The sequence below is a fragment of the Xyrauchen texanus genome, chromosome 37 (assembly GCF_025860055.1).
Source record: "Xyrauchen texanus isolate HMW12.3.18 chromosome 37, RBS_HiC_50CHRs, whole genome shotgun sequence".
Taxonomy (NCBI): domain Eukaryota; kingdom Metazoa; phylum Chordata; class Actinopteri; order Cypriniformes; family Catostomidae; genus Xyrauchen; species Xyrauchen texanus.
Window position 1 is genome coordinate 35455599 of NC_068312.1, and position 144179 is coordinate 35599777.

At 38.5% G+C, this 144179-nt stretch overlaps 3 protein-coding genes across 3 annotated transcripts; 1 reads left to right on the forward strand and 2 right to left on the reverse strand.

Annotated features, from left to right (window-relative positions):
- The first annotated feature begins 3817 nt into the window (after positions 1–3817).
- dock5 (dedicator of cytokinesis 5) lies at positions 3818–91689 on the forward strand. Its single transcript, XM_052108653.1, has 51 exons — positions 3818–3953; positions 16050–16133; positions 17848–17888; positions 18003–18058; positions 19540–19636; positions 19805–19953; positions 20605–20740; positions 21412–21569; positions 22494–22575; positions 22735–22864; positions 25066–25138; positions 25316–25458; positions 30059–30184; positions 30367–30491; positions 33305–33403; positions 33707–33779; positions 34647–34750; positions 40389–40569; positions 40841–40938; positions 41019–41108; positions 41491–41591; positions 41829–41963; positions 42302–42413; positions 49457–49527; positions 49755–49861; positions 49999–50135; positions 52514–52609; positions 53214–53312; positions 54081–54251; positions 55470–55570; positions 55658–55716; positions 55973–56127; positions 56690–56775; positions 57815–57971; positions 62304–62344; positions 62436–62526; positions 64787–64906; positions 65580–65669; positions 67300–67404; positions 69405–69546; positions 70053–70134; positions 70605–70689; positions 80049–80135; positions 80442–80618; positions 80845–80928; positions 81253–81390; positions 83073–83239; positions 87659–87803; positions 88055–88205; positions 89960–90081; positions 90258–91689. The coding sequence occupies exons 1-51, from the start codon at positions 3911–3913 to the stop codon at positions 90357–90359; spliced, it is 5604 nt and encodes a 1867-aa protein (XP_051964613.1). The 5' UTR covers positions 3818–3910; the 3' UTR covers positions 90360–91689.
- Positions 91690–100168: 8479 nt separating this feature from the next.
- On the reverse strand, positions 100169–101149 carry LOC127630475 (taste receptor type 2 member 136-like). The gene has a single exon (XM_052108022.1). It carries the CDS (start codon positions 101141–101143, stop codon positions 100169–100171), a length of 975 nt encoding a protein of 324 aa, XP_051963982.1. The 5' UTR covers positions 101144–101149.
- A 7050-nt stretch (positions 101150–108199) lies between these two features.
- On the reverse strand, positions 108200–121386 carry LOC127630449 (coxsackievirus and adenovirus receptor homolog). Its single transcript, XM_052107974.1, has 8 exons — positions 121292–121386; positions 119205–119308; positions 117045–117214; positions 115076–115277; positions 112627–112776; positions 112271–112393; positions 110829–110967; positions 108200–108777 (listed from the first exon to the last, which is right to left on the reverse strand). The coding sequence occupies exons 2-8, from the start codon at positions 119278–119280 to the stop codon at positions 108531–108533; spliced, it is 1107 nt and encodes a 368-aa protein (XP_051963934.1). The 5' UTR covers positions 119281–119308; positions 121292–121386; the 3' UTR covers positions 108200–108530.
- Positions 121387–144179: the final 22793 nt, after the last annotated feature.

Genomic DNA, 144179 nt, shown 5'->3' on the forward strand with positions numbered 1-144179 from the left:
AAATGTGCAATCAAAGCACATAGCAGAAATCTAATAATGAACTTCAAAAAGTTAACACTGTGTAACACATAATTAAGTATCTTACACAAACATAGCTGTTTAAGTGCATATTTGTATATTTGTTCATAGAATATATGCTCATTACATATTTAGATCTTATATATTTTATAAAAGGCCTATTTTAAGACATAATATACTCTCAACACACTCTCACAGCGAAATCATATGACTTCATATGTTTCATAACAATTCAAACGTTGACTTAAAGCTTTGTGAATCCGTATTACCAACGTTTTTTCAAAACTTTAGCCACTCATTTGATTAAAAGCTCATAATTTCTAATATAATTGGACATACTGCAGGCCATCATCTCCTGCAGTTTGATTTTGATACTAGTCAACATGAAATGGAACACTGTCTCCATCTACTGGACAATAAATAGCACTGCTCTGAATCACAAGTGCCACATCACCAATACAACAACAACAACAACAACAAATTGTAAACACATTCTTCCCTCCTCAATGCTATGGCACAGTGTGGTACTGTGTTTTTTGTAACAGGACCAGCAAGGATGCTTATATAGAAATTAATTTTGTGGGCCACTTTGTGGTTGCCACTTAATTTTGCTTTAGTATGATGGATAGAGTGATGTTACAGGACAATTTCCACATGTACCACAACTTCCACATTACTATAGGTAAAAAAAGAAATGATCAGAAAATGTTATATTTATATACATTATAAAAATCATCGGCATATATAGAACTAGTATTAATTAGCCTTCCAAATATTCATAAAATGATATCTCCCATTGCTAAATGTTATATTGCACAGTTCAATATTGACTAAATATTAAATATGTGTCATGTTAAATCCTCTCATGGTGGATATTTTGGCTCTGAGTAGATTATAGTTACACAATGAAGATGAGGAAGTGATAAAAGACAAAATGTAATTTAATTAAATAATAAAATAAAATGTTTACTCTTCTTCTTATTAAAATAAAGAATGGAAGAACACCTAATTTTGATAAAACCCTGAGAAGAAAGTACAGACTCAGACTGAACACTTGATGGTGCTCTATCTCTGCTCAAAACAAGAATTATTAAGCCTCAGGTGCTTTGGAAGGTCCCATGAGAGATCATTCTGAATTGGAAATTCTGTCTTTGGTCTAATTCAGTCTCCTTTTAAATGATCTTGTTTACATTTTCTCTGCTGTGGGAACATTATATTTTCAGGAATCTGTAGTAAGTGGACTTATTTCTGGCACTGGGGCCTTGGAGTCAAAAAGACAAAAGATTCAGAGCATTTTATCTGGTTGAATACTCCAAGAACATTGTGTCAGTTTTTGAAATAAATCAGCAAATACAGATCATGCATCTCTGATTAACACAATTTTATTGACTCTGTCTAGTAAGTGCCATTATAAGGGTGGTGAAGTTCCTTAGATTCCACTAAAGAAGGAAGAGCCAAATGTCAGCTATACAATAAACACTGATAACAACATTTAAATGAATACACTGACTTAAATGCTTCACTGGCAGCCAGATTGTCTATTCATTCAGACCCTGCTTTGGCACAAGACTGAATTCTCAGAAGATAAAAGATATAATAATCAGCCAGATGAACAGAATGGCATTTACAGAAAACATTTAGTTGATAACAGAAGGCCTGTGATTGGAGAGGCATCATGGTTTTGCCTGAATTTACAGGAGACACAAAAAAGCAGCAAACGGTGGAGACAGAAGCTGCACTCGGGAGGGGCTTGCATGTGCTTCAGCCTCCACAAGAAAGTCCATAGCACCCCCCGTAGCACCCCCGGCAAATGATCTAAACAGCCAGCAGATTGTCCTCTGTATGAAGATTGTATGAAGAACATTTTCCCTGGCAGTATTTTAGCAATCATGTCATGTGTACCATATTTCTGTCACCTGTTTAGAATCAGAGCTAGTGACCCCCCAAATAATAAAAACAAGCAAGACCCCCCCCCAATATTTATATCATGATCAATGGAAACATGTAAATTCTTCACACTGTACTTTTTGAAAGGTAGTTGATTTTGGAAAACTTTAACTAGTTCGGGATGTGCTGTGTGAATACGTCTTTAATCAATGCTTTGTAGCCCGTTACATTAATTGCTACAAAAGATACATACTTGTGAAAAGGTACAAATGCTGCTCCTGAAGTCACCAGAATTAAATGCTTTAGTGCCATTTTTGCAAAATATGTTTTCCCAGGGGAGCATGTCCCCAGACCCCCAGTAAGTGTACACTGTTTTTCTGGACCTGTGCTTCAGAAAGTACTGTAAAAAGTTGAAAAAATCCCTGAAATTGAGTTGTCTGTTTTAATGAGGCTGCAGCGTAGAGATTTCACTTCTGTTGTCACCACGTGCAAACTGATATTAATAAAATTGTTTGGCCATGCCGGGGTTAGCGCATATTTAGAGACAAAAGCTCAGCTACCCCTGTCAATGATTTAGCACCTCTTCAACACAAGCAATCAAAATTAGCTGTTGCCGCCCCTGGGTGGAGAGGGCTAGTTCGATAAATCCACATTTAAACAGCTGGGGTCTTGCAGAAATCAGAGGAGGTGGGAAAGATATATCACTCCACCCCACCATGCATGCAGTTACTGTAAATGTTTACTGTAAAAAAAAACATGTATTTTTTGTTTTCTTACAAAAAATCTGGCAGCTTTGGTTGCCAGAATAATTACAGTATAAATGTAAATAACGTTACAGATCAACCTGTAGATTTTACAGTCTAAATCTGTTGTAACTTAATAACATGCACACAATGGTAATAACAGTCTACTTTGTTTTTATATATATTGACTTTAACCATCTTCGCTGCTTTTGCTTTAAAGGAATATCCCGGGTCCAGTAGCCTACAAGTTAAGTTCAATTGACATCATTTGTAGCATAATGTTGATTAAAATTAATTTTGGCTCATTCCTCCTTTTCTTTAAATAAGCAAAAATCGATGTTACAGTGAGACACTTAATATGGGGTTTTGGGAGAGTTTAAACAAAGAAATGAAGCTTATAATTTCATAAAAGCACTTGCCTTAATTCTTCTGTTAAAACTCATGTATAATTTGAGTTGTAAAGTTGTTTAAGTCATACTTTTTACAGTCATTTTAGGATTTGTTCACATTACATCAGCATGGTAATGAAGTTGAAAAATTGGCCATAACTTTACACAGAAAAGGTTTGTAAGTGATTTTATCAAACTTAAATTATGTTTACATGAATATGTCTCATTCTTTTGAAACAGTGAGTATTTTAACGTTCAAACATTTTCCCCATTGACTTCCATAGTAGGTCCTAACTGTAACCCTGTAAAAAGTTTTGCTATTTTTTTAAAGACATTTTTGTGGTAATCAACATTTTGCCACAAATGCCATAGACTGAGCTTAACTTTTATTGAACCCAGAACATTTAAGGAAATAATAACAGCCTTAAAATGAAAACCTTTTCATTCATTAATGTCTCAGAATAGATACACAACCCTGACATTTTTTAACAATTTTAAAAAAAATTACTTTTACTTTTAAAATACACATGAAAACAACTAAACATAGATAATTAATTTAATATTATTATAACCGCCAAATATTAAATATTAGATTGACCAATTTGTACATAACAAATGCAATAAACACTTATGAATTAAGAATAATATAAATAAACAAAGAAATATCATTAGAATTAGAAACATCCCAAAAAATAAATTAATCACAAGTTTTGCACTCACTTTGTATGTGTGTGTGTGCGCGCGCGCGAGCCACACGCACAGCGCGCGAACACACCGGAACTGTTATGTGCAGCCAGGAGACCTCTCACTCCACACAACACTTTTTCATATGATTTACTTTATTTCACACATTTACATTTATTTTTTCCTGTCATGACGCGCTGGATTCCCACTAAGAGAGAGAAATATGGAGTGGGTGAGTGACTTTAAATGTGCTTTTAGGTCTTTGTCTACTTAGTGTTTCTCTGAGTGGAAACTTGCGTTGAGAGACTCAGCGGAGTTTAGCCGCACCTTTACCTGAACACACACACACACACACACACACACACACACACACACACACACACACACACACACACACACACACACACACACACAGTGGAGCGAAATGTATCTTCAGGCATGACATTACAAATAAATAAGTAAACAAATAAACAGTAATAATAATAAAAAAAAATATTTGTAAACAATACACATAATAGTAAATTTATGTAGCAGTCTTACAGAGCTGCAAAATTTGCATTTAAAGTGATCACTGCCATAAAAACCATTTGCCTTGTAGTGACATATATCTGTGCACGTGGAAGCAAACACCCATAAAGTAAAATGGAATGAACCCCTTTTTTTTATCTCTGTTGGTGTTGATTGTCGCATAGTGTTTTTGAATTGTTTTGCAAATGCCCTTATCAACTCCCACACAACAGTAAAACACCTTTACATACTGTACATTTGTGTTGTTTGATATGGTGCTTCCCTGTCACTCTTAGTAGGTTTAAGACTTCCCAATGCAAATTGTGATTTGTTTGTGAAATTATATTGTGAAGGTAGTTGTATTTAAGGACAGCATGTATGCTTAATATTCACACATATTTTGAAAGTGCATATATTGTGACGCTTTCAAATTGTGAACTATTTGTTCTAGGGTCTCTGTGCAATACTGTACTTAGTGCTAAAGTACCTGGAGCGGTCAGATGTTTAGTTTACACACAGAACCGAACATTCTTAAAGTCCCCATGAATTCAAAATTGACCATACTTACTTTGTTTGCCTAAATTGATCGTTTTGTGGTGAACAATTCATCCATGCAAGTCAATCCACACAAAAAAATTTTTTGGCTTCGTAATCTTTAATCAAAATCTGAAAATTCCCCGCCCCTCTGCATTGGAGGACCTTGCCTGATGACGTAGGTTTGACGGTTTAGGTGTCTCCTTAACATCCGTAACACCGCCCCTCCAACTGTCAGTAGACAGGCTGCCTGTGTATTTGCGAGCATTGACAGCGTGTGAAAGGAGCGATGGCGAGGAGGTGCATTTTTGGTTGTGACACTCACGGAACACTTTTTACCATTCGAACCCTCCGCATGTAACGGCTCAAACATGTAAGGTCTGATTCCCCCCGTGACGAAATGATCCTCCGTGTGTTCCTGTTCTTCTTCATCTTCCTCCTCCTCCTGCTGCAGGAAGGGGACTGCTGGCGGTGTTTCAGGTGGCGAGTAATCCTCAACAACCGATTGTAAACTTGCATTAAGATCTGCCTCCATTTCTGAATGAAACACCTACTTTTTTAGATCCAATCAGGTGCTAGTTGGAAAAAAAGCCACGCCAACTATTTTGCCTCATTTAGTATTCCGTTTCTCTCGGAAATACGTCACAACACTGGAGAAAAGTCGTTTGCAACTTCCGGTTCACGGGGACTTTAAGGATATGTAATTTGTTGGTCAGACATCAAACAGTCTGGCTCAAACTTTTTCTGCTTTTCCTGGGGACCTGAGGACCTAACATACATTTGAGGAATTTGCTTTGTATAGTGATTCTCACAAAACTTGTCAAGAAAATGTCTTATTTTACACCAAATCAGTGAATCTAGAAAAAGTATAGGCAAATATAATGAAATTATATTTTGCATAAAGGCTATGAAGCCTACATTAAGGGCCATTAAATGAATAGTTAATCCAAAAATAAAAATGCCCTCATCATTTACTTGCCCTCATGGAATGTGTTTAACTTTCTTCTGCTGAACACAAGCGAAGATTTTCTTTAAGAATATCACAGCTCTGTAGGTCCACACAATGCAAGTAGATGGTGATTAGCACTTTAAAGCTTCAAAAAGCACAGAAAATTATAGTTAATGTAATCCATTTGTCTCCTGTGGTTACATTAATGTCTACTTAAGTGATATGATAGGGAGAGAAACAGATCAATATTTAAGTAGTTTTTCCTATAATTGTTTACTTCTAGTCGCTGTCAGTGCACGTCCATGAGAGGCCCCATTCATGTAGTCCACTTGCATTGAATGGACCTACAGTACAGAGCTGAGGTATTCTTGTAAAACTTTTTGGTTATTGTTCTGTAGAAGAAAATCATACATGTGTTGGATGTCATGAGGGTGAGTAAATTATGAGAGAATTTTCATATTTGCGTGAACCATCCCTTTAATGGCCCAAAAATGCCAAATAGAATCACTCAGTGTCATGTTTCCTTCTTGTAAGGGATTGTTAAAGATTGTCTCCATTTTAGCCTTCTCCAAATTTATGAATTAATAGGTGGGTAGCTGACAGATAACGTGTCCATGGACCTAAGATTTAAGGATAAAACTTATACTAATGTATAATGTTGTGACTGTACCATTTCAGCAGTCGGTATGGATACCAGTAAAATTTCATGGTTCTCGATACCAATTTCTGTACCACAGTATATGCTAATATGAAAATGCACTACTCAACACACCCATTTAGCCCATTTAAAAAGTTAAATTTCAATGTAAATAATAAATTAAAAGAATTGCATGTTTCCTTCAAGTATTTCTCAATCAAGGATGCATTGCTTAGATTTGGGGTGTCACGTGACACCATACGAGAATCCGATTTGTGAACGGCGAGCTCTACGTACTTTGCTAGTTTTAATACTTTTTATGACATAAACCAGTGAGATTCGATACACTCCGTTTCATAACTGTTCTAGGATTCTTTTGAAATATATCTGCCTTAAATTCTTCACTTTCGCACATTATTTTAAGGCTCTCTGAGTAACTCACAAGCCCTTATTTCTCATGAGGGAAGACTTTGAGATACTGTTTCTTGCATTTGATCATCTCAACAGAAATAGAGTAGGGCATCTCCTCTCTCTCACTGCCTATTATTAAACTGCGTGAATAAACCCACAATGACCACGGATATTTGACATTTCATGGCCGTAAATTGAAACTGGATCACTTTGCGTTCACAAAACGAATCCGTTTATTCCATGTTTATGTTTTCGCAGGAGTTTTGAGCACGCCTCTGTAGACGGCGTGCACATCAGGGCGCTTGACAAGTGGTTCATCTTTACATGCTCTCAAGAGAGCTGCTGTTGTGACGTCCACGGTGCGGTTCCCTGAGATACTCAACTGAATGAGACACAAGCTTTTTCCTCTGCGCTCATGAGTCATCATGCAGGGAAAGACTAGGCTGAATCAGCTTCTTAACCAACTGTTTTTTATTCAGTAAAGGGACACTTCATTACTCTTTCACTGGCGAGTGAAATGTTAAAATGTACTTGCCAGTGGCTAATAACAGCCGTTTTTGGTCGCATAGTGCGAAATTTACTCGTGGTGCAGAAATTACTTTTAACATGGGGGCGATGAGGAAACATTTAGAAAATATATTTTAAGTGACTTACTAACAGGAAAACGTGTTGTAATATTATATCATGTTTGTGTGGGTGGGGACAAAAAGTAAATGGGACTTAAGGTGCTGGCGTCTTGACAAGTGATCCGGGATGCTTTCGCTTCAAGTGTTCGTTCATGGCGGTTGTATGGCTGCGATAAGCCATTTCCAATTTGCATATCTTAGACAGCACCACATCGTTGGGTCTCTGGCTAATATACACCCATGCTTAAGATCACTATGGACAAGTTTTTTTTAGCTTCAGTTTGTTCTTCGGGGAATCCATGCTTAAACCGGGTGATGCCATTTTAATTATTCCATTGCGACGCACCAACGCATGTTATGCAAATCGATGTATTTTTGTAATCAATGACATAGATTACTTAGATGAATCGTCCCAGCCCTACCGGCAACCATTCACATGCCCACAGCAAGCGATGTCCTTCATAAAGTCACTGGAATGAGTAATCTTGTTGTACTCCCGTTGTGAAGGAAAAGTCTGCAAGCCCCCTAGAGCAGCATTGATGCTTCACAGGATGTGTAAATATAGAACTTTTCAACATGTCATTGCATTTTTTCCCCCAAAGTTTTATTCAACAGAAGTCTTGCTTGTGATATATTGATTAATTATTATTATTATTATTAATTTCATAATTACAGTGAATATAAAATTGTACTAAACAGTTGTAATATGTTTCTGTCACAATTTCTTCAATTTCAGGACTCTAGCTTATATTTTGAAATGTGCTTTTATTGTGATGTGCTAGCTAGGACGCATCCTTTGAACGCTGCAGTATACTGAGTGTCCTCCTTTAAACAAATCTTGTTTAAATGAGACAACCTTTGTATGACAAACAGAAAGTAACATGGTTGCTATGACAGCATGCCACTCTTTAACAAGTGTGACTGCTTTGTGTGAGAAGCGAACAAATTCCCATTGGAAGGGAATGTATGAGGTACATTTTAGGAGTTATTATGATGCAGAGTGAAAATTCATTTTTAGTTAATAATACTTTAGTTATATATTACTATAATTTTATAGATTATATACTCTGCACCTGTCTACTGAGGTACTTCAACTTGGGAATTAACATTACTTGCATTTGAACATCATATTTTTGGGGAAATTTGTGTAATTTTTTTCAAAATGAATTGTGGGTTGTGAGTGCCCACGAAGGATTCACCTCATGCATCCTCCGAATTCGAGTGAAAGAAGGTCAAATTCGAAGGCTGCATTAGGAGTGTCCTACTTGCTTTTAAATGTGACCTCCGGAGGACGCAGCCTTTGAAACGAGACTCAGCTGGAGACTTTTAAGTCACGTCTGAAATAAGGTTGAAATGATTAGTCGATGTTATCAACAATGTCGACAATAAAAAATTGCAGAATTGTCGTTTGAGCTTATTTAACGTAACATGAGATTATATGAAACTCTAATGATGACGTGTGAGAGCAGCACTGTCCTGACTGAGGAGAGGAAAAATTACACATCTCGCCATCCAGATTCACTCCAAACTTTCCAAACAGCTTTAGGTGATGTAGATTGCAAAGTATGAGGGAATTATAATGCAAAAATACAAAATAAATGGAATAAGCGGAGCTAGAGCTGCCGCTCCGCTGAAGCAAAACTTGCCTGTCGAGCATCTTTAAAGGAAACACCTCACCATTGTGCAGTTATATTTAATGCAGTTATATTTAATGCGTAATAGCTTTGTTAAAGTTCAAATAATATGGAAGCAGATCATGTAAATAACTACAAACTCTGAATCTGGCATTTGTCTGTGTGGTCAGCGCCTGAGAGAAATTGAAACTGCACCCGGCTGATACACACTCTGGTGTGGGGACGCTCATCCCTCGAGTGCACACTCTTAATGCAGCTAGATTATAACGTGATGGCTCATGACTTATTGATCCATAATATGTCACTCTGCATTCCTTATCGTGAAGAAAATTGACAATACGCAGCTTTATTAATTTAAATATGAAGTTAACAGAAAGGTGAGAGAGGGTAGTCTTCACCCCATTATACACTGCAACAAAATATATCTGTGATTTGTTTTTGTTTTGGCTTGTTTTTAATATAAATATCTAAAACTCTTTTAAAACAACATACATTTTCTTTAGCTGCTTTATGGCAGAAAAAAATTGTTATCTGAGAATGTTGAATATAATATAAAAAAATACATGTATTTTAAAATATCTAAAAATTATTTTAAAACAAGATGTATTTACCTGAAAAGCAGCATATAAGATATTTAGACTTGGTTTTAGAGAATAAATATTTAGAGAATATTTCAGCGTAAGGAGTAACAGAGCACGTGCTCAAAATTAGCATTTTAAAGCTTGTGTGCCAGTCATACTGCGCATTGGTACCAGAGAGAGTCTGTACTACCGGTACTGTAGAAACACCGGTATCATTACATCTTTTTTATTTTACTATCGACTTGGTACTGAAGTACCACTACTTTAAGATAACACTACTAATGTACTATGGGGAAAGTGTATTTGGTCTTGTAACTTTAAACGTTTTTCAAACATTTTTACACCTTTTTGCCTGCATTTGTTTGTTTTAAACAGTCCAATGAATTAAATTTGTTTTAAGTTACAAAAGTTCCAAGCAGTCATGAATATAAAGTTATAAAAGCTTTATTCATAATAATTGCATGAATTTTTTTTTTTTAAATAGTTGTAGATGGAGTATTTTCTGTTACACCACAGAAAAGTCAACCACATGCCTGTTACTGATGGAAGAAAATATGTTGAGTGAACCCTAATCATATAAATGGGTGTTATTTTTTTCCCACCATGACATCAGGACACATTCTGCCTGTCACCATAACAGCAAGGCCTTAGTAACACTTTAGCCTACCTTAGGGCAAAGTGTAACTAAATTGTGATCACACAACTGCTCTCTGAAATGGCCTGGTAGCTAGCTAGTCAACTGGTCAGGGATGCCATTGGGTGACTCAGTCAGGTGCAGTTTCAGTCTCTTCCCCCTTCATGGGAATCATAGACGTGGCGCTGACCGCACAGAGAAGTGCCATTTTTGTAGTTTGTTTATGATGCACTTTCTTATTATTTGAACTTTAATAAAAGCCAGGTTGTTTGCTTTTTAGATGCTCTGACATGCAGGTTTTGCTTAAGTGGAATGCCAGATCTGGCTCTGCTTTATTTCACGATGACAGTTCTTCTGTGTTTCCTTATTTTGCATTTTTGCATTATAATTCTGTTATATTTTGTGATCTACATCACCTGAAGCTGTTTGGAAAGTTTAGAGTGCATCTGGACATGTGTTTTCTTCCTCTCCTCAGTTAGGCGCAAGCTGCAGTGCTCCTCTCTCGCGTCATCATTAGAGTTTCATATGATCTCGTTTTATGTAAAATGAGATCAAAAGACTATTAAACAACGGACATTTTTGTAGACAATTTTTTATAGTTGACATTGTTGATAATGTCAACTAATCATTTCAGCCCTTAAACAGAAAGACAGCCTCAGTCATCATTCACTTTTGTTGTATGAAAAAAAGATGCATTGATGCTAAGTGGTGACTGTGGCTAACATTCTGCCTAACATCTTATTTGTGTTCCATGGGAGAAAGATAGTCAGGGTTTGGAACAACATGATGGTGAGTAAATGATGACAGAAATGTCATTTTTGGATGACCTACCCCTTTCAATTTTATGTTGGACAAAATTGGAGTGTCTGAGCAAAGAGTGTGAAAAAGCTCATGGCAAAATGTCATGTACCAGTCTGCTAGTGTATGCTCTGTCTGTCAGTGATGTCATAGAACACAAAGGCCAGTTAGAGTGGAGCTGGTTGGCACAGCTCACAACCCAGCATGCACTGGCGCCCATCACTGTGACACCTCTATGGCCCATTTGGCCCAGACAACAAATCACACGCTCAAATGGTGCCTAGTGTGTGAAGTGGAGCATTGTGTGTGAAGCCTGGACTCCGCTTTGACTGGCCAGACAGTTTTTGTAAAGCTCAAGTGTGTAATTTCTGCACCACTAACGTCACCAAACAAGATTGCAAAAATAGTAATTGTTTTCAAATAGGCTTCCCGAAACCCCGCCACCCCATCTGCCATTGGACAAACAAATAGATAGTCCCGCTCCAAACTCAAACCAATGTTGTTATGTCAAGCTGGATGGGATGCTCAAACAAACTGTGTTTACACTTCAGGAAAAAAGCCTGCAAACCTCTACATATTGAGCTAGGTTTGGAGAAACTATGTGTAGTTATTCCATGTAAAATTAACCAAACCTTGATGACAAATAGTTTCCAACTGAACGTGATAAATGTAGCCAGGGGTGGTGGAATTCTTCTCTACCTTTGACACTCCTTTGCGAAGCCTAGATTTGTTTGGGCGTAGGCAGGAAATGTCATACACCTGTATTATAAATGATTAATCTGACCACCAAACGAAACCTATGTTTATGATATGAGCATGTGACTCTTGAGCTGATTTTGCAGGTTGCTGAAGTTGTGTAATGGTGGTGTGTCTCTTCTTCATGCCTTGTAATGAGCTAATACTGCACTAACGCATTTGTAGATAACAGAAAGGGGTTACCTCATACTATGGCACGAAAAAGAAGTGGACAGACTTATCAGTTGTGTGCACACGAGATCTGCAGTGCACCAGTGAAAGCATGTCATGAAATGTAGCCTCAAGCGTTTCAGGTTATCTGTGAGTCTTTATTTGAACTGAACAATGTGCATGCCTGAACAAGGCCTGAGCCTTTTTTTCTCTCCTTGGGCTGAGAGTCCGTGCAGTGCAGATATTGTGGCTTTGTGCTCTTACACAACGCAGGATATTACAATGCTTGATGCGAACGAACAATATTTTTGTTTAGTTCAATGTATCAGTTAGGGGTAGAAGATATTCATTTATATAAAAATGTTCTCACCTTTTTGGTCTATAATTATATACATCACAACATACACATTTTTATGGAAAAATGGTTCAAAGGCTAGTGAAACAATTATGAATGGCCATTTCGACTTAAATCAATTTCCAGAGTAAAGGAATGGTTAATCATACTTTATTTAAACAGTCATGTACATTCCAATGAAAATAGTTTTATCAAAATAAATAAATAAATATAAGGCTTGTTTCTTCAACTTTTAGCACTGTGGACTTTTAGACAGTAAAGTCTCATTAAAACACTTTTCACACTCACTGGTTTATTTAATTTGTCTGCTAACAATGTCCAACAATGTTTGTCCATGCTCCACAGGAGATTTATGTCATCTATGTAATTTTTTCCCAGCACAATGTCATTTCCAGCAGATCTAAAATTTTGTATCGTGTTTAAAAAGGAATGTTCTGGGTTGAATAAAAGTTAAGCTCAATCAACAGCATTTGTGGCAAAATGTTGATGCCCAAAAGAATAATTTCGGCTCGTCCCACATTTTCTTTAAAAAAAGAAAAAAATCAAGGTTACAATGAGGCACTTACAATGGAAGTGAATGGGGACAATTTTTGGAGGGTTTAAAGGCAGAAATGTGAAGCTTATAATTTTATAAAAGCATTTATATTAAATCTATTAAAACTCATGTATTACTTGAGCTGTAAAGTTGTTTCAATTGTCATTTTTACAGTCATTTAGGGTTTATTGCCATTACATCATCATAGCAACAAAGTTGGAAAATTGTCTATAACTATATATTGTCTATAAAATGTATATAACATTACACAGAAAAGGTTTGCAAGTGATTGTATCACTCTAAAATCATGTTTACATGCATTTTGTTTATATCTTGTGGCAAAAGTTTTGAAACAGTGAGTATTTAAACACTCAAAAATTGTTCCCTTTCACTTCCATTGTAACCCAGATATTTGCTTTTTTTAAAGAAAAGGAGAGGCAAGTGATAAACAATATTATAAAACAAATGCTGTTGATTGTCCTTAATTTGTATTAAACCCGGAATATTGCTTAAATAGAATTCTGTGGTGGAAATTACACTGATGGAAAATATATTATAACGTGTTTTAAATGTAATTAAATATTAAAACTACAAATGATTAAAACATCCTTTCACACTTTATGCAACATTTGCCAAAATTACATCTTGAATGGAAATTGAGTAGAACAATATTTACCTTGATTTGACTTTAAACATCACTTCTCAAGCATGCTCTTCAGTGACACTTTTGTTGACTTGGTAAACAAGTACACTAACCTTTGAAAAAAAACTTTTGGTGGTGGAAATGAGGCCACAACTGTGAGATATAGTCATTATTTAAAAAATGAAATAATATAGAAATCATTTTACACAATGAATATTTAAAGGATTTGTGTATTTCATTGTTTGTTTAGATTATCATGGTTTTAAACATAATAATTTATAATGGATTATCATAGTTTATTATTGAAATGATGGGTCTGTGATAAGGCTGAAACAGTTAAATATGTACATATTAGGTATTTTAGCAAGGTACCAAAATAAATGATGAAAGCCTGATAAAAGGTTTCCAATTCAGTTTTAATGAGACCATCTAACAAAAAGAAAAAAGTTATAATCTGCAAAATGTAATAAAAATACACACTTGTGTCATGTAAGTGAAGTAACACCCATAAGTGATTGGTTAATGGCATTTAATAAGTCCTGTGTTAATGCAATACATTTGATTTGTTCTCTCTCCATGTTTGACAGTGGCAGAATAAATGCTAGTAGGAAACCTTGAAAGTTAAAAACAGGAACTAAGGAGCAATGGCTTAGTGATGTGTCAGTTCCACATCTTGTAGGCTTTTTTCTAGCCTCCTCTTTGTTTTCCCCTTTTTTTGCTTCAATTGGTATTTTGCTACCCCTTTTCAGCCAGTCATGTTTCAGAGAGTGCACATTGTCATTATTTTGTATCTTTAATAAAATAATATGTGTAAAAGGTATGAGGATTAGTGAGACTAAAGCCTTCTGTCTTGTAGTGTAGACAAGCACTCTTTTAGGTTCAGCTGCAGTTCAACAGACCAAAAATGTTTCACCAAGTATAAGGCATGCACTCCGTACCTGTCAGAATGTTCACATTCCAGGAAATAGCTATATCTCTCTTGCTTTTTGTGCCAGATGATATTGTGTCCAAGTATATTTCAAACTCAACTATTATCTAACAGCATGGTGTGGAAATACGTTATTATTGGTGTTTGCTCAGGCAAGTATCACTATTATTTTTGCTCATACTTTAAGTTTGTAATTTGAACAATCTATGGTGTCCATTTTTATGCCAAATGTATTGATTGGCTTGTTGAATAGAGGTGCAATAGTACTTTTCTAAGCAATCAGACTTACCATTTCAGAGAAATCCCCAACCAGGTGTCATAGTGAAAACATGACTCGATATCCATGACTCGATATCCAAAACTTGTTATTCGTGTCTCCAGGTACAATTCCTTGCAGTTTCCAGGTGAAATTAACACTAGAGGTGCTAAAACAACAGTGCTTTATTCACCTTTACTCAAATCATGAATTTAATGGCTGATTATGATTTTATAGATACTTATATTCTCTCCGTTACTCAGACCCTGCTATTTTACGATATCGACATACTTTACTCAAACGCATCTTTTTAAAAACAGTACATTTTTATGCTTGTATTACAGACCAACCTATTTATTCCAGCATGTATAGCATGTGCAATAGCTCACCTGATAGGGCGTTGGACTTCGAATTGGATGACCTCGATTCAAGTCCATCCATGAACTCAAGATGACATGTGACATTAGAGTCAAAGAAGTGGTACGAAATGATGTGGTTGGTTCAGAAAATGTGATTTTTCAATTTGCTTCTGCATTTTAAAACGAATGTTTAGATTTAGGCATTTGAGTGTAAGGATGTATTTTTTAACATCTCATTTATATTTTAAACCACTAATGCGTAGGTTCAGGCAAACATTTTACATTAGGGGTGTATTTTTTAAAAACTTTAATCTAAAATTCCCCTTAAAACCTTGTCTGAATACAGCACCATTTTACTCACTTTTGGCGCCCCCAGCTGGACATTTCCCTGGAAACCTGCGGCTAAATGTCTTTTACAGCACATACATTTTGAATTGCAAAAATATTGTCATGTTCACATAAATTGCATGAGATCAGGCTGGAAATCCCTTAGACTTACATTGAAGGAGGGGAGTCATGTCTAGAGACCATCAAATCATAGAGACTTGGGAGTGGGCACTTTTGACTTGGTCCAGTAAGTAACTTTCCAGCCCGGTACACCTTATAAACCCTTGCAACCACCCAGAACATAATAGCTACTCCTTTTCAGGTCAAGTCAAGCACTCACAACACCCTAACATTGTGTCGTCAAGCTTTGCATTGTCAAGCACCACTCATTTTCTTCAGAAAATGTAAAAACTCAGTTTTACTGTTATGGCCTCATTGTGAATTTGGGTTTCTGGGATATTTGGCTGTTAGTTTGCAGATCTGAGTCATACTGTTAGACGTCAGACAAGACAAGTGGCTGTTTTCCTGCAGAACTCAAGAACTCTCCACTTAAGAACTTGTGCAACAGTTGGTATGCTGTTTTGTGCTGTCATATTATTTCTCTCTTTCACAAGACAGAGAGCAGCGTTGTTACTTTTATTCTTTTGGTAAATGTTTTGCTTCCTGTGGTCTATGACCCTCTTTTTTTTTTTTTTTTTTACATTTCAGCCATCTGTAACTATAAATCCAAAGGAGAGCTGGAGTTGAGTCTTCAGGTGGGGGACACAGTACACATACTAGAAACATTTGAAGGTGAGTGTGCTACAGCATGGAGTGATTAGTCTACCTGCACTTGTTCACACTTGTGCTGAATGCATGATCTGGGATATCCCACAGTTCTTACGAATTCTTGAGAGATGTTGGAATGCAAACACTTCACATATGACCTGCATAATACAAGTGAAGAACCATATTTGATTAGATGATTTAAAGATGCCATATTCTTTATTTTTCATGACCATTCACCTATCTGCTTACACTTTAAATGAACACCCATTTTGGCGATCACAAGCATATGGTGCTACATGCAGGTTTAAATCTGGTCCAAAACATTTTCATACAAAATCTGGAAATATCAGGGAATTGTAAAGCATTTCCAGGCCTGAGGAAATTAATTAAATATTAAAAGTCATGGAAAAGTCTTTGAAAGTCCAGTATTTACGGAGTAATCCAATATTTTGTTAATGAACCACTTCATTAAAACAAGTCACTGGATTGGCATCTTGTGATTGATTTACCCCAGTTATTTACCCCGTGTTAATACCAGGTGAAAAGGTGCAATTAAACAGGCAATTTTTTGGGGGGGTGTAACAATTCAATCATTTCACGATTAGGCACGGTTCACAATACATTTTCGCTCTAATTTTGTTGCTGCTGAGCAAATCCTATTTCTACTGGGCAGAAACTTCGGCCACCTGAACAGAAAATTTTACACACACACACACACACACACACACACACACACACACACACACACACACACACACACACACACACACACATGTTGTGTTTCCATGTTTTATGGGGACTTTCCATAGACATAATGGTTTTTATACTGTAAAAACTTTATATTCTATCCCCTAAACCTAACCCTACCCCTAAACCTAACCCTCACAGAAAACTTTCTGCATTTTTACATTTTCAAAAAACACAATTTAGTATGATTTATAAGCTGTTTTCCTCATGGGGACCGACAAAATGTCCCCACAAGGTCAAAAATTTCGGGTTTTACTATCCTTATGGGGACATTTGGTCCCCACAAAGTGATAAATACACGCTCACACACACACACACACACACACACACACACACACACACACACACACACACACACACACACACACACACACACACACACACACACACTTTGCTGAAAATACAGAATTATTTTATTACTGTATGCTGTTTAGCCTTTGCAGTTTCAGCCAAACTCATCGTACAACACCTGTGGCTGCTATTGTGCAATCCTATTTTAGAGCTCCTAGGGTGCAGTGAAGCGATTTCCATTTGTATCCCCACGTTACGCAGGTGTAGGAATCTCCACAATGTGCCTCATCACATTTTTGAACCAGGATGTATCATGCCATGATAAACCGTTACCCCCTACTATTTTTGCTACTATACCTTTTAAGACTTCTATATGTAAATGACCTCTATTGTGGTTGACTAACAATTTAGTTTCATCAAATGCAGTTTAGTTTTATTAAATGGTCTGTGTGGATTTTGCATTGTGAATTTCAGAGTATGTTTATGTTCAAAAGATCAAGAAAACCTGGTTGTGTTATTTACATAAGTTTACATAACCCTAGTTTTATGTACATCCATCATGGCATTGATCAGTGATATACGCTATATTACAGCTGTGTTAGTCTTTATCAAAAATAATGTAAAAAAACAAAACACATAATGTTATTATGTGCTTTCATCTATCTCAGGTGATCTGTCTTTCTGTTTTTCCTTCTCCCAGGGTGGTTCCGAGGATACACACTACGTCAGAAATCACAAAAGGTGTTGGGATAATTATTATCCTACTGATAAACTGACAATCTAATCATTACCTGACATTCTGCATGAATTGTGTTGGTTCTTACAAGTGCTGCTTGTTGTTGTCTTATTTCAAAGGGCATTTTCCCTGCCAACTATATTCATCTCAAAGAAGCTAAAGTTGAGGGAATTGGGTAAGAGGCAGATCATATGTTGATTTTGCATTGAAATTCATTTGGGGCAAATTGTCCATCACTTAGCAGTTAATTTACCATGTAGCCGACTGTCAAAAGAATATAAAGGGCCAGTCATTTGCCACTGGTGTTTCAGTATTTCCCCTAGGATTTTTTTCAGCAGCGGTGCTGTTGTGCGCACGTCCACAAGCCTGCAACACCGGACCCCTTATTAACTTGCATTGGACAAAGATTACATTAAAACAGGTGTCAAACTACATTTTTCTGAGTTTATTTGTGCCCTCAAAGGGCCCGTTGAAAATGTGGCACCAGCACCTGCTTTTTTAGCACTCATGGAAATAATGTTACATGTTATGTACATTGAAATGCACATTTGACAGTACAGCATTGATTTTGAGGTTGGGATGCAGATGAAAATTATGATATTAACATCAGAAACATCTGTGGAAAATATAAACATTTTTTTTTGTGGCTAAATTGAAATATTTTGACAGTGAATAAGTTGGGTCTTCTTTACAGATTCCTTTCATCAGGCTCCTACTGATAAAACTACAGTCATGTCTTGGAATTTCTGAAGGCAAACAAAACAAATGACATTTTCCTACAATCAGAAAAGAGTACAGTTTTACATAGATAGAAAACTGATAGCTTGGTCCATAATTATGAAAATGCACCAGTTCTTCCATTGTATTCATCATTTTAACAATGATATTTGTTATAGTTCATGGTAACCATAGATAAAACCATGCAACCAAAATCACTACCATGGTTAGTAACTATGGTTTCTATATAAAGATCTATGGCATTTTTGTAATGAAATAACTGCAGTCTAAATACATTTTAGAAAGTTTTTCTGCCACAACTATAGTTTTTGTTACTGCAGTAAATCCGTGGTAACATTTTGTAAGCATTGTGATCTGCGAATTGCAAAGTCTTCTAATTTATGTTTTCACCTGTTTTATTTGTCAGTGCCGTTTAGAAGTGTTGTTATGCCGTGACGTATGTGTGTGTGTGGTTGGGCCCCTTTTGCAGTGTATAAAGTGCACAGCTGACTAGGGATAGCAAGCGTTATGTTGCATCAAGAATATTAAATTAACCATGTGAAATCCCAACAGTGGCGCACATAATTCAGCAGTGGCGCAGCACCGCTTCGAAATGCATATAGGGGAAACACTGCGTTTGCAGTTTAGTGGTGAAAGTCCCCATGAAATCCATATTTTTTGTGGCTTTTAGTCCATGTCTGTGACGCAAATAGCTATTCCCTATTTAAATAAAGGGATGGACCATTTGAGATGTCCTGCCCCAACTTTGTTTTAATAGGAAAAACATTAACACAGGAACAAAAACTGTGCTTGTCAAGTAATTTCATAGGGTCTTTCTTTAACCTTTGAAGAACTGAGTAAAACAATTTTTATCTGAAACTGAAATCCTGACAACATGACTAAAACATGTTTTTCTAATTATCTTCTTTTGATGTATAGCAAACAAGAGACTGTAGTATCTACAGATTTGCCCTTGGTACAAGAGCTTGGCACCACACTGCGAGAATGGACACAAATATGGCACAAGCTTTATGTGGTACGTAAACCCAACCGTGCCCTCTTTGCATTTAGTTTGCGTTCATCTTACTGGCCATTTCAGCTCAACACACAGCTTCCCACATTTGTTCAAACAAAGGCAAATCTACCACAACTGTTTTTTTTTAGCTATGGTATCATTTTAATCACCTATTCGTCTGCATAACAGAGCAACAAGACCACACTGTTTCGGAACGTTCAGCAGATGGCCTACAGTCTGATCGAGTACCGCTTGCAGATCGTGTCTGGCACACTTCCAAACGATGACCTTGTGGAGCTCAAGAAGAAAGTCACAGCCAAAATCGATTATGGGAACAGGTGCGAGATGGCTTTACATAATCTTATCTGGAGTTTTTCACCAAGCAGACTTGATTTCAGATATATATGATTTACTGACATCCACAGTCATAAATATTGAATTTAACCAAATTTATAGTATTCACCCAAAAATGAAAATTCTTCCACATTTACGCACTCCCATGTTATTCTAAACTTGTATTAGCCTTCTAGGGCAGTGGTTCCCAACCCTGGTCCCGGAGTACCCCCAACACTGCCCATTTTGGATGTCTCCCTTATTTGACACACCCAGTTCTGCTCATGGAGCCTCTACTAATGAGCTGATGATTTGAATCAGGTGTGTTGGATAAGGGAGACATCCAAAACATGCAGTGTTGGGGACCACAGTTCTAGGGTATGTTTTTGGAGCTGCAGTTTTTTTTCCCGCCATTTTCGAACTTGACAGCCCGAATTACCCTTCACTTTAATAACAAGGAAAATAGCCGGGATATTTAAAAAACATTCTCCTATTGTGTTCCATGGCAGAATGTCATACAGGCTTAACTACATTTCAATAAAACTGTACGTAATGATGTTAACATAACGTATACAATATAACTGTGTATGTTGATGATGATAACACACAAGGTATTGTCAGTGTGGTGGTGAGATCTGACTACGGCTGTTTCACAGGATACTGGGTCTTGATTTGGTGGTTCGTGATGAAGCAGGAAACACATTAGACCCGGAGCACACCAGCACGGTCAGCCTGTTCAGAGCACATGAGTCAGCTTCCCGCAGTGTTGACGAGAGGATACAGGAGGAGAAGGTATAACACTTTGTAGTTGCCTGAAGTCCACTTCTCATGTTCATTAAGGTTTAGGGTTAGCTTGCACCCAAACCAGTCATAATTTAGTTTTACTTAACTGTTTTCCACTCTCTCGCTGACCCTTAAAATAATCAGGTTGATGTTTCTATTCTATTTTTAAGACTTCTGTATATAATTGATCTCTGTTTTGATTTGCTAACTTTCATGTACTGGAGATGTCGTTTATCTGGGCAGACCAGGCTGCTGAATACTGATTAGGTGTTGATATGAATGGGTGGTCATATGTTAATGTGCTCCGAGTTTGTGACATCACAAACACGATGATTTCTGGATAACCCATTTTTGCAGCTTAGTTTCAGTAAATGGTGTGCGAGAACATTAAGGGTTTTAACTACTTCATTGCTTTTGTTGCCCCAGCCACCATCATGTTGATAGAATGTACAAATCAGTCCAAAGATTTCTGCAAACATATTTTGACAACAAATACTGAATACTGAAATCACAGACCCATAAATACTTCTATAGACATAGTAATAATTTTTGGAATGATCTTGATTTTGAGTTACACTCATTGACTTTCCTCTCTAGTTTCTCATAGGTGTTCCAGAACTTCAGTCTGCGCTTTGTATCTTTGATCCTGAATGCTGTCTCTGTGTTCTCTGTTTTGCTAGATGCGTCTTCAAAACCTGGAGAAACGGCATCAGACCCTCTTCAGCGGTGTGCACACATACAGCCTTCTAATGAATCTGAAAAACTTTGTATGCAACATAGGGGAGGATGCAGAGCTCTTCATGTCATTATACGATCCTGACAAATCTGAATTTATTAGGTCAGTCTCTTTGTGTTTTTACTCAAAAAGCAGAAAGGGAAAAAATTTGATATTTTCCAGATGAAAAATTAGAGTTCTTTTTCTTTGGGAAAAAGTTTTTTTTTTTCCCCTAGTATTCTTGTTTTGGTTTCAATGGTGATTAATATTTTTTTATACAAATATGGCCTTCTAAACAAACCTAATGCTTTTTTTTCTGGCTGTGTGTAGCTGATCTTTTCAGTCTGAGTTTAACAGTTTAAGCTGCACATTACAGTGCAGATTTGTATGTGCTCCTAGCACAGTGTAATGTAGACATAACAAAGAGACTGTTATTGAAAGTTGGGCAATGTAATCTATATTTGACCCGATTACAAATGTGCAGTTTGTGAATAATTGCTGCCAAGCACTGTTACTTATTTTACATGTTAGGTGGGCGTTTACATAGAAAAACTATTGAAAAACAGCACAAACTGATACAAAAACAGAGTGACCAACCTCCAAGACTTCTATGTAAACATGCACTATACAGACATTTTTGCCTGCTGTACTGCGTCTCACTGTTTTTGTTCAGCATTTTATGCAGGTGGACCAAATTTGTTTTTCGCTGTGCTAAGTTAAAAATAAATTTTACTTAAACATCTTGACACACATGCTTTCTGAGCAAAATAGCAAAAGCAAAATACAAAAAAAATTGGACTGTTTAATCGTAAGAGTCAGAGAAAGGATGGAAATGGTCATGAAAAAAACCTTGGGTAACATAAGAGGACCTCAGGAAAATAAGAAAATACATAATATTTGTAAAATTACATGTATTTGATTTGTCTTGATTCATTTTATATTGTTCCTTTCATATACTGTACATTAATTCTGTTGTAACACCCTTTTATCAATTACTAAAAGTTGTGGAAACTATGTGGAAAGTAGTTTTTGTCACTTTGTTCTCAGCGAAAACTTCCTGGTGCGGTGGGACAGCACAGGAATGCCGAAAGAGATTGAAAAACTCAACAACTTACCTGCACTTTTCACGGTAACCGAGATAAGAATGGATTTCATCATAATGTATTTTTCTCTTAGATTTTGTTTTTCATAGTCTCATACATATAAACCGAAAAAATAAAACAAATAAAATCTTATTCGATGATCTGCCCGTGAAACATTTTTAGTGCTGTTCTCTCACTGTGTCCAGGACCTGAGTAGCATTGACCTCATCAGACAACGGCTGTTCCTGGTATGTCAGATTATCCGTGTGGGTTGCATGGAGCTGAAGGAGGGGAAGAAACACACCGGAGGACTAAGGAGGCCATTTGGTGTAGCAGGTTCTGAACCCATAGCATGGGCACTAGATTCTTTATCATAAGTTGATATGCTGTAGTCTGGAAAGGTTCCCTTTTTCTTTTTTGCATTACACATTTCACAGGTCTGCCATATGTGGATGGCTGTCCAGAGTTTCTATAATATATTAAGTCTAGAAATTTTAAAGAGTGGAATTTCATACACAAGTCCACACACTTCATTAAAGGTGAAGTGTGTACAGTAATTTCTACACCGTTAGCATCACCAAACAAAATTGCAAAAATAATGACAGGCTTTTCTGAACACACTCCTCCATCTGCCATTTGTTAGAAAATGACAGTAGATGACAGTCCTGCCCCAACCTCATGCAGTTTGTTTTTTGTCTTTATTGCTAATGTATAAAGGGCTGGTTGGGGTGCTCAAATAAAAAGAGCAATGTTTTGATAGCCCCTCAGAGCTACAGTATTTTCACTTTTCAGTAGAATCAACCCATGAATGGCTTACTATATCATTGTCTCTGAATTTTAACATGAGATTACAAATGACATACATCAGCTTTAAAACAATAATCTGTGTCGTTAGTGTTGCTTGCGATGGCAAGTATCAACATTATTATTATTAGGATTTGAACAAACCCCTAACTTTAAAGTTTAAGCTTAGAAGTTAACTAGAGGAATCTACCTGGAAAATAGTCCCACTTCAGATTGATGATTTAGACTGCATTACAGCTCAATAATACATTTTGTACACATGAATGCTTGTAAGTGCTTTCACAACAAAGCAAGTTTCACATTTCTGCTTTTCAGCTCTCGTTGGCTAGCTTGCCTGCTAGGCTTTCATTATGAGTGCATTATTGTTAATGAGTGTTTTGTTCATTTTTACAAACTGAGGGATGAGTCAACATTATTTTATTCAGCTTTAACCCTGCAGATGGCTACAATATGTACACGAACAAGAGTTGATAATTATCAAGAAAATCACTAACAAACTGCCAGCATTTTCCATAGTATTTTGAGTAAACAGCACTTTTGCTAATTTGTTTATCACTTTTAGTTCTGCATCACATTGTTGTGACCCAGAACTAAGAAAATTAAGTATTTTCAGGCATTGCCGTGTTGCTTTTGAAGAGCATTACTTTCCCCTGTCGAGAGCACTGAACATTTAATATCTTGCAGATTGTATTCGAACAACAATTAATTTTCATTCACATTTTTTATTGAAATTACTTTGTATTTCAGTTTTTTTATTTTTTGTATTCAAGTAGCTGAATGGCACAGTTTACTGTTATCTTTCTAAGAAAACAGCATTCGTCTGAACGCTACCGTGTCTTTTGTCAAATTCTTTTTGCTCTCCTCTGTTCAGATGAAATGAAAAGAGGTTTGTATTAAACTTTTATAATCTATTCAAGGTGACCAAAGGGGTTCATAAAGCTAGGCGTAGATGGCACACTAAATGGTACCTTGTCGCAAACATGTTCAGCCAGTGCACAGTTTTGTCCTGCTTCGTTCTGTAAGAGCAGAACAAGACATGAGGCTTATTTTCAAACATGTAAAAGCAAAAAAAGAAAAAATCAGGAACTCTCAAGTGTGATAACTGACAACAGGAAATCCAACAGTTCATGACAAGAAAATCTAAGATGTAGAACTGTTTCGTACGGTCTTAAAAGTTCTACTTAATAATCTGGAACCAAACCATGTAATGCTTTAAATATAATTAATAAAATCTTAAAATCAACCCTAAAATGAATTGGTAACCAATGCAAAACCACGAGATGATGAAAGAGAACTCAAGCTATACGATTAAAAGACCTAGTTCGTGTAAAGTCTAGCTGCATAAATTTGCATTGATTATATTCGTGTTAAAGTATGTTGATTTAAAGTTGAAAACAGGGCATTACAATAATCTATGCGAGACAAAGAAAAGCATGAATAAGCTTCTCTGTATCCCTAACCCTCAAAACCTGTCTTACCTTTTTTTCATGAAAATAAAAAATCATCAGGGGATCAAAATGTTAATAAAATCTCTGATTAACATGAAACATTTTCACAATTAAGGCCAAATGAACATTTATGCAACATATTTGATCTCTGAATACTTCTGAATATCAAATACTTTGCTACTTATTTGCTCTAAGAGCACGACAGTGGTACATAATAAAATAACTATACTGAATGAATCTATAGTTCAAATCAGTGCTAACGTCCTGTTTCTTTTTTTTCCACAGTCATGGATATCTCCGATATTGCCCACGGGAAAATTGATGATGACGATAAACAGTATTTCATCCCTTTTCAACAGTGAGTGTGTTATGAGATTAAAAGATGCTTTATTTGCATTATTATAGTATTTCTTTTCATGTTAATTTCCATACAGTTGCGAGAGTCCATCATGCACTGTAATAGTTTTGTCTCCTCTAGGCTGTTATTTTTTATTTTTCAATTTTGTCTTGCTCTCTTTTCTCTCTCTTTTCTTAGGATTGCCATGGAAACGTACATCCGTCAGAGGCAGCTAATCATGTCTCCTCTAATCCCATCTCGTGTCATTGGCGAGAATGAGCCACTCTTTGCTGTCTTCAACAAGGTCATTGCCACACGAGAGGTCAACCACAAAGGACAGGGTAAATCAAAGCGCATCGGCCCAAAAATGTATCTTTGTCTTGTGTTTATATATCACTGGGGAGTAATGTGACCTTGCTGAAGGTGATTTAGAAAGTCTGATATAGTCAAACTATTTCTCATAGCATGTCTCAGGATGTTTCAGTTGTGAATTCATAAAACATAAAAGGTCTGTCACTTTTCAAAGCACGTTTCACACATGATTAAAATGACTGAGGTTGGTAGTAACTTACTGAAAGTTACTAACTTTCTGGTATTTGAGGCGCATTTAAATGTGTCTGTACTTAATTCATTTATTTATAATCATTTTATTTTTTATCAAATCTAAGAAAAACCCATTGCTAGTTCAGCCACCATAATGCATGAATGTCTGTGCAGATTTTACACTGAATATTACACTTTATGATATGCATATCCTGAAGGAAATACCAGTACTCGCAAGGGAGCAAAAGAAGAGTGTTTAAGTTTTAAGTAAGTGTTGGGGTAAAGTTTTGGTTCTGTGTAAATGCAATGCAGCATGATGCCTTGTTTTCTTTCAGCTGTGTTTGGCAATCAGTGCATAATATGACTACTCCTTTGCAGTGTAAATGCGACTATAGAACGCAAAAGTCTGGATCTGAAAGTACAAATCCCATAAATGTTTTCCAAAGGGGAACAGATTTTTAATAATTACACTGTGTAACAAATCTTTTATTTTTTTTTAGTTCCTGGGTAATAATTGTTATTTCCTAATTGCTTAAGCCTCAAAGGTATAGAAAATGGCTATTATTCCCCACAAACATTGCTTTTGTGACCAGGACAGTGATATTTTGAAATGTACTTATTTTCCAGAACATTCCAGATAGATTCAGTGCCGAGTAAACTTGAACTAACTTCTAGAACCTTCCAGTAATATCAATAGCAGGGCTGGGGGAATTAACGCATTAATCTTTGCCAGTAATTTGAAATGATTAACGCATAAAAAAATGCATTTGACAGCACTTTTTTTTGCCTCAATCACAAACACTAAAGCCTCCGTTTTAATGACTTCCTGTTGCGGCGGCTAATGTGAGTGTGCCGAGCCAAGTCATCCTGGCATGATGTAGAAGGACAAGGGTGGAGTTTTGCTCAAGGGTGAGCAATCGACTACTACTCGGGCATCGCACACTTTTAGAAGAGTGGCGATTGCGTTCGTTTGCCCTTACTGTGAGTCAAACCACAGAGCGCCACTTTGCGGAGGCATGCGCTGAAATTTTTTTGGAAGTCAGCAAAGATTAGAGCAAAAGTTAACATCACTTGGGATGGACAGTGCTCGGAACATGACGGCAGCCGCAAGACTAATACCATTTGAACACCTGCCCTGCACGGCGCACAGTGTGCAAAGAAGAATATTTCGAGTGTTTGTGATCTCTCTACCTGTGTGTGTGTGTGTTTCCTCTCTTCCTGCGTCTTGTGTGTGTGCTCTGTTGCTCTCTGTCGTGTGTGTGTGTGTGTGTGTGTGTTTCTCCTCTCTTCCTATGTTTTATGTGTGTTCTCTCTATGTATGTGTGTGTGTGTGTGTGTGTGTGTTTGTGTTTTATCCCCCTCTATCTGTCGTCTGTGTTCTCTTTGTATGTGTGAGTGTGTGTGTGTTCGTTTCAACATGGTTTTAAATTTCAATTTGGACTTTAACATTTTGTGTTTGATATTGTTGGTGCATATGAAGAAATTGCCTTTCTTTTGACCTATTGCCTTAAGTTCTAAGCTGATTCAGTCTTTTTGATATCCTTGATGATTTTAATATCCTACTTGCACTAAAACACTTTGTTGTTTATAATGTTGCTGCATGGAATATATTTGATGGGAATATAGAGAGGAGAGTCTGTTTACAGTTTACAAGATGTCATTAAAAATGTTATTTATAATATTCTTCCTTTTGTTGTTGATTAATTTAATTAGGTGATTCTAAGTTTAAATATTGATGATTACAAGCTTGGGGGAAAAATTTGATTAGTCACAGCAAATTGTGCGATTAATTAGTTACATTGTTTTTATCAATTCCCAGCCCTTATAAATAGTAGTATAAATACAGGGGTCTTAAGCCTACCAGTTCAGTTTTGTTCCAGCTGCCTAAGTGGATACATATCAAGACCTTGCTGGACACCTTGAAGTATGATGAGTACAGCTGGGAGGTCACAGGAGACTTCAAAATGGTGGCATTCCTGATGGGTCACCAAGGCGGTTTTAATACGTTTTCCTGCTATCTTTGCCTTTGGGACAGCAGGCACACCAAGGCGCACTACCACAGGTGGGACTGGCCACAGTGGACTGAGTTCTCTGTGGGGAGGAACAATGTCAAGTGGGAGCCACTGGTGGACCCCCTGAAGGTGCTGATGCTACCACTGCACATCAAATAGGGCCTTCTGAAACAATTATTCAGAGCTCTAGATAAGGAGTCAGCAGCCTTCAATTACCTTCAAGAATTCTTCCCCTAAGCTGTCTTGAGGCAATGTTCGGTGTCTTTGTCGGACCACAGATAAAGAAGATCCTGGAGTGCAATGAATTCCCCAAGAAGCTCACTTGTAAGGAGAAAGCGGCTTGGAACAGCATTGTCGCAGTGGGTTCGGGGCTTCCTGGGCAATTCGAAGGCTGAAAACTATGTGGAGCTGGTTGAGACTCTGGTGAAGAATTATGGCACAATGGGCTGTATGATGTCCCTCAGAATCCATATCCTTGATGCTCATCTTAATAAATTCAAGGAGAACATGGGAGCATACACGGAGGAGCAAGGTGAGCGCTTCCACCAGGATATACTGGACTTTGAATGCCGCTACCAAGGACAGAATAATGAGAACATGATGGGATACTACATTTGGGGATTGGTTCATGAAAGTGATTTACAGTATAATCATAAATCTCGAAAAACTTCTACAAAATATTTTGTAGTCATTTTTGTATTACTTTAGTATAAATACATGTTAATTTGTATTCATATGTTTGTTTTTTCTCACTTTATGTGAACGAAAAGACACAAATACGCCCGTTTTCTCATTGGAAATGGGTACGTTTCAAAATACCACTGTCCTGGTCACAAAAGCAATGTTTGTGGGGAATAATAGCCATTTTCTATACTTTTGAGGCTTAAGCAATTAGTAAATAACACTTACTACACAGGAACAAAAATTGTGTTACATAGTGTTATTTATAAACCTTTAAAAACAGACCCACCGTGAGCTCCGAGGTTGTTAATCACTAGTACAGTATATGCCTTTGCTGCAGCCATCAGTCCATGTTATTTCATCTTAATATAAATTATGTTTAACAGCACTTTAGTAGTTTAATACACTCTCAAACTACTACTACTAAAATGTTGCAATATAATCAAAACATATTGTTTATAAATAGATCAGCCACTCCATAAAAACCACCTGCCTAATATTGCGTAGGTCCCCCTTGTGCCGCCAAATGGTGCCAACCCACATTTAAGAATAACATTCTTCTCACTACAATTTTACAGAGTGGTTATCTGAGTTATTGTTGACTTTGTGAGTTTGAACCAGTCTGGCCATTCTCTGTGGATATAAAAGTAAATTCTTGAGACTGTTGTGCATGAAAATCCCAGGAGATCAGCAGTTACAGAAATACTCAAACCAGCCCTTCTGGCACCAACAGTCATGCCACGGTCCAAATAACTGAGATCAAAATTTTCCCCATTCTAATGGTTGATGTGAACATTAACTGAAGCTCCTGCCTTATGATTGGCTGATTAGATAATGGCATGGATGATTGTTTGTGCCAGATGTGCTGGTTTGAGTATATCTGTAACTGCTGATCCAGTGAGCGGCAGTTCTGTGGAAGGAAATGTCTTGTTGAGTTCAACAGAGAATGGCCAGACTGGTTTGAACTGACAAAGTCTATGGTAACTCAGATAACTGCTCTGTACAATAGTGATGAGAAGAAAATAATCTCAGAATGCTATTCTGAGATGCGGGTTGGCGCTGTTTTGGCACGGGGGGGACCTACACAATATTATGCAAGGGGTTTTAATGTTGTGGCTGATCGGTGTATCCTTATAATCAATGACTTAAAATAAAAGGGTTTTCCATATTTCAAATTTTTTATATAATTTAAATTATATCATTCACCATGCTTCAGGAGAGTGTAGTTCATTCCCCTTTCAAAGACGTTAAGTACACAGTCTTGCACTTTGTCTTTTCATCTGATTTTCAAATGCTTTTTGAAGCATGAAAAAGTGGGCAGCACTGTTCTGCTCCCTATGTGGTTAAATGCAAGAAAGAAAAGTTCAGTTACATTACAGTGTGCAAATATTACATGAATTGCTAATGTTACATTTTGAATGCTGAACATTGGGAGAGTTTGAAGTTTACTAAAACCCCAAATTCATAGTAGACCTAAGACTGAATCTAGCTACAAAATTAAAGTCAATTGGTACAGCAAACTTAATAAAATGCAGAAGGTTAGTACTTCGGATTAGTGACTTAGATAAAACTCCTAACCAGAATGGTTTGGGATTGTCAATGCAGTACTTCCTTGTAAGCACTATAATTCACTTTTTATTGGTTTTACTTGAAACACTTCTTATAAGGCAACATGTAGGTTCTTATGGCATGATTTTATTTTCAGGTCTCTTTGTGACCCTAAAGTTGCTCCCGGGTGATGTCTTCCAGGTTAAAAAAAATTATCCTCATGTTGTGGATCGCACAACAGCTATAGTCAGGAAAATGGGCTTTCCTGAAATTATCCTTCCAGGTTGGTCTTCACATCTTTCAAATGTTGTGGTAATAGCAGTGCTATTTAAACCCCCCAGATGCACATTAGTAAATTCATTATAATTTTTATTTCTTCACACAAAAGACCATTATAAGTTAACATTTATATACAGTTGTGGAGCAGAAGTGCAGTTTGTGCAACTATTATGTCAATCCATTCAGGTTACGTGAGGAACGACATATATGTGACGCTGCTACAAGGAGAGTTTGATCGTGGCAAGAAGACGACGCCAAAAAACGTAGAAGTTATAATGAGTGTGTTGGATGAAGAAGGAAATCCCATGGAGGTAAATACTTACCGTAACAAATTTGAAAAAATGTATACTAATATCTAGGCATCATCCAGGTCTGGCTCCATACAGGTGTGCAACACCAACTTTTCATGATCCAATCAATTCCCAATGTTCAAAATCAAGTCCTGTTCCAATGTTCTGTTTTACTCAGAAAATGACCCATTATGGACATACAATGTGTTGAAAATGCCATTTCATGTTGGTTTGGATTGTCAACTTGATGTGAGTCTTCACCATTACAAAATAGTATTGTGGAGGGTACCATGGTGCTGAAATGAAAATTAGATTTTTATACAGTACATTCATAAAGTTTTCAGACCATATATTATTTTTTTTCACATTTTATTATGTTGCAGCTTTATGCTAAAATGCTTTAAATTATTATTATTATTGTTTTTACATCAATCTACATTTCATACCCCATAATGACAAACCAAAAACCAGATTTTTGATAACTTTGCAAATTTATTAAAAAAGAAAAAACTGAAATATCACAAGTTTTCACAAGTATTCATACCCTTAACTCAGTACTTAATTGAAGCACCTTTGGCTGCGATTACAGTCTCATGTAATTTTGGGTATGAAGCGACAAGCTTTGAACACCTGGATTTGGGGATTTTCTGCCATTCTTCTCTGCAGATCCTCTCAATCTCTGTCAGTTTGGATGGGGACTGTCGGTGGACAGCCATTTTTAGGCCATTCTCTCCAGAGATGTTCGATTGGGTTCAAGTCCAGGTTCTGGCTGGGCCACTCAAGGACATTCACAGAGTTGTTCCTAAGCCACTCTTGCGGTGTCTTGGCTGTGTGCTTAGGGTCATTGTCCTTTTGGAAGGTGAACCTTCAGCCCAGTCTGAGGTCCTGAGCGCTCTGGACCAGGTTTTCATTCAGAATATCTCTGTGTTTTGCTGCGTTCATCTTTCATTCAACCCTGACCAGTCCCCCAGTCCCTGCCGCTGAAAAACGCCCCCACAGCATGATGCTACCACCACCATGCTTCATCGTTGGGATGGTATTACGCAGGTGATAAGCAGTGTCTGGATTTCTCTAGACATGACACTTAGAATTGAGGCCAAACAGTTCAATCTTCATTTCATCGGACCAGAGAATCTTGTTTCTCACAGTGTGAGAGTCCTTTAGGTGCTTTTTTGCAAATTCCAAGCAGGCTTTCATGTGTCTTGCACTGAGGAGGGGCTTCCATCTGCCATAAAGCCCTGATCGGTGGAGTGTTGCTGTGATGGTTGTCCTCCTGCAAGTTTTTCCCATCTTCACACATGATCTCTGGATCTCAACCAGAGTGACCATCATGTTCTTGGTCACCTCTCTTACAAAGGCCCATCTCCCCCGATTGCTCAGTTTGGTGGGCAGCCAGCTCTAGGAAGAGTCCTGGTTGTTCCAAACTTCTTCCATTTAAGAATTATGGAGGCCGCTGTGCTCTTAAGAACCTTAAATGCAGCTGAAACATTTTGTGTGCCTTTCCAAATGACATCCAATCAATTGAATTTGCTACACTTTGACTCCAATCAAATCTGATTTTTGCTTTGTCATTATGGGGTATGGAGTGAAGAAGTGATTTATTTTTTTATATGAAAAAATAAATAATTTAAAGCATTTTAGCATAAGGCTGCAACATAACAAAATGTGAATGAATAAATAAATTAATAAAGGGGTCTGAGTACTTTCTAAATGCACTGTACCATAATATTTTGATGCATATCATGTTACAGAATGATTACCATATTTCTGTATCATGTCATTTTCATTATACATTGAAGTACTTTTAAGAGAACCAAAAATGTCCAAAAAAAAAATATGCTAGTGCCATGGTACTTTGTGATACTTTGTTAGTGTATCAAGCTACTTTGCATTTTAAACTTGAACTTAGGAAATACCACATAGAGGTTATTTCAATACGAATTATATAAATAAAACTATCTCACTGGTTGCTTTGTCCTGAGTTCCTCATGTTGATTAAAGGTTTTCTGTTTCATCTTTTAGCACTCAGCTGCTCTCTCTCATTCACTCTATTTATCTGTGTTTTGACAGCCAAACAGTTGCTGGCATACAAACAGCTCACAAATGTCTCTTTTATAAAATTAATGCAGTTTCAAATGTCCAAAAACACATGGCACAGAAAGCTTTTGCTGCATTGTTCATGCCAAATGCTATTTTAAGATACAATGTGCATATCTGCTCTGTGTTTATTGTTTATATGTTTTCCGCTTATGTTGGAACTATATCGCAAAACATAAAAGCTTCTCTTTCTTAGTCCTGTCATCATATTATATACTGCACCTATTCAGCACTTTTCTTCAACTTTGAACTGTGTACTGCCAGCATTTGTGACTTTCTTTCATATGTGCCATTCATGTAATGCCTCTTGCATCTTTTTAAAGTTGATGTGTGTATTTATTCTGCTTTGTGTAATACTTTCTTTTATTCTAACTTAATATAAACACTGTGCCTCGTGGTGCTATTGAAACTGCTCTTTGTTTTTTGAGCATCCTGTCTTGCCCAACACTGTAACATCGGCTTAACCAATGATGTAAGTTTAGGATGGGACTATCTGTTTTTTGGACCAATGCCAGAATGGAGGATTGTTCATGAAACATGTTTGAAAACAGTAATTGTTTTTGCAATTCCATGTTGTGACACTTGGGGTGCAGAAGTTACACACTTCACCTTTAACATTGAACTGTTTCACCCTTGCAGATAACACTTATTGTTAATGAAATGAAAAAAAAAAAAAAAAATCTATTTCTTCAAAGATAGAAGCTAGTCAGTCTTTCTTCTTTGATATCTCTCTTCAGAAAGCCATTTTTCCTGGAGCTGGCTATGAAGGGATTACTGAATACAAGTCTGTGATCTACTATCAAGTCAAGCAGCCTTGCTGGAATGAGACGGTTAAGGTACAAACACCAGGACATGTAGTGGAAATATCTTGGCTTTAAACTGCCACTAACTTTGTGGCAGCTTTTCTATCTACCAGTTTGCAATTGTTTCTTCCCATTTTTTGTCGGCCATTTATGTTGTGTCAAAAACATAAAATCTTCATCTCCTGAACCACTTGTCTTTAATTTACAGGCTGGTGATTGCCTGTTTATTTGTCCTCTGTACTGTGAAGTTTTTCTAGAAGTATTCTGAACAAATAAAGTGGAGGTTCTAACACATTCACCAGCACTTTTATACCTTCATTTTCTTCTGACTGTCAGGTGGCCATTCCCATTGAGGATGTATGTCGGTGTCACATAAGGCTGACCTTTAGGCACAGGTCATCTCAGGATTGTGAGTTCATAGATATGTTCACTATTTTGTTTTCAAAAGTACTTTAAAGTCAATATAAAATTAAAATGTAATTTCTTAAAGGAGTATTCTGGGTTCAATACAAATTAAGCTCAATCAACTGCATTTGTGGCATAATGTTGATTTACCACAAAAATGTATTTCGAATTTTACCTCCTGTTCAATACACATTCTTAGTCTCAAGGGTAGATCACACACTTGCAGTGACAAAACAACCAGAAGCAATTATTTTCTGGGAGTTGGTGATACCAGCGCTCAACCTTATTCAAATGAGCAGTGGCGTGTTTAGGTGACTACTTATAGGAGTCCAGACAGTTATCTGACACCTGCAACTGCTAATATATAAGTCCATTAGAAACGGCTTCTAGCAACCAAGTATCTTTGAATGACTTTTTATTGTGAATGAGTCCTTAATTTTAGTCCAAAGAAAGAAATCTTTGCCCTTCATAGTGTTTCCTCAAAAAGTTATGACTTTCTTTGCCTCTAAAACAACTTTTTTTTTTGGCTGACGTCACCAAGCCGTTTTTCTGTATTTTATTTTCACATAGAGACCACTTTTCACCATCCAATCAATACTTGATGAATAATATCAAGTCCTACCCTGCATATTTTTCTTGAATATCCTGTAACGCAACATATTTCTGTGTGAAACAGATTTAAAGTGGGTTGTTAACAACGTTTAATGTTGACTCTAAAGTACCTTACTATTTAGATATCTAGGACTATTTTAAAAATGTAAATGCTGTGATTTCCCTTTTTTGTGTGTTATTCAACACTAGTGTATATTTAGCTAATTTACCTGGCAGGTTTGCTTTCATTGTTGAAAATTTTCTGCGCACATTTCTTCAGCCAGAGATAAGTCGGAGAAGCCGTTTGGCATGGCATTTGTCCTTCTGATGAAGCCGGATGGCACCACTCTTCCAGATGGAAAACATGATCTAATTGTCTACAAGGTGAGCATGCTAAAGGTGCCCTCAGCAATTTTGTGTTTGTTACATTTGCTGATATCACAGTGGTCTTGGACTGTATACTGACACCTTCAGTGGATATAGAATGTCCCCACCCCCTTTAAATTATGGATCTGTTATTGCCTTATAGCCTGAATAGCACTACTAAGCAGTGGAGTCCTCTGTGAACTGCTTTTATTCTGAACTAATTAAAGTCTAATTAAAGTGTAAACTAATTGATTACAGCCAATTTGTTAATTTGTGATCTGGAAGGTGGTTGGCTATACCGCAGTCATTTTGCAATTCTAAGGGGAGTGCTCCAGAGGCGTAGCCAGAAATAAGACTTTGGGCGTGCCAAAAGAAAACTAAAGCACAGTTAAGTGAAATATAATAATATGAACATTAACAACCACTGCATAAAGTATTAGCAGCGGAAAGTATTCACAGCGCTTCGCTTTTTCCACATTTTTTTATGTTACAGCCTTATTCCAAAATGGATTATTCATTATTTTCCTCAAAATTCTACAAACAATACACCATAATGACAACATGAAAGAAGTTTGTTTAAAAAAATCACATGTACATAAGTATTCACAGCCTTTGCCATGACACTCAAAATTGAGCTCAGGAGCATCCTGTTTCCACTGATCATCCTTGAGATGTATCTACAACTTGATTGGAGTCCACCTGTGGTAAATTCAATTGATTGGACATGATTTGGAAAGGCACACACCTGTCTATATAAGGTCCCACAGTTAAAAATGCATGTCAAGGGACAGATCTGGGGAATGGTACAGAAATATTTCTGCAGTATTGAAGGGCCCAATGAGCACAGTGGCCTCCATCATTCGTAAATGGAAGAAGTTTGGAACCTCCAGGACTCTCCAGACAGAAGCCACTCCTCAGTAAAAGGCACATGACAGCCCGCCTGGAGTTTGCCAAAATGCACCTGAAGGACTCTCAGACCATGATAAACAAAATTCCCTGATCTGATGAAACAAAGATTGAATTCTTTGGCCTGAATGTCAAGCGTCATGTCTGGAGGAAACCTCATCACCTGGCCAATACCATCCCTACAGTGAAGCATGGTGGTGGCAGCATCATGCTGTGGGGATGTTTTTCAGTGGCAGGAACTGGGAGACTAGTCAGGATCGAGGGAAAGATGAATGCAGCAATGTACAGAGACATCCTTGATGAAAACCTGTTCCAGAGCGCTCTGGACCTCAGACTGGGGTGAAGGTTCATCTTCCAACAGGACAACGACCCTAAGCACACAGCCAAGATAACAAAGGAGTGGCTACGGGACAACTATGTGTATGTCCTTGAGTGGCCCAGCCAGAGCCCAGACTTGAACCCGATTGAACATCTCTGGAAAAATCTGAAAATGGCTGTGCACTGATGCTCCCCATCCAACCTGATAAATCTTGAGAGGTCCTGCAAAGAAGAATGCAAAAATAGGTGTGCCAAGCTTGTAGCATCATACACAAAAAGACTTTAATTGGTGCCAAAAGTGCTTCAACATAGTATTGAGCAAATGTACATGTGATTTTATTTTTATTTTTTTAATTGTTTATACATTTGCAAAGATATCAAACAAACTTCTTTCACATTGTTTTCATGGGGTATTGTTTGTAGAATTTTTAGGAAAATAATTAATTTAATCAATTTTGGAATAAGGCTATAACATAAGAAAATGTTGAAAAGTGAACCGCTGTGAATACTTTCCGAATGCACTGTATATATATATTATTTTTTATTTCAACAATGTATAGTTTAAATGACTGTAAAAAATAAATATATTATTGGAGTAAGTAACCCTGTTAATATATAAAAATAATTTGTCTAACACATTTTTTTTTAGATGATTTGTCATTATTTTCCAAAATATGCTAAAAACACCAATACAAAACACCAGTGGTACAATTTGCACAATACAGGAAAATGTATAAAAATACAACAAACTTAATTGTGGATAAGAAATAAATCAGCTATGCAATGTTGAACAGAGGAATGCACAACTGTAAGAAGGTTCTCAAAACATGTCCATCTTTGAACATTCTTTGTAGAATTGGAGTACAGGGGGGAAAAATAATACTGCTGTTACGTTAATTATTAAGCCAGTATATTATAATACCATATCTGACATGATGCAAACAGATGGCAAGTAGACCGCTGAGTATGTGTAAAAGATTTATATATCATCAGAATAAAATGTACTGAACCAATAAAACGTGGTAAAAATGCAGTACTGCATAACCTACCTTTTCAAGTGTATCCTCCAGATATTCCACAATATGCATAATATATCATAATTACATAAGAAAAGAACTACAATTAACTTATTTTGCTTGTATGGACACATGCCATTATAAAAGGCATATACACTCACCTAAAGGATTATTAGGAACACCATACTAATACAGTGTTTGACCCCCTTTTGCCTTTAGAACTGTCTTAATTCTACGTGGCATTGATTCAACAAGGTGCTGAAAGCATTCTTTAGAAATGTTGGCCCATATTGATAGGATAGCATCTTGCAGTTGATGGAGATTTGTGGGATGCACATCCAGGGCATGAAGCTCCCGTTCCACCACATCCCAAAGATGCTCTATTGGGTTGAGATCTGGTGACTGTGGGGGCCATTTTAGTACAGTGAACTCATTGTCATGTTCAAGAAACCAATTTGAAATGATTCGAGCTTTGTGACATGGTGCATTATCCTGCTGGAAGTAGCCATCAGAGGATGGGTACATGGTGGCCATAATGGGATGGACATGGTAAGAAACAATGCTCAGGTAGGCCGTGGCATTTAAACGATGCCCAATTGGCACTAAGGGGCCTAAAGTGTGCCAAGAAAACATCCCCACACCATTACACCACCACCACCAGCCTGCACAGTGGTAACAAGGCATGATGGATCCATGTTCTCATTCTGTTTACGCCAAATTCTGACTCTACCGTCTGAATGTCTCAACAGAAATCGAGACTCATCAGACCAGGCAACATTTTTCCAGTCTTCAACTGTCCAATTTTGGTGAGCTCTTGCAAATTGTAGCCTCTTTTTCGTATTTGTAGTGGAGATGAGTGGTACCCGGTGGGGTCTTCTGCTGTTGTAGCCCATCCGCCTCAAGGTTGTGCGTGTTGTGGCTTCACAAATGCTTTGCTGCATACCTCGGTTGTAACGAGTGGTTATTTCAGTAAAAGTTGCTCTTCTATCAGCTTGAATCAGTCGGCCCATTCTCCTCTGACCTCTAGCATCAACAAGGCATTTTCGCCCACAGGACTGCCGCATACTGGATGTTTTTCCCTTTTCACACCATTCTTTGTAAACCCTAGAAATGGTTGTGCGTGAAAATCCCAGTAACTGAGCAGATTGTGAAATACTCAGACCGGCCCGTCTGGCACCAACAACCATGCCACGCTCAAAATTGCTTAAATCCCCTTTCTTTCCAATTCTGACATTCAGTTTGGAGTTCAGGAGATTGTCTTGACCAGGACCACACTCCTAAATGCATTGAAGCAACTGCCATGTGATTGGTTGATTAGATAATTGCATTAATGAGGAATTGAACAGGTGTTCCTAATAATCCTTTAGGTGAGTGTGTGTGTGTGTATGTATATATATATATATATATATATATATATATATATATATATATATATATATATATATATATATATACACACATTATATTAGGCATAAAGCTTAAATAATGAGTAACATATTGTAACACATTGGGTGTTATTATAATCATTACAATTGATTATTACATTTCGTTGCATTGAAGTTGAATCTTAAAATAAGTGTCATACAAATGCTTTTTCATTTAGGTGTGCAAGCTTACATTTTGGGTGGCAGTTGCACACCCATGGCTATGGGCTCACTATTTTAGGGTTTTATTTTAATACATGTTTGTTTTTGATATTGTTTTTTTTTTTCACTTGGATATTGTGGGTTACTATGTGTAAATGAAACCATAAAAAAGTCTAATTGTGTATTTTTGGCTAGGGTTCGGCAATCTATGGCACGTGAAGTACCCCTTCACGTGCCGTAGATTGCCGAACCCTAGCCAAAAATCAGTGGCAACAGTTAGAGAGAGGAAGTATTTTATTTATATGAAGTCCCTCATATGTGTATGCCAATGTACCACTTGTGAATCCTTCCTCATAATCATGCAGCATGTTTTATGTGGATATGAACTGAATGGGAAGGTAAACACTATTAAAGTGTGATGAGACTGCACTATTCAGTGGCTGACAACAGCATGTGCAAACCATTTGTGCATCACAAACTGCTGATAAGGAGGCACAAATCAATTCAGGCAGCACTAATAAACACAGTCCACTTTGCATTGGTCACACTGCATGGTTTCCGGATGGCATCCTTCATTTTCTTATTTTATTTGCTGCTTTTTGCTTTCAGAACAACACGATGTAAATAAGAACATACACAATCAATGTTTGTGATTTCCAGCATCATACAAGCTTCTTAAACCACAATGATGGTGACTCAAAATAAAACAACATTATTAAGGGAAAAGAGCAAACACACATAGTGTAGTTCAAAAGTCTGATTGAAAATCTAAATCAAAACTTAAAAAAATTGGAAATTAACAAGGTGTCAGCAATTGCATTATATAAAATTGAATTAACACAATTTCTAGTTCACTAGTCAAATAAGCAAATGTGTATCCTTATTTGTGTTAACTCCTTTTGTACAATAGGTCAGATTTCCTTACTACCATTGAAGCAGTCTTGATGATCTATGGAACATTCACAAATCATGCTGGATAACACGGATCATCAGGTTTTGCTAAATTTTTCACTCAAACTGTATACTGATAGTATACTTTTGTAATGATAAAAAAGCTGTATACAATTAGAAAAATGCAAAATTGATGCAGTTTCAAGAGTGGCCTGAAACTTTTGAAATGCCTGCACTGACTAAAATAACCTTAAAAATTTGCTTTATGTCGTAACATTAAAATTAGCATTGGCACATTAATTAACAAGGAGAATTAAAAATGACACTTCATGTCAAAAAGGATGCTGACCCCTTTTTTAGGCTGTAAGGCAAGGGAGTGGTGACTTTCTATAACCACTGTATCAGCTTGAATGCAGCACCATGCAAAGGTTCTGAGATACCAATAATTGTAAAAATACCCTATATTAGCAGTCAGACAATAATTCATTCTACAAGTAAAAGTGTCCAAAAATGGAGGGTTACCGAGATAAATTGAGTAATATTCAACTGGTCTTGCGATTGCAACATTGTGGCCCCCATGAGGCGACCTGCTCCATGTAAGATAAAGCAGTTTTTTCAAAAAATATTTATTCGTTTTCATTTCATGTATATGACGGTATATGATAAAAAAAAAGTTATTTTGAAAATATTGTAAATATTTTACTAAGGGACTTTTTGTACCTTCAAGCTAAAAGATAAACATTAATTTTGTTTTTCTGGCTGAAAGAGCTTTTCAGTCTTTGAAGCTCAACTTGGTACATGACCTTGAGATAAAAGCGTACTCCCTTTTACACCTGCAATTTATTATTTTTCCATGCAATGTGGCCTTACTGTTCCACCAAACAATGAAAAAAATTTAATTCCTCTACAAAGTCTTCTGCTGTTCCTCGTGCCCAATAGGTGGACGTGAAGAAAGCTGACGATGCCAAGACCTACTTGAGCCTGCCTGGCTTGCATGCTGAGGTGGAAGAAAAAGAGAGACAGACAGGAAAAACCTTTCATCATCCTGGTGTCATTCCAATCACCAAGGACAGCTTCCAGATAGCCACACTCACCTGCTCAACAAAGCTTACGCAAAACGGTGAGACCTGCCAGGGTTTTATTCCTTCATAATATAATAACACTGACATAGCATAAAATAGTTTTAGAATAAAAGAAATATTCACCCAAAAATGACACTGTCAAGCTCCGAAAAGGACTAAAAACACCATAAAAGTAGTCCAAATTACTTGCATTCAGCAATTCTCCAAGTTTTCTGAAGCCTGAGGAACAGACCAAAATTGAAGTTCTATAACAAGAACGTGTATTGTAGTTGGTGTATTGCTAAAACTTTTTAATTTCCTCTGACCCAGTTGACCTTCTGGGCCTTCTCAACTGGAGATCGAATACTGGGAGACTTGGAGAAATTCTTCAGAAACTGATGGATGTGGATGGAGGGGAGATTATTAAAGTAAGACAATGAGAAAACACAATGCTGGCCCACTGAAAATACCGCCCAATGACCTGACGTTTTTGTTTATGTGTCTCTAGTTCCTGCAGGACACACTGGATGCTCTGTTTAATATAATGATGGAAACCTCGGAGGAGGAAACCTATGACACTCTAGTTTTCAATGCCCTGGCAAGTATTGATTATGTAATTCAGTTTGAGAGAATGTATTAGTCCACGTATCCCAGTTCTCAACCTGTGCTTCAGAGCTGATCACTATTTCATAATGTGTTATAGAAATGTCCTCTTTAAAGACAATATGAAACGACTATTAAAAGTATTCACATTTAACTTTTTGTAATCAGAAAAGTCATTTCAGAGTCTGTGAAAGTTATATTTTCATCAAAGATTATGAAAACAAACATTGTTTAAAACATAAGCTGATGAATCATGCATAATAAGACCTGAAACATTTACTATGGAATTAAATGAATCAGTTTTGATTACCTGTTGTCTCCGAGGAGCTAGATAGCTAAACCTACTGTATATCAAATTGTGTTTTTTATTTGCTTAGGTCTTCATCATCTCACTGATTGGGGATATAAAGTTTCAGCACTTCAATCCTGTTTTAGAGACCTACATAAGCAAACACTTCAGCGCTACTCTGGCATACCAGTAAGAATTCCTTTCTTGTTTTAGTTTCTGGTTGCTGTGTGTGTCACAGTTCATGCACTTTTATTTGAACGCTACCATTTTTGTCCACATTTCATTCTCACTTTGCCATCTCACACTTTCTTCATCTCTGACCTTTTCTTTAAACACACCTGTCCTATTGTGCTCTGAAATGTCTCCTGTATTGATTTCAGAAGCTTTTCGTAATTACTTCAGAGTGCTATGTATTTTTTTTCACAGGAAGTTGACCAAAGTGTTGAATTATTTTGTGGGCCACGCTGAGGACTCTGCTCATACAGATCGCCTCTATGCTGCTTTGAAAGCCTTCAAGTACCTTTTTCGTTTCATTGTACAGTCTCGGGTTCTCCATCTGAGGTGTGTTCAGTTCTTAGAATGTGCTCTCAAAAATGGCCCCCAAGTGGGCTTTGAAATATTGATTGAACTTGTCCTTGATCTAACAATGAAAATTTTCACTTCTGTATTTGGGCAAATGGATTTGCAATCACACTTAAACACACCAAATTATGGCAATTTAAGTTAGAGCATATGGGATCAAGCCCCACTTTAATCTGTTAACTTTTCCAGAAAAACCCCTGCTTTACTGTGTTATATGATTTTGAGCATTGCATGTTCCTTTAATGTCATTAGTCATTTGTATTATTTAAATTATAATATGTTAAAGATTTATTTGTTTTGTCTTTGTCGTTTGTCAGGTTTTATGGGAAAAGTGAAGATGGAGAGCAGTTTCTTGACTCCATTCGCACCCTGTTTCTCTCAATCAGCAATCTGATGGATAGACCTCTTGATGAAGGTGTTAAGATAAAGGCAGGTTGCTAGAGAAACAAGAAATAGAGGAATTATGAGTGTTTTTGAAGTTGCTCGGGTGAAGTGTCCATCCACCAAATGAATAAATGTCAGTGTAAAAGTAAAAATGAGGACACAACATGTTTGCATGCATTAAAAAATAAATAAAATAAAATAAAAATTACACTAGGTACTAGGTCCAGATTTTTGGGATTTCACTATTTTTGGCAATACAACTTTTTTTTGTAGTTATTGCTAAAAAATATTTCCCTTAAATGGAAAATATTTGTTTATAATTTTTATTACAATAACTTTGGTAACAGGGTTTAAAGTTAAAACGGGGTGCATTTGATGTGGTTATATAGACGTGTTTATATTTGAGGTAGACCGATATATTGGTATTACAGATAAATCTGTGCCGATAGTTACTTTTTTTTTTTTTTTTTTTACTATCGGTTATAGGCAAAAATCTATTTCGATAGTTGCCAGTAGATTTTATATTTTTACTTACATTTTTATCCTCCTTGTTGCTCTGTGTTTGCCTCTGGAGGATTGTATAAAAAAAATAGCTTGGTTCTGCTTGGTATTGATAATTGATTTTAAAAACTATTGTCTGATTAATATGTTATCAGCCTTTTACCACCTTAGTTATCAGTATCAGTAAAATCCACCATCAGTCGATGTCTGATTTATAAATGTTTGTGTATGTGTTGAAATATACTGTTTATATATGAGGTGTTTAAATGTCAATATTTGATGTGTTTAAAACGTATCGATTACCTAACGTAACCTCGGTTCTCTCTAGATGAGGGAACGAGTATTGCGTAAGCTAGCTTACGCTACGGGAAAGATTCATCTTTTCTGAGATATTGAAGCCAAAAAATTATCCTTAATTTTTGTATCCATTGTCAACGCAGTGCGGCAGCTGCAGACCTTGAGCGGGCTAGCTAGCGAGCTCATAGGTTGCTCTGCGGCAACTGCTGCAGCCTATAGACGAGCTTGGGCTGAACTCGCGATCCAATGAGAGGCGTCCGCGCTCACTGCAACAAAGCCCGCCAAAATGGGCGTGACTAGATTGCATATAAGCGTAGTTCGTAGGCTGGAACCCTGGTTTTCATTGACTGAAGCGAAAAGTCGCCGTGGCGCGAAAGCACGGCCGGCGACGCAATACTCGCTCCCTCATCTAGAGAGAACCGAGGTTACGTTAGGTAACCGATACGTTCTCTTACGAGAGGTTCTCTCGTATTGCGTAAGCTAGCTTACGCTCACGGAACCCATTGTCAACGCCGTGCGCGCCAAACATCCACTGTATGAGCCCCAGGGAATTAAGGGGGACCCGGGGAGCCCTTATGAGTGGGGAAATAATATTTGGCCGGCAAGAATGCGGGTCATTGATTGTGTAATACATAAGCACATAGTGGGAAGGGAACGACAGAGCGGCGGTGCCGGTCTGTGTGGAATGTGTCCCATCAGTGCAGCTCACCAGGGAGCTGTAGCGTATTAAACCGCTAGTAGTTTTGCCTGCAGAGCGGGCACTTCCATATTGTAAAATCTGACAAAGGTGGAGGGGAAGTCCATCCCGCTGCCACACATATGTCGTGAATGGAAATCCCGCTGGACCATGCCCACGAGGATGCCATGCCTCTAGTGGAGTGAGCCCTAATGCCCAACGGGCATGGCAGGTCTTTTGACGCGTATGCAGCAGCAATAGCGTCCACTATCCATCTAGATAGTGTCTGTTTCGAGGCGGCGAGACCTTTGGTGTGCCCTCCGAACGAAACGAAAAGCTGCTCAGAGCGTCTGAAAGCGGCGGAGCGCGCAGTATACAACCTCAGTGCTCTGACCGGGCAAAGGAGATTGGCGTCGCGTTCAGCTATCGGTGCTGGCAGCGCCGATAGGGAAATGACCTGTGCTCTGAAAGGAGTACCGATCACCTTGGGAACATAGCCGTGTCTAGGCTTTAAAATGACCTTGGAGTCACTTGGTCCAAACTCAAGACACGCAGCGCTGACAGACAGCGCGTGAAGGTCTCCCACACGTTTGACTGATGACAGGGCAGTCAGAAAAACGGTTTTGAGTGAAAGGTATTTCAAATCCACGGATTGAAGTGGTTCGAAAGGGGGCTTTCATAGTTTCGAGAACTATAGAAAGATCCCAGATAGGAACCGATGGGGGGCGCGGGGGGGTTCATCCTTCTAGCTCCCCTGAGGAAGCGGATGACCAGCTCGTTTTTAAACCATGACTGGTCGTGCAGGGGTTCAGCGAACGCCGCAACGGCCGCCACATACACTTTGAGCGTGGATGGGGATCTGCCCTTATCCAGCAGCTCTTGTAGAAATACGAGCAGCGACGACACCCCACATGTCCGCGGGTCCAGGTCTCGGTCGGTGCACCATTTTGAGAACACAGACCATTTTGACGCATAGAGTCTTCTCGTGGAAGGGGCTCTAGCGTGTATGATGGTGTTTATTACTCCTTCTGGCAGAGCGACGGGTAGTCGTTGATCACCCACGCATGCAGCGCCCAGCGCTCTGGGTGGGGATGCCAGATTGTGCCGCGAGCTTGAGAGAGGAAATCTGCTCTCACTGGGATGGGCCACGGCGCTGTCAGTGACAGCTGCGTAAGCTCCGGGAACCATGTCTGATTCTCCCAACGCGGGGCTATGAGGAGCACCGAGTGACGCGCTTCCCTGATCCTCTGCATTACCTGTGGCAATAGCGAGACGGGAGGGAAGGCGTAAAGCGGGCGTCTGGGCCAGTCCTGGGCCAGCGCGTCCTCGCTTCGAGAAAAATATTGGGCAGTGAGAGTTCTCTTTGGACGCAAAGAGGTCTATCTCCGCTCTGCCGAATAGGTGCCATAACGTCTGGACTGTTTGAGCGTGCAGGGACCATTCCCTGGGAGAATATTGTCTCTGGACAGTCTGTCCGTGCCGTCGTTCAGGTGGCCTGGCACGTCGCGTCGCCCTCAGCGAGCGCAGGTGGCACTGGGACCAACTCAGTATGCGTTTCGGTCAGATGGAAGAGGTTCCTGGATCTGACACCGCCCTGACGGTTTAGGTAGGATACCACAGATCTGTTGTCCGAACGGACCAGGACGTGGTGACCCTGAATGACCGGGAGAAAGCGCACGAGCGCGTACTCGACCGCTATCATTTCCAGACAATTTATGTGAAGGAGCTTTTCCTGAACTGACCATAGGCCGAAAACCGGAGAGCCCTCGCAGACCGCGCCCCAACCCGTGTTGGACGCGTCTGTCGAGATGACTTTTCGGCGAGATACAGCTCCCATTGTCACTCCCCGCTGATACCATTCGGCCACTGTCCAGGGCTGCAGAGCTGAAATACAGGTCTGAGTCACCTTGATGGGCTGGCGGCCTGTGGCCCAAGCCCGGCGAGACGCGCGGGTGTTTAGCCAATGCTGAAGCGGGCGATGTGCAGTAAACCCAGCTGAAGTACTGCTGCGGCTGAGGCCATGTAGCCTAGCACTCTCTGAAATTTCTTCAGAGGTGTGAGGCTGTTCATCTGAAATGACGCGGCTAGTCGCTGCACACGGCGCGTGTAGATAAGCGAGCCGTCATTGCCACTGAGTCTAGTTCTATTCCAAGGAAGGAAATTGCCTGACTGGGCTGTAGTGAGCTCTTGGTCCAATTGACTGCAAGGCCCAAACTGTTCAGATGACTGAGGAGAACTGTCCTGTGAGACAGAAGCTCCGTATGTGATTGTGCCAAAATCAGCCAATCGTCCAAATAGTTCAGAATTCGCAAACCCTGACTCCGCAGGGGTGCGAGCGCCAGCGTCCATGCACTTCGTGAAAGTACGGGTGCTAAGGACAGGCCGAACGGAAGGACGGTGTATTGATAAACCTGGCCGTCGAAGGCGAATCTCAAGAATGGCCTGTGACGGGGATTTATCTGAATCTGAAAGTATGCATTTTTCAGATCGAGTGAAATAAACCAGTCCCCCTGGCGCACATGCGCGAGGAGTTTGCTGGTTGTAAGCATTTTGAACGGTCTTTTTGCAAGCGCTTTGTTCAAAATCCTGAGATCTAATATTGGTTTGAAGCCGCCGTCTTTCTTGGGGACAAGAAAATAACAGCTGTAAAACCCCGACTCGCTCAGGGGAGGCGGCACTCTCTCTATGGCCCTTTTGCACAGAAGGTTTGCTATTTCTGAACGAAGCATGCACGCTGCTTCCGTGTTCAAAGTAGTTTCGAGCCGCGCTCTGAAGCAAGGAGGACGGCGATCGAACTGTAGCAAATAGCCCTGTTTTATTGTGCTTAACACCCATTCGGATATCCCTGGAATATCTTCCCACGCTTTGAAGCGTAATGTTAGAGGGTGAATGGCCAAATCGCTCTGATTGCCGCACACAGCGCGCTGAACAGAATGTGTGAGCGCGCTTACTGTGCTTATGCTGGACTGCTCGCGAGACAGCATGGACAGGCTGTTCTGTGAGTGACTTCCCAATTGAGGTGAATGGGGAAAGAGTCACGTCTGTTAAGTGATGCGCAAGCATAGCCACGGGCACGGGACTTACATACAGAGAAGTGTTTGCTGGCCGTGTGACAGAGCGGGCAGAGAATGGGCGCGCGACGTATTCGTGAGCGCATTTATTGACTCTAACACTCGAGTGGTTCAGTAACCGCTTTTGAGTGTGCTCTGATGGGGACACGGAACGTGTAATGCTTGTGTGTAGAGGTGAACACTAGATTGTGGGCACATTTTCTACACATAAGGCTGGTCGTGTGACAGAGCGGCCAGAGAATGGGCGCGCGCATGGATTCGTGGGTGCGTTTATTAACCCTAACACTCGAGCGGGTCGTAACCGCTTTATGTGAGTGTGCTCTGATAGGGACACGGGACGTGTAATGCTTGTGTGTAGGGGTGAACACTGAATTGTGGGCACATTTTCTACACATAAGGCTTTATTTTGGGTCGCCGTGGAAACGGCATTTGAGTGCAGGCAAGCGGGTAATATCACCGGCTTGTTGGCTGCTGAATCCACCACTGCAGTAGCCTGAGAGAAGGGGACTGACAGGGGGCGTACGGGACTTACATACAGCTGGCCGTGTGACAGAGCGGGCAGATTAGCCCTAACACTCGAGCGGGTCGTAACCGCTTATGTGAGTGTGCTCTGATAGGGACACGGGATGTGTAATGCTTGTGTGTAGGGGCGAACACAGGGTTGTGGGCACATTTTCTACACATAAGGCATGTTTACTCTTTACAAGATTTCTTTGGGTCGCCGTGAAAACGGCGTTTGAGTGCAGGCAAACGGGTAATATCACCGGCTTGTTGGCTGCTGAATCCACCACTGCAGTAGCCTGAGAGAAGGGGACTGACAGGGGGCGAAGCTTTGACGGTGGTCCGGCCGTGGCGTGACTGAGCCGTCGTTTTCTCAAAAAAGCTAGGAGGACTTCGGTTGCTCAGGTTTCAATACAATCATAGGCCGAGGCCCGCAGGGGGGCGGCGGTCTGCGGCGGCTGTCTGAGCGCGATCGAGGGCGGCCGCCCTGTCGACGCTGAGAAGTCTGGCTTGTTGAGCTGGGCGCTGTGAAGAGGCTCGTGCAGGAGGCTGGTCACGTGGGCGGCCTGCAGAGGAGCTAGCGCGACGAGGCAGAAAGAGATTCATGGCTTGGGCTTCGAGAAACGGTCAACAATGCCACTCACCGCGGAACCGAAGAGACCGGACAGAGAGAGCGGCGCGTAGTGCGTTCAGCTTCTCCCAAGTCGGCTAGTCAGATCTGAAACAGCCTCTGTCTGTAAGACGGCCATGGAATGCAGAGCAGATGCGGCTTGGCCGGCGGCGGTATAGGCGCGGCCAACACAGGCGGAAGTAGTTCTGCAGGCCTTAGACGGGAGCACCAGCTTAGACCGCCATCTCGCGGAGGGCGGGCAAAGGTGCGGCGTGGAGTCTGTTGGGAGCCTGCTCAGGGGGCGGTGACCACTCGAGCCCGAGGCGGTCGACGGCCTGTGTGAGGAGGCACGTTAGTTCCCCTTCGACTCCGGCGCAGGTCCTGCTGGATTCCTGGGCCGAGGAGGAGGCGTGTGAGCCTGACCACTCCTCGCTGTCCGAAGCCATGATGGAACAGCCCTTATCCTCCGCTTCTTCGTCCGAGATGGCAGCAGAGCAGCCGCTCAGCTCAGACATCAGAAGCTCCTCGCAGAGATCGCATCCGCCTTCAGCGAGGGCGAGCTCTGCATGCCCCAGTCCCAGGCAGAGAGCGCAGATGACGTGGCGGTCTCCGGTGCTGAGAGGGGCGCGGCATGAGGCGCAAGTGGAGCGAGGCATCTTTAAAAAGACGCTCGTACTCTTTTGTGAAGTTCATAAGAACTAGCTTGCTTTAAAAAGGATATGTCGCCGGATGGCGTAGCTCGCAGGACGGCTGAAGGTGGCGAAGACGGCCGGCTTCTTCGAGCGCTGTCCACGCTTGCTTGATGCCCCTCGAACGGCGACGCGGCTTCCAGTTCAGAGATGCGAAGAGCTTCGCTGAAGAGATGAAAATCAGGGTTCCAGCCTACGAACTACGCTTATATGCACTCTAGTCACGCCCATTTTGGCGGGCTTTGTTGCAGTGAGCGCGCGGACGCCTCTCATTGGATGCGAGTTCGCCCAAGCTCGTCTATAGGCTGCAGCAGTTGCCGCAGAGCAACCTATGAGCTCGCTAGCTAGCCCGCTCAAGGTCTGCAGCTGCCGCACTGCGTTGACAATGGATACAAAAATTAAGGATAATTTTTTGGCTTCAATATCTCAGAAAAGATGAATCTTTCCCGTAGCGTAAGCTAGCTTACGCAATACGAGAGAACCTCTCGTAAGAGAACTGGACATTATGTCAATGTTATGCTAGTTTTATAATGGTTTATCTAACATATCTGATAGTTCTCTTTTTAATGAACATAGGATAAGTGCATTTATTACTTTAGAAATAATGGGACAGCTATTTGTACGCTATTTGTGGAAAGTCCCACCTATCTTATATAGACAAGCTATATCCAAGTTAATGAAATCTTGTTTAGATGCTGTCAATTCTGTGGCCTAAGTTGGTCTCTTTTTGTTTTTTCTCACAGGGTGCAATCTTGAAATATCTTCCCACCATCATCGATGACTTACAGATGGTTTTTGAAGCTGTAGAGCTTAGGTAAGATGGTCAACATCTCTCACATTCCTTGTAAACACCTACTATTTGAAATTAGACCAGCATAGGAAATCGCTAAAAACTGTCAGTTTATTTTTGAGAAAGGGATACTTGAAAATATTCTTCAGAAACTGATGGATGTGGAAGGAGAGATTATATGCATTTCCCCCCAGACTTGGTGTTTATTTACTTTTTTCTTTGCTTTCTCTCTGTCTCTCTCTCTCTCAAAGTGTTCAGCTGGCAAAGTTTATCGAGAGTATCCCAGATTTTCAGATGGTCAGACAGAAGCTTGGCTGTCTGATGAAAATTGTCGAAAGCAACCTTTTCAAACAGCCAGGTGAGACTTAAATTGACACTGGCATTCAGGCCAACATATGATTTTCCTCATTGATTTCACACTCACAGCGAGCAGCATGGAGCTCAAGATAACTGTGTGTCATTCCAAACCACTCATATTCTCTTTTGTGCTTCTAGACTGCCGAGATGTTTTGTTGCCCCTGATCACAGACCAGCTGAGCGGGCAGCTGGACGATCACTCCAATAAACCTGATCTTGAGGCCTGTGTTCAGCTGCTAAGCACTGTACTGGACATGCTGGACCGCAAAAATGTGGTAAAACATCCATAACAAGAGCTGAAGTTACGAGGGACCTAGTCTCATTTCTAAAAAAAAAAATATTTCTAAATCAAAATTTTTAATTATTCAGCTCAGAGCTGGTTGGTTTGGTTCATGGCTTAGGACTCTTTTATGAAGGATTTTATGAAACCCCAATGGATGTTGAAAAAGTGGGTGGGTACAGTTGTGCTTTATTGCACCAAAAAGCTGCAATCTGATTAGTTGGCTTTTACACAATTTCTTGCAAAGTTTCAATGCTACAAACCTTGCAGACTTTGGCAAAATAAAGCAACTGTTTATAGTATATGTATACTGCTACAAACACTTATTGTAGCAGACTTTTAAACGCATTGGACAATTCAAGGATGTATATTGAACGTAAAAATGGAAAGAGCTTTCTCAGAATGGCAAGCTTCAATCTTATTGTGCTTTCCTTTTGTGGTTATATCTGATTTCAGACTTACCCACCTATAAACGTCTTGTAAAAAGTCCTTGGACAGCCCCTTCTGTTTGAGTGGGTAGTTCTTAGCCATAGTGATGTCAACAGTATTGGTACTTTAGTACCAAATCGATTAAAACAAATTTAAGGATACCAGTGTTTATTGAGTACTGACTCAATTTGGTCCATGTGTACTGTGACACCTTTTACACTGAAATTGACACTTAATTCCTAGTTAATAATGGCTTAGTGTGACTACAGCAAATGGATACTATTTAATTGAATATGTATGTATATACAGTCTACATGCACTGTGTGCTGCAAAGTGAATGTGAAAACACCACATTTTATGAGCATCATGCACTTTGCTTGTTGTAGTAGATGAGAGACAGATATCTTATTCACTGTGCCACATGCAGCATCTGCAGACTATACAGTATAATTAAATTGCAGAATTTTGTGCTTTAATAATCACACTTGGTCATATAACCAATGTCTGTTATGGAACTGTGTAACTACCATAAAAAATAAATAAAAAAAACAGAAATGCCTTCACGTCAAAATAAAAGTTTTGGTTATAAAAGTTTGGAAAAATAAATGGGCTAAAAATGAAATGGGCCAAAGGAGTGTGTTAATTAGCATATTACCTATGTTTTCTGTGGTATCGAAATTGGTATTGAGAATCATTACATTTTACTGGTATCGGTACCAATTACTGAAATTTTGGTATTGTGACTACGCTATGAAGGGGTGGATTTACCCCTGTCAAGTTAAGTGGTTTTTATTGTCATTCAACCATATACAGTTAGTACAGTGCACAGCGAAACGAGACAACATTCCTCCAGGACCACGGTGCTACATAAAAGGAACAAACACAGAACCACATGAGACTACACAGACTAAATAACATACCTATATAAAGTGCACGTGCAAACGTCTGCAAAAAGAACAGGACAGTACAATAAATTACTAAAAGGAACAGGACAGTAGGCACAGTAAGATACAGATAGGCACAGTAAGAGACAGCCTATTGATGAGTTGAATACATTTACTAGCAATTGTTAGTCATGAAAAAAGGTATTCAAAGAGTTTTTAGTCATGGGCATTTATTCTGGTTATGTTATAATTATGAATATTACAGGTCATTTGTGTAATTGACCTCAGTGGTGTGACTGAGGGTCTGAACCATGTCAGGAATGCAGTTAGCAATGCTTTCTCATTTAGTCCGGCTCCTGGAGAACAAATATACATCTAGATAAGGCCTGAGTACCAGTGAGTGTGTCTCAACCTTGAGAGAAAAGATAGCCTATGTTGTGTTCTGTGTAATGATGTGATTGGAAGGATTGTTTGTAGTTTTGAGAATCATGTGTCTAAGTCAAAGTAACTGGACATCAGTTTATCTAAAGAGAAGACTAACCTCTGACCCATTTCTGCTTACCAACTTGACCTAGTGTTTTAAAAATATAGTCTTTTGAATGATTGCATTCACATAGTTAAACAGAACGTCATGTTTGTAAGATTTCTAGAATTGTCTGAGAGACTGAGTGATCTGCTTTTTTGTATGTATATAGATAGACAACCTCATCTGTCAACTATAATTTATTTCACTGGCATGTTGATATGAGACTGCATTCAAGAGCTACAGTACCTGCCAACATTTTGGTTGAAAGCAGATTCTGTATTCAGACAAGCAGCAATTTCAGGTCAAACATTCAGAACTTGTGAAGAGCTCATTGCTGCAGCATTTATGTTGCAAAATTGCAAAATAAGGTCATTTTAAGCCACAATACTTTTTCTGCCTCAATTGTTTATCAATTGAGTTATTTCTGGGTTCAGTTTGCGCTCATTCATCCATTCATTTTGTGTGTCCATTCATCTTATTCTCTCTGTTTCAGTGCTTTTTTTTATTTTTATTGTCAATATTATGAAATTTCAGGGTCCTACGTCAGGTCATGTGAAGTTAATTGTGGACCGTCTCTTGCGGAGGGTCAACCGCACTGTCATCAACCTGAGTTTAGACTCTCCATTTATAGTAAGACACCTGCATGCCACAACATAGAATGTTCTACAACTGATATATCAGTTTACCTTCCTGTCAATGTTAGTTTTATTTCTACAGCACTGCACTAAAGGCTGAATCTCACCAAAACGTATGAAGTACAAACTTCCAGTATGCCTAATTTTAGGACCATTAAGATTTTTTGCATTATTATTATTTTAATATCATCTAAGTACATTTTCCTCAATAATGATTCTTGTTAGAATCTCATTACTGTAATACTATAATTTCTACAAAACATTTATTTAAATACTGTACAATTTAAGTATATATATATATATATATATATATATATATATATATATATATATATATATATATATATATATATATATATACTTAAATTACACACTGTGTGTGTAAATAAATTAATACATTTTAATGGCTGACCTATTTTAAGGCTTTTAAAATATGTTCGGATTAATGAGATTTACCCTAAAACTCATAACAACATAATTCTGGACCACTGAACTAGTTGTTTGTTTCTTGGTCCATGCCTGTGGCAGAATTTTATTTCCTCCAGCGTGGGCAACACAAGTAAAGTTATTGATTATTCTTTCTCTTCCTCTAAACACAGAGCCACTACTTAGCGTGCATGACTGCTATCCTGAAACAAATGGAAGACGCACATTATGCGCAGTACATCAGCACCTTCAAAACCAGACAGGACATTATTGTGAGTCTCCTACCCTTTCCGTTGGGGCCATTCATCATCACAGATGCAGAAAGAGCCTTCCGTGCTTGAAGATTTAAGTAATAAATAATCCACCTTTTATATAGCTGACTGATGGCACACGTGTGTCTCTGTTCTTTGTCGCCTGTTGAAGTGAGTCAGTGTTTAATAGTGGAACGAGATAAGCGTGTTCAAAGCACTGGTTCAAATTAGCATCTGTTTTCTTGCTCCGTGTTATCTGTGTTTAGCAATATGTTATTTGCCGGTTCTGTATCTAATCATAGAATTACTGTGTACACAGTTCACCCAAAAATGTAAATTCTGTCATCATTTACTCACCCCATGTCGTTCCAAATATGTGTGATATTCGTTGCTCACAAATGTGAATTTTTGAGGACTATCCTGGCCACGTTTTTCAAGTGATTGGGGACTGGTGCTTTCAAGTCTTACGAAGGGCACAAAGACCCATAAAAGTGGTCCATACCACTCGTGTGCTAAATTCCATGTTTTCTGAAGTCATATAATAGCTTTATGTAGTGCAGAAGTATAGACATATTGTATGATACATTTATGGTGATTTTTTTGTTGTTGTCATTTTGTAGCTTGAATGACCCCGTCCACTTCCAGTTTCATTATATGGAAACAATGGCAAGGGTGTTTTTCAAAAGTTCACCTATTTTTGTTCCACGGCAGAGTGATATTGGTTTGAAAAATCATGAGGCTGAGCTATTTTTTAGTGAACAATTTGTTTTAAATAATTCTCTTTACCAGGACTTTCTAATGGAGACTTTCATCATGTTCAAGAACCTAATGGGGAACGTGTTTCCTCCCGACTGGATGATCATGAATCTTCTCCAAATGAAGGTCTTTCTGCGGGCAATATACCAGTACTCTGATGTTCTCAATAAGTACTTTCTAGACTACGCTCACTTTCACTTACAGGTCAGTTTGATGAGGCCTTGTAAAGAAAGATTAAAGAACACAATCACGTTCATGTACATGAGCCCACAATGAAGAAGAACATTTGCCATTACGGAAATGTTAAAGCAAATCCAGAGTGCTTTAAATCAGAATTTTTTCTTTTTTAACAAGTGCACAATAGTCATTGTTATCTTAAATGATAGTGGTTAGATGAACTAATGGCTATTATGTAATTTTCGCAACAGGTGTTCTGTTGCCTTAAAATATGTTAATGGTGAAGTGTCATTTCTGCGTCACTAGCGTTACCCCAATGAAATTGCAAACATAGAGCTTTTATAAATACTATTGCAAAAGAGTGCCGTTTCTTTGTGTTTACATACAAGTCTTATCAAAAAAGTAACAAAAAGTAGCCCGCTTAATTTTAAGAGTGAGAGAGAAAGCGGAAAATTACTGAAAATCTGGAATACAAAAAACTAAATGTATGATTTTTCATGCAAAAAACAAAAAAAAACCTTGGCTAACATTATAAGTGGACCTCAGAGAATAAAACCCCATAAAAAATGTATGATAAGATTCCTTTAATGTTTCAGTAAGATGAACGTTTGGGCACTTTTAGTGTGTGAACAAATCTCCTATTGATGTTGTTTGCTCTTATATAGGATGCTTTTATGATACTCATCTGTGATGCTTTTTGAGACATATGGATTTTTTTTTACTCACTGGAAACGTCCAGCACTCTAGCTGTTTAGTAGTTTGCAACAGCATTATAGATATTTTCCAAATGCTTAAACTTTCTGTTGCTTGGTTACCATTCATCCAATGCCCTTGCATCCAGCGAGAATATTTCACCCATTAGACCTTAGTCAATTAAAAAAACCAATCACATTACCGTATCAATACAAACTAATTGCCTAAATAATCAAAGTGAGGTTTTGCCATTCTCAGCTGTGGTCTGTGGCCAAAACATAAAGAAGATTTCAAAGCTAGGTCCATTATGTTAGTCAGAAAATCCAAGTTGTCTTACACTGTTTCGAAAGTAGAATCAGGACATTTCTGGCCCTTGAAAATAGTAAATTATTTATATATATTTTAATTCCTAACCCTAAGTTCAGCACATAACTTGTTCTGCACCACAGATGGGAATCACTGAATTATATTTATAATTTAATGTTGTTTTCAAGTCTATTTTCCAATCAAGACATTTTTTTAATGTTTTCTTGCTGTTTTTTCCCCCATTAGCTTTGGAACAACTACTTTCACTTGATTGTTGCTTTCCTTACCCACAAGTCATTGCAGCTGGAGTCATTCTCTCTTGAGAAACGAAACAATATTCTGAACAAGTGAGTGAGAAACCTACAGGCCTAATGTCACAATATTTGAGGTTGAAATGTTTTAATTGAATTGTGTTTCAAAATATATATAAACAGGTACGGGGACATGCGGAAAACCATCGGCTTTAAGCTGGGAGAAATGTGGTACAATCTTGGTAAAAGCTTTTTCCTGTACATTTTAGAGACAGTGACCACAATTATGGAAGTGGACGAGAGTAGAAAAGTAATTTTACATTATGTACTAAGGAGAGGCACAAAATTGGTTTTTATACAGAACAATATAACTACAGTCTTGTTTTTTTTATGCTGAGGTGAAGTGCTCGAGGAAATGATTAAACAAGCTTTTCAATATATGTTCTAATCCTCAAATAAGAGTTTATGAACATCATTGGATGTTTGTATGACTTCCAGCTAAGCATAAGATGAAATTTATCCCTGCGATGGTGGGACCGATCCTGGAGGCGACGTTAGTCCCTGAGCCCGACCTGAGAAAAGCCACCATCCCTATTTTCTTTGACATGATGCAGTGTGAACACAATTTTAGTGCCAACCATACCTTTCAGATGGTGAGGGTTTTATTTCTACCAGTGTCACTATGATTGTAGATTCACTAACTTCAGCTCTAACCACATTAAAAAAATGCTGGTTTTAGATTTTGCACTTACCTGCTGTTTCATAAACTTTTTATTTTTAATTGTACCGTTAGAACTAAAATGTATGATAATAAACAAAAAACATAAATATTGATACAAGTTTAAAAGTATCTAAAGTATCGTCAAGAATATAAAGTATGCAGTGTTGTGAGAAAAACAATAGCATTGTAAACTGATATATGATTGTACTGGTGCAGCCCTAGTGTGTGTGCTGCTATGTTTATTTATTATTTAGTATCATTGAGCTTTGATAATCATCGACTGGTTTTGTATTTTGATCCTAGCTAATATTAATCCATTTTATTGATCACCATTGTGCCCTTAATCAGGGCAGTTGATTGAACAGGTTCTTGTAATATGTGAACTGTTAGTTCTTTGGATAAAACACAGAGATTAATGCAATACTTCTGTAATGAAATGGAGGCCCCTAGATGATTCTACAGAAAGTTTGATTAAGTATTTATACTCTTTTCAGTTTGAGAATGAGCTAATCACAAAACTGGACCAGGAGGTCGAAGGAGGCCGCGGTGATGAACAATACAAGATTCTTCTGGAGAAAACGTAAGATCTTGTATGACGCAACATATTAACTCCCAGTACTTTTGATTCCAAATGAACTTTTCACTATTGCCATACCAGGCCCCTGGAAGGTGGTTCTTTGTCAATTGCTGTGTTTGGAATAGCAAACTACCATTGTTTTTACTCATTATTTGATTGCACTGCCTATATGTGTGCGTGTGCATGTGCGTGTGCGTGTGCGTGTGTGTGTGTGTGCGTGTTTTTGTGATTTACGAGGACAATTTTGTAAGTTACAAACTGGTAATTACAAGGTTATTATGCTATAAATGTGATTTATGAGGACATTTCTAGTGTCCCCATAATTCAAATCGCTTAAAAATCATACTAAACAATGTTTTATTGAAAATGTAAAAATGCAGAAGGTTTTCTGTGAGGGTTAGGTTTAGGGGTTGTGTTAGGTTTAGAGGATAGAATCTATAGTTTGTACTGTATAAAAGTCATTATGTCTATGGAAAGTCCTCATTATGATAGGTAGACCAACGTGTGTGTGTGTGTGTGTGTGTGTGTGTGTGTATGTATGTATGTATGGACTGGATGCCACTCACATAAAATGTGGTAAGGTCATGTGACAACAATGTCTCAGTACGGTTTGAAATGGACACTTCCTGTGTAGACAACTTCATTGATTATAATGGGATCTATGTGCTTTTGACAAGATGTGACACGTCAAGGTGTTAGTATTTTGAACTAATTGTAGGCAGTGTATACTGTGCAGTATTAAGTAAACAGTAAGCTAGTATTTCATTATAAACATTTATTGCTACTGTATTAAGTGTATAGCTATTAAGAATGCTGCCTTATTCATCTGTAATTTTTAAAAGATACAAATCATACTACATTTACTAATCATACTACTTATGGAATGATTTATGAACCATTGAAATATGTCAATATATGAAAATGTATCAGTCGATCATTGCATAGGCCTGTTTGAGTATATTCCTGTATTTGTATGTTATATTCTGTGTGTGTGTGTGTGTTTGGCTGTGTGCTTCTTTTCATCTGTGTGTGTTGTGTTCAGGCTGTTGGAGCACTGTCGGAGGCACAGGTACCTGTCTCATTCCGGTGAGGCGTTTGCTCTGCTCTTGAGCAGTCTGCTGGAGAACTTGCTGGCCTACCGAACCATCAACCAGGATGAAAGCCCTGAACTTCGCATGAGTTGCACTGTCAATGTCCTGGTGAGAATTAGAACTCAAACTCACTGTTAAGAAAATTCTTCATATCATGTACTCACCATGCTGGAAAGACCAGCAAAGAATCCAAGCTTGTTTGGTGTTGCTAATGGACCAGCATAGCCATGAGGTTTACCAGCAGAACTTAGTTGGGAAAGCTGTATTTCCTTCGATGCTTTCCTTTTGAAGTCTTACTAGTTAAGCTAGTTAAGATCCAAAACACAACATAAACCGGTCTTATACATCCATACTTCAAATACTGGTCTTATATGTCCAAATCACAACATGGGCCCTTATTTTAAATATTCATAACTGGTCGATTTAGATTTTGAAAAATTAAATTAATTTATTGAAACATGAAACAAAAATATTCCATAATATAAATTACACTTTATATGAAAAAAATAAATTAAAACAAATGCAAAATAAGTGCTCAAACAAATCATAGCAAATCCAAACATTTTACACTCTTCAACTTCAACCAGCCCCTCAAGGAGGAGGCAGGAACCAGCTCAACATAAAAAACATAAAACAAACATGTGCGGCCGCATGTGTCTCTCTCTCTCTTGAACTGCCATCTCTGGCTCCCCTTTATCTCGCTCTCCTGCTGATCAGCTGATTCAGAGCAGGTCTAGCAACCTCACAGGAAAAACTTGCTTGCCGGTCACTGGACATTGCTGTTGCCCGGTCCTCAACTGCTCATCCATCCTCTGGCGGATGGTACTGCTCCTGCCCTTCTCAGTGGACGACAGTGGTGCTTCCATCGTTCGGCAGCCAGCTGTGACCCCTCCATCCCCAGGCAGACGAATGCGGCTGCTCTTCTGGTAGACGGCAGCGGCGAGGACACCACGACAGTCTTCCCGAGATTCAGCACCACTGTAACAGTTAATGGATGGACAAGCAGGCTGCGAGAACCGGCTGAAAAGTCGGAAAACTTACATTTTCATGTAAAACTCAACTTAAAACAACTTAAAACAAACACACACACATGCAGCACGGCCGCTTGTGTCTCTCTCTCAAACTGGCATCCCCTTTATCTCGCTCTCCTGCTGATCAGCTGATTCAGTGCCACGCTCCAGAGCTGAAATACAAGTTACTGTGTACGATCTGGGTAGTCTTAATACATCATAATGATAAATTAAATACAACTGATAGTTTTGGAGTGGTCTCCTCTGACATGACAAGTGTGGCTACCTTCATTGGCTTCATAGCAGTGCCAACCTCTTCAGCAGCTGTTATGTCTGACTCACTGAGGGTGCAGATCTCCTCTGTCTTCCTCACCTCAGCTGAGAGGAGGGCAGCATGGATGGCTGGCTGCTGTTCTAAGAAGCAGTGCAGCATGTCATGAGCACTATTCCATCTGGTAACGATGTCAGTGAGCAATTTGTGTTGAGGCAGATTTAGCAGCTTTTGTTTTTCATGCAGTACACAGCTGGCTGTGGGGCTGCGTCTGAAAATGCTGGTTATTCTTCTCACTCTTCCCAGCAATCGGGCGACTGGTTTTAGCTGCAGTGCGCGCTGTGAAGCCAAATTCAAGGTATACGCGAAACATTTAAAATGTAGCATTCCAACTAGCTGCTCTGGTCATGTTTGATACGTCGTCTGTAACTATAGCGGGGTCCTTGCTTTTTATGTCCCATTCCTCTAATTCTCCTTTCAACAGCTCAGCGATGTTACTGCCAGTATGGCTCTCATGCATTGCCCCCGTCTGCAAAACATGAGAAATCAGTTTCCAGTCCTCATTGATGTGGTGCGCCGTGATCGTAACATAAGATTCAGTGGCTCTCAATGTCCAGCCATCGCACGTAAGGGCCACACTTTCTGCTGAATCAAGAGATGTTTTTACTACTTGCTTCACTGGGCACAGCTACCTCAGTAATGTGTTTGCGAGTCTGGATCACATAGCGCGGCTCCATGATATTAACCATATACCTGAAGCCTTGTCTTCAGTGACACTATAGGGGCGCAAATCATGCCAATTGAAATGCACCAATGACTCCGTTATTTTTAGAGCTCGAGCTGAGGTAGATGGAAGTTTGTTAGTGGTGTTATCCAGTGTAGTTTGCCTGTGGTCGATAGATTTCGGAAGCTGTTGTAACGTTATATCTGCATGGTGTCTGACAAGGTGCGCTCGCAAGTTGGTTGTTCCACCTGAATATTTTACAGCAGCATGACAAAGCTTGCGTATTGCATTGGTTTTATCCAAGTCCATGCTCCCAGGTTTGTTTTTAAAACCGAAGTGCACCCACACATCGTCTTTATATTTTGAAGGGGCCGCTGTAATTTTGTCAGCTGCGTCTGCCATGCTGCTTCCAGCTTTTCACTCTACCGAAAATGTCACCCGGCAATTCTGGGCAGCTAGCCGTACTACAACATCTACAGGAACCGATCTTGTCGTTCATACAGTGTTTTTAAAAAAAGTAGTTTTAAAAATCGCAAAAATAAATATCACAATATATTGCCGTATCGATTTTTTAGCACAGCCCTAATAAACAGTTTAACAAATCTCATAAAGTGTTGTTTCATAAAATGGCTATAACTGTGATTGTCAGGACATAAATTGATGTATCACTATTTGTTAAGAGTTTGGACATAAACTTTGCCTTATGGACATTTTGACTTAACTATTGCCACCTGCTGGTAGAATTTCCAAATTGAAAATGTAGGAACAAAATGTAGACTTTGCACTGAAAACAGATGACAATGACCAATTTCTCAGGAAAATAGCAAATTTTTGCTTCACTTCATTACCATACAGTACACCCACAGTTTGTGCTCATAAACCCACAGAAAATGCAAACACTTCCACTCACCGGCACTTGCTCTTTGCGTTGGCATAAAAATTGTGCTTAAAATAAGTGTTCTCATGAAAATTGGATAAGATATAGTGCACGGATGTTGCGCGTAGCACTGCGCTTTGCGTGCTCATGAAAATAGAGCCCCATGTCTTATACTGTCACAACACTGTATATGACCAACACTGGTCTTATACCACAGGTCTGTTTGCTTGATTCTGATTGGTTGACAGACGTTCTAAGGTAAGCAATTATTTTTCAAGTAATCGCACGGCTATGAAGTAGTTCCAGGTCTTCACCGCATAACATAATTTGCCAAATTATTTGTTATTTCAAAGAGTCCTACAGGCTACCACAACAAAATAACCAATTAAAACAAATACATTGGTTAAGTACATTGGATAGAATGACAATGTCTGTAATATTCTAAATATTAGCACCCTCAAGCTCCTCGTATCACCCGCACTTACACACGCTCACACACATACATAAGCATGCACAAACACACACACACACCCTTGTTACTCCAATGCCGAAAAGCAACGCATCCTCCGTTGCTAGTTTTAAGTGATGTTTTCAAACTAGCAGTGAAGGCTCAGTTTCAAAAACAAGACGCTGAATCCATGGCAGTAAAAAGTAGTTCCACTCACAAGAGTGTTTTAGGGACGAAAACCAGAAAATGTCTTGTGTATATCCTGTCTAATGTCTTAAGGTGTGGTAACCGTGGTATAATTGACTCCGGTCCATTGAATTATTTAAAAATTCATTTAAAAAATTATTATGTCAGTTATTCCTTACTTGTACTTCCAAAACACAAAATTAACTTACAAGATGTACTGGTCTTTTACATCCAAAACACATTAAAAAACAAACAAATACTGGTCTTGTACATCCAAAATGCAACATACTGTATACTGGTCTCATGCATCCAAAACACAACATGTACTAGTCTTATGTGTCCAAAACACCATATTTTATACATTAAAAACACAACATGTTCCGGTCTTATACATCCAAAACACTAAATAAACTTGTCTTATACATCCTATGTGCAATATGTCTTGTACATTAAAAACACAACATATACTGTTCTTACACTTCCAAAATTCAGACCTGAAGTCGCAAGCTCGAATCCAGGGCGTGCTGTGTGACTCCAGCCAGGTCTCCTAAGCAACCAAATTGGCCCGGTGCTAGGGAAGATAGAGTCACATGGGGTAACCTCCTCGTGGTCGCTAAAATGTGGTTCTTGCTCTCTGTGGGGTGCGTGGTGAGTTGTGTGTGGATGCCGCGGAAAATAGCGTGAAGCCTCCGTGGTAACACGCTCAACAAGCCACGTGATAAGATGTTCGGATTGATGGTCTCAGACGCAATTATGCTAAATATGCTTGTCTTAAATATTAAATGACAAAATATACAGGTCTTTTCAGCTGCACATCCTAATCTTTGAAGGAAATTGATAATATATAGGATGTTTAAAATCTTTAATGATATCAAAATATCTTCGTATCTTTGTATCTCTGTATCTTCTCTTCCATATCCACAGAACTTTTACAAAGAAAAGAAAAGGGAGGATATTTATATCCGGTAAGTGTGCCAGATGATTGAAGGTTAATGATTAGTAGCACACGAACCCACATATGAATCGTTATCCATATGTTTTGTGGTCTGTCGTTAGGTATTTGTACAAGCTGCGTGACCTACATCTGGACTGTGAGAACTACACAGAAGCTGCCTACACCCTGCTGTTGCATGCAGAACTGTTGGAGGTATGGGCTTAAAATTATTAGCCTGAGCTGTACTTTTCATTAAACAAGGGCCACTTTTGCCAGAGATTCAATTAAATTTAGCCAGAGATTATATTTGTGTAATATACATCAGTGTTAGTGCTGATTTGGTTTTATAAATTCTAATTCCCTTTGTAAATTGGTGGAACGTTAGGGTTTTTTAATTGCCGATATCAATATATATGGAGCAGGGTGGCTGATGGCGCATATTATACCAGTGTATATAATAGAATTTAATGATAACAAATAATACAGATCATATACATTTACTCAACATACACAAAACATCTTTTTTTTTTTTTTTTTTTGTGGGTCAGTGACGTGATGCTCATTTTGTTTGTATAAAAAAAATGGTTGGCATAAGTAGTTTTGATTTTTTTTTTATTGTTATTACATAAAACAAAAATATCAACAACAATTTTACTGTAAAATATTATTATTATCCACAAAAGTTTTGTCCACCATATTAAAGTTACCAACCATCAAGTTCAGCCAACATGCAGGTAGCCAGTCTGTTGTCATGTAACCAAAAAACAAAACAACAACAACACAAAAAAGACCCTTTTTAGATAAAGATGTGTATGAAGTTTTTAAACATATCAGATATTTTTAAATTTTTATGAAAATGCACATTTTGTTTAGATCAAATAGAGCAGAGGTTCTCAACGGGGGCATTCAAAGGATGCCAGGGGGCCCTGAGAGCAAATTAGTACAGAGGGGAGTGTTGGGTTAGAAACGGGGGAAATGTATCAGTCATAGTAATATAATTATTGTCAAGTTCCTCTTTGCATTAAAACGTTTTTCTAGACTTGGAGCATATCAGTTGGTTCTCAGTTAAACGGGTTGGTATGCATTTGTACCACGGTTCATCTGTTTTGAAGTCTAGCGATCTGGTTTAGCAGTGTCAAATACACAGGTGGAGGCAGAACCTCGGCTAATGCACCTGTATGGCTCTGTAGATGGATACGGTTCAATGCTCATAAAGCTCGAGCTCTTAAACTCACAGCTTTGCGATAATCAGTGAGGATCATGGCACGAGAAGCGGAAACCATTTGAATGGGCAGAGAATTCTACATCACCACCCTTGAATTTACTACAGTAACACTATACTTTAGGCAGAAAATAGATTGATAATAAATATAATCTTGTCACTACTTCAGCGCTGTTATTACACTTAATAAATTTTTACAACTTATTTGTTTTTACATGTGTTTAGAGTAGGTCTACTGTTTATAATTACAAAAATGTTATACTTAACCATGGTAGAGAAGAAGATCCATGCTTCCATGTGCTTACTATGGTCTTGTTGCAAATACCACTCTTAAAAAAAAGTTAGCACAAAAAAACAATAGCACTTTTATTACTTTCTGTCCTCGTATTTTCATTTTATAGGCCCCAGATATAACCCTCCAACTGCTTGAATTCAAGAAACGCAAGGTTTGTTCTCACAATCATGACGCTGAATATATTAACAAAACTTTTAAATTATGCAGTGCATCGAAGTTGCATAGAGCAAATTAAGCAAATAACACAAATATTGAGTTTTGTGTTTTATTCTTTCTTTTTTGTACAACAAAATTAAGGTTTGTCAAAAAAAGGTTGAGAACCACTGAAGTAGAGTAACAATAAGAAATCATCTTAATATTTGTGACTGAAAATTCTGATATTAGTAAAAAATATTTTTTACCTTGAAAAATATGTTTGAAAACTTTTATGAAATTCATGATTAAGTTGTATACTCACATGTATTCATTGAGCAAGGAAAGTATTTGAAACTTTTTTTACTTGATGGTTCATCACTTGACATTTTTCAAGTTATTAAATAAAACATTTACATAATCAATATGGAAACAAATATTACATTTCTATGAACTTGACAACTATTTTTATATTTTTATATTTCTCTTACACGTCTGAAACATCTGTTTATCGGTCAAGTGTAAACGTTTTTTCCTGATGTCAACAAACTCAAAGTATATCATATATTAAAAAAAAACATATATCATCCCATCTGTCACTAATTGCCCTCTGTTTGCCCCTCAAATTTCACCTCAATGTTAGGAAAAAAAAAATACTGCACCTTGCTCATTCTATTTGGATTTGAAAATCTGGATTGCACAACTGTAGTGTTAGTGCTTTTGAAGTTCGCAGCTAAAAGTTGTGCCATAGTTTGGTGATTAGCAGTGTAATGCTAATGCATTAGCATGACTGAATTTTGCAATCTCTCTTTTTCTCTCTCTAGTGGTCAGACAAGCCATGTGCGCCCCACCTGATCCCACGGGACGGAGCTCAGGGTTGGACTCAACAGGAGCTGAAGGAAAGACTTTTTCATGACATCATGTGCTATTTGGACAAGGGCAAAGTATGTATTTAGTATAGAAATGAATCTGCTTTAGTTTAATTGATTTTATATGCCATTCACTGATGTTTTGGAGACTACACCTGTAAAGAGCAGAAAAGAGCCATAGAATGCATTTTAAATGGCTTTCATGCCAATATTTCAATAATTTTGTTATCACAGCTTAATGTACAGATTAATGTCAACTTTTGAATGGGCAAACACCACTCACATTTTCTTCAGAAAATAAAAAAATCAAGCTATTTTATTCCATGTGATGGCACTAGAGGCTTAAAAATTGCATCCTTTAACTTCACCTTTAAAATTGCAGTTTTCAATAGAGTTGCACCGATGTATCGCAGATAACATTGGTATCTGCCGATTAAAGGACATTGGTCGTTTGTTTAAAAGCTTTGATATTATGAAATTCAGTTCCAAAAAAAAATTTGTTTTTTAAATAACCAATTGAATTAATAATTATCTATGATTTAAAACATGGTAGCATTAAAAAAGCAGAAACCCCAAACTATTGGTATCGGCAGATGGTCTAAATAATCAGATATTGGTATTGGCACACACATTTTGGATCTATGCTTCAAAACAACAACAAATATAGCAGCTGTGCTACAGTACCATTAACATTCTTTCTCATTTATTACCTAGACCTTAAGGCTGTTTGTTTTTTGTGTTTTCACAGATGTGGGAGAAGGCCATTGAGATGGCCAAACAGCTTGTTAAACTTCACGAGAACCAAATGTTTGATTTCTTAGAGCTCAGTCAGCTACTGGTAAGATGGAGATGATCAAATTCCCTCCTGCTTCTTTGTTAATATGATCTGAAGGTAACACATTGACAAGCCACAGAGCAACCTCCCTTGAGGTACTGCCAATACAAGAGATGGTCTGCGATGTGCCAACATTTTAGTGACACAAACGTCAGTGTCGACTTGATTCGCTGCAAATTTATGCATGTTTTGGGTTGGTAATCCATAACCCTGTCTAGTGTCTTCTGGGTAGCGGCCATCACTCTGCACATACAATAAACATGCCGATTTACATGCTAAAAGAGTAAGGAAATAGTGGGGAGATAACAGCTACTGTAGCAGTTACATTGTCTCATCTCAGTTCTGCCTTCGGCTCTGTGAAGTTCGCACTCTAGCAGCTGACTTCAGTTTCACAGGAGAACTTCACTGTTTGTGTTGCTGAATTTGGAGGACAACTGTGGCCATCTATTCCATGTCCTGCAGTGCATCAAATGTGGCATTCATAAGTTATTATCTTTATTGCCTTAACTGATGGGAAGTATTGTACAATTATGGATGGTACAGTGGATGGTAGCATTGCTTGAGTGTTTCTTACAATAATAGTTCACCCCAAAATTATAATTCTGTCATCACGTACTCACCTACATAGCATTCTTCTCTGGGACACAAAATGAGATGTTTTACGACTTTTCAGCATCACAATATCTTTATTTTTATGTTACAAACATTCAAATAATCACAAAATAAAAGCATACTGTCGGTGTTGATGAAGCAATGTGGGGATGTTTTTTGACATCAAACAAAGAATATATTAGCTAGTTAGTCCACTTAAGCCTTCTCCCATTCTGTCCTTCACTCATTCTCACCAATTTCAGGGGCTTGGAAAGTGGAATGGCTAGTTTTTTTAACCTTCCATGAGAATCCCATGCTACATAGCAATGTAAACAATAAGTTGGCATGCATACACCACAATCGCATTCGCATCTTATCATTATAAACATTTAAAAGTCACATTACATGTTTGATAATATAATCATCTGTTCTTCAGTGCATCTGCTGTGAAGTGTACGTGATAATTATTTTTTTTTTTAAGTACGCATTTAAGAACTCCCACTAGGGAATCTGTCAGTACAGGAGAAACTCGCATGCGAAAGGGTTAAAGAATGTTCAAGCTGCTTTTTTTTATTATTGCACTATATTCTAAGTCTTTAGAAGCTGTTCAATAGCTTTGAATAGAAATTTTAGTCATTACTCATTGTAAACCCTCCGCCATAGGTCTCAAATCATTGTCTATTTTCATTTGCATATTTGAAATCCTGAAATGTCAAGTTTGAAAATTGAGATTCGGGCATGAGATTTTGACCGTTTGACCGATTTTGGTCGTTACTGAAACAAAGATGTCACATGGCTTGAGAAAGGTTGTATTCAATTCTTTATGGTACTTTTTTCTCCTTTTTGGAGCTTGACAGCCCCAGTAACCAACTTAACTTTCATTGAATACCTTTGGTGTACCGTGGAAGAAAGTCATACAGGTTTGCAACACCATGAGGGTTAGTAAATGATGATAACATTTTCATTTCTGGGTGAACTATTCCTCTAATGCTTTACTGCTAAATACCTTAAATGTAAATGTGATGTCTGATTTTGTACACAGAAACAGCAGGCACAGTATTATGAGAACATCATGCATGCTATGAGACCTCAGCCTGAATATTTCGCAGTGGGATATTATGGTCAGGGTTTCCCTTCCTTTCTCAGGGTGAGTAAATTGGGCCACTGTTGGCTTTAATGGAATCGTATATGGAAAGATTGAGAATTATCCTTCCATTTGTGCACTAATATCTAATTTTCTGTTGTTTATGTGGTGTTAAAATGCAAACTATGGATTAAACAGTGACTCAAACATGCAAGCAGGGCCAGTTTGCTGTTTGGCATTTCAACAATAACGCTAGAGGAGAACAGATATTCTGATTACGGATCTCCCCAAAGAGCTCTGAGTAAAAGGGGGCTTTTAGTAAGAAAGTAATACTTTTGTTTTCACAGACAGATAGGGCTGCAACTAACGATTATTTTTATAATCGACTATTCTAACAATTATTATAACTATTATTTGACTATTTGGGTGATTATTGCAGCGATTAATCATTAGCTCTTAACTGACTATTCAGCTTGTGCCTCGAATTAAAAGGTTGCATTAAATGTGCGTTCTAACAATAAACATGAAAAATCATCTTTTAAAAAAATCCTCTAAATGACATTCACTGATTTAAAGGGGAAAAACTATTTGGATTTTTATTGTTTAATTAATAAAAAATTTCACTGGAAAAAATCCTATTGTTTTCAAGTGTTTTTGTCTTGTTTTCCATTTAAATGTTATCTAAAAATCCTTAAAACAATATGCATTTACTTAAGAAGCAACATATAAGATATTTAGACTTGCTTTAAGAGAATGTATCTTAAATATAAGTGTATTTTTTCACTTGTACATACTACTTCCAGTGCAGTAAAAAAAAAATGTTTTAAACAAACTTTAATCAAATATTCAAAGAAAAGTTTAGAAAAACATTTATAATAATTTTATTAATTTAAACATGTATCAAATGTATAAAAAAGTACGGACAAAATACTGGAGAACTGAAATAATAACAATATAATGAATGTACTGAAATATTAGCTATTCTTTTGAGGTTAGTCTACTGTTTTGTGTATTCTTCATGCTTTAGAGACTATTCATTTTCCGTTCTTAGACTGTTTCTGATATTACATTGTGTGTAGTGTATTTTTTTCAGAAACAGTGTTTTCATAAACGAAGTTACGCAACGCAAGTTACGCATATTATGACTAGCGTGAAATTTAGTTCAAATTCACCCGTTCATTCTCTTCACTGTCTGTGCAGATGTACTGTAAATTGTAATATTACATAAAAGTTTGTGGCTTTAGTGATTAATCAAATTTATTAATAGAAGGCGTTTGGGTGAGGTAATTAACCCATTTTATATCTGTTCATTTTGCCATTGTTTGGCACGTTTAACTCACTGCAGCTCAAGCGGGGAAATCCACAACTTACTGGATTATTGGATTAGATGAACCATACCTAATATCTTCTTCTATAAACAGATGTTTCTTTAGAATGATGTTTCTTATGTTTATATCTTGCACTGTCTTGCTGTATTATATTTACTCGTCATATTTTCATCAACAGTATGCTTTAATAATCATTTAATTATCGTCATGATGCGTCTTTTTTGTCTCTTGTACGTTATAGTTGACTAAATCAAAAATGATTTGTCAACAAACGTTTTCATCAGTTATTTCGTTGAGGAGATTAACACTGGAAATGAATTACCTATAGAATGCAACAGTAGGTTTCTGAAATTAAATTCCCATTTATATTCTCCATAGATAAATAGATTTTTAAAGATAACAAACATTTTAAAAGGCATACCTACCTGACCACATCTCTGAGCGTAAGCCAAGATATAAACTTCTGTAGATGCCGTAAGTCATTTTGATTTCAACATAGTTTTTAAAATCTCTGTTTAATTGCCAAATTCCCTGCAAGGAACTACACTATCCATAATCCTGAAGCGAGATTAAAAGAGCTGTAAAAGAGCTCAGCAGCAACCGCTCTCTCGAAGGAAGCACTGCGAATGACATTGGTCGATCTACCTAGACCTTCAAACAACTTGTACAGTATATTTGAAGATATCATTTTATTTCATTTGACACTAAAAATAACCCATCATCTGTCCAAAACAGAACAAAATGTTCATTTTCCGTGGTAAAGAGTACGAGTGGCTGGAGGACTTTAGCCTAAAGCTGATGTCACAGTTTCCCAATGCAGTGAAGATGACCAGCACATCGCCCCCTGGTGACAACATCTGTGTCGCACCCGGACAGCGTATCCTAGACTTTCAACTTACTATTTATGTTTACATAATAGATTTACGTTTTTGTTATAATAATGATATAAAGTAGAATCTGTGACTTTAAACCCTGGACCTCCATCAATTGTTGTCCAAGCAATCAGTTTTCGTCCTGTGTACAAAAGCTTTACAAATTCTAATGTAGTGCTCTCTTATTATTTGCCTTATTTTTCATTCCATTTTGGTTTGAATATTTAATTTAGTCCTTTGTACATTTGTTGTACATTTAGTTGAATGCATATAATAGGTAATAATTAAGGGATGGATCTATAGTGTACAACTACACAGATCTATCTCTCTTTTTGCTAGTTTTAATGGAATGAGTTAGTAATTCTGACTTGCCAAAAAAAAAAAAAAAACAGTTAGACATATACAATGGATGTAAATGGAGCCAGAACATTTTTAAGTGTGGCTGAAGTGTTCAGATTTTGCACAGGGCCAGAATGTGTTCGGTATTTCAGCCTTAATTGATTCTCCACAGATATTCAGTGTTTCACAGTGAAGCCAGTGCTCAACTTACCTCTGCAGTTCAAGGACAAGGGGCTTCCTGAACAAATCCTCAAGTATGAGTCAACACAGCTGTCATGATTCAAATAATGCACACGTAGATCTTAATACAGTGCTTACAAGGCAGCATTCTGGTACATGCAACATTGTGGTGACCCCAGAAATTACATATCTGTCATTTACTCACTGTCATATTGTTCAAAGTCTGTAACACAAAAGGAGATGTTTGGCAGAATGTCTCTGTCACATTCCATATTTTGTTCCATAGAATGAAAGTGAATGGTGACTGAGGCTGTCAGCTCCTAACATTTCCCTTTGTGTCTTTGATTCTTACTCACAGCCGACAAAAACGAGACACATGCTAAGTGTCATGACAATGGCAAAGTGGTTCAGATATGGCATTCCGTTTATGCAGGACAAAAACCCAAACGTACCTATAACTTCAACCCAGTTCTTTAGTTGTCTTGCAAGCACTGGTATTCACTTTAGAAAATAAAATTGTAGTTTAATTGCTGTCTTTGTTCAGTTACTACCGGACAAATGAGGTCGACAAGTTCCAGTATTCAAGACCTTTCAGGAAAGGAGAAAAAGATCCTGACAATGAGTTTGCTGTGAGTTTTGATTTATTGCATGTTTTTATTTATAATATATGGTGTGGGAAAAGCTGATTAATCCACTGATGCTTTTCTTGGTTTAATGGATGTGAATTGTGTCACATTATTGACATCATTTATACATATTTTAGCTTCTCTCAGCTGAAGCTGTCAAGCAGATATCAAGTTCTGTATGATAAGCAAACAACTTTTAACAACATACCCCATGAGTTACCTGCTGATGGGATTTCATTATGATCATTTGTGTACTCAAGAAATTTCAAGAAAGGAAAAAAAAAATGCTAAAAATGATCCAAAATACAGTTTCATATCCAGTATATTTTCCCAATTCACCTTCTATCGACAGGTAAATAAAACAGATGGAGCTGGAAAAAGCACAAATTCTTTTGTAAAGAAAATAAAATTAGCAAGATTATGATATAGAGGCATTCGAACTTCTGAATTATTGCTGTGTGTTTTAAACAAATGTGTAAAACTACAATAAGGTTGTATTTGTTAACAGTAGTTAACTACATTTGTTAAATTGAACTAATAATTAACAATATTTTTACAACACTTATTAATCTTGGTGATTATTTCTAAATATTCTAATATTTTTAACATTAAAGGAATGTTTGGATTCAATTCAAGTTAAGCTCATTCAACAGCATTTGTGACATAATGATGTTTACCACAAAATAATTATTTCGACTCATTCCTCTTTTTCTTAAAAAAAAAAAAAAAAAAGCAAATATCTGGGATTCAGTGAGGCACTTACAATGGATGTGAATGGGACCATTTACATTAAAATTGAACATTAAAATTCTAAAAGTTTCAAAAGTATAGCCACAAGACATAAAGGATATGCATGTAAACATGATTTTAGTGTGATAAACCTTTTCTGTGTGAAGTTATAGCCAATTTAACAACTTTGTTACCATGATGATGTAATGTCAACAAACTGTAAAAATGACAATTTAAACAACTTTACAGCTCAGATAATACACAAGTTTTAACAGAAGAATTAATGCAAGAAGGAATGCCCCAGACCATGACATTCCCACCACCATGCTTGACTGTAGGCAAGACACACTTGTCTTTGTACTCCTCACATGGTTCCAGTAATCCATGTCCTTAGTCTGCTTGTCTTCAGCAAAATCATCTTTAGAAGAGGCTTCCTTCTGGGACGACAGCCATGCAGACCAATTTGATGCAGTGTGCGGTGTATGGTCTGAGCACTGACAGGCTGACCACCCACCCCTTCAACCTCTGCAGCAATGCTGGCAGCACTCATATGTCATATATTTCCCAAAGACAACCTCTGGATATGAAGCTGAACACGTGCACTCAACTTCTTTGGTCGACCATGGCGTGGCCTGTTATGAGTGGAACCTGTCCTGTTAAACCACTGTATGGTCTTGGCCAACGTGCTGCAGCTCAGTGTCAGGGTCTTGGCAATCTTCTTATAGACTAGGCCATCTTTATGTAGAGCAACAATTCTTTTTTTCAGATCCTCAGAGAGTTCTTTGCCATGAGGTGCCATGTTGAACTTCCAGTGACCATTATGAGGGAGTGTGAGAGTGATGACACCGAATTGTACACACCTGCTCCCCATTCACACCTGAGACCTTGTAACACTAACGAGTCACATACACCAGGGAGGGAAAATGGCTAATTGGTCCCAATTTTGACATTTTCACTTAGAGGTGTACTCACTTTTGTTGCCAGCGGTTTAGACATTAATGGCTGTGTGTTGAGTTATTATTATACAAGCTGTACACTCACTACTTTACATTGTAGCAAAGTGTCATTTCTTCAGTGTTGTCATATGAAAAGATATATTCAAATATTTACAAAAATGTGAGGGGTGTACTCACTTTTGTGAGATACTGTGTGTGTGTGTGTATGTATATATATATATATATATATATATATATATATGAGATCAGTGCAATAATTAAATAAATATAGTAAAAAATTAAAAATTTCTCTTGGATGGTTAGTTAATTGGTCAAAGGTTATCAAATAAAATAATTTGTCTTTATCGCCCACATTTATTCATTTCTGACTGTTCTTATTGTTCCACCTCTCTTTAATCAACATAGTGATAAATCAGTTGACCTCAATTGCACTCAATTGTGCTAACAGGAACAGGTTGCACGTTCAAGCTGGAGTGTGATTTTGTTATTATTACTGAGATCACAGTAGTTCTCTTACGAGAGGTTCTCTCGTATTGCGTAAGCTAGCTTACGCTACGGGAAAGATTAATCTTTTCTGAGATATTGAAGCCAAAAAATTATCCTTAATTTTGTATCCATTGTCAACGCAGTGCGGCAGCTGCAGACCTTGAGCGGGCTAGCTAGCGAGCTCATTGGTTGCTCTGCGGCAACTGCTGCAGCCTATAGACGAGCTTGGGCGAACTTGCATCCAATGAGAGGCGTCCGCGCGCTTACTGCATCAAAGCCCGCCAAAAAGGGCGTGACTAGAGTGTATATAAGCGTAGTTCGTAGGCTGGAACCCTGATTTTCATCTCTTCAGCGAAGCTCTTCGCATCTCTGAACTGGAAGCCGCGTCGCCGTTCGAGGGGCATCTAGCAAGCGTGGACCGCGCTCGAAGAAGCCGGCCGTCTTCGCCACCTTCAGCCATCCTGCGAGCTACGCCATCCGGCGACGTATCCTTTTTTAGAGCAAGCTAAGTTCGTCAGCGAACTTCACAAAAGAGTATTGAGCATCTTTTTAAAGATGCCTCGCACTTCCTGCGGCTCATGCCGCGCTCCTCTCAGCGCCGGAGACCGACACATCATCTGCACTCTCTGCCTGGGACTGGGGCATGCAGAGCTCGCCCTCGCTGACGGCGGATGCGACCTCTGCGAGGAGCTTCCGATGTCGACCCTGCGGGCTCGACTCGAAGTATGCAAAACCGGAGTTGCCGCGCCGCCTTCTGTTTCGCCGCGCCGGAAGAAGCGCCGCTCCCAAAGGCTGCCGGAACCGGTTTTAGAAGCGACTGTCTCGCCGGAGCCCCTCCCTCGAGCATCGCGTTCACCCTCCCCGCCCCGGGATGCGCGAGTTGCCGCCGGCGGCCGCACTGCTGCCACCTCGGAGAGCGAGGCGGAGGACAAAGGCTGCTGTTCCATCATGGCTTCGGACAGCGAGGAGTGGTCACAAGCCTCCTCAACGGCCCAGGAATCCAGCAGGACCCGCGCCGGAGTCGAGGGGAACTGATACGCCTCCTCACACAGGCCGTCGACCGCCTCGGGCTCGAGTGGTCACCGCCCCTGAGCAGGCTCCCAACAGACTCGACGGCTGTTTTCTTCAAAGCCGTCACCGCGCGGCGCCCGCGGCCTGGGCCGCTCCCTTCCTGCCGGAACTCCACGCCGAGCTCTCTAAATCGTGGAACGCGCCTCTCTCGGCCAGGACTCGATCCCACGTCTCCACCGCTCTCGCTTCAGTGGATGGCGCCGCCGAGAAGGGTTACTCTTCCATCCCCCCGGTCGAGGATTCGGTAGCAGCACACCTTTGCCCGCCCTCCGCGAGATGGCGGTCTAAACCAGTGCTCCCGTCTAAGGCCTAAGCTTGCGCTGAAACCTGAACAACCGAAGTCCTCCTAGCTTTGTTGAACAAACGACGGCTCAGTCCCGCCGGACCACCGTCAAAGCTTCGCCCCCTGTCAGTCCCCTTCTCTCAGGCTACTGCAGTGGTGAATTTAGCTGCCAACAAGCCGGTGACACTGCCCGCTTGCCTGCACTCAAACGCCGTTTTCACGGCGACCCAAATAAATCTTGTAAAGAGCAAACGTCTTATGTGTAGAAAATGTGCCCACAACCCTGTGTTCGCCCCTACACACAAGCATAACACATCCCATGCCCCTATCAGAGCACGCTCTCATAAAGCGGTTACGAACCGCTCGAGCGTCAGAGTCAATGAAGGCGCCCACAAATGCGTGCGCGCGCCCATACTCTGTCACACGACCAGCCCTATGTGTAGAAAACGTGCCCACAATCCAGTGTTCACTTCTGCACACAAGCACTGCATGTCTCGTGTCCCCACCAGAGCACGCTCACATAAAGCGGTTACGAACCGCTCGAGCGCTAGAGTCAATAAATGCGCCCACGAATACGTGCGCGCGCCCATTCTCTGCCCGCTCTGTTACACGGCCAGCAAACATTCCTCTGTGTGTAAGTCCCGTGCCCATGACTATGCTTGCGCATCACGTAACAGATGTGACTCTTTCCCCATTCATTCCAATCGGGAAGTCACTCACAAAACAGCCTGTTCATGCTGTCTGCGAGCAATCATGCATAAACACACTAAACGCGCTCACACATTTTGTTCAGTGCTCTGTGTGCGGCAATCAGAGCGAATTGGCCATTCACCCTCTAGCATTACGCTTCAAAGCGTGGGAAGCTATTCCAGGGATATCCAAGTGGGTGTTAAGCACAATACAACAGGGCTATTTGCTACAGTTCGATCGCCGCCCTCCTCGCTTCAGAGCGCGGCTCGAAACCACTGTGAACACGGAAGCAGCGTGCATGCTTCGTTCAGAAATAGCAAGCCTTCTGTGCAAAACGGCCATAGAGAAAGTGCCACCCTCTCTGAGCGAGTCGGGGCTTTACAGCCGTTATTTTCTTGTTCCCAAGAAAGACGGCGGCCTCAGACCCATATTAGATCTCAGGGTTTTGAACAAGGTGCTTGCAAAAAGACCGTTCAAAATGCTTACAATCAGGAAACTCCTCGCGCATGTGCGCCAGGGGGACTGGTTTATTTCTCTCGATCTGAAAGATGCATACTTTCAGATTCAGATAAATCCCTGTCACAGGCCATTCTTGAGATTCGCCTTCGACGGCCAGGTTTATCAATACACCATCCTTCCGTTCGGCCTGTCCTTAGCACCCCGTACTTTCACGAAGTGCATGGATGCGGCGCTCGCACCCCTGCGGAGTCAGGGTTTGCGAATTCTGAACTATTTGGACGACTGGCTGATTATGGCTCAGTCACATATGGAGCTTCTGTCTCACAGAGCAGTTCTCCTCAGCCATCTGAACAGTTTGGGTCTTGCAGTCAGTTGGACCAAGAGCTCACTACAGCCCAGTCAGACCATTTCCTTCCTGGGAATAGAACTAGACTCCGTGGCAATGACGGCTCGCTTATCTACACAGCGTGCGCGCCGTGTTCAGCGACTAGCCGCATCTTTTCAGATAAACAGCCTCACGCCTCTGAAGAAATTCCAGAGAGTGCCAGGTTACATGGCCTCAGCTGCAGCAGTACTTCAGCTGGGTTTACTGCACATGCGCCCGCTTCAGCATTGGCTAAGCACCCGCGCGTCTCGCCGGGCTTGGGCCACAGGCCGCCAGCCCATCAAGGTGACTCAGACCTGTATTTCAGCTCTGCAGCCTTGGACAGTGGCCGAGTGGTATCAGCGAGGAGTGACAATGGGAGGTGTATCTCGCCGAAAAGTCATCTCGACAGACGCGTCCAACACGGGTTGGGGCGCGGTCTGCGAGGGCTCTCCGGTTTTCGGCCTATGGTCAGTTCAGGAAAAGCTCCTTCACATAAATTGTCTGGAAATGATAGCGGTCGAGTACGCGCTCGTGCGCTTTCTCCCGGTCATTCAGGGTCACCACGTCCTGGTCCGTTCGGACAACAGATCTGTGGTATCCTACCTAAACCGTCAGGGCGGTGTCAGATCCAGGAACCTTTTCCATCTGACGGAACGCATACTGAGTTGGTCCCAGTGCCACCTGCGCTCGCTGAGGGCGACGCACGTGCCAGGCCACCTGAACGACGGCCCGGACAGACTGTCCAGAGACAATATTCCCCCAGGGGAATGGTCCCTGCACGCTCAAACAGTCCAGACGTTATGGCACCTATTCGGCAGAGCAGAGATAGACCTCTTTGCGTCAGAAGAGAACTCTCACTGCCCGATATTTTTCTCGAAAGCGAGGACGCGCTGGCCCAGGACTGGCCCAGGCGCCCGCTTACGCCTTCCCCCGTCTCGCTATTGCCACAGGTAATGCAGAGGATCAGGGAAACGCGTCACTCGGTGCTCCTCATAGCCCCGCGTTGGGAGAATCAGATATGGTTCCCGGAGCTTACGCAGCTGTCACTGACAGCGCCGTGGCCCATCCCAGTGAGAGCAGATCTCCTCTCTCAAGCTCGCGGCACAATCTGGCATCCCCACCCAGAGCGCTGGGCGCTGCATGCGTGGGTGATCAACGACTACCTGTCGCTCTGCCAGAAGGAGTAATAAATACCATTATACACGCTAGAGCCCCTTCCACAAGAAGACTCTATGCGTCAAAATGGTCTGTGTTCTCAAAATGGTGCACTGACAGAGACCTGGACCCGCGGACATGTGGGGTGTCGTCGCTGCTCGTATTTCTACAAGAGCTGCTGGATAAGGGCAGATCCCCATCCACGCTCAAAGTGTATGTGGCAGCCATTGCGGCGTTCGCTGAACCCCTGCACGGCCAGTCATGGGGAAAAAAAAAACGAGCTGGTCATCCGCTTCCTTAGGGGAGCTAGAAGGATGAACCCCCCGCACCCCCCATCGGTTCCTATCTGGGCTCTTTCTATAGTTCTAGAAACTATGAAAGCCCCCCCTTTCGAACCACTTCAATCCGTGGATTTGAAATACCTTTCACTCAAAACCGTTTTTCTGACTGCCCTGTCATCAGTCAAACGTGTGGGAGACCTTCACGCGCTGTCTGTCAGCGTTGCGTGTCTTGAGTTTGGACCAAGTGACTCCAAGGTCATTTTAAAACCTAGACACGGCTATGTTCCCAAGGTGATCGGTACTCCTTTCAGAGCACAGGTCATTTTCCTACCAGCATCCGATAGTGAACGCGACGCCAATCTCCTTTGCCCAGTCAGAGCACTGAGATTGTATACCGCGCGTTCCGCCGCTTTCAGACGCTCTGAGCAGCTTTTCGTTTCGTTCGGAGGGCGCACCAAAGGTCTCGCCGCCTCGAAACAGACACTATCTAGATGGATAGTGGACGCTATTGCTGCTGCATACGCGTCAAAAGACCTGCCATGCCCGTTGGGCATTAGGGCTCACTCCACTAGAGGCATGGCATCCTCGTGGGCATGGTCCAGCGGGATTCCCATTCACGACATATGTGTGGCAGCGGGATGGACTTCCCCCTCCACATTTGTCAGATTTTACAATATGGAAGTGCCCGCTCTGCAGGCAAAACTACTAGTCAAGTCAAGTCAAGTGGTTTTTATTGTCGTTTCAACCATATACAGTTAGTACAGTACACAGCAAAACGAGACGACGTTCCTCCAGGACCATGGTGCTACATAAAAACAACAAAGGACCAACATAGGACCACATGAGACTACACAACGAAATAAAATACCTATATAAACTACCTATATATACCTATATAAAGTGCACGTGCAAACATGTGCAAAAAGTACAGGACAGTACAACAAATTACTGACAATGAACAGGACAATAGACAGTGCAGCGCCGACCAGTACTCAGTAGTGCAAAAAGATGACAGTTTCTAAAATGTAAACATAACATACTATGAGATAATGTTCTATGCACATAGCAGTTATTGAGGTAGCAGACAGTTATAAAGTGACAGTTATTAAAGTGCAACTCAGGACACGTGTGTGTCAAACCAGTCTCTGAGTATTGAGAAGTCTGATGGCTTGGGTGAAGAAGCTGTTACACAGTCTGGCCGTGAGGGCCCGAATGCTTCGGTACCTCTTGCCAGACGGGAGGAGTGTAAAGAGTTTGTGTGAGGGGTGTGTGGGGTCGTCCACAATGCTGGTTGCTTTGCGGATACAGTGTTTTTTGTAAATGTCTTTGATGGAGGGAAGAGAGACCCCAATGATCTTCTCAGCTGTCCTCACTATCCTCTGCAGGGCTTTGCGGTCCGAAACGGTGCAAGTCCCAAACCAGGCAGTGATGCAGCTGCTCAGGATGCTCTCAATAGTCCCTCTATAGAATGTAGTGAGGATGGGGGTTGGGAGATGTGCTTTCCTCAGCCTTCGAAGAAAGTAGAGACGGTTACTAGCGGTTTAATATGCTACAGCTCCCCTGGTGAGCTGCACTGATGGGACACATTCCACACAGAATCCCTTCCCACTATGTGCTTATATATTACACAAACACTGACCCGCATTCTTGCCGGCCAAATCTTATTTCCCCACTCATAAGGGCTCCCCCGGGTTCCCCCTTAATTCCCTGGGGCTCATACAGTGGATGCTTGGCGCGCACGGCGTTGACAATGGGTTCCCGTAGCGTAAGCTAGCTTACGCAATACGAGAGAACCTCTCGTAAGAGAACGTATCGGTTACCTAACGTAACCTCGGTTCTCTCTAGATGAGGGAACGAGTATTGCGTAGCCGGCCGTGCTCGCGCCACGCGCGACTTTTCGCTTCAGTCAATGAAAACCAGGGTTCCAGCCTACGAACCACGCTTATATGCACTCTAGTCACGCCCTTTTGGCGGGCTTTGATGCAGTAGCGCCGGACGCTTCTCATTGGATGCGAAGTTCGCCCAAGCTCGTCTATAGGCTGCAGCAGTTGCCGCAGAGCAACCAATGAGCTCGCTAGCTAGCCCGCTCAAGGTCTGCAGCTGCCGCACTGCGTTGACAATGGATACAAAATTAAGGATAATTTTTTGGCTTCAATATCTCAGAAAAGATTAATCTTTCCCGTAGCGTAAGCTAGCTTACGCAATACTCGTTCCCTCATCTAGAGAGAACCGAGGTTACGTTAGGTAACCGATACGTTTTTCTGCCCCACTGTGCCCTTAATCAAAGCATTTAAACTTTTCTTATTGCAGTACTTGGAAATATGTACAATTATTTTCCTTTTACAGGACTATTTTAAGAGCTTCCTAAGTATTTTAGGATTTAAGTAATAATCTGGGCATAGCAATCACTTAAAAAATAATTCTCATTGTCCAAGCTGGTCTTGCTTCCCCTGATAATTATGCATTTGAAAACTAATAACACTTTTACATTTACATTTACATTTTACTTCTTTTATCCAAAAGAAGAATATTATTACCAAAGAAGAATCACTTATTACAGGGACAATCCCCCCGGAGCAACCTGGAGCGAAGTGCCTTGCTGAAGGACACAATGGTGGTGGCTGTGGGGATCGAACCAGCAACCTTCTGATTAACAGTTATATGCTTTAGCCCACTACGCCACCACCACTCCAGTGAAATGGTTACCTAGTGGCCATTATTTGCAATAATTGTGATCATTGTTGCCAATATGAAAAGTTTTGACTAGTCTCTAAGCTCACGTGATAGCCTGTAATTAATTTCTTCATAAATGGAGATGGTCAACCTGCGTGATCTTGGAACCTCTCTGTGTAAGTGTCTCTCTGTCTGCTTCTTAAACCTCTCAGACCATGTGGATCGAAAGGACCACCTACATCACGGCGTACCGATTCCCAGGAATCCTCAAATGGTTTGAAGTGAAATCTATGTCTGTGGTAAGTCATACTTTATGATACTGACTGTATGTTCTCCCTCATTGTCTTACCATAAACTGTGTTGTTTAGTGTTCCAGTAAATTTTAACCTTGGCATTTTTATTTCTTATGGATAAAAAATATTTGTATTTTAAAGTCAACATGATATCATATTTGACACTATTTGCTTTTTTAATAAATGTCTCTAGTCTTTCGTGTTGCTGTTTCTTGTAGTAAAAGTTTTATGTGTTTCAATGCTTTACTCGTAAAAGTATGATCCTAGTTAGCTTTTATCATCTTGTTACATGGTGGCTCGATGCTTTTGTAGGAAGAAATCAGCCCTTTGGACAATGCCATAGAAACCATGGAGCTGGCCAATGAGAAGCTGAGTAATCTGGTACAGCAGCAGGCATGTGACCGTTCTCTCTCGGTACATCCCCTCTCCATGATGCTCAACGGGATTGTTGACCCGGCTGTCATGGGCGGCTTTTCCAACTATGAGAAGGTTCAAGTTCATCCTGCTTGTCTTTCTCCTCTATGTCTCCTTTCACTCCAAGTTTTTAACTGCAAAAAACAAGTCCAAATCAAGCCATCCACCTGATAACACACTCCACAGTTGCTGTGTAACTTTTTCTTTTGGTCAGTAATGAAAAATTGATACACACACATTCAGGCATCAAGTCTGCTGGAACACTAGTTGATCTTAACAGAATTTTTGTACTGCCCCTCAGGCATTTTTCACAGAGTCCTACATGGAGATGAACCCAGACCACCTGGAGCGCATTGAAGTCTTAAAACACCTTATCGCACTGCAGGTGACACTCAGTTTTCAGATCTTTATTGTTTATGTTCACTGTGTAAATTAATGTAAACAGCTCATACAATTCTTATATCTCTCAAAATGGCTATATTTAGGAGTCGGCAGTATGACCAAAATCTTCTATCATGGCAACTATATGTATCTATATGCCCATTTAAATATACAAAACAAATTGCTTATATACACCTGTGACTGCACATCAATTTAATACCTCATTAATGTGGCTCATTGCACTGCAGTGCATTGGTGCTGTCATTGTATAAGTGTTAAACGTATTATTATATGTAACAAATGCTTTAATGTTTGCTACATGTGTTAGATCCCACTGCTTGACGAAGGGATACGGATCCATGGGGAAAAATCAACAGAGCAGCTCAAACCCCTGCACAACAGACTTGTGACCTGCTTCCAGGATCTGCGTGTTAAAGTGGAGAAGCTCTATGGCGTCATTACTCTAGTAAGTCTGGAGTTCAGTGTCTGATGTATACGACTCTATGAAGGTCTTTGTAACAACAGGGATGAGGCTTGGACACTTCTGTGTGGAAATGTTTTAGATCATGTTGAATAATTCAGGCTGATCATTATCTAACAGTTTTTTTTTTTTTTGGAATATAAAGACTGTATTGGGGGAAAAGAAAATGCTTGATGTGTGCTTTCATGAATTAAAGATGGTTTATGTGTGTGTGTGTGTGTGTCAGGTTTTTGCTAGATTTGCAGGAGCATTTGGTCTCTATATTTATTTATATATGCTGGGAGGCCCCAAATAAAGGGGTACACTTTTGCTCATATCTTAAATAGACAAAGGCATTTGCGTATTTGTACGACTTTTTTTTAAACATCAAAATGCTGTTGCTGTGATGCCATCATGAGCAACTACTTGCTACAAATAAAATAGGAAATAGTTTAGCTAAGTTTTCAGTAGCAGCAAACTTCTCTTTCGCCATGTGGCCCTGTTTTTCTGGGGCCAAACGATTTACTTGTTTATTTATTTTTAAGTTGTTGCTCTGATGGAGTCAAAGTGACATAATTTTTGTTGTTTACAAAAAGTCGTAGTAATTTCTAATCTAAGTACAACAAAATCGTGCAAATGCCTTTATGCATTTTTAAGATATGAGCAATAAAACATAGTGGCACCTTTTTTTTGGGCCACCCTGTGTATGTATATATACACTGATCAGCCACAACATGCAATTAACAAAATGCAATTTACACCACCTACCTAATATTGTGTATGTCCCCCTTTTACCACCAAAACAGCGCCAACCCTTATCTTAGAATAGCATAGAGTGGTTATCTTGAGTTACTACAGACTTTGTCAGTTCAAACCAGTCTGGCCATTCTCTGTTGAGCTCTCTCATCAACAATGGATTTCTGTCCACTGAACTGCCACTCACTGGATGTTTTTTGTTTTTGACACCATTCGGAGTAAATTCTAGAGACTGTTGTGTGTGAAAATCCCAGAAGATCAGCAGTTACAGAAATACTCAAATCAGCCCATCTGGCACCAACAATCATCCATGCCATTATCTAATCAGCCAATCATGTGGCAGCTGTGCAGTGCATAAAATCATGCAGATACTGGTCAGGAGGTACAGTTAATGTTCACCAACCATCAGAATGGGGAAAAATTTGATCTCAGTGATTTGGACCGTGGCATGATTGTTGGTGCCAGACGGGCTGGTTTGAGTAAAAACAGTTGTTCAGTTCGTAGTCCTAAAACTTGGAAGAGATCCACTGGGTTTGTACTGTAGCGATTTTTTTTGCAACATAATTTACACACATTCATACCTCAAATGTGAATTTTGAGACTGTTTTGTGCCTAAAAAACCAAAGTTGATAAAAAATTGCTGCATATAGACTTAAACTACCACAAAGATTTGTGTTTATGTCGCTAACGAATCAGACAACCAGTGCGGTCCTTATGCAGAAACTTTTGTGTAATTTTTTTATGTTTGTTTTAATCATAAATTGAAAATTGCTTTTCTTTAAACCCATTTGAGATTTTAGAGGGTGAATGGCGAAAACCAATGATGATTTGGCCTTCTGGGTCTGCCAACAAATTGGCATAATGACTGAACAGTTTTTTTTTGTGAGGTTCCTGTTATTATCTAAAAACATATCTCTTGTTTGTATCTTCAGCCCTGCTCTCTGACAGAAAAGAAGAAGAGTCGTGTGGGGTCAGTGGTGATGCCATACATCATGTCTTCCACGCTCAGACGGATGTCCACCATTTCTTACGCCTCCTCTGGACACTCCAGCGGCTCGGGCTCCTCCAACGGAAACTCCTCTAGGCCGGCCTCCCAGGAGTCAGTACCCACACCATTGTGTTCTCTTATTCTAACAACTAATCACACTCTTTTTCCACAGCCCTCGGAGTGCTAATTTGTCACAGGACACATTTCCTGTGATCATGGAAAGGTCACCAAATTATTCCATCTCCTATTTAATTCAGTTTTCTGCTGGAGGATAAATATGACATTAATGCAATTTCACCTTGTTTCACCCCCAAATGTAATTGGTTCTTGTTGCTGCTTGTTTGGTGTATTCTTGTTTAACAATTATTTATAACTTAAAACCGAAAATAAAATGGTCTTTGAATCCAGCTTTGAATCCAGCAAAAAATTACCAGCTAGGGTAATTTCCTGACAATTCTTCACTTCATAAAAAAAGTGTCAAAAGCAAAATAAAAAAGTTTATGAGCTATAAGTACAGATAATATTAACAAGAAGAAAATTGAGTAGTGCTTATCGTTGCAAAAACTCACCTCTATGATGCGGGTGGGGGGGGGTTCTGTGTTCTTGCTAGGGTGTTGTTAGTAGGGATGGGTACTAGGGGTGTAAACCGGACATTTCATCAAGATACAATCTTTAATTGATTCTCTTGGCATGCAATCTGATATTTGCAGATACTTCAAAAACTCCCACAATACGTTTCGATTCAGGGTCCCATTTTTGCCCTCAAATGCAACCATGTTTTATTTGATTATATTATTCAGCTCTCTGTATACACATTGGGGCATCCAAAACAAAATAAGGTATTTCAGTCACACACAAGTGATCATCACTCGTTTGATGACAGATAATTATTCAGTTTAGTCCAATTCAAAATACTTACCCTTGACTTGTTTCAAACTATCCGTGCTATCCGTGGTTTTCTTAGCTACAACTTAGCTACAACCACAGTTGTAATGAAAAATTCAGGATAAATGTTAGTAAATGTCTTGATGTGTAATGTGTAAAGTCTTATAACTAATGCTGGAGCTGAGCTGGTGTTTCTCTTTCCCTCGTTAGTGCTGTTCAGAATGTCGGTGTTGTCAAGATGTTTCACATGGTTGAACTTCTAGCAAATTCTCGTGTAAAATTCAAATGGGTCTCATGCGCAACAATGTCGATGGAAGCCGAATTAATTGCGCATGTGAGCTGCTCTGCATATGTCACGAGAGCTCACATTTTAAAGAGTGCCCGGTTAATGCGCTCACATGGATCCTGTCAATGGAGCTTGCATTTCGTGGGAAGGCAGTTGACGCGTGTGCACACCACATGGATAGCGGAGCACAATTTGGAGTCAAAGACCCCACGCACATCCGTGTCCCACATGAAAAGCATAGGGATGACGGAAATGCGTAGGGATGTGACTGACACAAATAAACAGTATTAAAATAATGATACATCTTAAAAAAATTTCTATATCAATATTTACGCTTTGTATCGATAACATTAGATTGTTGGTTATTGGATCGGTGCATCGATCCAGATCGATGGATTGTTACACCACTAATGGGTACGATTACTCGTGTACTCGGAGTGGCAGCAATAATCGATCATGAAAATGATGATCGATGGTGATCATGCTTGATGTGAATTCTCAATTAATTTGAAATTCAGTGACAATTACCTAACAACTAAACACAAATGTGCCAAAGAGGGAGCTTATTGATTACGTTGTAATGTACGAGAGGTACATTGATTTTCAGCAATGGCTCATAGCAACCAAACTGATATACGATGCTGCAATGCTATTGTTACGATAATCAAAAGAGAGTGGAATTAACCATGTTTTGAACACCTGTCTCTGCAAAACATGCTAAACACATTTAATGTAAGAACTTGGATTCGCTAATGGATATTATTTATTAAAAGTGAATGTTTGTCACTGACTGTAAAACTCCCTGCCCTGAGTGACGTAGCACACACCTGCATCTCGACGAAATGGGAATTGAAGATTTCTGCACAAGATTCCAAGTTAGAAGTCTGACATAAAGTGTCATTCCATTGCACTTACCCCGTTTGAAAGGTGGAAATTCCGACTCTCTTAGTTGAATGGAATGCTTCATGAATCATCATGGTAACAACAACACGGAGCATCGCGGCTTCCCCTCCAGGAGCGAACACTTGGGGAAACACACACACACATCAGGCGCGTGTGGCAGTGGACTCAACACGCTGCGAGAGGTTCAAACAGCTAGAACTCTTGCAGCTAAATGGAACAGAATGCAGCATCTCAAAACTGAACTTCAACTTAACAAGTATATTAAAACGCAATGGTTATGGTGTCTCCTATTAAGCCAACTGCGGTTTGAAAATAGACGGTTTAGACAGTCACTACAAATTATATTTTGATTATGCAATCTTTTGTACATTTTGTAACATTATTTTATAACAGCTTATAATAATGAATAGACAATACACTGGAACAAGATGCAATGCAGCATCCAAAGACATTTTCAGGCATGTTACTTTATATACAGTTATGTACATGTCAGTACATCTTGAGTACTCGAGTAGACAAAATGCCCAAATTGCCCTTGCCTAGTTGTTAGGTGGTTGCTAGGGTGTTGGGGGTTGCTACTTAAACAATACTAAAAACTAAGCCCACCTAATAAGCCAATTGTTCATCCAATTTGATTCAAAACAAGTCATTCATGACCGGCCAGGATTGTTGTTCTATCAGTTGCTTTGAAGCATTTTCTTTCTGTGAAATATTTTTTTTTTGTGAGATGCTGAGTGGGAAAGCAGAAAACTAGTGCAGTTTCCATATTTCTCATCCTATCAGCTTGTGTTTGATGCCATTCAAGTGTGTGCTTTCATTGAAATGTTCTCTAGAAGATGCTTATGTCAAGCTACCAAGTAGAAGATTTTCATACATAAAAAATTACTTAAACCTAGAGGTAGCATTACAAACCTATGTTTTTTTTTTTTGGAACATAATTGGAGACATTTTAAAGAATGTACTGATCACTCTTCCATGCCATTATAATGAACAGGGACTGGAGCTTTCAAGCCTGAAAAAGGATGCAAAAGCACCATAAAAGTATCATAAAAAGCAGTTGATTTGACTTCTCCACTATATTCAAAGTCTTCTGAAGCCATACGATGCCATAATTTAAGTATTTATTTACTGACAATACCTCTCTCCATCGAACTGTTAGCTTGAGATCTGCTGCGACTGGATTATTGAGTCACTGAGTTGACCTCGAGTGCTAGCGCAGACCGATTCATGAACAAATTATTCAGACCTATTTTGTGAACCTGACAGATCAATTGATTGAAAAGATAAGACTCAAACGAATGATGCGCTTATGAGCTGGACAATGCAACTTCTCAAGATCTCGCCAAAGAGATCTAAGGTGGATGTTAAGATTTTCAGTGAATAACAAATTTTAGTCTGTTCCTCACATAAAGACATTGTATGATTTCAGAAGACATAAGAGCCTTATTACACTCATTTTATACTTGATTTATTTTTGAGGTCATAAAAGTGTCAGTGATTATTATTTCTTCATTCATTGTGCTTTTAAGCTCTGGCATTAAAATCAAATAATGGCTGGTGACAGTCATGAATAGCAGTTGTAGAATCTGAAAGTATTTTCATATTAAATCTACATTGTGTCCTTTTTCTTTGTTAATCGGTTCCGAGTTGTTGCATTCCTCTTAAAGCGTTTCTAATCTAAATCTAATTTTGCTAATTTACTTTTGAAAAGTGTCTTGGGCTCACTGACTTTCCTTTTATATCAGTGTTTGTGTTTTAACATTTACATTTCTGTTCTTAGTAGATAATGTGCTGAAGAGACAATAATGTGCCTACAGTATATCACATTCAGTATATGGAGAAAGCACCAAGACAGACAACTTTATACATTGACATTTTTGAAAAGAGCATAAATCATGGTTACAATAAGGCACTTACAATGGAAGTGAATGGGAGCAGTCCATAAACCTTAAAATACACATAATTTCAAGTATAGCCGCAAGATCTAAACATTATACTGTACGTGTTAATGTTGTAGAGTGATCAAATAACTTGCAGGGTTTATCAGGGTTACATAATCATGTCAATGAAGTTAGTAAGCAATTTTATCACACTAAAGTCTTGCGGCAATATTTTGGAACAGTGTGTATTATAATATTTTCAAATTGTCCCCATTGACCCATTTTAAGTGCTATACTGTAACCGTGAGTTTAGCTTTTTTAATCAAAGAGGGACATGTTGAATAATTTTTTTGTGGTAATCAAATTTATGCCACAAATGCTGTCGATTGAGCTTAACTTATATTAAACTTGGTATATTCCTTTAAAACTGGGTTTTGAGAAAATACTTATCTGCAAATTCCAGACCAGATTACAAACCAATTACTTAACCAGAAAGCTATTGTACAAATACATAACACATAGATTTACTATGCAGGTATACAGGAGATGACAGGTCTCTCTTTTTCTCTCTTTCAGTTCGCTGCTCTCCCGCATGAGTGATAGCAGAATGTCGATTCTGTCCCACTCCGAGGAAGATAATCGGATCAGTAAGAAGAACAGGAAGGAGTGGAGTGTGAGCAGGTCGCAGGTCTTACTGGAGCGACCTGCTGACAAAGACGAGGTGCCGAGAGCTTTCATGCTTTTAAGCTCAGTGTTTTTGCTCCTGGTTATCAGTTAAAGGGACAGTTGACCCAAATATAAAAAATTCTCTAATCATTTACTCACCCCCATGTCGTTCCAAACCAGTGTCGACATGAACGCAATCTTTTTGTTGTTGATTTGTAATATTTGAAAAGTGAATGAATATAATATTATTTAGATATGATTCATCTTAATGGTTGTGTGTATGCGTATTTGTATGTGTGTCTGCAGATTCCTCCAGAGAAGCAGCCGAGGCCTAAGAGTCTGACTCTAGGGGACCGGAGACCCACACTGTCTTTGTTTCATGGCGAATCATCCACTCTGAGTTTACACAACCCACTCAGCCCTCTGCCCGCCTCACCACACACACCTCGCAGCTCCAGTGAGTACACACACATCCATACACACATGTATGCTAGAGAAGTGTTTCTTCCATTTACCATTTTTATGTCCCAAGTTTTGAATTTTCTATTTTTTTTTTACAAAATGTATGAAGGTCACATAAAACATACTTGAATACTTTTTATCAGGCATTATAATTTATTTTTTGGTACTTTTTATATGCCTTTTATGTATAGATTTAACAGTTTTAGCCTCATACCAGACCCATACTTTCAATATGAAACTATTAAAATCCACAAGTTATTACATGTTTATAACAATGATAATCAAACAAAGAGTGAAATAAGCGTAAAACATTTCAATATTTATTTATTGTGTGAAAATAATACAAATTTTCACAAATTTCAAAAGAATAAAATTTAATATTGCGGAATTATGCAAAAATTTGAAAATATTATTTAGCTGTGTGTATTTAGGATACATAAAATGTTAGCTATGAAATTTGTCTTAGCAATGCAAAGGAGTCAACCATTTTTATTTAAAATCTTTAAAAATGCCCTTTGCATCACCGACAAAATAGAATTTAATTAAACACTAAACAGAATTTGAGTTGGTGTGGAATTGTTTTATTTAATTCAGCTTGTCAAGATTAATAATCGACAGTTATTGATCTAACTGCTGTTATTGTGCACTAGATTAAAAGCACAATTGAATGCCCAAATAAGAGAATTATAAGTGAACATACAGTATAAATGTCATGAACGGTGTGTTTGTGTGTCTCATTCTCATCACTGAACCGCACCGTGTATGTCAACGGGAGCAGCTCTTATCCGGAAACAGCCCGTGAAATGCTTCTCAAGCGCACTGATGCACGCGCCGTCAGCAAAAGCTAGCGGCAAACTCCCGCGAAAATATAAATGAACAAATATGAACTTTGAGCACTCCGGTTTCACTTTAATTTAATGATCATGTAATGGGAAATGTTCCTGGTCACGTAGTATTAATGATAAGCAGTGACACAGAGGAGACGCACACATACTCTATTTCTGTGGAGTGATAAAATGAAACAAAATCTCAAAGGTTTTACTTCACGAGAAGTAAGGGCTCATGGGTTTAATCAGAGCATTAAATAGCGTGTGAAAGTGAAAAAACATTGGACAGAAATATTTTACTATTGCATAATATAATATAATATAAATATCTCTTTATTATTAATTTATTTTTTTAATAATTATTTATGAGTCCCAAAACAACAGTGTAAATGTAGGTGACCAAGACGATTTGATATTTGTAATTTTTTTTAAAGCCTTAAGCCTTATATTATTTGATATATATATTTGAAGTTAAACATGTAAAAAGAACTGCTTAATGTGTATGAAGCACACATGCACCTTAAGAAATATGCCAATTTATATGACAATTAATCGTTTTAGCCCTAAAACTGACAATTAAGCGTCAGCCAAATTTCATAATTGTGACAGCCCAAACTAAGGAAAAATGACAAAGATGACATATGCCTTCTATAATGCATGTACAATCACTTAACGTTGTCTCGTTTTGCTGTGTACTGTACTGTATATGGTTGAAACGACAATAAAAACCACTTGACTTGACTTAATTAAACAAATTGAGAGTGTGACATTTTTTTTTTTATCAGAGTTTACTTTCTAGAAATCCACAGTGCTAAAAGAGCCCAAAGATGAAGAAACACCCACATACAGTATAGCCTATACATAAAATAAAGAAATGAATAATAAACAAATTGCTAAATAAATTTTAATTATCCTTCCTTAGGTTACACATGTCTTCCAAACGAGAGTGACTACATCACGCCTGACAATAAAAGCACTCCTCCTCCCAGGCCCCCCAAGAAACACCCCCATGATAGCGAGAACATATACAACTCTACCTCCGAGGTAAGAGGAAATTTGTGCGCTTGTGTAATTTTGTCATCACACAATGACATGTATTTCCACGTGTGCAGATTTCGAGGGTTAATCATTGATATTCTAAACAAAAATAAGTGAAAAATGTGGTAAACCAAACAAAAAATGTCATACTTTTCCTCCTTTATTTCATCTGTTTTTTTTAGTTCACACCTCCATTACCAATGAAAATTGAAAACACGCCTCCTCCTCCCCCACCCAAAACACGCAAGTCCATGATTCCCACCTATGAGAGCAATCCACAATAAAGATACTCCGGTTCTCCTCCGGTCCAGAAGCAGATTCCAGTGGTTCCAATGTCTCAAATCTTGGGGGGTTTGGTGTACTGAGAAACGGTTCTTGTTCCTCCTTTTAAAAAGTTCAGAGCTGAGAGTTTATTGTTCTCATCGTGTATATCTGGGTTTAATGATTAAATATGATAATTAATTTGTGTAGCAAAACTGCTTTTTCACAATGATTTGACAATTTCTATTCATAAATGGAAATAAACCTCAAGTGGGTATTCTAACTGCTGCACAGAAATGTGACCAAAGGTTGGTTTGTTGAATGTTAACATTGGCCTCCCTTCCATCAGACAGCATTGGTTTATCCAGATCTGTTTAAAGTTATTTTGACTACCGAAGCAATGATTTTAATGCTTCCATGCACATATTCACTTTGCACATCACTCATTGTACTTTCAAACATTCAAAACTTTTATAGTTGCACCCACAACATCCATCACCTTTTAGAAAAGCCAGAAAAGGCTTTTGGTGTGAAGATTATTTACTACTTTTATATTTGTAACTTTAGAGAGCCAAATGCAAAAGCCCTAAAATGTATGACCAACCAGTCATTGTTTGGTTCTAGAGACTTGAAATCAAGTTTTTATAAGATGTTTTAAAATTTCAAGAATTTGTTTGCAAAAAGCAGATCAAATATCTGGGAATTATGCTACCCGTCTTGTCAACGCTCAAGCACCTTAAATATTACCTTGGCTTTGAGTTCTGCTTTCTGGAAAGGTACATTTCAGTGTACTACACATGCTTTAAAAAAGTTCAGAGGATCTTAGTTCCAGTTAGTCTTGCATGAAGTTGGCTTTTTCAATGATCTCAAGTCTAAATATCATATTTAGTAGTGCATGCACTGTATGGAAATCAAATGCTGTATTTTTGTTTGTTTTTTCTTGTGTGATTCAACATTTGTCTTTATTTTTGTGCTAGAGCAATAACTACACATTCAGATATCTTAAATAACTCTTTGTATTGTTTTTTAATGGAACACTCCAGTTATGAATTTGTTGGTGTCTACATAAAAAAACATACATAAAAAACAGTATCATAACAAGGTCTTATCTCCACATGTTAATAACTGCTGTACATTGGGTTTGTCAGCATTAGTGTTATTATAATTATAGTAATGTCAATTTGCTAAAAGATTCCTTAGTTTTGTTTGGTAAGAGTGTTGCAAATATGGTAATATTTAATAGACATGCACCTGGCACATTATATTTCTGTATGAAAAGTCTTATACATAGTTATGTTAAATCATGAAATGATCAGAACAAATTATACAGGTGAAACTCGAAAAATTAGAATATCGTGCAAAAGTTCATTAATTTCAGTAATTCAACTTAAAAGGTGAAACTAATATATTATATAGACTCATTACAAGCAAAGTAAGATATTTCAAGCCTTTATTTGATATCATTTTTATGATTATGGCTTACAGCTTATGAAAACCCCAAATTCAGAATCTCCGAAAATTAGAATATTACATGAAATCAATAAAAAAAAAGGATTTTAAATACAGAAATGTCAGCCCTCTGAAAAGTATAATCATGCATATGTACTCAGTACTTGGTTTGGGCCCCTTTTGCATTAATTACTGCCTCAATGTGGCGTGGCATGGATGCTGTCAGCCTGTGGCACTGCTGAGGTGTTATGGAAGACCAAGATGCTTCAATAGCGGCCTTCAGCTCTTCTGCATTGTTTGGTCTCATGTCTCTCATCTTTCTCTTAGCAATGCCCCATAGATTCTCTATGGGGTTCAGGTCAGGCGAGTTTGCTGGCCAATCAAGCACAGTAATACCATGGTCATTGAACCAGGTTTTGGTACTTTTGGCAGTGTGGGCAGGTGCCAAGTCCTGCTGGAAAATGAAGTCAGCATCTCCATAAAGCTTGTCTGCTGAAGGAAGCATGAAGTGCTCTAAAATGTCCTGGTAGACGGCTGCGTTGACTCTGGACTTAATGAAGCACAGTGGACCAACACCAGCCGATGACATGGCTCCCCAAACCAACACAGACTGTGGAAACTTCACACTGGACTTCAAGCATCTTGGATTGTGTGCCTCTCCATTCTTCCTCCAGACTCTGGGACCTTGGTTTCCAAATGAGATGCAAAATTTGCTCTCATCAGAAAAGAGGACTTTGGACCACTGAGCAACAGACCAGTTCTTTTTTTCTTTAGCCCAGGTAAGACGCTTCTGACGTTGTTTGTTGTTCAGGAGCGGCTTGACAAGAGGAATACGACATTTGAAGCCTCAGTCCACTCCTTGTGAAGCTCCCCACACATTTGAATGGCCTTTTCCTGACAATCCTCTCCAGGCTACGGTCATCCCTGCTGCTTGTGCACCTTTTTCTTCCACACTTTTCCCTTCCACTTAACTTTCTATTAATGTGCTTTGATACAGCACTTTGAGAACATCCAACTTCTTTTGCAATTACCTTTTGAGGCTTTCCCTCCTTGTGGAGGGTGTCAATGATGGTTTTCTGCACAACTGTCAGGTCAGCAGTCTTCCCCATGATTGTGAATTCAACTGAACCAGACTGAGAGACCATTTAAAGGCTCAGGAACCCTTTGCAGGTGTTTAGCTGATTAGAGTGTGACACTTTGAGCCTACAATACTGAACCTTTTCACAATATTCTAATTTTCTGAGATTCTGAATTTGGGGTTTTCATAAGCTGTAAGCCATAATCATCAAAATTATATCAAATAAAGGCTTGAAATATCTTACTTTGCTTGTAATGAGTCTATATAATATATTAGTTTCACCTTTTAAGTTGAATTACTGAAATTAATGAACTTTTGCACGATATTCAAATTTTTCGAGTTTCACCTGTAGAAGGTTCACAAAAGTCCAGGGAAAAAAACAGAACAATGTCTTTTAAAAGGGATTGTAGGTGTACATATTAAATTGTTCTTTATTGAATTATTTAAACTTGAAATTTTAATATAAGTGAGGTTTGTATGACTGATTTTTTAATTATTATTGTTGTTTTGTTTCATTTTGAACAAAAACAGACTCTCTAAGTATTTTTGGCCTTCGGGAATCACTTTAATAGCTGAACCTTTTTTTATTTTTTTCATTAAAGCAATTAAATATGTTTTTAAGATCATTGTCATTTAAAGTTTTCCATTGTGGGCTGTCTGAGGCAGGGATAAACCAGAGAATACCAATGAAAAACAAACAATCAAAAATTGTGTTATTTACTTGAGAATTCTTGCACATTGATTTGAATAAAAGTGCCCCAAAACATGGATCAAAACTGTTTAATGTTTCAACAATAGTGACTAATGATTTAATAGTTAATAAGTCTAATTACTTTTTCAGTAGTGTAAATTAACATGTCAAATTTAATTGAAAACTGAAAAAAAAAGCTGGATCTGGAAATACTTTATATGCTAAAAATATAGTAAACTAAACAATCAGATCTGGTGCTTTTAAAATTCTAGCATTTGCAGACTGAATCAATTAATCAAATTATTTGAAAAAATAATCACTTTGGTAATACCTTAATTAGTTTTCTTAACTTTAAGAGAGAATTTTTTTTTTTTTTAAATTGTTAGTAAAAAACTTAGTTGCCCTTTCCTGAACTATTTGAACTGTTTATAAATCCTGGGAATTTTTACATTTTTAAGTGTGGCTCAAATAGTTAAAATACATTTTTAGGGGTCACTGTGTATTTTTTTCCCTGTATTTGAGAGACTGAAGTGTTGTTTCATTTATTGATAAAAGTATGCTCTCATTTTCCAGTTTTATATGTAGAAACATCTGTAAGTAAGCCATTTGTAGATTGATTTTCCAGTAAAGTGTTAACACTGTGTTTCTATATAGCGCTCTAAACACATTGTTCTGTTTGTTTGGATATCCCCACCAGCCTGTCATGTCAAATTATAGCCCAACCAATTGAGTGTATTTGGGCGGGACTGCTTGTTTGTTCAAAAATTAGCAGACGTGTATTCGGGAAACCTGTTTGAAAACAGTCTTTGTTTTTGCAATTCCATTTAATGACACTAGTGGCACAAAAATGACACCCTTCACCTTTAAATTGTTATATCCTCCTTGAACGTCTCTGGCCACTGGCTGTTAGGTAATAACTGGTCATCTTCATGAGTTTACTGTGCCTAAGGATAGCATCGCACTCTTGACATCTGTTCACTCTTGTAGGACAAAAATAGAGGTTATGTGTGTGAGTTGACACGGCGGCAGATCAAAGCTTGTTTCCGATCCCTCCGGCTAGAGCTTAAAGAGAGAATAATCTCTACTGCGGATGCGTCTCTGTTTGAAATGGACGTTTCTCTGTTGTGATGTGTGATATTGAGCTGTACAATCAAAGTCAAGGATCCTTGAGATCAGCATGTGGCCATGGCTCAGAAGTGTTATAAACCTAATTTCTGAATTAATTTATATGGCCTATATATTGAGGTCCAAAAGTCTGAGACCACATTGGAAATCTGGGATTTAAAATACTGTACTATTTAAACCCTTAAATGTAGAAAGTTTTAAAATATAAAACAAAGAAATGTTATGATGTAAATTGTAGAACAACAACTAAAAACTGGTTGTTACTTGAAGCTTGAACATCATGTAACCCTGAGAAATGATAAAGGCTGCTAAATAGCCCTTAATATTATATGCCACGGATGGATATCTCCATGGTAACACCATTCAAAACTTGAAGCATAATACTTCAGAACAGATCTTGTACATAGAATATGAAAAAAAAAAAAAAAGGAGATTAATCCAAGAATGATATATTAATATGTCATTAGCTTGATTAAACTCTAGGTCATCTACAGGAGCCTTCATTCTTCAATCAAAAGAGCTTTTTATAAAGAAATAGTTTGAGCTAAAATGATAATTCTGTCATCATTTGCTCACTCTCATGTTGGTCCAAACATTTTCGGAAGCCAAACGATAGATTTGCGTGAGGAACAAACTGAAATTTAGCTAGTTATTCTCTGAAAATTGGCAGGCCCTAAGCAGCTTTTTTGCAATAAACAGCTTTCTGGTGTCCCTGTAAACAGTCAATAATATGACTTTTCATACTGCGCTTAACCCTGGGTCATCTTCATTCTAAACCCTGCTTTAACCCCAGGTAAAGCAACATTTCACACTTGTATTTTTGAAAGGGGGTTTCATTACCCTGGGTTATGAAACTCCCCTCCGGAGCAGGGTTAGCACCGCATTTGCGGTGTGAAACAATGTGGTGTTAGAATGTTTCTGAAAGTTGTTTAGCAACAGACAACCAATCGAATAAAGCCTCAGTACTTATCTCATTAAATATCCATGCGCTTTGTACCATCGCAGAAACTTTAACATGCTGTTTAAGTTCTCGTAACGTGAACTTCATCAAATATTCCCTGCTCAGTGTGCAGAGAGCAGTGAACACTGCTTAGGGACCCAGTGAGCTGGAGGCTAAATGAAATTGGCCTCCCCCTCAATTAATAACCCATCGATATCAGGTCTTTGTGTCATCAGCCTGGTTGTTGTCAATGTGACAGGTGAAGACTCAACATTAAAACCACCTGCCTAAAATTGCGTAGGTCCCCCTCGTGCTGCCAAAACTGCACCAACCTGCATCTCAGAATAGCATTCTGAGATCATATTCTTCTCACCACAATGGTTGCTTCCTGTTTTTGGCACCATTCAGAGTAAATTCTTGATACTATTGTGTGTAAAATTCCCAGGAGATCAGCAGTTATAGAAATACTCAAACCAGCCTGTCTGGTACAAACAATCATCCATGCAATATATTTTTTTTCTTCATGCATATTGTCACCTGCTGGACAGGGAGAATTTATAGTAACAAAATTACTTAAAAATGGATCTGTTTCTCACCAATCATATCCTTTCTAATATCATGGAGTAAAACACTAGAGTTGTATGGATTACCATTATGCTGCCTTTATATGCTTTTTTGAGCTTCAAAGTTTTGGTCACCATCCACTTGCATTGTATGGACCCTCAGAGCAGAAACATTCTTCTGAAAATCTTTGTTTGTGTTCAGCAGATGAAAGAAAGTCTTACACATCTGGGAAGGCATGAGCGTAAACGATGAGAGAATTTAGATTTTTAGGTGAACTATTCCTTTCACAAATTATTTCCATTCATCCCAATATAGCAATATTTAAAATAAATATGACCATCGAACTGCATTAGAAAAAAACTCAAACTCCTCAAAAACTCTGTAAGATCTCCGCTTAAGCGTTTACATGACAACAATAAGCCGCATTCTCACGGAGAAACCTACATATGTTAAACCGCTTTCTCTTAATCCCTTATGGAATATGGAAATCAGTGTTCTTGTTTACATGACGTTTCTGAATTATTATTATTTTTTTCTTTATTTATTTTTACAGGCAAGTCATTAAGAACAAGTTCTTATTTACAATGGCGGCCTGACAAGTGGAATAACCACTTAGGGAACGGTAATGGGGCTAAAATAAATACAGTACATTAGAAATACATACAGGTTAACAATTACATTAAATACAATTTAAAACAACACAGTAGACAACACAACATGATTATGTAGAGAAGCAACTGCATGTGTCCGTGAACAAGGATGATATAATAGTTTTAAAAGATGAAATTGAAATTAGTGTATCTAGTTTGAAAATATTTTGCAGAGCATTCCAGTCGCGAGCGGCAGCAGATTGAAAAGAAGCAAGACCAAAGGCAGAGTTAGTTTTGGGAATACGTAATTGAAGACGAAATGAGGACCGGGTGTTGTATGTGACAGGCTTTGGCTGCAGCAGGTGACCCAAGTAAGGGGGTGAGCGGCCGAGAAGGGTCTTAGAAATGAAAGTGAACCAGTGAATTTTGTGGCGATTGTGAAGGGAGGGCCTGTTGACATATGAATATAAAGCGCAGTGGTGTGTATTGAAAGGAGCATTTATGGCAGCCTAATACGCTGTTTTCGACAAAAAGCCTGGAATAAAATATTTTCTTAAGTGCATGTGAAAGTGGTCACTTAATTAACTCTAAACTCACCTTGTGTTGGTTGTATAATCATACCTGTCAACACTCAAGTTTTTCCCGAGGGTCTCCCATACCCCCCGGAAACTCCCGTAATTTGTATGGCCTCATTATATGAATAATCACATCAATATATTATTCCAAGGTTGTCCAGTTGCCAGATCTTGTATAAAACGCATCCTACTCACAAAATCGACACATAATAAAAACGTCAACCCATTTGCGAACTCAACCTGGCAACCTACAACCCAGTTGCGCTGTTGATATCTGCGCAGGTAGTAGACGCGGGCATTGTTGCCAACTTAGCGACTTTGTCGCTATTTTTAGCGACTTTTCAGACCCCTTTAGCGACATTTTTTCAAAAAAGCGACTAGCGACAAATCTAGCGACTTTTTGGACAAACCTTAGCACTTTCCAAATTCCAAATATCGCCAGTACTGCAAGCGTGAGGTCTTACTTCCCCGCTGCGTCTGCTCTGTTCAGTGAGCGGCTGAGAGGAGCAGCACATTCCGTTGACTGCACGCCAGCGGACATAGACATGAATGAGCTGCGCATGTGCACGCTGTGTTAGCAGGAACCAATCAGTGATCACATAGCAGCTGCCTTCTCCTTTGTTTTAATTCAAAACTTTTAATTTGACCGTTTTTTCTTGGCATGCGCTTATATTCACTACTAATCAGAGTTTTAGTTCATTCGGTTCGGTTTCTGAACTCTCCGACTTCAGATCGTATATTTACAGACTCTATACATTTTACTTATCCAAACACAACAATAAACCTTCTTCAAACTCATAAACATGTAACGTTAGCTAAGTTCCGTTCCGTTGTCTAACAGAAAATATGTAATTGAGAACCGTTTTACTGGACATTCGGCTATATACTTATATAAAAACAGTATGAGCACGGTTTAGGGGAGACAACCGTTATTATAAACTGAAGTAGGCTACAGTACCGACAAATTAGGCAGAATGCAAATACGACGCGATGACGTCATTAACATGCTAATGACGCATGACTTCATCTGGCGACATTTAGCTACTTTTCGAGCAGGCTTTAGCTACTTTCCATTGAAAATAGTTGGCAACACTGGACGCGGGAAGTTGAATCAAGCATCGCTGTTGATGGGAGGAGAAGACTCGGGTGGTGCTCCGGCGAAAAACATAAATATACATGTAAATATAACAACAGCTGGACGGAAGAAATTAATTTCATATCTCGAAGCCATATTGTCAATGCCCACGCCTTTTGCAAAGTGTGTCGCACTGATTTTAATATCGGACACGGTGGGAAAAATGACATTACTCAGCATATTAAATCACAACGTCACAATTTGATGTATCAGGCTGCCTCTGCCATCCAGCACACCCCAGCTCAGAGGTCTCATGGATTTTGTTACCCAAATGTTGACAGGTATGTGTATAATCCAGTGACATTTAAACATTTTTGTTGTGTTGTGTTCAAATACTTTTTTGGGTGGGCCACTGACTGTACATGACAAAGTTTAAAATTAGAAACTATATGTTTTCAACAAAATACATTGTTATGGCCGAACAAATCTGATAATTTTTTTTCTTTTTTACTTTTAGGCCTTTCGGTTCAAAAGAATTAGCAGAAACATAAGTGGATTTTTTAACTCTTGGTGGTGCTAGAGGGTTTGAGTGACTCAACCCAAAATTGGCATCAAGAACATTAAACCCTCCCTCTAATCAGTGTGCCAAATTTCACGTTTTACCATAAAGTTCTACCAAAACTCTCACAGCGAAATTGTCGGGATCGGGTTGGGTTCTATGGACTGCCTTCGACTCCCATTGGTGCGACAGACAGAATAATAGCAAGAAAACTAACAATAGGTGCCCACGAACCTGCAGTGATTTTCAGCCCCAATAACCACTACAGTGCTTTATGCAAATATTTATTGAGCATGTGTAAACCAAGATTATTGACAAAAGGCAAAGGAACAAAGGCTTTTTACTTTAGTTTATTCATCAACTATTGACAAGTTCATGTAAATACAAGTAATGTCAAAATTCAAGGACATCCAGTGACTAAAGTTTAGCCTTTTTATAACATAACATCAAATGCTCAAAACTTTTTACATTTGATTATCTGTTTGCTTGATTAAACACACTTGTTTATAATGGGTGCAACTGAAATACCCTAAACCTGTTAATTAAAAGGGGTTGTCCAATGTCCACATTCTTTAGGCCTTACAGTGTAATAAAACCACTATCTTAAAATTACTACACAACTACAATTACAATCATCCATGCTATTATCTAATCAGCCAATCGTGTGTCTGCAGTGCAGTGTATAAGATCATGTAGATACTGGTCAGTAGCATCAGTTAATGTTCACAACAACCATTAGAATTGGGAAAAAAATGTGTCCATGTTATTTGGACCATAGCATGATTGTTGGTACCAGATGGGCAGGTTTGAGTATTTCTGTAACTGCTGGTCTCCTGGGATTTTTACAAACAACAGTCTCTAGAATTTACTCTGAATGGTGCCAAAAACAAAGAACATCCAATGAGCGTCAGTTCTGCGGATGGAAATGCCTTGTTGATGAGAGAGATCAACAGAGAATGGCCAGACTGGTTCGAACTGACAAAGTCTACAATAAATCAGATAACCGCTTAGTACAATTGTAGTGAGAAGAATATAATCTCAGAATGCTGTTCTGAGATGCAGATTGGCGCTGTTTTGGTGGCACAAGGGGGACCTACACAATATTAGGTAGGTGGTTTTAATGCTGTGGCTGATCGGTGTATTTCTATCAAGTACATGCAAAAACGATCGTGCTGCACTTGCAGGGTCAATGTTCTTGACTGTTTTCTTGTTGTTCTGTTTTGACCTCTTTAACTTTCATACTATTCAAAATGGGGTACTCATCTAGAAAGAGGTTATATGACGTGATCAGCTCCTTCCAGTAGCTTTTCTTCCCATATGCCAGTACAAATGCACTGACCATGGTGTAGATGCTAGAAAAGAGAATGGTCAAAGTGATGGTGTTGTCTCGCTTCAGCACCACTGTAAACTGCGTGTAGAGATCCACGGCCATAAAGCAAAGGAACACAGCCTCTAGGGTTATAGTCATTTTGATCACCCGTATTTGAGTGCCCAGCTTAGGCCCATGGCTGCCATTGCTGCTGGCCTTCATGTCGCGAAGGTGTTTGGCCAGGTGATATGATATCGAAATGCAGCATTTCAGCATCACAATTCCGGGAACGATGTCCGAGATGAAAACGTAGTAGAAGATGTAGGCAAGGCCACTGATATTGTCAGGCATGAGGGAACCACAGTCGATTATGTCAGAGGTGCCATTGTTGTTGGTCAGAATAGTCAGCAAAGGAACACAATTGGCAAAGCCGCTTACAACAATAACCGCCGAGATGATGTGAACGTGCTTGACGATGACTTCCTTGATGCCCGTGTAGCAGTTAACGGGTTGTACCACCAGTTTAGTGCTGTAGTAGAAGGTCAGGAATGCCATGGTCCAAATTACGATGAGCTTCAAGCTGAAGACCATCACCAGCAGGACAGCCTCTACTATGTAAAGTTTGCAAATAACATCTGTTGAATCCATGGTCTGCCATAAGTAGCTGATGAGATGCTGGATGACGCTGGCCATGGCGAAGGTGGTGATAATGAAGTCGGCGGGGTTCAGCTTGTGATTCTTCTTGTAATTTCTCTGGTTCACCAGCAGCAGGTACACGTTAAAGAAGATGCTGGAGATCGACAGCAAGCCAGTAAAAATCCAGGAGATGGTTTTTTCCTCAATCGACAGCATGATTGCTCTTCCGTCTTAATGAGGTTCTTGTGTTTCTAAGAAAGAAACAGTGAGTCTATAATGCAAACAATAAAGCAAAATTCCTAACCAACAAAACCCATCTTCAGTCTTACCCATTATTAGATATATTAAAACTTAACTGCTGAGTGCAGACAGTCACAGCAATAGTTTTAATTTCATCAATATTTGGAGAAGAACAACACTTTATATCAAAGATGTATATTAAAAAGGTGATACAAAGGCAAAGATGCCGTGATATTTATTATTTTAGAGATATTAGAGAACTCACATAAGATTAAATGCAAAGACAAAAATGCAGCTATATGGATACAGTATGTTACTAATTAAAGATGATGAAATTTAAACGCCCCAAGAGTCTATTAATGCAAGCAATAAATAAAACACAGATCTCACCTCAACAAAAGCCATCTTCAGACATTGTTGGTACTTTACCAATGACAGCAGTAAACTAATATTTACAATAGTATACCGATAACGATTTGGTGGAAACACCACCACGTTTAATAAAAATAAATATCTGCAGTACACTGCAAATCACAGCAATAGTATTGGCAAATAAAAAAGTTGTTCATGAAATAAAGTTGTGCAATAAATGCAGCAATATGGAATAAATTATAAAGACAAGGCAGTAATGCAATTTGATGCATATAAAATACACATCCTCGCTGCTATTTCACTATTTCTTCCTTGAGTTCCATCAGCTTTTAATATCTGTGGTCAAAACAGCTTTCTGTGCTTAAGCTCTACCTGTTGTGCTGGTTTTGGTAACTGCAATGGCTACTGACAGCCTGACGACAGAAGAAAATTTATACACTCGACATAAAAAAAAAAAAAAAGCCTTGCTTTGTTGGCACGCGATTCGGTGCACAATGTTTGCTCCAGGAATATGTTGTTTCGATTTTCTAAAAAATATTTTGGTGAGAAATCGCTGTGAAATTTCACGTTGGGTGTGCAAAGGCCTTTATAAGCCTTCGTTTTCTTTTTCTTTTTCTGTGGAACAGAAAATTAGAAATGTAACACTATTTTTTCCCCATAAAAGTTCATATTGACCACTTCTGTTAAGAAGGGCTGGAAAAAACTATATTTATTTTGATTTTAATTTGAAAAAATTAAAAAAATTAAATCGATTTCAAAATCGATTCTTAAAATTCCTAGAACAATCTTTTACTTTTACTTGAAAGTTTAGTCCAGTTTTAGTTGTTTTGACTGTTATATCTTAAAGATAAATAGGCTATAAACGTATAAATATGCAATTATTACAATTATACAGAAGGTTCCCTGTATAATTTACAGCATTAGTTGAGAGAGAATTTCTTTCATACCGTATGTTACCAAAATGGACATTATTACTGAAATATACCCAAATCAAATCAACTCTCATCAAAATCAGAATTAAATAAAACCCAAATTGAAAGCATGTAAGTCAGAATCAAATCAAATCAGGAAATCTGTGATGAAACCCAGCCATACTACAGCAAAAAAGCAACATATAAATAATTACAATTTAAGTTGTTATTCACTGATCTTGTCCCTGTCCTTGTGTGGCAAAAAATGTCCTTGCGAAAGGATTTCTCAATATTTTCCTTTTGTGTTCCATTAAAAAAAATAGCAGTATATTGGTTTAGAAAAACATGAAGGTGAGCAAATATCTGAACTGTTCACATATTAATTTTTAAACAACACAATACTAATGTTTTAACTTTAGTAGAAGAGTTCAGAAATCTATATTTGGTGGAATAACCCTGATTTACAATCATAGCTTTCATGCATGTTTGCATGCATTCCACCAGTCTTTCACATTGCTTTTGGGTGATTTTACGCACTCCTGGTGCAAAAAATACATATACAATGTTCAGATTGTAACATTTCTATATAAAACTTTACAATAAAAGTTACAGTTCTTTCACATAAGATTGCAGTACCTTGTTTTGGAGTTATTCAATATTTTTCCTCATGTTCACTGCCCCAGCTCCTCTTGCATTTAAAGAATAAAAATAACATAAAATGGTCTTCTGTTGGTATTGCTGAATATATATATATATATATATATATATATATATATATATATATATATATATATATATATATTTTTAGAAAAGGTGACGGATGAAATTGAAGCAGGATTACAATGGTTAGTGCTGAATTGTGCTGACAACAAATTACTGACTTTGTACATCGATTATAAAGTCAAATTTGAAGCATGATTTTCATACACTGACCGTAACCATATTTAAAGCAGTTTTAGGGTATAGATGCATGATTAGTCACTGTAACCACGATCCAGACATTGTGGTAATGAAGCGTAGGTACAATTCATATGGCTTCAATATGGGTTTTGAGTTTCACTTACAGATGCACACACATCCGTGCACAAATATATAAATAAAAGTGTGACATCAAGGACTGGTGAGTTGATTGTTCTCAGATGTGAGAAAATGTCAATGTTCCCTCAACCAGTCTCATTTTTCTTTTTTTAGTAAAATCTTGATTTTCCATTTGGCAAAGTAACAAATTGTGTGTTTATTTTAAAGAAATTGAGGATCTGTACAATTCCGTTATTGTGAGATAATGAGAGTTTTACAACAAATCCAAAACAGGTTAAAAATACAAGGAATCTGCCACTCACATAAAAACATAACAGTGATTATGGTAAACACTTTCCACTGGGAGAATGCAGATGAACAAAGATGAGAGAGAGAGATTTTTTAAATGAATTTTAAGATTTTAGTTTTATTTCTTTATATATGGTAGTTGACATGCCATTTTAATGTCCTCAAAGTGCAAGGCCAATCATAATTTTTTTTTTTTCCAGTTTTGCCTAAAGGCACTTTAGTGCATTAATAACGTTGTCATCATGGAATCCCGTAATGGAATTCAGATGTGTCCAATGTAAATTCAAGCCAAATTTTGTGGCACTTTCCCTACCTTTTTCCCTTCCTGTGTTCGTGTACCCCGGATCTCTAGAGGTTTTATTTGACTAGAACACATACCACACCGAGACACATAATGAGAAACACTCCTACCTCATTCACAAGACAAATATAGCTCGTCAAAGCAAAACCTTAATTGTAATATTGCTGTTTAACGTGCACTAGAACATTGTCACATAACCCTGTTGCTCTTGAAGAACCTTCTGTCTGATCTGTTCATTTTGTTCAAGTCATTTATGTCATTCAAAGTCTTAACACCTCCCGCAGCCTTTGCCTGGAGCCAAACGTCTTAATGTTTCCTTAGTAACCCAGCAGTCGGTTTTCTCCACTTCTCATCTGTTTGTGAGAATAATTGCATGACCATGACATTTTACCCATAGATCTGACAGATTAAAGCATTGGATAATCAACAGAATCTACAGTATTCTGTTCATCAAAATGTTTCACAAAAAAAAAAGGAAAAATAAAAGGATTTTTTTTATTTTAAATAACAAATCACAATAAATTTGACCTCATAAAGAACGATATGAAGTGACTTATACTTGAGCAAACATACAGCCTATAGCTTTGTTTCAAGATTAAGCAATGCAAGAGTTAATCGGTCTGCGCCTAACGAAATTCAAACCCCTGCCCTGGGTGGCTGAAGACGGAAGTGTTGTTAAGGTGAAATGTCCACAGGGTGGAGCCAGAAGCGAGTTGTATTTTTAGTTGTACATGATATAATAGTCAACATGAATGCATATTTGATTAATATTACTGGCCCTAACCCAAACTCTAACTTAAAACTAACCATCAGTGGAGTAACAATTCAACTTTTGAACAAAAATGCAACCTCCGAAATCGTGCTCACTATTGTTTATGTGAATGTAATGATTACTCGCACATTGCGCTAACAGTAGCACCAGAAAGACAGGTGAACACATTTGAATTGATGCACAAATGTCGGATGGGGATGGCGCTTAAGTAATACCAGTCTAGAAATTGTCTCAGCGACTCATTGTACAGTAATGCAATGTTGTTTTTATTCAACAAATAACATTCAAATCACCAAAGCCACTTTTTCTTTTTCTCCCCAATTTGGAATTCCCAATGCGCTCTAGGTCCTCGTGGTGGTGTAGTGACTTGCCTCAATCTGGGTGGTGGAAGACGAATCTCAGTTGCCTCTGTCTGAGACTGTAAATACACGCGTCTGATTGCGTGGCTTGTTGAGAGGGTTACCGCGGAGACGGCGCGTGTGGAGGCTTCATGCTGTTCTCCACGGAAACTCTCCACGCGCCCCACCGAGAGCGAACCACATTATAGCGACCATGAGGAGGTTACCCCATGTGACTCTACCCTCCCTAGCAACCAGGCCAATTTGGTTGCTTTGGAGACCACTCAGCACACTCTGGATTCGAACTCATGACTCCAGGGGTGTCATGAGTTCGACACCCCTGGAGTGTCAAACTCATGACAAGTCAGTGTAAGTCAGCGTCTTTACTCGCTGAGCTACCCAGTTCCCCCACAGCCACTTTTTATTAATTGACTTACACAAACAGGTTTAAATATTTTAATACAAAAATCTGTGATCCAGAATGTTCTTTGATTTTTATATTACATTTATCGGTTTTGATAAAAACATATGCAATAAGACTAGCATATAATAAATTATATTATTAGCGGTGCCCACTAAAGCAAATATCATTTTTGCTCATACCTTAGATACAGGCATTAATGATACCTCAGATCATGTAGCTTCTTTATGAGATACATGCTATTACTTTTACCTAGTCATTTCTAGAGACTTGAGGGTATCATTTAACATACTTAGGATAGTGGTTTTCCAGCTACAAATGACATGGAAGGAAAATTATGCTGATTATTAGTTTGTGAAACACACAGTGTAAATGGGTCCTTTTTCTCTCTCACCCTCTTCTCATTTTCATTTCTTTGGTCAAGACCCATTTTCCTCATAATCAGAGGTTGTAGGCAAACAATTCTGAGAAAAATGGTAAAGAGAAAATTGATTGGTGACAAACAGATCATTTGAATGTATAGTTCACCCTAAAATGAACATTCTGACATAATTTACTAACCCTCATTTCAAACCTGTATGCTGTCATTGTTTCTGTCTGTAAGTACTTCGTGACTAGTTTGTCAAGCTTCAAAATGTCATCAAAAGCACCATATAAGTATTCCAAGTTTTGACATTTGGTCTCTAGACATGTCAGAACCGATGGTGTTTTATGTTATGTCTTGATGAGTTACCAGATTTCATATTTACATATTTGATTTGAGAGCTGTTTAATCGTTGACAACTATCATATGTCTTCAGAATACTTGGAATATAGTGCACTAGTTGTATGGACTACTTTTATGGTGCAATGTTCTTTTGTGGATCTTTACAGATTTGTCATAATATGGTGAAAAGCTGCATAAAGATTCTTCAAAATTGTTTCAAAGAGGAAATATCATATGGGTTTGGAGTGACATGAGGGTGTGAAAATAATGACAATTGTTATTTTTGGGTGAATTATTCAATGTAGAAGGTTGGGTCATGGGAGATTCTACTGACACTGCAGCCAGGGGGCACTCTTGTACAGGACGACCAAAGCAGTGCAATGATTGACCTGTTAGTTGGCAGATGCAAATCAGACATGGCAAACAATTTATTTCCCCATCATCTCCAAATCACAGTGCTCATTTGAAAGGAATGCTTGTCAGTGCAGGTGAATTCACAGGGGGAAAGCACTTATCCAGCAACCAAAAATTATTTACAGATATTTTATTAGAATGCAGATTTTCTTTCTTCCTTTTTAGATCTTAAAATTCTGTCATTATTTACTCACCCTCATGTCTTTCCAACCTCTTGGCCACTATATTCTTTCATTGAAAACAAATGAGCAGAATGAACATTGGTCTGTTCCACTGAATTAATATTTTTAGAAGAATATTTCAGCTCTGTAGGTCCTCACAATGCAAAAGAGTGATGGCCAGAACTTTGAATCTCCAAAAAGCACATAAAGGTAGCAATAAGGTAATCCATAAACTCCAGTGGTTTAATCATTGTCTTCAGAATCAATCCACTCAGTTTTGGGCCATCTAGAGCTCAGCATGCCTTAGGAAGTGTAATCGAGCTTGAAAACATGATCGTGCTTTGAGACTGCAATTAGAGGTCTGCGCGGGACTGTTTTTCTCGCTCCAGCAATATTCTATCCCTCACCTGAATGCTCCAGCTGAATTTTACTTCACGTATACCCGCTCTCTGTCCATAGTGATTTTCTTCCCAACTGTTCCCACAATCTCGCATTTATTTTCCACTTAAGGCAAAAGCCATAAAAATAGAGAACAAGTGCACAAATAATGTTTTATTTTTCTGTTATTGTATTATCAGATGACATGTGACTTGATGCCCATCTGACTTGCCGCTGCCAATTTTATAAAAATAGATTCCCCATTTGGATTTTTCAGACTCTTATCGGACCGCCGGCTCCAGCACTCAACTCATGGTCTTTTTTTATTTTATTAATTTAATCCTGTGCCTCAAGTAATCTGAACGGGTCCTGCTGGACTACGGTGGGAATGCAGACCTCTAACTGCAATGTCAAGACATACAGTAAAAAAGGAGTTATATTTTGGTCTATTCTCACCCAAACCCAATTAGATCTCTTCAGAAGACTTGGATTAAACTGCTGAAGTCATATGGATTACCTTAAAGATTCCATTTAGTGCATTTTTGGTCAACATTCAATTTGAGGGGTCCATAAATTCCCAGTATGCCCACCTCTTCAGGCACTACTACTACACCACTGATTTGAACCACATTTTATCAAAATGTCCAGCTACAGTAGCCCCAAAAGTATTGGGACATTTTTGGACACTTAAAATGTCTGAATGTCATTGCATTAGATGACAAAACATTCAACCAGCCTTTATGCAGACTTTTACTCAGAATTAGCTGAACTTTTCTGAGCATTTTTGCAATAATGTCAAATCAGTGTGAGTCAAAATTATTATTTGTGGATGTATAAAATCGTTTCAGTGCAAAAACTTGCAAACATTAAGTGTGTATTACATGCTTATTGTATGTGTCCATATACATTTTTGGAGTCACTTTAAATAACTGTGTAACATAGCAACCACTCACATCACACTTTTAAAATCTTTTACTTTCAAACTTAAACGACTGTATTTGTTACAAAGAAGTTAAAAATGTTAGTTAGTTAAAATTGCCACATAATCTTCTAACATTCATTCATTTTCACCACATTTTACCAAAATGTCTATGCAAATGCTTATAAAATTATACAAAAATACATAAACACAACTATACACATATTAGTAGATCAATATTATGCAATTCACAAATGCGAATATTCTTCTGTGCAGTTTTATGGACGGAAAATCTTGCTATGGTTTTGCACAGTTTATATTGAGTCCCACTGGGAGGTCGTCAGTTATACAGGGTATCCATATTTGCTCTCATATTGTAGTGGAGGACTGAGATCACTAGCAAGCATGCTGGATTCCCTTTGGACTATTTTCTGTTCGGTGTAAGTGCTGCTGTGACCTGATCCAGACCTCACGACCTCTGCGTTCCGAACCGAGATGTAGTTAATGCCTGGATGGGTGTGGTAGTTCATTATAGAACGGAAGCTGGTGTTACGGCTTCCTGGGCGACTCTCTGGCGCTGCCACATCCTCCCTAAGTAAATATAGGGTTTAAGAAATGGTTTGAGACAAACTCATTGTAACTATTCACAACATAAAACATCAGAATGACCCTGTTTGAAATAAATATGCTTAAACCAGCCTGCTTTGCTGGTCTTGATGTTTTAAGTCGTACTAGATGGTCTTCCATCCTGATCAAGCTTGTGTTTAGCTGTCATATGAAGGCCACATCATTATTGTTGTTCTACGAAAAAGGTTTAGGTTTTTTTTCAAAATCCCTAAATTGAAACCTCCTTTAAGAGCTTTCATCCACCAAAACTGCAACACGATCACATGGGAAATCCTCATGTTGTTTCCAAGAACATTTGATAAAATATATATTCCTCTTCACTGTATTAGAACACTCACAGCCCTCTTCACAACTTACTTCTGGCGCCCCTCCTTACATAAGAGACTATTTAGCTGAGACGGGCCACTTCCATTCAAATGAATGGGAGAAATTGAAACGCCCAACCAAGAAGCTCTAGTGCCCAACGTTCCAAGGATGTGTAAAGGAAGGCCCGCCTTGCAGGTAAAAGAGCCAATCACCTTTTACATACAGGCATTGCCTGTCAATCAACACACGAACGTGCATGTGCATTATCTATACAAGCCAGGAAAATTGAGGTTTTTTTAGCATAATATTAGGTGAAGAAGCACAATTTATGATACCAGTTTTGTCCGATTTTACTGCAGATTTAAAATATGCTCTTTGATTGTAATATTGAGCAACTGTTTTTGAGATTTTGGTGTTCCCCCATTCTAGTAGATGGGAGCTACACGTTCATGACAGGAAATAGCCTACCGAGAGTGTTCTAAAGATGGCAGACAGTGGACTGACTTGCTAGAAAGAACTATCACTGAGTCTGAAACAGCATCCTATCTACTAAATAGTGCACTGTGACGAGGAGGAGGGCTCATCTTTTATCCCTCTCCTCGGGCTGATTAGCCCAATTAAAGGCCGGGCGTGCACACTCACAGCCCGGCCCTACCCTCCTCCTGGTCACATGCACTATTTCGAGTGTCTGAATTATGAATGAGCCACTCGTTCCACTTTTGTTCACTCATTCTTCCCACAATGCACTAATTTCGAGTGTACATTCAAATGTACATAATGCATATATGTACATATATTATTTAATAAGAATAACAAGGCCCAAGTATTTAAAAAGTTAATATGTGACATTGTTTCTGTGACAGCCCCAGAGCCTGATGCTTGGTTTTTACGTCAGCGTCCGAATTCACTCACTCATTTCGTTCGAGTAATTTCCAAAATCAAGATATTCCAATTGAATATCAATCCATATCAAGATAATGAGTCTTGCATATTTTGAGATGTATTGAAGGTGACATTTGAAAGGTATAAGGCAGTTTGTTTTCTCGAGCACAAGGCTAGAGTTGAAGAGACACCTACGCAGTCTTCGGGAAATAATCCATTTGAGATGATTCGTGTTGGGTGTGGTTGTGAGCTCTAAATAAGAAGGCATTGTTGACTACTCAACCAGCAATTCACTAATGAGATTCATTGTGGATCAGTGGCTGTCAATTCACTTTCGTCTACTATACACTAAAAGTAAATGGCTGTCTTTGGCGGTGATGAGAGAGCATGTAGTAAGACGTTCCACTAATGTTGTGACATACTACCACGTCATACAACTGCATCTTGATACCGCAGACTCCATTATCATCTTCTAAACTTCTAAATAAAATGTCACAGAAGCACCCAAAAATGATGTGGTTGTTTCAGCAATTGCATTTGGTCATGTCACATTTGCAATTATGCCAATCAGTTAAGTTAATGTTTATGGTAGAGAGGAAGGTTTTGTTAATTTAAAACTCAATAGAAACCTCATCTGTTTAAGAGAAAGGTTAACTCTCTTTTAGCGCCACTCAGTGGACATTTTACTTCAGAACTGCCGCCAAACGTGTAATGATACACAGAATATAATTTTGCAAAAATCTGAGTCATGTAATTTTCAAAAGATCCTGCTGTAAATAAATAAATAATTACATATATATTTTGTATAAGGATCAGCAGTATTTCACCTGATCTCATTGGCAACCTCTTTCTCATAGCGGCGCTTGTGGCAACAGCAAATCAGAAGCCAGATCAGCAGGAGGAGGAGCAGCAGCAATAGCAATGCACCAATCACAGCTCCCACAATCACTCCCACTTTATTAGTCGCTAGAGATAAAAGCACAGACATCTTCAGTGGATTATATGCTCTTAACCTCAGGAACGATTCATCTGAAAGTGCCACTCTTACAAAATCATCTGCAGAGTAAATGGGTTTATGAAACATAAAATTTTTACAGAAAATCCTCTATATAGTGAGGCTGCATATTTTTTGTGCGAGGTCATAAAGGCTTTTATAAACAGAAACATTGCTGCGGTTACCTTGCTTATTCCTGAGCAATTAAACCAAGGCTGAACCTTGGACAAAAGGGTGCTAAACACACAATGAATTTCTGGATTTAATTGGCAATGATAGTTTCTATTGGTTCAATAAACATAAAAAAGACCCTTACATAACAATTGCACACATACAATGGCCACAAAAACTACTTGAACACTTAAGACACATTTAATTTCTAAATGTCATTGCATTAGGCTACAAAATGTCAAACCAAATAGCAGCAGCAGCAAACAATTGATACTAAAGGTTCTCTCAGAACTACCTTCACTTTTCTGAACCTTTTTTACTGTGTCATAGTGATTTTTAGTCCATGCATAAAGTCAGTTCCCCTCAAGTTCCCACAAGTGTTCAAGCAGATTAACCACAGGTGGAGTTCAGCACATTAACTATGTACATGTTCCACTAACATTTGATGTAAATGAATATCTTTAGTTTCATAATAATCTGACATTTTTGCAAAAGGTTTTTGCTTGAAAAGTTTGCTTTAAATTATCTTTATTTCTTTGGAATAAATGGCACTTGCTTTGACGATTTATTTATTATCTAATGCAAGTGTAATGGGAGCCAGCTGGTACGTGATAGGTGTACGGTATGTGTAAACCTCACTCCCCTGGCCTCAAGATGCGCTCTAGAGACTGACGCTAGAGGCTGTCGCCTTTAGCCTCCTCGTTAGTGCACTTGCCAACCGTGCCAGCTGACACTGGTTCGAATCCCACTTGGAGTGGGTCGGGCAGGACCAGTTACACAAAGACAAACAAACGTTAAGTGTAGCTTGCTTTGAAACGTCTTTTAAAAAATCCAAATACTTTTTAATCTTCATTTTGAACAGTGTATCATGTCATCGTTTTAAACCTAGCAAACATCCTTTTGTCAAACGATTTGCTTTAAAATTGTGTTTGCTTTGATATTTTGTTATCTAATGTAAGTACATGTACACTTTAAGTGTGCAAATACATTTGAAGGTGCTGTAATCGTCTGTTAATGCCTTATCTTCTGTAAAGCTGTTTTGAAACGATGGGTGTTGTGAAAAGCGCTATACAAATAAATTTGACTTGACGCACCCATACTTACGGTTATATGCTTGAAGGGCGTAGGTACAGTGTTCTGTTCCAACTTCATTGCTGACTTCACAAAGGTACTTCCCCATGTAGCTGTCACTGTGGTTTCTGATTAGCATCTCTCCAGTTTGGGGATCTTCAAACAAAAGAACCATTGTGAATGTGCAGCTATTCTATAAGCAGCAACATTTTCATCTTGTTTGGTTGCTAAGAGGCCTTAAAAATATTTTTGTCTACAGCAGCTGATGTGATTTACGACGCACAAGCCTGAAGCTACAGGTTATTCACGCGGAAACCAAATAATATTATGTTTGAAGTATTAGCAGAGTATTGTTGGACCAGACTTGCGTTCTTGGGTGGGGAACTCACTCTGTGTTGCGGTCGGTGGCATGTTTCCACTCTCTTTTGTCCATGCATAATTTAGAGGAGGTGAACCCTGCGAGGATTTGCAGTGCAGCGAAACCGTTCCGCCCTTCTCCTCGCTGCCTTCCACCCAGCATTTAGGGACCAAAGGTCGTACTGTGAGAAATCAGCAGAAAAAGATGACATTTAAATGAAGTGCCAATGCATAGAACAAACAAACTTGTTTTTAATCTGTAATACTCAGGTAGGACTAGGCTTAGGTGATGAAAAAGGCAATATTTTTATTTTTGGTCTTTTTGGCATATAATATAATTCATATAGTGTAATAATCAGCTAGGATTAGGCTATTATAATATAATACAAATATCATATAAAATCAGGTAGGACTAGGCTTGTGTGATTCTTTTAGTTATTTTAGTAATATAATATATACATTTTACTCTGAAGCCACTTAAAAGGTTGTTTTCAGTCAGAAGAACCATCATTTCCAAACATCAATCCTCCATTGTAGACAATTAGATTATTATTATTATATTACTATATTACTCATTACTATATATATTTTTATGTAGGTGCACATAACATGAAAATAATAAATTTTATTTATATTATTGGGATGAGGAGAAGGGCGGGGCCAGTCTGTGGCTATGCACGACCGGCCCCCAAATTGGCTAATCAGCCGAGGAGAGGGATAAAGGCAGCCAGATGCGGCAGTTTGGGAGAGAGAGAGAGAGAGCCACATGCAGCTGCCGTGTGTGCATTTGTGTTTGTGTTTTGTCTATGTTTTAATTTTACATTAAATATGACTGTTCAGCCCGTTCCTGCCGCCTCCTCCCCCATTTTAACCCCTGTTACACTTATCTATTCATATTATTTAATTGTATTTAATATAGTTTAAATTATGATTATTTTTCCTTTTATATGTACCAATTTAACAGATAGTACCTAATAGGGTTACACTTTACAATAAGGTTCCATTAGTTGACATTAATTAACATGAACTATGTATGAACAATACTTAAGCATTTATTAAGCTTAGTTAATGTTAATTTAAACATGTACCAATACATTTTTTAAATCAAGTTGTATTTTTAAACATTAGTTAATGCACTATGAACTAACATGATCTAACAATGAACAATTGTATTTTTATTAACTAACATTAACAAAGATTAACAAATGCTGTAAAAAATATTGTTAATTGTTCATGATGCCTAATGCATTAACTAATGTTAATGAATGGAACCTGATTGTAAAGTGTTATCCATAACATTACATATATGATAGTTACCTACTTAATATGATTTACTAAAACATTTTAATATAAGAAAAAATGCCATGAGGAGACTTCTGTGAACATTTCTGAGGGATTTAATGATTCACTTGTGTCAAAGTGAAACAAACAGTATAAACCAATTCATGCTAATGTATTAAAGGTACCACCTCTTTTATCGAAATTTTTGCAACTGAAGTCTAAATCAGAGATTCAATTAAAACATCCCTGTTCAAAAACATGCATTCAGGTCTGGAATGCTCATTTTTCACAGTCTAGTCAATTCCTGATAAAATCAAATTCCTGGCTTACATTTTTTTGTTTCACTCAAAAATACATGGTAGTGAATGCCATTTCGTGTTTGAATTTGAGCTTTAATACTTCAATAAAAAAATGAACACATTATGATTCACCTTAGGGCTGGTTTCTTTGGTTTCAAGGCTTAAAGGGAGTCATTTTTGAAATCACTATGGAGAAAATCAATGTGGAAAACACAAGAGCGCTGAAAGGTTTGAGGCCATTTGCGATATATTGGGGCCATAGACAGGTGAGATGTCGGGGTTGGGGAAAGGTTGATGGAGAACAACAGGAGAAAGATGTTAACAATGAGTGTCCACCCCACCTATCATTCCATTCATGTCATTGTGAAAGACCAGTTAAAGGGGCGTGACAGGATGGAGAGAACCGGTAAATCAGAAACCCGGGACTTTGATAAAGTGTCAGAACCAGTCCAAGAAAGACAGAGGAAGTGCACATTATAAAACCCCTGCCCCCTGTGTGTGTGAGAAACAACCCAAAATGCCAAAAGTCATTTTTCAATGAAAATGTTGATTGTTCATTGACCTAAATAAAGCATGTTCTTTTGCGTTGTCACGAGAGCCACTGTGAACTCATGAACACGTAACAGACTTTATTACTTTAAATTAAATGAATTTACCTATTTGTTTCTCATAAGAAAGAAAGTCTTATGGGTTCGGAATGACATTAGGGTGAGTTAATGATAGAATTTGCACTTTTGGGTGAACTATTACTGATTGCACCTATGAATCGAAGTATTTACACAAAAGGTTGACAAAAATTATGTTTTTCTAGGGCTTTAAAAGTAGACCCTCTTAAAGATAAAAACACCCCTGAAAACGTATTTGCCCCTCAATGAGAAACATTTCTGACACTAGTTCTCACCTAGCACCAATAAAGTGATTTTCCTCGAATCAATGCCTGGTGTTTTCTTCACTTTACACTGGTATGTGCCCGTGTCTGAGACCTGAAGGTTAGAAATGATGATCGTGGCATCTCCACGGCTGGGGTCCCCAACAAACTGCAGACGACTCATGAGGGATGGGTCTCCCAGCTTGTACTCCTCCTCTCCGGTGTAGGATAAGATCTAACAGACAGACAGAGAAAGAGATCCGGCTCTGTGAGTTTGGGCGATGGCACACAAGTGAGTCTTATCTAAAATAACAGGTCTAACCACCTGCTGTCATTAGGATGAAGTGTCTTAGATGCCAAGCAGAAGGATTGCACAGAAATCACTGCACACAGGAAGCATGATGTTAAGTATTTTGGCAAAGAGAGAAATGATCAGAGACATTACAATATCTACCAATGTGATATGATTGATCAGCTTAAAACAGTGACCTCCACAGAACTCAAACATTTATCCATACTTTTCTTATCATAAATGCCAGATGTTATGAAAAGAGTTGACAAGCTTTATTGCACTTAGTTATTTTTAATGGTCCAACCTATCGTTTAATCCCTAGAAATGTCTTGGGAGTATTTTAAGCATCAGTGTTGGGAAAGCTATTTTAAAACTTTTGCTTCCCAAGATACAAGATACTCTGTTTGAAAGTAGCTAATTTAGAGTCAAGCTACTCTTTTGAAAAATAGTTAGGCACACTACAACTAACACAATTTGTTAACAGCTATTTAAGGCACTTTTTAAAGAATCCATGAAATTGACGAACAATTTTTCTTTCTGTGTTGATGCATGTCCTATTTAAATCGGACAGTAAGGTGGGACATATTGAAGGGCTTGTGCCCCCTTTTTTCTATTCTTGTTCTCGAACGCATTTGTTTTACAAAAAAAAAAAAAGCAAGCTGTACTGCAAAATGAGTCATGAAATCCATTTTCCTTCCTAGAAAAGAGACTGTAAATTCTAAAATGTGTATATCTGCTAAAAGGTACATTTTCGTCAACTTTAAAGGAGACCTATAATGCCCTTTTTTGCAAGATGTAACATAAGTCTCAGGTGTCCCCAGAATGTGTCTGTGAAGTTTCAGCTCAAAATACCCTACTGATCATTATACCATGCTGTAAATGCCTCTTTTTGAGTAGAATCAAAAACACACTGTTTTTGTGTGTGTCTCTTTAAATGCAAATGAGCTGCTGCTCCCCACCCCGACATAGCTCTGGTCTCTGTGAATACAATCAGAGACGATGCTAACTTTAGCTGCATTAGCCGTGGAATCAGCTAACAAGTGCATTCGGAAAGGTGATTTACAAATCGCAAAATCACAAAGCAGTCCGGTGAAAAATTATTTTTCACAGCCAGGTAACTCCACCTCTTCCACTATGTACAGCAAGCCCTGTGCACTGAGTGCACGAAGTGTCCAACACACTCCATTTTGACGGTTGAAAAAGAGCATCATCCGGGTACTTAAAGTACACTTCTACTAGCCGCATTTTCAGGGTAAACATACTATTGTGGGATGCACCTATGGCCTCAAATACTATAGACCTATATATAAAGTAGCATTTATCTAGCTAAAACGATTACACTAGTAAAATTAACCAAAAATACTGAACGTGACAAAATATTGACAACATTTAAAAAAGATTTTCTTCAAAAGACAAAATTATAAAATCTAAAACTGAAAAATTGAACACTGACTCAAAGCAGTATTTCTGGCACAAGCTTTATGCAAGAATCCGACAACACAAGAAACCCACATTTACATGAGATTAGAAATACTGCTACTTTTTTCGTGCAAGATAAACTATTATTATTCATTAGGCACATACTGCAGCTCTTTAAGATGCAAGTTGCCAGCCTGTGCATCAATCCAAGCTCAATAAAGTTGAATAAAACAGGAGTATATGCTATAATCTCATCTGAAAATCCATTTGGGATTTTCAGCGTCCTCTCACCAGCTGATCTTTCTGGGTCATGTCTTGACTGACAACTGTCCACTCAATGTCCAGCACTCCCACATCCGAAGGGTCTACAGTGTACGTGCAGCCCAGAGTAACGCTATCCCCCTGGGCTTTCTTGATAGTTTGTGGTCCAGTGGATGTCACCTGGATGGCCAGAGTAAGAGCTAAAAGAGATAGACACAAAATAACGAGTCATAATCATTCAGTTTACAAACTTCTGTCTTATGTCCACATATGGAAATCGTAAGAAATTTTACGATTTAGGTTCAGATAAAAATTCCTGTTAACAGTTCCTTAATGATTCTTTTAATGGTTCTTTTAGTACTTTGAAATAACAATAGCAAAAGTTTCTTGCAAAATGTGTTTACATAGACTTTTTAATTAAGATGTATTATTCATTCATTATTATGATTTTTTAGACTACTACTATTAAAAAAAAAAATAAAAAAAAATTATATATATGTATCATAATGTGTATTTTTACACAACCTTACAAAACCCAGTATCAGTTCAAGGTTTATTCTTGGAGTCAGACATGACAATGAATGACTTCATTCTAAAAAGCACCAGTTCATTGGAGTCGTTCTTTCGTTAAGCACTGTAATACTGTACTGTATGTTTTGCAGAGAAGATTCAAACGAACCAACTCATAAGAGTCATTTGTTCGGGAATCGGACTACACTGGTTGTGCTGTGTGTTTCATGCCTTGCGTTCAAAAGAGCTGGCTCAAAAGAGTCATTCGTAAGAGAATTGGACTATGCTGACTGTGATGACTGTTTCGTGCTGTAGATTGAAAAGAACTGGCTCATGAGAGTCATTCGTAAGGGAATGAGACTAAACTGGTCCTGCTGTTTGTTTCAAACTGTAAGTTCAAAAAAGCCGGTTCAAAATAGTTATTTGTTAGGGAATTGGACTACACTGACTGTGCTGAATGTTTCATGCTATAGATTCAAAAGAACGGCTCATTAGAGTCATTTGTTTGGAAATCTAAATATGTTGGTTGCGTTGTATGTTTCATGCCATAGATGAAAAACTACTATCTCATTAGTCATTTCTGCAGGAATCAAACTACAATGGTTGCACTGTATGTTTTGTGCCTTAGATTCAAAACACCCAACTCTTAAGAGTTATTCATTTGGGAATCGGACTACACTGGTCATGCTGTCATGCTGTAGATGCAGGAATGATGCAGGAAACACTGTCAGAGTATTTTAACACAGTGTTGCATCCGAATTGGCAGAAAAATGCATGTTTAAGACCAGTTTATGGAACTGAAAGTCAAGATTCAGAGATTCCATTGTTGGGCGAACTATCCCTTTAAGGACCAATGTTACCAAACAAACAACTGTTTACTTTCAGCTAAAATGGTCTAAATAAAAAGACACATTGCTTGGAAAGCAGTAAGGTGATTTGTTCAAAATGAACCTGACACTATCCTCTGACGCTCACAATATCCCCATTTCTTTTTTAGGACAACCATTTCCTTTCTATTCCAGGGGAATAACCTGTCTTCTGCAGTTTGAGCACAGTTGAATAGTCTGGCCTTTGCCAAGGGCATCTGCTATTTTTTTTTTCTGTAGAGAAACGCTACAGATTGTCGGGTTCACTTTGTTCTTAGCACTGCTAAAACCACAGAACATGTTGTCACTCGTATTTGCATTGCACATTGACAAAAAAACACTGGGAGTGTCTCTGTGATTCACAGATTCTATGGATTACAGATCACCTCTCCCATCTGGAATCAAAACAGCCCAACCATAAGCATGTTGAACAACACAGTGAGACCGGGCTATCCGTGCAGAGTCAAATATCATGCATTTGCATGCTCTAGAGTTCAAATGCAGTTAATAAAATGCAAATTATTCTCAATCCAATTTTCTTTTACACGTTGCATATGCTGTTTTTAAAAAAGTCTGCAATGCATGTGCATTGAAGGGTAGCACAGAACCAGTAATATTCAGATTCAGGATTTGCATAAAGTGGATTGTGGGAGGCCAGTGCAACTTTTTAATATGCAGGGTTAATTTATGCATAACGCGGTCACACATTGAAACTCGATACAGCCCACACAAAGTGAAAAGAACTGACCTTTAACACAGAAAACCGTTGAAAAGAGTGCAAAAAATAAAATAAAAAAACAAACAATATGCTCACCTGCATGATTTAGGCATACTGCAATGATATATAATGCAGCCACTGGTGAGGTGCAGATGAACCACAGCTTGCTCATAGCCAAATGTCAACTTCTGTCAGAAAACCTGCATAAGAGGGGGGAAACACAGAGAGTGACTGTCCCATGCCGACTGGACAGCTCATTTGCAAGTGTGAATCATCTGATCCTGATAAGTCTCACGTATGGATAATTCAAATGCCATTTTAGCTGTCTGAAATGAGAGCAAGTTTCCAGTTTTGCTTCAAAGACATAGAAAGGAATCATTAATCACTCTGAAGTGATGTCATTAATCATGCCATGAGTGACGTCAACAAATGTGATGCAGATAAATCAAATCAGCAACCACGTGTATTTTTTGTTTTTGTGCTGTTTGTTTGTAATGGAAGACTGATATGGGTTTTAATGGCAAGGCTGATATCCAGACCAATGTAATACAGATATAATGTGGCACCAAACAGAATTTGGAAACTTTTGGACTCACCCAACTGGCAACAGTGAGCGAATTTACATGCATACCAATATGCAGATAACTACCAAAAATCTATGTATTAAAAAAAAAAAATCTCACAATGCAAGAAATTCATGTTGACATGGGACTTGAAATCATTGGATCAAATCAGATTTCAAAATATTCTCTGCTTTTGACTTTTTACCCTTGGCAATGCGAAATTGGGGTAATGGGAAAAAACTCTACGACTGCTGATCGGTTTATGCCGTTTATGACCTTACCCTGATAAAGTGAACCTGTTTTAAGCCGTTTATGCACATGTTTCAGCTAATTAAGCATAATTGGTGTAAGAAATCTTTTTGAAAACAATGTTTATTTGTACAACTCCATTTGGTGATGCTAGCGTCGCAGAAATTGCACAATTTAGCTTTAACTGTGAAGATGTTCCACTAATGTTTGACAACCACAAAGTTTCTAAATATGTTTTGTCTTCATTTTGAACAGTATTTGTACTTCTTTACAATTTGAAACTTTCCATCCATCCATCCATCGTCAACCGCTTATCCTGTGTACAGGGTCGCGGGGGGCTGGAGCCTATCCCAGCTAACATTGGGCGAAAGGCTGGGGACACCCTGGACAGGTCGCCAGTCCATCGCAGGACAATTTGAAACTTTCCAAAATTATATTTTTGCGATATACAGGATACTGTATGTAAATGCCACCTGGTTTGATCATTTTCTAAATAATGCGAAGACATTTGTACACTTGAGTGTAGCTTAATGGACAGTGTCCACATACGTTTTAGGGCCACTATAAATAATACAATTGAATGATGGCAAATAATGCTTTAACACTTATTTTAATCATTCAAATGCTGAAATATTTTTTATTTATTTTTTGCACAATATTTATGGCATTTAAAAACATTAGAAAACAGAAAATGAGCACAATCCAGCGGACTGTTACTAGGCAATCAATTGGTTATAGTTATCAGCAAATGCCAATAATCTCAAAATGGCTAAACAATGTCTGATTTATCGACATGGCTGATACGTACGTATATCAGTCTATTGATATTTCTATAAATCAAGTGACAGAATTTTAATTTTTGGGCAAACTTTTGCTTGGAAAATGAGTCGAATTTGTCAATTTGAAAGGAAACGGAAACATTAGTCTGTTAAACCTCAAAACATACAGAAACTGTGATTCTTATCAATGACTATAAATCATTTGAGAGACAATTCATGTGCTCTGCGTGAACGCCCCATAAAGCAAACACATCAATAACTGTAAAACTGAAGTGCAGAGGAACACACCGTTCTGAATACTTTAACTTGGACACACACTGAAATCACAGAGCTATATATTCAAAATGTCCTCTGTGAGCACTTGCGTACTAATAGCCTCCAATAATCATTTCAAGCTCATAAGAAATTAAAAAAGGCTGAGAAACTTAATGAAGCTCAAGTACAGGCAATGTTTTCATTTCTCTTAGCCCTCATAAAGAGCAAAGTCCAAACTATAGCTGTAGTATCACAGACCATTTACTTCCAATTCTCTTTAATGTAAAGCTTAGCAAAACCTTAAAAAGAGATTTCGCAGAAATAATATTATGATTACCTCTTAACGCGGAATAATCCAAAAAAAAATCCAGCCGTTTAATCACCTGCTCTCTTTACTGTTTCCTCCACTCCCTCTTGCACTCACTGAAACAGGTAAACAGGTGAATCCTCTCAAGTCCCGCCCCCTCTCTGCATTCCACCAATCACAGTGTGGGATTGGTGAACTCTGTGAACCTGCTTGCTGCAGATACTGCTCAACCCATTTCCAACTTGAAATCAGTAAATTTACTGGAACAAATCAGTTAATTGCTTTGTGGTTTATTTTATTTTGTGTAGCAGGATGAGCTTTTATTCAAATGAAGTAAATTCCACTTGGATTTGTTAATGTGAGTAGATTAATCCACCCATTTTGGTTCTAATGTGATTTGATGCTCATAGGTAATTTTATGATTCAAATAGTGTGTGTTTACAAAAGTAGTGATTGTATGTGTGTGTATATATATATATATATATATATATATATATATATATATATATCCTTCCTATAAACAAAACATATATGTATCTATGTATGTATAGATACATCATGTTTTTAATTTAAAAAGTGTTCAAAGGTGATTGTTTGAGAATGTAAATAATTTTTTATGATTAAATGACTTCTTATATTCTCTCATGCCAAAATGTCTATATGTTGCCATATGTGTGTTTTTCATTTAAATCAATAGCTGTTGTTTGGTGCAGAAATACAAATACTGCACTGTTGTCCCAGATGGGAATCAGATTGTTTGCTTGCTACAGCTCAGATACTAATTATCACTACAAAACATATACAATACCTGGTTGTGTTTGCTGTCACTGTAGGGTGTGGAATACACATGTGTATGCATACTCCAATGAAGTGCGTTGTCAGTCAAGAGGCCTTTTGATCATCAACACCTCCTCAGTCTCCCACAGAGATGCATAAAACCATGGAAATGTTGATAAGATCACCGTGGCAACATCACTGAGCCACCGAGGAAGCAACAAGGTGGGTGTAGTTGTGTGTTGGTGTGTATTTGAAGCGTGTAGCCGGGTTGGGCTGCATTCAGAATTAAGATTTAACTCCCTTTTGAGTTGAAATTTGAATGGAATTGAACACGCCCTACTGGATGTTGATTTGGAATTTTAAATATAATGTCAGAAAGAGGAATTTACACAATTGTAGTTTCAAAATTCAAAGAAATTCAACAGTCACACAACAGAATAATAAAAAAATGCAATTTTGGAGGACCTGGGTAGTTCAGCGAGTAAAGATGCTGTCCACCCCGGGTGTGCTGAGTGACTCCAGTCAGGCTTCCTAAGCAACCAAATTGGCCCGGTTGCTAGGAAGGGGAGAGTCACATGGGGTAACCTCCTCATGGTCACTATAATGTGGTTCTCGCTCTCTGTGGGGTGCGTGGTGAGTTGTGCGTGGATGCCGCGGAGAATAGCGTGAAGCCTCCACATGCGCTATGTCTACGCGGTAACGTGCTCAACAAGCCACTTGATAAGATGCGCGGATTGACTGTCTCAGACGCGGAGGCAACTGAGATTCGTCCTCCACCAACCGGATTGAATCACTACGCCACCACGAGGACTTGGAGCGCATTCCAAATTGGGGAGAGAATTTTATTTTTTCTTGCCAAGTCTAAAATATTGCAACATTGATTATGACTAATTATTCCTATACAGTAGTGGCCAAAACGTTGGCACCCTTGGTAAATATGAGCAAATAAAGCTGTTTATCCTTTTGATCTTTCATTAAAAAACAAATCACAAAAATGAAACATATATATATATACTGTAAATATGGAGTATATGTACTATATTCTATAGGTAGCATAGTTTTGTTTATATTATTAATTAATATTATTGTGTCTGGAAAGACTCCACATGTTGTGTTTGACAACATGATTGGGTGTAACTCACAATTTCTACCTCATTAATGTCTCATTTTAATACAAATTCTGTATCCTGTTTTCAGGGATTGAATTGTAATTTTAAAGGCATTCTCAATTCAATTCTGAAATGGTGCACGACCTTGCTCTGAGTCAGAGATCCCCGTGAGGGAACACGAAGCTGAAAATCATAATGTTACATTGCCAGATCTGTAGCTGAGTTTCAACATGTTTCAATGTAAACATTGCAAACTAGTAGATTTTATTTAGTCTAGCTCTGCTTCAAAGCCGACAGAAGCTACACAGCTAATCGTTGCCATAGTGACTACAGATAATTGGCACAGATTAGGAAATAAGAGGCTGTTTAATGTAGTTTTCCCTGAAGAGTTTGTGATATGAGCTTTAAGAATCCATATCTCTCCTTATCAAGTACTAATAAACACTCTTGTTTGGGTTTTCAATGAAAGCAGTTCCTCAGTGACCTCAAATTATTACTAGTGAGAAAACATGGACAGAAAGGTAAAGGAACGTCAAATTACTTTCTTAATTTCTGTTTTGTTGAACATGAATCACTGGAACTGGCATTTAGCCATAAAGAACCAACTAGGCCAGTCACTGTAATACCGTGACTTATAATCCAGTAATTTCATTCTTCTGTGATTAAGTGGCTAAATAAAAGGTGGCAAGAAATCTCAAAAACACTTGAGTCACCTGGAACATGCAACCTTTAAAACATGCCCAGAGGTGTTATAATACATTTCATTTCCAGGATTGATTCATTTGCAGTTCATTTACAGCATATATTTCCTTAGAATATTTGTGACAAACTCAAGTCGCCATTGTGTCACTCGCACCATTATATACAAAGTCTCTCTGTAAAACGGCACATCACAAAAACATATTTTGTTCCTCATATTTTCATTTGATAGCCTAATGCAAGGAATTCCACAAATGTGTTGGCTCATGCATCCTTGCTAAACGTATGATTTTTCATTGAGATAAAAGTTGTTAGACGTGCAAATCACAACGGATCATTTCTTTAATTATGGTTTGATTTGAATTGTGTGCCACTTATGCCCACGATGGTCAGATTATCATTCTTACAAATCGATATAAACTTTGTATTATGTTGCTTTCACATGTTTATGAGTAATTAAAACTGGAAAAGGAAAGCAATGTAATGCGCAAAAGTTTTATTTATTCAACCGAAACAAATTTTTTGTAGTATTTGCTTGGCGAGTGTTAATTTTGGACCCTGCTGACATTTTATTGTTATGTTAAAAAATAAAAAATAAAATTTTTACGGTATTCCAGGGGAAAAAATATTTATAATTTTAATAAAGTACATACTATCGTAAGTTTAAGGGGGCTTTCACACTAGCACTTTTGGTGCACACCCCGGTTCGAATGACGTCAGAGTTTGGTTCGTTTGGATGATGTGAACGCTGTCTTCCGAACTCGGGTGCGCACCCGCGAACCGTACTCGGGTCCGCTTAAAAAGGTGGTCTGGTGTACGGTTCATGTGAACTCCAGTACGGTTCGCTGCTGATATGAACGCAATCGAACCAAACCGCGGAAGTGAACCGCTACTGATGACGTATAATGTGGTCGTCAGTCTCACACGCGTCGCTTTCAAAATGAGCGGAAAGGGTTTACTTTCGTGCGTGCGTGTGTGTGTGTGTATACACTTACCTTGACGAAAAGCGGGATTGACGCACACGCACTGCAAGCAGAGAGATGATTTCTGCTTGCCTTCGCAAAAATTGTCTTCGGAGGACAGCCCGCTGTCTTTTGAACGATTTCAGTATTTTTGCGGCAGACAGACGCAAGTGTGTTTCTGTATCTTGATGTTGAAAACAAAACCAAAGTTTAAAAAAAGAAGAACAAATGTGAACCGAGCAAGTCTATTCATTGAATTTTGACGGCTTTTCATTTCGCGGTTATCAAGCAACATGATTACGCACCAGCTGCAGCTTGATGACGCAAGCGTACCGCGGTTCGGATACAAATATATAATGTGAACACAGTCCATCGGGGGCAAGGGGGAGGGGGGAGCAATCGAACTCGGGTTCGGAACAGGCAATCGAACCAAGTGTGAAAGCCCCCTAAATCATGTTACTATTTGTTGTGCTGAATTTAATAAATAAATAAAAAAAACATCTGTGCCGTGGTGGCATAGTATATTTTTTATTACAGTTATGAGAACACAGATTTATTTATTTTTTGCATTAAAGTAATGCAAATCTGTATAGGAACTGGGCGGAGTTTGGTGATTCTCATGAAACTGGTGAAGAAAATATCCTGGTCCTATTTGACTGCACAATCAAAAGAAACAGATAAGATAAGATTTTATTTTGCAAATAGAAAATGAAGCCTATTTTCATTTATTATTTTTTTTTATTATTTTCAGGACGGGTATGTGCATTTTATTCCCCAATTCTAATTACCACAGTAAAAAAAAATATACATTATTTAACTTTTTAATAATGTCACAATGCGAAAAATTTTATGGTCCTAAATGTAGGCTTGATTTAATTTTTTATGCAGAACATAGTTTTGTATTTTCTTTATTAATATGACCAGGACATTTTCTTGACAGGTTTCGTAAGAATCACAAAGTTGTCATTAAAAAACAAGCTCACAATGCAAATATAGGGTAAAAAATGTAGGTAAAATATGACACGGGCTGATTTTAGAATGGCATACTACCTATACTACTTTTACTACTTCTGCCATACCAGTCTATGGTAAATGTGGTGGTATGGTAGAATGCCATTCTGAACTCAGCCCTGGAGATTTCTATTTGAAATGCAAAGATTTGCCATGTTAATTTATTTCTGTAAAACGTTTTTATTGATTGATTGACAGCTTCATTAATCCCTGTGGGAGAAACTTATTTGCCATCTCTTTCCTTCTTCTACAATCAATAATTAACTCCTTAGCCTTCCCTACATTCAATATAAAAATATTTGCATCACAGCAGTTGCCAAATAATTCAACCTCTCTTTTGTAGGCCAGGTCATTGTCTTGATTAAGTAGGCTAGTATCACCTACTAGGCCAGTATCATCCAATAACTTTTGGATTTGACAGGATACCTGACTATGCCTGTAATCAGAGGTGTAAAGTGTAAATAAAAAGGGGATAAAACTGTGCCATAACCAGTTATAGATTTCATGCCGTTCCAAAGACCCCATATGTTACTATTGGACATCTGTTCAATTGGACAACCCTTTCCTTATATTTATGCTCACCCTGTTTGATTATTGCTTTCTTTTGAGCAATTTAAATGTTATCTTTATCGCTACTAAAGAATGCCATTTTCTTCCTATTAATAGCAGCATGACAGACTCTACACAGTAATTAATATAACAGGCAACTTTGTCAGATATACTGTCCAGATCATTGCCATCTAAGGCTACGTCTACCTTAATCCAGATACATTAGAAAACTACGTTTTTGTTTCAAAGCGATCTCCGTCCACACTAACGTTTTCAAGCGTTTTCCAAAAGTTGCTCGTCCACTCTGAAACGTATGAAAACGCTTAAATCGTGTCACTGCGCATGCGGAAAATCAATCGCATGTACGGTCTGAAACGCAATTGTCCTCGTGTTCCGTCGCCGGACACCAATTCCGAGTGATCTTCCCTTCGCCTTTGAAGGAATGCAATGTGAAGGTTGTACAAAGTGACATTTTATTTTTTAACAACGCTATCAAAATGAGTATCAGGCGCAACAGCGCCGCTATAACACAGGCCGCCGTCTTGATTGTTTTGGTTGGATAGATCACATGATTAAAATTCGTCATCGTTTTCAAAGCATCCGTTTTCACAGTCCATATTACAACGCGAAAACTGTGTTTTCAAATTTATCCACTTTGGAGTGCGTTTTCAAAAATCTCAGTTTTCGCAGACAAAAACGCTGTCTCAGTGTGGACGGAAGACCAAAAGGGAGAGAAAAAGATGCATTTTCCAACGAAAACGTATTAGTGTGGACTAAGCCTAAAAACACAGTCCAGTCTGTGCAATCAAAGCACCCTCTTAACCTTTTACAAGCGTCCTCTGACCACACATGGGGCTGCTTCTGAGCCACAGGAAAAAATCTGGACGTCAGAGATATCAAATTATGATCAGATTGCCCAAGAGGGGGAAGCAACTTTGCAACAAACTCTCCTTAAAGTCCGTAGAGAACAGATCGATAGTTTTATCACCCCTCGTAGGACACCATTTGTATAAATTAGGGTAGGGTGGCAGAGAGAGAGAGAGAGCAATGGTTAAAATCCCTGTTAATAATAACCAACGCGTCTGGAGAGAAGCATTGCAAGTCATGGGTGATTCTCGAAATTGTCTCTGTGGCCAACTTCCCATTCCCCGTTGGAGGAATATAAGCCACTTGTACAATCACATGAGAGAACTCTCTAGGCAACTTACTATGAGAATCTCAATGTTCGGGTCGCAAACATCTTCATCTTCTTCACCGTGACATGACCAGGATGACACCACCGATCATTCACTTAAAGGCAGACATCTCCACCTTGTTTTTTTTTGCCAGTCCTCACCGGATCTCTATCCATCCTCTGTAGTGAAAAACCTTCCATTTTCACATGGGACTCTAGTATCCTGTCCGATAGCCAAGTCTCCGTAAAATTGTAGGCAGCTCTGTCGGTATAAGCGATCGTACTGCAAATAAGTTGTCAATTAATCCTCTTTATTAACCAAAGTGTGGACATTCACCATGATGACTGAAGGTAGCACAGGTTTGTACCTCCGCTGACTCTTCCTGACCGGACCCCTCCTCTGCGGCCTCTCTTTCTAGTCTTGAGCTTGATTTCCGACAAGTCAACATCAAGATCCAATCCACCTGGTGCAAAAGGCCATAGCTGCAGGAGCTGCTCCCAAATATAGGTGATGAAATGTGGGCTTGGTTCATTTCCAACTTGTAGGCCTATTGTTTGAGAGGCTCTCTAAATTATTACCCAAAGCTACAGAAGGCAACCCAAAGTGCAATTATTGAATGCAGCCATTAACGCTGCATTCAACGCATCAAAGTTCAATCCAAAAGTCATTAAAAAAGTATTAAAAACACATAAAAAATGTGAATCGCAAATGCACAGGTGGCAGACCTGCTAACAAGGGGGCGGCCCCTCATGATTTTATGGAACAAGGATTACTTGATGTACCTTTAAATTGGTTACCGGCACTCATCTCATGTGATTCCATCAGTATTTTAACTTGAGTTAACGTGTAAGGTAAAACACACGGTGGGGATTCACTGTGCTTGTAGTCCCATGACTAAGCACAGCACAGGCTTTCACTCAAATGCTAATGGAGTCTTTAGAAAGCGAGACAGAGGTTATGTTCCCCCTCCTGCCTTCATTGTGAGATTGAATGCAAATGTTGGATTGGACTGATGCCACCTGTTGGCTCCCCTGATTGGTTTCACAGAATACTGTGCATTTGTTTGTTGGCTCCTTTGCTACTGAAGCAGAGAAGGTTGCACGGTGGTTTCCCTCTGAAATTCACTTGCTGGGCTAAAGGCCGCTCTTCTGTGTAATGACATTTTGAAGTTTGAAAAGAGAAACGGGGAACAAAAACTTTGGCAAAGGCACTGTCACCTTAATAGGTGTGCTTCGTCATTATAATCCACATAATTTGACCATTTCATTTCAGTTTATGCTCAATTTGATGAGGTTCTTGCAGCGTTTAAAAGGGAGATACCATATCCAATTGCGACTGCTCCGCTTTCATATGCAGTGTGGGTTTCTTAATAAGCAGAGTAATTTATCTTTGTCATCCATAGACGCATGCAAAGACAGCATGGCATGATGCCTATTAGTAGGTTTGCTGTAGTGCAGCGGCACCAGATCTGACCCGATCAAACCTTTGTGTTATTCAACTGCAGAGCAATGTGCGATGAGAGAGAGATGGATTGTTTTTGTAATGGAAAACTAGCTTATTACTCACTAAATACTGTACAGTATACATTAGGGATGGGTATCGCTAACCACCACAATGCATATGTCATGATTCAATATACTGTATAGTGATGCATGACAATATCAAAATTGGATGATTATTAAAACTGCGGCAAATGAGTGAAAGTAAATCTCTCTTCATACAAGCGGTTTTGAATGCACTGAGAAACACAGATATTAGAGTTTGCACTTATTTAGACAACTTGCTACTTCATTATTGAAATCTCCAGCCTGGTCTCATAGAATCACGTTACTATACCTCCATTTTTTGCTAAAGGATTTTAACATGGCTTGTTGTATGTATCGTAGCAGTTTCCTGGTTAAATTAACACATTAGTGTGAGTTGTATGCATGTTATAAGTGATGTTGATGGTACAGCTCATTTGTTGCGGTAGGCCTATTCATTTTATTTTCAGTTACATTTATAGTAATTGGAATTGATTTGATAATTTAGTTACTGCAAAGCAAATATTAAAGACTTTTCAAGAATACATAGAAACCTCTAATTACAATTGAATGGTCCATGTGTGATTTAATTTAATGTGCTGCCTAGAAGCCTGGAACACACATCATTAGAATAATGACTTCAGTGAAAAATGGACTTTTTCAAGACATGTTCTACAGATGACTGCCTGCAGACTAAAGTGTCAAAAGGGGAGCTGTACTATACCTTAATGACTTGAGGATTGAACACTGACCAGGGTCTTAATTAATGCACTCTGATCCAGTGTTTCCCAACCTTTTTTCTGCCACGGGACACTTTTTAAGACTGAACAATTCTACGGCACACCACTATCCCACATAGACTAACCATCGTTAATATTTTTCCTTTTCAAGAACTTGTCCATGTTTTCTGTCCATCTTAGTAGCGTGTTTACTTGTAATGTTTGAAATTCGTCTGTGCAAAAAAAAACAAAAAAACAAGTCACATACGTAGGCTACGCTGTGTGAGGTCACATGTGGCAAGAGCGCTAAATGGATGATGAAAAAACAACAACTTTGCTTCTTTTCTAATTTGTAGATTTTTTCTTGCAATGCTACAACAAATTACAGGGATGCAAAATGACAAGGTGTGAAAAAGGTAAGACAATCACTGGTCCACGAACATTTTATAGCGTAAATGAGCTTTAATGTAGCTCATATGTGCTATGAGTGAATCATTTTGAGTCGTTCATGACCGAAATCTACCAAGAGAATTTATAGTGTTTAAGCATTAAAAGAACAAAGCAGATCTATAGTCTTCCTTCAGTCTGAGCATTATTTTTCATCCAAAAAGACAACAATAATAGTCTGATGATAGTGAGTTTCAAAACTGTCCTTACCTTCTCCTTTATTAACACTTTCATGGCAACAAATCTACTAATTTCAGTATAAGAATTATTAACAAGCAGATCTAAGGTATCATTTTCCAACAGTAGCCTATTTAAACTGCTGAGCATGACTTTTATCAGAAAAGACCACAATAATAGACAACTAATAATAAATTTGAGTTTCAATAATGTTCTTTCGTCATTGTAAAGCGCATTTCACATGAGTTGAGTCGAGGCGTCAACGCTCTGTTCAACGCCAGCGCCAAGCGTCGCATCGCTCTCCACATGACAAGAGTTGCGGAAAGCTTCACAGAGGGCCGATTTTATGAGGTGTGCACAATAAACATTGAAAACATGTATTTGGAAGAGAGAAACAAAGCTTGCAGTTGCTTTTTTAGCAGAAAGTAATAAAATGACTTGTTTATATTTAGGTTAAGAGTTTTCTCAGTGAATTGAAATTAGTTCAATAACTGGGGTCTCTCATATTCGTTAATGATAAGGTAATATTTAATTAAAACAGAAATTATGAGATATTCAATGTCTCTTCACAAATATGGATAATTTTTTCATATTTCTTGTTGCTAAGTACTCTCAAATACATAATTGGTGAAGCAAAAACATGTGTGTGAAAAACACTTTGGTGTGACGTCACTTCATAGACTTCAATGTATTCTGCAGCACTGACGCGAGTCATGTGATGACCTTTAACGTGTATAAACATCACTCACATTTGCACATTAATCATTGCTCTTCACAATCACAAAATTGACCGATTATGGTTTAAAAATGGCGAATTTTTCTGAAAGGTGAGGAGTTTGGATCCCTGAATTTTTTTTTTTCATGCAATCTTTCACGGCACACTGGTTGGGAGACTGCGTTCAGAATGGAATACCAGCTTACTACTTACTCAAAACTGTGCAGTATTGATCATTTAATGTCTTAACCTTTGGCTTTCCAATCAAATAATGACTAAATAAATAGATGTGAAAGAGGTCAAATCATGCGTAATGCATTTTCCGAATACTGAATCCGTAATGGATTCAGTATTCCATACAGTGTGCTAACATTCTGCCTTACATTTCCTTTGGTGTTACATGCAAGAAAGTAAGTCAGTCATACATGTTTGGAACAACATAATTTTTGCATGAACTTTCCCTTTAATAGAGATTATCATTACCACTGTACTGTATACTATACTACTATATCAGCTTGAAGATGCTGGACTGTGTTTGAGTCCGTGTTGGCAATCTTCATCGTATGGTAATTGTCCTCGCTGGCACAGTAAGCAACAGCAGCCAAACTGGATTGAATTTGATCCGCGGCCAGGGCTCTACTGACAGGATGCAGGTGAAAGCAAATAAATGACTCGAACGAGCCGGTAGGGAGGTGGAGAACGCTGGAAGACTCGCAAGTACAGGACATTGATGTGCAATTAGAGGCAGGAACAGGGATAACAGGTGCATATTTGTCTTGTAAAAGAAGGATTTCACCTCAATGATTCAGTGAGGATGGGCCACATGCATTCAGTCTTTTTAAAAACACTTCAGTGTTGCAGTACACCTGCCACATACAGTATTTCTAATATGCCACACTACACTATACTGCAAAGGATAAATGCATCTACAGCTCATATTGAGTTATGACCGAAATCGGCTAGACTGTGATCTGTCCTGTGACGGATGGATGTGTCTTAACATTGCTCAGATTAAGAGAAAATGGATTGAGACTATTTAATAATCCACATTTCTACTGGACAGTCAAAATACTCTGAAGCCAATTTTCTGAGATTCAGTGTTGTAGTTTTTGTGCATTGACTTTGTAGGATATTATACTGTACTACACACTATATACTGTAAAAATGTACAATATACACTAATGATTACATTTATTACTATATTTATTTAAAGGTTGGAACGTCACTTAAAATCTCAGGATGTACTTTTGTGTAAATAAGTTAGATCTTAGAGGTCAAATTATACAAATTGTGGTATACTATAGTATACTATTCTGTACTAAACTATGCTATATTAAACCACACTATACTGTGCTATATTGTGTTGTACTACTATACAGTACTATACTGTGCTGTACTATGCTGGACTATACTGTACCATATAATACTAAACTATGCTATACCATGTTATACTGAACTGTTGTATACTTTACTGTACAATACTGTACAATACCATAGTATACTATGCTATATTGTACTGTACTATAATTTACTGTACTGTACTATACCATACTTTATTATACTGTACTTTACTGCACTGTACTATAACATACATGGCATGGGTAACTCATACATCTGTGAGGGCACCATTAATGCAGACAGATACAGTATGTAAAACTTTTGCCATACAGCACCATCTTTTCCAGGGAGGTCCTGGCATTTTCAGCAGGACAACTTCACACCTCATACTGGCCGAATAAGCAGAGAGTGCGGGTGCTTGATTGGCCTGCCTGCAGTCCTGACCATCTCCAATGGAGAATGTGTGGTGCATTATGAAACACACAAAATGGCAACGAAGACCTGCATTATGGATGAATGTGGGAAAACTCCACTTTCTAAACTTAACAAACTTGTGTCTTCAGTGCCTAAATGCTTATGTTTTATTAGAAGAAATGGTGATGTTTCACAGTGGTAAACACTCGACTTTCCCAACTTTTTTGGAGTGTGAAACAACAATGAAATTCACAAGGTAAAACATCATATAATGTTTAGTTGTAGTGTTTTGAATACAGAAAATGGTGAATATAATTTACAAATCATTCCTTTTTGTTTTCTATTAGCATTTTTCATGCTATCCCAACTTTTTTTGAATTGGGGTTGTCTGTGACTAGACTATACTATAACATACTATACTATACTATACTATACTAAACCATGCTCTACTGTTATGTTCTACACTATATTGTCTCCAACCATACCATGCTATATTATACAATACTATACTGTAATATACTGTACTAAACTATACTACATTATACTGTACTGCCCTATACTATACCATAATGTATGGTACTACTATAACGTACTGTACTCTACCGTATTATACTGTACTATACTATGCCATATTATAGTATACCATACTGTTCTGTAATATATACTACACTATACTTTGTTGTACTTTACTATACTATCCTAACCTATACTATACTATACTATTATTTTTAGCCATATTTTGAAAATTTGACATTACCAAATTGATTTCTGTAATTTTATCATATTTTATTTTGACCTGATCCAAACTCTAGTTGCTAGCACAAAAGCACCACCCTACAAAATATTGTGGCATGTGCACTGCCCGCCAAGCCCCGTCTCAGTACAATACACATTCACTCTTTTTCAAAAGACACTTGTCTATTTATGTAGACTGTATGAATAGAACATTTGAGCAAATATTTTCATTTTCAAAAATGGATGAACATACTGAAATGCTGTAACAAGGGCCCATTGTAAACCTTAATTGCTACTAACAGGTGCATAAGATGCAAACAAGTGTGCAGGCAAAGGATACAGTACTAACCTAAAAAGGGCAGAAATTACATCGTAACACATGACAATTTAAAAGTTTTTGACTTTTTGCCAGTTTCTATACACAAGTGCAATTCAAGTGAGTAAGATTATGTAGGAGTCATTCTACACAGATCTACATCTTGGGTGGTGGTGACATTATAATTTGCAGTTGCAAATGCCAATTCCCCAGGATGTTATTCAAAGAACAATAAGAATAGGACAAGAACAGAGCCAGGCATATTTTTATAACCCTCTCCAGAGAAGAATCATTAGTCATATACTGCGATTTTTTATTTTTTTTTATTGTCAGGAACCAGCCACTTGTGCTCTCCCTTAAAATTCAAGGCTTTAATCCCTGTGGTGCGGTTCAGCCAGTGTATGTGGTCAGTGCAGCCGTTATCGTGTTTGTTCAGAACAGGCACCTGTTTCATAAAGCAGATTTACAGGCATTGGACGGGCTCCAAGGAGTGAGGATTCTGGAGACTGGCTCTTACTACCTTCAGCTGCACTCCTTTATTACACTTTATGACACTCCTTTATTCCAAATTGCTCATTACAATTTGGGATATCACATTTTTAAGAGTCCTCTTTGAAAATTAATCATTATAATGAGGAACGTATTGTAATACACTGTATGTAAAGACATCAATGTCTTCTGGCATGCAAGGATAATGTGTTGAAGAAGACCAGCTGTTATCCGATACATACACAGCACATGGTATGTTTCATTCCAAATCAAAATTCATGAGCACTACCAATCCCCAACCTACTTTCAACAAATATCCCATTTCCTTTCTAACACCCCTCCCCCTTCTGCATTTCCGTGGTGACAAGCACTTTCGTCTGTTGTGCTTGGCTGTCTAGATTGATGAGCACAACTTTACTGTTTGACAGTCTGTTAGAAAACATTTCAAGGGAGCGTTTGACTGACGCTCCAATACACAAGCCGTGACAGCTTGCCGGTGACCTGCTGCTGAGGTTTGTGAATACTGAAAACCTTCCTGATCTGCATAATCAGACAAACAGTGTTGACCTGTGTTTTTCTCTTCACATCGTGTTTCACAATAGATGTAATTATTTGGCTATTGCCATTTCAATAGCCAAATATTTGCCATTTGCCAAATAAGTTGGCTATTGCCATTTCAAAACACATGATGGCATTTAAAGGGATAGTTTACCTCAATATTAAATTTCTGTTATCGTTTACATTTACGCATTTGGCAGACGCTTTTATCCAAAGCGACTTACAGTGCACTTATTACAGGGACAATCCCCTTGGAGCAACTTGGATTAAGTGACTTGCTCAAGGACACAATGGTGGTGGCTGTGGGGATCGAACCAGCAACCTTCTGATTACCAGTTATGTGCTTTAGTCCACTACGCCACCACCACTCCATCATTTACTCACCTTCAAGTTTCACCATCCACTTTAATTGAATTTTATTTTCTCCATGTAATGAAAGTAAATGGTGACTGAGGCTGACATTCTGCCTAACATCATCGCCATTGCAGACTTTAGGAATCAGTCCTCTGGGAATCTATCAAGGAAAAACAGCCCTGTTTGTGGTTTGTGAGTTGTAATTATGAGCCACTGATCTAATGAGTTAGAGTGAGAGCTTCTGTGAGAGTTGAAATTGAGCCAGCTATTGATCAAGTATAGACTGAGCAAACAAAGAGGCTACATTCACACAGTCAATGTTTGTGATTGACAACCGTATTTACTAACAGCTGTTACAGGACATTCTTGTCCTATTTATACAAGAGCTTATGGTAGTTGCTTGAATACTGACTGTATGAACAAAGAACCAATGCCATAACGCCTATACCATTAAAGGTTGACTGGTGGATAGTGGATTTTGGCGATACCGAGAACTGAGGTTGTGGGAAAAGGCAGATAACCGAATATCCAGCTAATAAGTTTTAAAAACGATTTATACTGTAGAATGTTAAAAAAGGTTCTTAATCTTTCCTTATTATGACAAGCACAGAAATAGAGGCTACAAGAGTCCAAAAGGATTAAAATCCCAGATTATTGTACAACCAAAATCCCAATTAAAACCAAGCCTTATTTATAAAAAATAAGCCTCAATATATATTTACTTATTTTGGGACTCTTGTTTTGAAATGGTGGAGACTGACTTCAGTCAGACTGACCACCAGCAGACAGAACGCCCCTCCGCTTTCTCTGCGACTTGTGGGGACACTCCTCCACCCCTGGCAGCAGCTCCTTCGCTCTAGGCGGTAGGGGAGTCCAGACCCCACTCGCCTCGTGGACGGCGGCCGTTCTCCGCGTCCGGGCGGTCTGGCTACTCCGTCCTCCTGTGGATGGCAGCGCCACTCCCCTGGGTGGACGGCAGTGTCGAGGACTCCACGACGGGCATCCCTCCTCCCTCCTGGGTTTCGGCACCAGTGTAAGGGTTTAAGGGAAGGGAGGAGGTGAGAACCGGCTTGGCAATAGAAATAAAAGTTGAATAATAAACTGAACCAAAAACACACAAACATAAACACTCAGAGCAGCTGCCTGTAATTCTCTCTCTCTCTCTCTCTCTCTCTCTCTGGAACTGTCGTCACCGGCCACCTATATCCCTTGCGCGCCCCCATCAGGCTGATTCGGGACCGTGCGTGCATTGTTCCGGCCCCGCCCTCCTCCGCTCTACAGATACATTTGAACATTTGCATTACATAACCAACTACATTTACATGCTTGTTCAATTGCAATCAAATTGCGCTGTAGCTCAACTGATAAATTGTTGCACATATGCTGCAACGGACTGGGGTACGAGTTCTGAAGAGCATGCGAGTCGACACATGAGCCGAAAGGACATTGTTGCTTCAATAACTTTAACTTTATGCGAATGACGAGTGACATTCGCGAGTGACTACCAATAAGAGTGAAGACAGAGGAGCTTGCATCAGGCAGGGTAAGTGTAAGATATGGAGAAGTTAAAAGTTTCTGTGAGCAATTTCACTGTTCTTTATCATTTGTCTTTAACCACATGGAAATGGGCTGATAAAATGATGCATGGAAAACAGTGTCTGTCAGTGTTTGATTAATATATTTATATATCGTTCATCTTGTTGTAATGATATGATTCATTAAGAGCTGCTGCAGGTTATGTAAAATGATCCCCCCTGCAGAATGTTAATTTTTTTAGGCAAAAGAACAGATTCCTTGTCAAAGTAGAATGATATCTTAGTTTTATTGGCAGTATCATCCATAATCAGCATTTCAAATGCGACTATGGCCAGTTGTGCAGTCCACCAATAACGTTAGAGCAGCGGCAGCAGTAGGAACGCCCACCGGTGACACAGTTCGCCAGAAGCGACAATGTCACCCGCGGTGTGAACAGGGCTTTCGGGAGTCACTTTGGTAATAGAATGCGGTTATCACAACGGTTGCCAATTTTACAGTATACAAGGCGTTTCTACTTTAATATGGGATGGACTGCTTAAATAGGGGATCAAGCAATTTGCCCTCAGATCACAAGGTCAACATAGAGCATATTTCTGATTCAATATGGGACACAAAGCCTTCAATATGGAACGTTTCGCCGACTGGTTTAAAAACCTGGACAATAGATGTGCCGTACAGAATGACCTGGCTAAAATACCTTAGATAATAACTGAACTGTGAACTTTTCGATTTTTGGCTCTCTAAAACAGGATTGACAACCATATTCTACTGCTATTCTACATAGCCAAAGATTGTTGAATTAACCAAGAAGTATCCAGCTCTTACCTTAATGCAGTAGATAAGCACTGGACCTACAATTTCTTCCTTCTAAATCAATTATATTGAGTAGATCTGCTTATGAGTTGTCATCTCAAAAATCTCAACAATGTTCTTGCATTACATCAGCTGAACATCTGAGCTATCCTTGATTTTAAAAACTGATTTGTGCAGCCAAACAATCAAGGGTTCTTTTTTGACTGAATAGTTTATACTTATTAATATTTTCCACGGAACGTGCATAGCTATTGTTTTCCTGGAGAGGGTTTCAAATCACATAAGGCAGATTGCTTTTTCAGCCCAAGTGTACAGAAACTTGTGATGAGATTACTTGTGATGACTTGAATAACAAGCAAAGTCACATGGCTCATGTGAATATAGAATGGTGAATGGTTTTGTGTTCTTTGAAGGCCACCCATGAAAGTCTTCTTATGTTCCTGTCCTTGGGTCGCTAGACAAAATCTATGCATTAACAAAGTACCTTTGCTGAGGTTGTGACTAGCAATGGGATGACTCAGCAAAGACTGCATCCAAGAATAATAAACTGTCACATTGGTAATAACCATGACCAACTGCTAATCATGACCTCAGCAGAGGTACGTTTGTTAATGTATCGTCTAGGGCTGCGCGATATATCGTTTCAGCATCGTAGTCACATCACAGAACGTGCGATGTAGTAAGGTAAACATATGTCAGTCTACAATATTTATACATTTTTTCAAAAGGAAAACTTGCATTATTTCTGTCTGATATGACGTAATTTACTCAGGTTCTTGGATACACCGAGTTTATTCAAATTTTTTTAAAACACTTTCGTTGCTCACGTTGTTGACGTGTAGGCTCTGCTTACGCATGACGAAATGATGAGCGAGGAACAGGCAAAAAAGACCGAAATGGAGAATTTGGTTGCAAAATGAAACTCATCGTCAGTTATATGGAAATATTCCAGATACAGAAAGGATGATGTTGACCAAAAACAGGTACTTTTTCGAGAGTGCCTTGCAATTGTTGTCACAACACGAGGCAACACGACCAATTTGTTTGATCATTTAAGTCGGCACCACAAATCTTCGTGTGACGAGCACAAAGCCAGATCTGAATGCCGTCCAAAGCAAAAAACTATTTCGGATGCCTTTGCCCGTGTTACACCATACAAGATAGGTTCCAAACGGCAGGGAGAAATCACAGATTCAGTAACATTTCACCTCGTGAAAGACATGGTACCAATTAACGTGGTTACCATAGAGGGTTTTAAAAACATGATCTAGGGCGGTATGTTAGACCATCACGCAACTATTTATTTAAAGTTATTTGTTTTCTAAACATTTTATTTTATGTTATATTTGTGTAGGGTATAAATGAAAAGATGTTTGTTGTTTATTATTCTATTTAAAAAAAATAGAGGTTTGTAATTTAATTTGTAGTGTAATAAAATGTTAAATTACTTATTTTATCATTCACATTAATTCCCTATTGTGATAATGAAACTTCCTCTCAGGGTAATGCTCTGTTTTAACCTGGTTGGAGTAGAGAGATAAAGCCTCCTGTAATCTCATGGATCACTTCAAGACACCACACTTCTTCATTCACTAATGAGGCCCTTTATTTTAGGGTAAGCAACATTTATTATTAATATCATTACATGTTAGATCATTGACTTTATCCTGAATTGATAGAAGAGTATTATGTTAATACGATGAAACCGTGGTGAAGTAAAAAATTCATTTTCAGTTTCTTTTGATGCAGTTCCCTACAAAATCACCCCAATCATTCAAGAATAATAATTTCTTCTCAAATAGAGCTATTCGAGTCGTCCAGTGAAGTCATCTTGTATTTTTTCATATTGCAACATACATTGCAGAAAAACTAAATATTGCAATGTCAGTTTTTTCCAATATCGTGCAGGCCTAGCATTGACTATGACCAATATGCAAAGTTATAACCAATTTTACAACTTCATTACCATGATGATGTAACAAAACCTAAAACCCAAAAATGACTGTAGAAATGACAATTTAAACAACAATTTAAAACAACTTTACAGCTCAAGTAATACATGATTTTTAATAGAAAGTTTTATACAATTATAAGCTTCACATTTCAGCCTTTTAAACCCTTCAAATATTTGCCCCATTAACTTCCTTTTTTACTTTTTTTAAAAGAAAAGGAGGGACGAGTAGAAATACATTTTGGTGGTAATCAACATCATTCCACGAATGCTGTTGATTGAGCTTAACTTGTATTGCACCCGGAATATTCAGTTAAAAGGTACAGTATATTCCAGGTTCAATACAAGTTAAGCTCAATTAACAGCATTTGTGGCGTGATGTTGATTACCTCAAAAATGATTTAGACTCTGTTAGTTTCAGGGTACCCGAACTCTCTCTGTAATTGACACACAACATTAGTTGTGTGAAGTGAAACATGATAAAACACAATAAAAAACAGTGTAGATTTCACCCTAAAAACAGGCATACGGACAAAAGTCAGATTTTGCGTATGCAGAAATATTTCAGATTTATAGAACTGTACGTACTCTGGGGGCCTGGGTAGCTCAGTGAGTAAAGACGCTGACTATCACCCCTGGATTTCACGAGTTTGAACCACAGGGCGTGCTGTGTGACTGCAACCAAATTGGCCTGCTAGGGGGGTAGAGTCACATGAGTTAACCTCCTCGTGGTCACTATAATGTGGTTCTCGCTCTCGGTGGGGCGCGTGGTAAGATATGTGTGGATGCCGCAGAGAATAGCGTGAAGCCTCCGTGTTTCCGCGGTAACGCGTTCAAGAAGCCACGTTATAAGTTGCGCGGCTTGACGGTCTCAGACACAGAGGCAACTGAGATTCGTCCTCTGCCACCTAGATTGAGGTGAGTCACTACGCCACGACGAGGACTTAGAGCACATTGGGAATTCAAAATTGGGGAGAAAAAGGGAAAAACAAAACAAAAAGATTTAGCATATATGCATGTTATTTATTACCTTCCCTGTCTCCTCTCCAAAATAACCATAAATGAAGCGTACAGCGCCTGTTTTTACTATGCATCTTTTTGCTATGCATTACCCAGTCTGCATGTTGGCATCCAGACACGTGATACTACCACATTTAACGGCATGAGAAACTAGGAGAATAGATGATAAAACAAACTGTAAATGTCACATGTGCCTTGAAGATAGATGCTGCTGCTAAAAACTATTTCTTAATCTTTGTCATGTTTTGGAGTAAAAATATCTAAACATCCTTTAAACTATCAATTTACTTGAGAAAGATTATTTTATAAGATGTTAAGACATGTTTTCAGAGAATACAGTACCGTGTTTCTGACCTATCCAGACCAGACACCCGACTGAATGTGTCCGGCAGTGTTTTACCAGGCCATTCTAAGCTCCATACGTTTTTATTCTAAATGTTTTGTATTAAATGAAAAGCAGAATTTTGAATCCGTCTGCTCCATTCATTACTTGTCCATTTGCAGTCACTAATTCACACAAACCAGTAAAAGAGTGTGTGGATGGTGCGCACATATTTACGGTTTAATTTATTTTTTATAAATCCCAATGTGTGCGTGGGAAATGCATACCTACATTTCAATGCCCATTATATACATTTATACATCAGACCCATGGTGTTGTAGAGGCGAAGTGCCCTGGAGTTGATGATCAAATCAAGTAAAATAATTAGTTTACCTCGTAAGATCTTCAAGGAGTTTCGGCATGGCTGTTTTTTTTTAAAATCTAATCAGTAGAGATTACAGCAAGCTTAACCCAGAATAATGTGTGTCAATCCTAATCCTGTTTTAAGCAAGCTGCACGAAAACACCATTTATAAGGTCGAAGAGGGCACTTGGATATGTTGGTTATACGATTTGAAATTACAAGGAAAAACGTTGCAATTTTAAGGGGCATTCCACACACACCCACACACTTTTTCCTTCAAATGGATTACTTTTCATTTCAATGACCTGGTTTAGTTTCAGGCCAAAAGACGAGTAATATTAAAATCTGGCAAGCCTCAGTGTAGAGGATTTATGATGATTATATTTCTGCATATTTACGGCTTTTGCTGCTTTGCTGATTTTGCCCATGTGTTTGTGACTTACCTACTAAGATAGTTTTGAAGTACTGGTATGTTTAAAGGTACACTACAGACTTTTAGAAAGTAAAGTTTCAATACTGATTGTTAACATTTATTATTATCATTATTATTTTTACAATGCCCAACAGGATATGTACATGCATCACAGGAGATTTGTCATTTTTGTCATATTATCTGTAAGTCATGAAAATGTCCACCTTGTCATTTCCACCATATCTCAATTTCTGCATTTTGTTCATAGAATTCATTGGTGGAAACGAAACATTTTTGAAATAAAATGGCTGACTTCTTTGTCCTGCTAAGGCTAATTTCATAGCTAAAATTGTATGTAACCTAAATACACACAAGCCAAGGCAAGTTTATACAGCACATTTCATACATAGTAATAATCAAAAGTGCTTTACATGGAAATGACAAACAAAACATACATAAAGTCCATTTCCAATGGTCCAAATCACTTAAGAACAAGAAAAATTGGGGTCCTGGCTAGCTCAGCGAGTATTGACGCTGACTACCACCCCTGGAGTCACGAGTTCGAATCCAGGGCATGCTGAGTGACTCCAGCCAGGTCTCCTAAGCAACCAAATTGGCCCGGTTGCTAGGGAGGGTAGAGTCACATGGGGGTAACCTCCTCGTGGTCATGATTAGTGGTTCTAGCTCTCAATGGGGCGTGTGGTAATTTGTGCGTGGATCGCGGAGAGTAGCATGAGCCTCCAGAGTCTCTGTGGTGTCATGCACATCGAGCCATATGATAAGATGTGCGGATTGACGATCTCAGAGGCGGAGGCAACTGAGACTTGTCCTCCACCACCTGGAATGAGGTGAGTAACCCCGCCAATACGAGGACCTACTAAGAAGTGGAAATTGGATATTCCGAATGGGGAGAAACGGAGATAAAAAATTAAAAAATATAAAGAAAAATGAAAAATATATTCAAATTAAACACTGAGATCAATTAAGTAATATATATATATATATATATATAAATTACAATTAAGTAATATTTTCACACTTTTTGCATAATTTGGCAAAATGACAAAAATTACATGGCCAATAAAAAATTCTGCTCACAGGTGATATTTACCTCGATTTAACTTTGTTTTCTTCAAACATCACATGTCTCCCATTTCATCTCAAGCATGATGCTCACTGACACTTTTGTTCACTTGGTTAACAAGTACACTTACTTTTGGAACATTTTTAGGGGCAAATTGTTTGGTGTGGTGATAAAGACATCACAGCTGTGGGACAGTTGGTAACAGTGGGACAGAGTGTTCTTTTAATTCTGAAAGGGTGTGAAAATGCACAAGTTTGGCTATGTACCTGTCCTAATTTTTTGGCATTAAGACTTCCACTAAAGTTGATCTGGAATGGACGGCCTTTACAGCTTCATTCAAAAGCAGCTGATTTGTATAAATGATGCTGCAGTGCTTGCAAAGTGTTTGAATCATGTCATACTGTCAATCACGTCATAGTATATTGTACCCCATGCACGAATGTGCAGCTACCACTACGTGATTTCTGTGCCAACCACACACTGCTCAAATAATGATGTGCAGACCTTGTTATTTGGACTGTGAGCAAAAAAACCTGTTCCTTATGTGTGCCAGCAGCTCTCATTACTTCAAATCCAATACTGCAGTCTGTAAACCCATGGCTTTAGTTTCAGTCTAGAGTAGAACTTCATCCTGACAAACATCTTCAAATGTGTTCTGTAGCTTTAAGCCGCGACCCACAAAGAACACCGCTCAAGTGTGAAATGAGACTGTTAGTAAACAGTCTGGGAAAATAAAAGTGCCTTGTTCCAGTACTAAATTTCAAACTTGTTACCTCTGAATCTTGACATAAATGAAAGCAGAGATGAGGGAAAGGAGGAGATGGACCACTTATAGAAAATAATAATAACTGGAGGTTAAAAGAGTCAATTGTGAAATTTTTGTGATTTCAGCTGAAGAAGCAAAATTTATAATACCATTATTCTGTGATTTTATTGCTGATTGAATGCTAGTGAATCTTAATCTAGATTAACAGGTTTAGGAGATTAAAACCTTCCCATATTTAATATACAAATACAATGCAATCGTATCAAGTAGTTTTGTCTTGTTTTTCTAGTAAACAATATCTAAACATTCTTAAAATAAGATGCATTTACTTGAGAATGAAAATGATATAAGACATTTTGTCTGTTTTCAAAGAAATCTAACAAAATTTAGTAACGTTTATGCTTATAGCAAGAAAAATATATTTCCAAATTTTGGCAATTTATGATTAAAACACTATATTTTTTGTTGGATTTCACTAAAAACAAGACATATATTATTCAAACTTTTTGATATCTTAACAAATCTTATGTCATTTTTCAAGAATTGTTTTCTGGATGTTTAGATATTTTTCACTGGAAAATAAA

Coding starts and splice junctions, on each gene's coding strand:
- dock5 (XM_052108653.1), top strand. CDS start 3,911: ATGACGCGCTGGATTCCCACTAAGAGAGAGAAATATGGAGTGG. Junction 16,134..17,847: donor CATACTAGAAACATTTGAAG/GTGAGTGTGCTA, acceptor TCCTTCTCCCAG/GGTGGTTCCGAGGATACACA. Junction 41,109..41,490: donor CTCTAGTTTTCAATGCCCTG/GCAAGTATTGAT, acceptor TTATTTGCTTAG/GTCTTCATCATCTCACTGAT.
- LOC127630475 (XM_052108022.1), bottom strand. CDS start 101,143: ATGCTGTCGATTGAGGAAAAAACCATCTCCTGGATTTTTACTGGCTTG.
- LOC127630449 (XM_052107974.1), bottom strand. CDS start 119,280: ATGAGCAAGCTGTGGTTCATCTGCACCTCACCAGTGGCTGCATTATAT. Junction 112,777..115,075: donor AATCACTTTATTGGTGCTAG/GTGAGAACTAGT, acceptor GATTTCTCACAG/TACGACCTTTGGTCCCTAAA. Junction 108,778..110,828: donor GAGGTTGCCAATGAGATCAG/GTGAAATACTGC, acceptor ATATTTACTTAG/GGAGGATGTGGCAGCGCCAG.